The 144,179-nt window shown below is 35.5% G+C and overlaps 1 protein-coding gene across 2 annotated transcripts; it reads left to right on the top strand.

Annotated features, from left to right (window-relative positions):
• The first annotated feature begins 29,096 nt into the window (after window positions 1–29,096).
• LOC145670150 (nose resistant to fluoxetine protein 6-like) lies at window positions 29,097–114,180 on the top strand. Of its 2 annotated transcripts, none has more exons than XM_081738522.1 (14): window positions 29,097–29,189; window positions 46,762–47,455; window positions 64,808–65,058; window positions 68,049–68,263; window positions 70,557–70,651; window positions 76,112–76,311; window positions 84,795–84,955; window positions 89,946–90,114; window positions 94,974–95,167; window positions 96,830–96,971; window positions 99,268–99,457; window positions 101,042–101,184; window positions 107,387–107,495; window positions 109,713–114,180. In XM_081738522.1, the coding sequence occupies exons 2-14, from the start codon at window positions 47,140–47,142 to the stop codon at window positions 109,904–109,906; spliced, it is 2,379 nt and encodes a 792-aa protein (XP_081594648.1). In that variant the 5' UTR covers window positions 29,097–29,189; window positions 46,762–47,139; the 3' UTR covers window positions 109,907–114,180. The 2 variants fall into 2 exon arrangements, with proteins under 2 accessions (XP_081594648.1, XP_081594647.1); XM_081738521.1 differs by having other exon boundaries at window positions 96,827–96,971.
• Window positions 114,181–144,179: the final 29,999 nt, after the last annotated feature.

Here is a 144,179-nt window from a genome sequence, read left to right as displayed (position 1 = left end):
GGCTAATGCGCCATCCTCTCCTACTTTGCCAGCTAACAGAGAAACCATGTATAATTTCATCCTAAAGAATTTCGATACCAAGTACCGGACTGCACGTGCCATCTTTATGCAAATCAATAAATATGTTCCGCGCGCTGATGTCCACCAAATCATTCCTACTAGGGATGGAATCATATTGAAATCGCCTAACCCTAACTTTCATATTCATGTTAGAAACAAAGCTACCTATGAAATTTTTGGACCCCAGGCTGTGTTGTCACCTCTTAATCCGAGCCAACGGAAAACACCTCCGCCACCCCGTCGTCCACCACTTCTCTCAGTCGTTATCCGAGGCATTGAACCCGAACTCACTGACGATGAGATCTTTGATGAGCTGCGATACGAGGGCCTGGAAATCAAAAAATGTATTCGAATTCGTAACAACAATGGCCCTACCTACCTTGTGCGTGTTTTGACCGACCAGCAGCAAATAATTGATCATCTTTTGGCTAACGGTGCTTATATATATCGCCGCCGCTACAAGGTAGAGCCTTCTCGCACGCCTCCACCTCTTCCCATACGATGCGAGAAATGCCAAACCTACAACGATCATTACACCCATAATTGCACAAACACCGTCAAATGCGGGTACTGTAGTGGCAATCATCTGACCAGAAATTGCCCCAATTCAAGCGCACCTCCTCAATGCACCACTTGCCCTGAAAAGCACCCTACATACAGTTACCGTTGTCGTGCCAAGCCCGCACCTGCACCTGATAAGCCAGAATTAGTAGCACCTATCAAAACTTCTGATGACAGCACCCCACCTGCAAACTCACTGACACATCCTGTCACAGTAGAAGACCTCTTACGATTCATAACTCTTACTTTACAGAACATCCTGCCATTTCAGCGCCAGCACGTCCTCAACCAAATCATTCACTCCGCTAAACTTCTTTACAATCTCACATTACACGCCACATACAGTGGATCCAACGTTCATTTCCAAATTCAACCCATTGAAACGGCTGTTTGAACATGCTCCGTAGTATCAGTGCTATTTCCATACTTCTGGTCCACATCATTATGGCTTACAATTTCTTATTTTTGAACATAAGATCTCTTCTTACGCATCAAGTACTGTTTCAACAACTTCTTCTGGAGGAAAACATCACCGCTTTTGCTCTCAACGAAACGTTCCTGGCTCCCTATATACCCTGCTATATTCCTAAATACGTTCTCCACAGACATGATGGACCGAACGGCGCTCGTCTCCATGGAGGTACAGCTATTGGCTTGCAATCTCGCATTCCCCATCGGTCTATTATCCTACCTCCTGCTTTTCAGTTGCCCGAATACAATGTTGTTCTCTTATATCTCAGGAATCATACTATAGCTTATGCAACCATCTATGCCAGGCCGAGACAGGATATACCATATCAGTTTTTTCAGTACCTCTCTGACACCTATCGTAAATTCATTATCATGGGGGACATCAATTTTCACAGCCGGCCTCAACACGAACAACAACGATTTTTGAATTTCGTCACGCTTAATACGACCGGCCACTTCCATGTACTTCCTCGGCCAACTCGGCCATCTAGCAATACCACACCTGATATCGTTATATCCTCTACAACACTCAACTCTCATATCAATATTGACGTTTTGGATTCCTTGGGGAGCGACCACGTTCCTATCAAGCTGTCTCTTGCTACCAACACTTCTTCACACCATACCATACCGAAGAGAAAAGTTTATATGTATCATCAGGCCAACTGGCCAGCGTACCAAGCGACCATCACCGCAGCACTTTCTGATACTTTAGAGCTAACATCACAACATGACCTAGACACTGCCGTGCAACATCTCACTCAGACCTTACAAACAGCAGCTGATCACCACATTCCAACCGCATATATTTCCCCGCACAAACCGAAACTTCCTCCACGATACCTTTCTCTCATAACTGCAGCTCGACGTGCCTACAGAGAATACACTCGCAGCCGTAATTTAGAAGCACTTCGCCTTCATAGACAATATCTTCGAATCACTCATAACTACATAATCGCATACAAACGCCTTCACTGGACCAGAACTTGTAATAAACTCAACGAAACATCCCATCCTACCAAATATTGGCGACAGTTCAATCAACTCGTTGGCAAATTCCAAAGGACACCATACCCACTAGTTGTAAACCAGCAAGCACTCTCTTCTGATCAGGACAAGGCCAATACCTTTGCCGCCCACTTCCAAAATATCTTTACTCCCTTACCTGCCTGGCATACTCCACAGCGTTTACTTGCAGAAATCGATCGGTTATCTGATCCTAACTTAACACATTTGCAACCACATCATAGTCACGCTCTGGAACCAAATAATGCACTCACAGTACCCATCCAACCGCCAGACATCCAGTCTACTCTCCTTAAAAAACGAAATACTGCACCAGGCTTTGATGGGCTTACCTATACTCTCATTAAAAACGCACCTCCTGTTGTCTTCACCATCCTCAGTTTTATTTATACATTTATACTCCGTACTGGTTTTTTCCCCATCACTTGGAAGTACTCAAAAGTATTACTCTTTCCTAAACCTAATAAACCACCCTCTGACGTTACCTCTTATCGACCTATACAATTGACGTCTACGTTCAGCAAAATATTTGAACGTATATTAGTGCGTCGTCTCCACGATCACTTAGAGACTAACGCTCTTCTACCATTGCATCAAGCTGGATTTCGCCCCAATTTCAGCATTCTGGACCCCCTGTTACGTCTCAGCACCTCTATATACAATCAATTCAACCAGGGTCATCCATCATGTCTGGTTACATTCGATCTAGAAAAAGCATTCGATAAAGTTTGGCACCAGGGTCTTATATACAAGTTATACTCTTTCCAACTTCCTCTCTCTTACATACGAACTATACACTCCTTTCTCACAGTCCGACTTGCTTACATATCGATCAATGATGCTCTGTCATTTCCAATATTCCTTAATTCTGGCGTTCCTCAGGGATCTTCTCTTTCTCCTCTGCTGTATTTGCTATATGTCTCCGACTTACCAACCACTCCTGGTACACAACTTTTCCAATTCGCTGACGATACTGCATTTCTCGCTGTCGGACGGACAATTACTGGTATCCAACAACGCCTTCAACAGTCAATTGACACATTTGTTGACTGGTGCAACGTTTGGCGTTTGGCTATCAATGCTACTAAAACACAAGCTATCGTTTTCTTACCATCTGGTCGTCGATCTAGAGTACACCGAAATCCTCATTTGTTACGACTTCATGTTGAGAACTCACCAGTCACCATCCATAACACTCTTAAGTATCTGGGCATTGTGTTCGATTCCAAGCTTACTTGGACACCGCACCTTCTCACTGTCATCGAGAAAGCCAAAAACAGACTTAACTTACTGAAACGACTAGTTGGTACCACGTGGGGTCTACATTCAAATCTCCTCCTAAACACTTACAAAGTTTTCATGCGTCCGGTCTTAACCTATGGTCACACAGCTTGGTTGCCAGCTCCTCCTAAGTACTATCGAAAGCTAGCAATACTCGAACGCCATGCATTTCGTTTAGCCTTCCGTATCCAGCTCCCCCACCCAACCCGTCTACTCTACGACCGTATTCATTTTCCCCCGCTCTTATCCCATCTTGAGGCTCTCCGCTTAAAATACATTACGAAACGCATTACAACTGCTCATCCAGTATTCCTGAACATTCTCCGCTATGATAGAGACTATGACACCCCTGCTGTTTATTATCCGACACCTTTACAACATCTGATGACCCTGTATCATTTGAACATCGGCCGCGAGAACGTCGATCCGGAAGTTTTCGACATTTATCATCCTGGCACAGTTTCACCGCTCATCTATCCATCTCATGCACAGTAAATCAACCACTAACAGGGCTGCCTTTGTCTTCATTAGTTCCTGAGTCGCCCCAGGAACAGAAGCTAACAGCATTCGTCTTACTAACAATACCCATGTGTTGTGACGTCATAGCACTTCACCCTCATGACATCTACCACTCTTCCTGTCTTGCCTACCGTCTATTTCTGTGATTTCACCGTATGTTTTATAGCTCCAGATGAACCTGAATCACCGCAACTGTGTTTTGTTATGTTCTCTTCATTTCAGGCGCCGAAGTTAAGGAACGACTACGACTTATATGTCAGCCAGACGATCTTCCTTAGCATCCATGGCAGATGAAAATTGCCCTCACTTAATTGATGCCCATCCCTATGAGTGAACTGAATAAAATGTTAAATAAAGATGACTAAACACCACCTAGACCCTCTCATATTAAAATTGATGCTCCTATACAATCCGACCTCTTCCCGAAGAAAGGGCGCAACCCTTTAAGCGGGTAAACGTAAATAAAAAAAAAGCAATACAAGCAAAACGCGTGTATTTGGATTTTCAAACTCCTACTATGGAGGAATCTCTGTTCAACGATCACGCAACGCCGCCATATTAAAAAACAAATCCGTCCATCAAAAACCACAAGTAGCAAAGCTCAATTTTTCATACGTAAGTATATACATATGGTAAGTATTATAGGTTCATTAATATTGACCATTTCCAATTATATAAATAAAAAAAAGTGCAAGGTAAATTCATAATTAATCTAATAGAAAGTAAAAGTATAATTCATAATTAGGGTTTGGTCTCATTACGTAAAAATTATATTATAGGTAACTATACATAGTCTAATCACTGTACAAGCTCCTCCGTGGCTAAGCGGTTAGCGTACGCGCCTTTGGCGTGAAAGGCCGGGGTTCAATTCCCGGCGGGAGCTCATGTGGTTCGGATTCCACGTTAATCAGTAGGTCCACGTCTCATATAGCTTCGCTGTTAAACGGGACGTTAAAGTCAAAATCATCATCATCTAATCACTGTACATAAAAGGAAACACTCAATAGCTTGCATACAAATTATCAAAAATCTAGTTACCTTTTTTCGCTGCAACACTACAAAAAAAGTCCCTAAAAAAGGAAAATTTACCTATTTAGGGAAAAAATCACTGTAATTATTCTCATTACAGACAACACTGCAATATGGCCATAAATTATATACAATTGCAACAACAAACAACCAGGAAATAGTCAGCAAAAAAGCGGGCGTGTCATCAAAGGTAAGTAACTTTCTCTTCTTACTTAGGTCACAATATTAAATAAATATACAAAGTGTGCCAATATCTATAAAAGGAAAATACCATTAGCGTCCACAACTACCGTGCGGCATATATACAAAGCGGGCGGGCGGCAAAAGTATAAAGGAAAGTCGCGCCATAACCAGACAGTAATGGCGCCAGCGGCACCATCTGCCACGCTTTATCACTTCAATTACATACGTCATACTCTTTCATGAGTTCAATTAGAAAAACTAATTACCATTTTCGTGAGGTTTTTGGCGAGCGGCAAAAGTATAAAGGAAAGTCGCGGCATAACCAGACAGTAATGGCGCCAGCGGCACCATCTGCCACGCTTTATCACTTCAATTACATACGTCATACTCTTTCATGAGTTCAATTAGAAAAACTAATTACCATTTTCGTGAGGTTTTTGGCGGGCGGCAAAAGTATAAAGGAAAGTCGCGGCATAACCAGACAGTAATGGCGCCAGCGGCACCATCTGCCACGCATTATCAATCCAAAATAATTACATACGTCATACTCTTTCATGAGTTCAATTAGAAAAACTAATTACTTCAATTACATACACCGTACGCGATCATAATTTCAATTACACACGTCATACTCCTTCATGATTTCAATTACATACGTCACACCCCTTCATGAGTTCAATTACAAAAACTCATTGCGCTAGGTACACTATCATTACTGCAATTACCAAAAAGGTCATATATGCTGCATGTTCCTACTGTATAGCGGTCATAATAAGTGATCACCATTTGACATTCAAAAGTCCACAAACGGTAGTTAACTTTTGAAGCTATTTTCTGTGAACGAATTTTCCGAAAACATAATTTGTATAATAAATGCATATGTAGTGTGTGCATGGTGAGTAATTCATGCTTTCACATTCTGAAGCAGGACTTTCGATTGGCTTTTTGTATGTAAAAGTCCGGCGCCCCTGAAAAAGCCCTGTGCCCCCCCCCCTAAGGAAAACTGCTGGGTATTCTCCTGGTCGATTCAGAATAATGCGACAAGAGACCTGCGCACCATCCTAAAAAGTGAGTACCACGAGCTTGTCCAAAAATAGAAGAAACATTAGGAGTAGTGTATTGCCAGTAGATGGGACTACTTTGAGGACAACAATGCTTAAAATGTACAATGAGCAATAAAGATGTTAGAACAAAAGTTCTTTTTCTTTTTTTAAACATACCTCGTATCTAGCTGGTGTTTCATGTTGGCCATTGAGATTTTTTTTCATTGTGGTGAATGGCATTATGTTTTAGCTGGTAATTGGTAATCGATACTGTTGTAGTGAAGTACAGCATGTCCATAAAAATACTATCATACTTTAAACTGGTATTATGTTGTTTTGAATAATGGTATTTAAATGAAGTTGGTCACATTCGAAAGAAAAAACGCAAATATGTTTACTATACCTCATAGACATTGAATGTGGGCCCCACGAGTGGCGATGCAGACATCAAGACGATATTCCCAATCACGCTACACACGCTCCAACATATCTGATCAAATGGACTGGATGGCAGCACTGTTACGAATTTACACTTCTTGCAGGTTTTGAGGCAATGGGAGTACATAGACACAATCCTTTACGTAGTCCCATAAAAAGAAGTCACAGACCGTCAAGTCAGGAGACCATTTGCAGAAGACATTATCATCATTTCCGGCACGTACAATCCATCTTTCTGGAAACCCATTCAGATGTTCCCGAACATGCCAGTGAGGAGGTGCTCCATCTTGTTGGAAAATAAAGTCATTGTCTTCTTCTTCTTCCAATTGTGGAAATTAGTGAGCATGTCAGTGATATTCCAAAACACACCAACTTCGTTCTTGTGGGGGCGCCATAACTTCTTAAAACTTATTCTTTAATAACAACACAACACAACGAAAGGAAATAATTTTACGTTCGCATATTACAGTATAACAGTACAAGAACATAAAATTTTCCCAAGTGACATTCAGCAGAAACCAGCAACTGCCTGCTAAATATTCAACAACGAACTCATATCGACTAGTCACAAAGTAAACATGAGTGAATTTACTTTTTCTGTGTTTGATCCCGTCAATTATTGACATGCACAAAGATATTTGAGCTTTTCTTTCAAGTATGATCAATTTCATTTAAATACGATTATCCAAAGCGATGTAATACCACTTTAAAGTATGCCCCATCAGGATCCTGCCGCCTACAATCGGACAATTTGTCCATGCCGACCAGATGATGAGGTCGGATTGCCAACGCCAGACACCGACGTCTTTCCGCGCGATTTTCGACCGCGACGAATAGTTGCCTTGACGAGCAGTCGGCAAACAGCCGGAAATGAGCATTAAATGCGCCGACGCCGCCGTCGGAAAGTTGCCTTGCCGAGCAGTCGGCAAACAGTCGTAAAGACGCAGTAAATGCGCCGTCCAAAAGAGGCCGGCATAAGGAGTCGGCAGAGGGTCGGAAAGAGACCTTTCCGACTGTTTTATCGACTCTGACGATCGGCAACAGTCGGCAGAGTCGGCAAAAGGCATTTTATTTTACGATTTTCGACCGCTTGCCGCCTCGGCAAAAGGTCGGCAACTTTGAACAAGTAGATCGTCTTGCCGCTGCTGACGGGTGCCGGCTGCCTCCGGCGGCAATCCCTCTTTCCGACCGCGACTTTTTGATGGGGTGATTTTATGGACACACTGTATTGTAGTTGATTTCACAAACGTAAGCGGTACTAATATTATCTTGAAGGAAAGTCTGATTTCTCTTTAGCATTCATGTCGATTCACCTGAGTGTCTGAAATGGGAAACAAAACAAAACATTAGACACTCAGCGACGCTTTTTCAACACCTCTAACCTGAAAACGATGCCGTTTCCGACCCACGTTTCTATTACACATTTTCTGCTGAATTTAATTCTACTATCACCTTCAGTTTGTCGGTGTATTATCTTACCACCAGTTTCACTGTTATTCTCCAAGTATAGGTTAATGCTAATGATTTCGCAAACTGCAAAGAGACTTGTCACGATCTCTTAAGAAAATGTTCACAACAGAAACAGAAGTATTTAAACAAGGAAGAAGCGCATAACGATTACTCAAATACCATAAACTGATGATAAACATGTCCGTTGCATTCATAAGGAAGTTAAGTTCATCTCATTAATAAACATAAAACAAAATATTTATGGATGTTTGAGAGAAAAATCTTTCCTTTTCTTGTTGGATAAAGGAGAAGTTAGCAGCCTCTTGATATCTCCAACTCCACCCGCACGTTTGCTAATTATGAATTCATGAATCTTTCTGGAAATGAAATGATAATAACTCATTCCGTTATCTGCTTATATACTCACTGTTTGTGGTTTTGAAGAAAGAGAATTAGCAGCGAAAATTAAATATTACTTTCATTGCCTCTGTGTGTGATGATTGCGTGTGTAGGAAGGGGAGGGAGGGAACAAGAGGGAGTAAATGTCCCTCTATTAGCTAGCTTTTTATTCAACAATATATAATGTTATACAAGTTTAGCTCTCTTGGGCTCAGGATTTCCGCATTTTTGTAACAACTGTGTAAGATAATTACTCTCTCTGCCTTTCTGCCTGTTCACAAGTCCTGGGACGCATTATTATTTATGTATTATTATTATTATTATTATTATTATTATTATTATTATTATTATTATTATTATTATTATTATTATTTTAAGGTTTGGATCTGGAAATCTTTTTTCCATATTTCCCGATCTTCAGCTTCCTCTTTTAATTTCCTATATTCAACAAACTTAAAATGTTCGTTACTGAATTCCCTATGTCTGTGTGTGTCCATTATTTGCAAAAAAACTATCTCAAACAAGTAATGGGATTTTTCGCGTCATTCTTACCATTCCCAAGATATTGGCGGAAAAAAAGTGTTCCTTTTTTTTAAGATTTAAAGAGCCATATCTCAGGAATAGTAAGTCGTAGAAATATCATACTTGTGTTGATCAAAACCTAAAAGGATGGTGAACAGTTGGTACCAAATAGTAACCGGTAGCAACTGGCCAACTGGCGACCGTTCCCCAAATATTGGCCAAAAAAGTTTGGATTTTGGGAAATATAAGGTGCCATATCTCGGGAACCGTAAGTCATAGAGAGATGATCGTATTTTGCGAATTTTTCAATTTTGAGCTCTCCATTTTGAGCTTGTGTCTTCGTAAAACAACATATCGTAGAATGTTTTAACATAACTCTTAAACAAAACATGTGGAGAAAATTTAGTACTCAAGGAAATTGTAAATGGATGGATATTTTACAAGAATTGTTTAATGAGTATAATAATAAAGTACATAGAACAATTGGTATAAAGCCTGTAGAAGTTAATAAAAAAAACTAATTATTTTGAAGTTCGTTCTGTAAATGCTCTTGGATATTATCAACTGGTTTCTTCTATTTTTCACATCATCGATCAGTTGCGTTCTTCTTCTTCCTATTCCTTGCTTTCCTTCCATCTTTCCTTCTAAAGCGGTATGAATAAGAGAATTTCTACGCAAGATGTGTCCAATCCATTTGGCCTTCCTACGAAAGATTCTCTCCGATCCGTTTTAAAATATCTTCGTTTGTTACTCTCTCTGTCCATTTTATCTTTTCCATCTTCGTTCAACACCACATATATATATTAACTTCCGTAATATCCAAGTCTCTGAACCATTCAGTCCAATACTCCATATACAAGTATGGCACTTGACCATTGAGTGAAATTTTCTTGCTAAATGCTTCTTTGGCTATTGCAATTCTTGACCTGATCTCTTTGGTACAGTAAGCGTCTTTAGTCAAAATACTTTCCAGATACTTGAAATTATCGATCTCTTCAAGTTGTCTTTGTTCTACTCGGACCCATAAGGGCACGTTTCCACTGAATATTCTCATGATTTTTGATTTTTCAATGTTGAGTTTCATTCCATATAGTTTCCCAGTGTCATGTATTTTGTCAATCATCTCCTGCAGTCCGTCTTCGGTTCTAGATATAATAACTGTATCATCTGCATACCTGATCTTGTTAATGATCTGCCCTCCAAACTTGAAATCTCCAATTCCCATTCATCCTTCCTTCATTAACCATTCACTGTAAATGTTGAATAATTGGGGCGACATACCACATCCTTGCCTGACTGCTCTTCCAATACGGTTTATCTTTTCTCATGCCCTCAGTAATACATTCCATTAATTTATATATGTATGTACGTCATTTATAAGCAGCGAGGCTATGCAAGATGAGACTTACAGTTCAAAATGTAATCTGAACCACTGATGCCGGAAATTGCACCCAGGACCTCGTACAAAAAACGACACGTGCTAACCATTATACCAGCTAGCTATTGCTACGTAAAACGTCCGAAATCAGTACCCTTGATTTCCATAATTTAACTCAGTGCTCCACAACCTTTTTTAACGGACGACTTATGTTACGGAACACTCAGGATATTTCAACACATAGGTTACGTTAGCATTAAGCATTGTTGTTGTTGTTGCAAACGTTCAACCTTCTTAAAATTGACTAATTTTGTTATTAGGTTTGTGTGATTGAAAAGTCCTATTGATCTGTCCCTTTCCAAAGCAAGGACGCCATTTAGGGGGGGGGCAGGAGGGGCATTTGCTCCCCCCTGAGTTTGATATATATATATATATATATATATATATATATATATATATATATATATATATATATATATATATATATATATATATATATATATATATATATATTATCAATAGAATAGTAGTAAATTAGTGAAAAACGCGAAATTTTACTTATATCAAGGGGTCTTGCCCCCAGCAAGCAAAATCTGAAATGACGCTCCTGTTCCAAAGCGCCGAAAGACAAAAGAAAACTACAACTACAATATCTGATTCGTCAAAGTAGTCTCCGGACACAGCCAACGATTGAAAGTTTAGGGTCGGCGATGTGAAGATTTTTTTTTTTTTTTTTTAACCTCACGTTGCACCGCCCTGTCATCAGGATAGTTCTTCCCTTCCAAGAGGTGATCAAAACACCGGAAGAACTGGTAATCAGTGGGATTGACGTCAGGGAAACGGGGTAGGCGAAGAACGGTTTCATGTGGGCCCTCCGCATTGTACTTATGAATATGCAATATTTGGCATAATTTGAATACAATTTGCCTTAAAGTCCTCGTATATGCCTTCTGCAACCAAACATACATCTGAATGACCCCTCCTTCCCGAAAGTTCTAGAGAAAACGTCGTTCTTGGTTATGACAGATTTTGCCTTCCTTCAAAACTTGCCGCCCCGTACAAAAGGGCGCCGATTTCTCTGTAAATTTGTGTGGGGGGGTGCATTCACATGAAGAAGATATAGATATGTATATATATATGAAGATGTTAAGTCAAATTGCATTCAAATTATGCCAAACATTGTATATTCATAAATGCAATACGGGGGCCCACATGAGCTTTGGGGGGGCCCGGGCCTCCTCGCCCTCCCAAGATTGTCGCCCTTGCCCATGCATATGCACGTGTTGCACATATTGTAGGGCCGGCCCTGCGAATAACAATTAAGTGCAATAATCATGTTCATAATTTTACGGAAAGAAAACGCTCACTTCTAATCACTGTCTTAAATTTTACTTTTAAACTCATAATTATGATTCTTATTATCTTGCTCGTTACTGCTAAATTTTCTCAAAATGGTTTCAAAGTACTGGCAGCACTCCAAAGAATAATGTCAGTCATCTGTGAGATATCTCATACTCTTTTCTTTCATTGGAATGAGGTCAGTATTATGCTTAGGGGACATAAAAAATAGGTAGCTATTTCACTTATAACGAGTGGAAAGTCATTTAACTATGCCGCTGCTAGAAGGTAAAACAGATGTGCATTTCGGCAATGCAATGTATTTTAAGATTATTGTTATTATATAATACCAATTGAGTTCTTTGACTTGTTAGAGAATGATCGTGAAACATGGCTCACCTTGTTTGCACACTTCAATGTTTACATTTTTGTTTCTTCTTTTTCTTTTTCTTTCTTTACTTTTTGTTTTTGTATAATACTTGTTACTATACTATCATCAACCAAAGGTGAGGTTCGTATGCTGTGTACTTAACATTCATGGAATTCCAGAATTGAAAACTCTCCGTAGCAATGACTATAGGCAGTCTTTCTTCCAGAAAAGTTTGCCCGTGAGGGCTACAATGAGACTCGTGATTTTAATAGACAAGTAATAACTTAAAAATTACCTTTATTTTCACATATTAAAAATTGTTCTAGCTCTAGGTTAACTAGGAGAATTTTGTGTAAAACTACAAGTAAATAAAATATCGTAGTAAAAATAGGAAAAAAAAAATATCGCAAGTGAAAGTACACATCGTCCTTTCTTTCCCTCAGGAACCTATTGTCATTTGTACGCTCATGTTATCCTGCAGTAGTGTCAATCTTCAACTCAGTTTTCCTGAAAAGCTGATTTTTTGTTAAATGACACATCCTGCACAGGAGCAGACGCGCACCCAGAAATTTTTCTTGGGAGGGGTCCTAGTTTTGGATGGGTTTCCAATACTAGAAGCCACTACGTTTCTGTAGTTCTGCACCCGAAAAGACGATAAGTAATTGTAAAATATTTCTACCTATATTTTGAAAAAAAAAAAAAAATGATAGAACTAAATTATTTTTATAAGAAGAAAAGTACAGATGAAGTATAATATCAAAGTTCCACGCTACATCAATTATTTCCCTGTTAAACAAATATATTTTTATTAAGGAAGTATACAAATATATTAGACTATGAGTTGAGAAGTTTTGAGGGAATGAGTCCGGACCCGCTGGCTGTGTTCATAACTTTAAAAAAAAAAGAAAAGAAAGAAAAAAAAGAAAAAGGCGACTCATAATAATTTATACAGTGTAAGAGTTAGACTACATTGTAGCATACTTGCTGGGCAATATCTCGATTTTCCTTGTAAAAATTGAAACCAGTTTAGTTTAACTTGTCTTTGGTTGCTTGTTTCTTTGTATCCACAGAGGACGTATCAGATACCGTACTTCCTTCTAATCATGTTATGAATTAATAGATTGAACATTATTTTTTAAAAAGCTCAAAATATCTCATTGTATTTGGTATGAAAGTATAATCAGATTTAAACTTCGGTTTTTGCTCAATTCTAGCTAATTTCACGATGAGTTTACCTCATTCTGAAAAACATGAAATTCTGTTATATTAAAAAGTGTTGAGTTCGTAACAACAAGGATCTTTTTTTAATGAAAAAATAATAATAAAATGGAATATGAGAAAATTAAAATTTATCTGTACTCTGTATGGCTAGGCGTAGATACTGTGATAGGAATGAGCATTCTGGCACTTCAGATGAATGTGATTAAAAGACAATATCTATCGTTTGTAACTTAGCGTTCTGGCACGATCTAGGCAAGATTTTAATGAGTGGGTATTTTGGCACTGGGCGTTTTGACACTTTACTCTATGAAGTTCATGAAATACATATTAACAAAAAATGTCAAGTAATTAAATGCACTAACAAAAAAGTAATGTATCATTAATGTAAAAATAACGTTACTATTGCATGTATATTTAGAATATATCAAACGATAATCATGCCCATTGTTCAGTATGGTTGCGAGACATTGTTGTTTACTCTGAGGGAACAACGTAGACTGAAAGTATTTGAGAACAAGATCCTGAGACGAATATTCGGACCCAAGAGAAACGAGAATGGAGAATGGCGGAAACTTCATAACGAAGAACTGCATAATTTATACTTTTTTCCAAACATTGTTAGAGTCATCAAATCTAGGAGGCTCAGGTGGGCAGGTCATATAGCCAGAATGGAATAAAGTAGAAACGCTTTCAAAGTTTTGACTGGAAATCCGATCGGAAAACGATCATTAGGAAGACCTACCCGCAGATGGGAGAACAATATTAAGATGGATCTCGCAGAAATAGGAATACAAAGTGGTAGAAACTGGATCCAATTGGCTAAGGATAGAAGTCAATGGAGAACTTTTGTGAACGCGACATTGAACCTCGGGCTTACGTAGGCTATAGAGTTAGTTACTTAATTATATTTAGAAATCTGCTTTGAGTTTTATTATTATTATTCGATAACGAGAGTCCCGTATTCATAGGGGAAGAAATAAAGGAACTCTAATCTTAGCTCTCTGCCTGAAGAAACACTGACTCACAGATTGAATGCATGTAATTATTGGATAGTCTGCCACTAAAATAATAATAATAATAATAATAATAATAATAATAATAATAATAATAATAATAATAATAATAATAATAATAATAATAATAATAATAATAATAATAATTCAATTCCAGTTTCGTCCTGTTTAGATGTTCGAAATTCAAAGTTGTCATATTAGAGGCCAATTCATTTTCTATGAAATCAGTCAGTACAGAAACCACATTGGGGTACTTTTGTAAAGTTGTTTCAGCGGAAATACAGGGTGTCCACATGAAACCTCTCTGATTACAAATATTAATTGCATGGAAACTATTAGTGCCAGAGAATAACGGTTTGTGGCATCTTGAAGAGCAACTCAAACAGTTTTCTTTTTATTTATATATGCACTTCTTTATGGGCCCTATTAGTAGCTCTCAGAATGTCCAGTCGATTTACAATCTCCAGCCGTGTGTTGTGTAGCATGTCCGTGTGATCGAGTTGATGGCTTAAACTTTGTGACGAAGAGGAGGAATGTCACATACAGGTGTGACGTAGACTCTATCTTTGAAATAAATCCATAGGGGTTATATCGGGATATCGCGATGGCCAAGGAGTGGGTCCATCGCGTCCAATCCATCGCTGTGGAAACGTTTGGTCTAAAGCCCTACGAACATCTAAACATCAGTGCGGTGGGGCACCATCCTGTTGGAATTTCACGTTTGGTTCCAAAGCGAGTAACTATGGAAAAGCAAAGTGTTCAAGCATGTCCAGATATACGGGACAAGTTCTTGTGTGCTTCATGAAGAAAAATGGAGCTATTTTGTGCTCTGCTCGAGCCAGGCTGTCCGTTGACACTCCCCGTTGCTTAAAAAAAAAAAAAAAAAAAAAAACCGTCTCAAACTATGTTTTAATGGCCTTGACGCCTGATGGGTCCCGTTGGTACTTTTGTCTGAAGTTTCTTTGCATGGTAATTGGTGATTTAGTCTCAGCCAACCACACCACACATACTGCGCTCTCTCTTGTGCTGTTGTCATCTTTGGTCATGAACACCTGATAAAAAACAAAAATTCATACGAAATTTGTTACTGAACATCTACAAGAAATAACAACAATTAACAATAAACAAAAAAAAACTGTTTGAGTTGCTCTTCAAGATGCCGCAAACTGTTATTCTCTGGCACTAATAGTTTCTATGCAATTAATATTTGTAATCAGGGAGGTTTCACGTGGACACCTTGTATATTCGTACGGTATAGTTGAAAGCTTTGTGATCTGAAAATCTGTCAATTCTAATGCAGATCATCCATTATTGGTACAGTATATGTGGGGAAACTCACGTTGCAGCTGTATTTCTGTATGCTCATGTTGGATTCTTTTCTATAATCTTCTAGATTTTGCTTTCTTCCTTTCTGACATCTTCAAAGTTTTCGATTGTTTAAATGAATTCGAATTGAGCGCTACTCTCTCTCTCTCTCTCTCTCTCTCTCTCTCTCTCTCTCTCTCTCTCTCTCTCTCTTGAGGTTTCTTCTTCATAATAAGATATATTGACACTGTATATTGACAATTGAGGATATATTGACACTGTAAAAAATGAGGTTTTGAAACAACACAAAATGACTACCACTTTAGCGTGTTACTTGTGTGTTAATTCACCACCAAGCACATCGCTTTCCGAGCATATCAGAAATAACTCGTTATTACCTGCTATTACTCGTTACTCGTTATTACATAGGCAACAGTTCTGCCATCTTCTGTTCGTACGTGCTAAGACACAAGAATAAAAGATAAAGAAAATAGATGGAAGCACTACTATTTGTGTAACTGTTGTCAGATGATTCACAGGTTTACAACAATATTATGACCGATTACAGAAAACATAGAATGTTATTAGCTACTTGCCATAAAAGCGAAATATATTTCAGAAACCTTTGCTCATAACAAACAATAAAAAGCAATGCAAATACTCACGGACAGTAACGAGGTATTTCTGATATGCTCTGAAGGCGATGTGATTGGTGTTGAATTGACACACAAATAACACGCTAAAGTGGTAGTCATTTTGTGTTGTTTCAACACCTCATTTTTTGCTGTGTAGGCATAGACTCTTGATCTAAATCGACTTTAACTTGTAATTGAAGATCAATTATTAACGATTCAGAATATCTCCTTATCTTTAGTATTTAAGAGAGCTTTGAATAAGCCACGTGAGATACGTAAGTCACGTTTTAGGACAAAGCTGAATTCAACACCGGCTTAGACAAAGATCATGTTACTGAACAGGTTTAAATTTTGCTTTAATAGATTTGCAATAATAAAGAAAGCCCTACTGTAATAATGTTTCATGAACTCATAAAAGTGATTACATTTTTTGTATTAGCAATTCAATAATAAATAGTCTTTATTTTGGTGACAGGACTCATGACCATGAGTTAGAATTTATTAAATCACTTCCTCGTTACGACATTTATCATACAAATCGCAGGATGAAACCCGTTTGTCTACAAATATTGCACAAGTAAAAGAAAAGAATTAGAAAAGAGAAAGAAGTGAAGAAGAAAAAACCAAACTGCTAAACTTGATAATGTGCTATTTACAGACAGTAAGTGTATAGCAACAATTACAAGAAAAAACAAGTTGTACACATGAAAAGAAGTTTGCTTGCAAGCGTTATTGCACGTGTTGTGTTTGACTTACATTAGTTTACACAATTCATCAACAACCGGAAAAAATAAAAGTTTTTTAAAAAAGAAAGACAATATAGAAATCATTTCCGGATTCCTAGTTTCCTCGTGCACTTTACCTGTGAGTTTGTCCGCTCCACGTGACTGAGAGTCCCATTTAAGATAACAGCTGTAGCTAAAAGACTTACCTTAAATTATTACTACATTGTGCTAGAGCAGGATTGCCAACAAATAGAGTGTATTTAGCTCTAGATTACAGATTGCAAAAATCACTAAAAATTACTTTAGGTTAAAGATGCAGATCGACTTAATAATTTCCCTTGTTGACCCGAGGTAGCGTGGCTGGTAAGCAGGGGCGGCAAAATCTGTTATAACTATAAATATTTCTTGTTGGAAATAGACTTCATAATGATGGTATTTAAATTTACTAAGCTGACCTTCTATTTGAATACTACATTCATAAATCATGCTTAGGACACATTAGTTTAAGGTCACATGGACAGTGCTATAGCAAATGGTCGAACAAATCCCAGCATGAATTGTTTGATTGTTGTCAAATACAAGAATTCAATTTTCGAACAATAGCGGACACCTGTTCCATTTAGTTAGTTATAACAGTATTGATATGAAATCTAGTCTTGTCTTTGTCACAAACAAGTTCCTTATCATTGAAGGTGGAAAAAAGTATTCAAAAAATTAACAGAAATTAAGAAGGAAAATTAAGAAATAAAGATAAAAGAGCTAGTTGTACTGGAATTGCAAACTGATATATTGAGATTGAAGTTCGATATTGAATTCTATGAAAAGGATTACCATCTTTCCTCTGCAAATGTGTTTGCTTTATTTTTCACTAACATAATAGATAATACAGGGTGTCTATCGGTCACGAAAGCCACGAAAGTCATGAAAAAGTCACGAAATCAGAAAACGGTCATGAAAGTCAAGAAAAGGTCACGAAATTTAGTTTTTGGGTCACGATTTTTTTCATCTGTACAAATATAAGTATAGACTGGAAAATTTTGTTTTATAAAACGTCAAAATTCACCACCAAAAATGCCTACGGTCGGCTTTAGATGCTACCAAATCACACGCAAAGCACGCTTCTATCCCATGCATGATAATTCGGCTCTTTTTGCACCTAAATTTGCTCTTGAAAAAGTTACTTAATTTTATGGTTTGGGAAAGAAAAGGTCACGAAAAAGTCACGAAATTTCATTTTGGAATTTCAATAGACACCCTGTAATAGATTATTATTTAATGAAAAAACAGCCGCAAAAAGATCGTGTTTGTAGTGTTTAAGCCTTTCTGAGTGCAATTGCTTTTTCCCTCCCCTTCGTTGTTCATAATGGGGTAACATACTTTAAAATCGTGGCTTTTAAGATTTGTTCTTTCTGAAGAAACGGGAACGGTAAATGATGCCATTACACAGAGCAGCAAATTACATAGGGTCGGCCCTACTGGTAAGACATTTATCCCTGCCAATTGGTGGGATAAAGAAGCTTTTCTTGTCCTACCCTCATTATGATGCTTTTCTGAGATTCAGTTAGTCTATTTAAAATGGGTACTTCAGCTAACCTTGGGAAAAGAAGAGCGGGCCGGAGCGTAGCTTTGACCACATTATCTCTATGAGTGCCTAAACCAAGAAAGTACGGAGCCTTTACACCCAACACCTCTTAGGCCTTCATGATGTCCCAAAAGATTGACGACCTTTTTATAAGTAATTTTCCTTATCCCAAAACATTATACAATAATAATAATAATAATAATAATAATAATAATAATAATAATAATAATAATAATAATAATAATGAGGAACCCAAGAGCTTTGAGGTTTTTAAATTTGCTGTCGATTTAGCTAAGTTAAAATCATCTTTGATCGAATCAATTATTGAAAGAGACTATTGACTAAATCCCTTGTTGATCGGGGGCACGGTGGCTCAGTGGTAGAGCGTTCACCTCTGGTGCTTGGGGTCCCGGGTTCGATCCCAGCCCCCGCCAAGTGAACTTTGTGGTGGACAAACACCGTGCTCGTGGGTTTTCTCGGGGTACTCCCGTTTCCTCCCACTTTCTTCATTCCACCATTTCACTCATCTCTCATTATCACCGTCTCCTTTAGCCTAACCGGCATAACAGTGGGACGTAAAACTTACAGATTTCATTTTCCCTTGTTGATCAAACGGATCTGATTGAATGAATATTTTCCATTAAATACTGTATATGTTTCTAATTTTCGTGGTCGATTCGATTTAGACGACTAAGATATCGATTACAGCGACGAATAAAAATTATTTTTCCGAACATGAAGTGGAAATCATTTAACGTTATAAATAGGCGGAGCAAATTCTAGATCCTATCTTGGTAATAATATTAAATTCAGTGGAAATAACCAGTGGTCGAATTGGACCAGTAGGCCTATTGGACAGTATTGCATACCGGTACTAAATTAAGATGCCATAAATTATTTTAGCTGTAGGCTAGGCGGGGTCCGATTAGAGTTCCAATTTTTTCATTAATATTGATTAACATGATTATTTCTCAAACTCAGGGGGACAATTGTCCTCTCTTTAATACTGCTTGTAGACGATCCAAGAAAGCTTGAACAAGACTCTTGTTCAAGACTATTCAAGACTCTTTGATGAAAAAGATGTCAGCTCTGACGTCATTTTTGTCTTGAATTCAATAGTTTCGTTCAAGAAATTTCGTTTCGGTCCTGTTCTAAACAATCCAATTCAAGAGCATTCAATAGCCAATCAGCGTTCGAATTGAGTGCAAAAAAATACAAAACAAGTATGATGGCGTCGTGAGACAGAATTACAGTTGAATAAATATATTTTCGTTACTCCTTTCCATAATTATCTGATGTTCAAAGTGTGCATTATAATAATAAACAAAAGCTAATATTTGCGCCGGAAGATATTGTTAGTATTTTTTGTTCATAACATACACGATTTGTATAGTTATAATGCTTGCATGCCCATAACTTTTGTTAAATTTTGTGACAATGAGAAGTATAAGTATTAATTTGAGATTTTAATATACAATAATACCGGATGTAGATTAAGAAAGAAGAGTCCATTAAATAAAAAATATATAACTGACTTTTCTTGATTTAATAAGACGTTTTGTAGTGTTATTGATCTCTGGTAATATCAAATAATTGCGTACAGATTGATAATATGCTTACAAACTGAAGTATCCTAGAAATGATTACATGTTATCCTATTGTAATCTAATTATTTAAATATTTTATCCTGAAATTCACACGTAGTATTTCAGAAGTTATTTCTTAAGGTAGAGGTTGCTTTCACACATGCAGATTAATTTTACCAGTGCTTTGCCGTAAGGTACAAATGTGCATCCTAACATATGCTAGATACAAGACAGTGAAAAAAATATTAATAAATAAATAAATAAAATCGAGAATGCTATTTAAGAGTGTCTGGGCAGGAGCATTGAAGGGGATCCACGGGAGAGTACGTAGGTACGGAGCAGGCGCGTCATCGACGGAGGTTATAGTGCAAGAATAAGGATCATGTATAAATGAGAATAGTGCAAAAACCCCTGACATCGTATTCACTCATTTGAACTGAACTATAGCCCTTGTAATGATTTGATACTGGTAACATTAAACTTCTAAACATAAAATACTGGTTTCCTATATTATACAGGCATGCTCCGACAGTGGGAATTATTACGGTATCATAGATAATTCTCCTTCATACACACTCATACATTTTAACAGTAAAATTACTATTCGTTTGACTTGTTATTCTTAACCAATACCAAATCAGGGATAGATTTGTGAAGAAAGTCTGATGTAGATATGGGCGGTAAATCCAGTAGCTGATAAAATATTATCATTGCTTCGTTTGGTTTTCTGTATTTTCAGCCATTTCTTTAAAGTCTTCGATACCATAGCATAAATAACATCAAAAGGCAGTCAATGCCTCGTGATACACACAATTTTAGGAAACAGTTCGATTTTTTCTTTTTGAGTATGATTCTGTCGTCAGCACGCCATTTGAAGAAACATTTTTATTTAAAATGCTTAGTATATGGAACGATTTTATACCTAAGCTGCACTTTACTTTTTTAACGTCAGCTAACCTAACTCGCATTTAATGTAAAAGGGACTAACTACTTAGTGAAAATTCGATGGGATTGCTGCAAAGTCAATTGACCTGTTTTCTAAATTATTTAATATAAACTTTTAAATTACAAATGCCTGCAGAAGGTTACGAAAAAAATATGCTAATATTATAGCTATTCATGCGCAGATCTGAACTAAATCAGTACGCAGTTTGGCTTTCATTTGTTTTCGTAGTTACAGTCACTTGTTTTGAACTGCCATCTATTAACAAGAATATATAACAGATTCAATATATCTATGATCGTGTAAAAGTTGTTTCAAGTCCATTCGAGACTCTTGTTCAAGTGTCTTGAACAATACTCGTTTGAACGTGTAAATTTGAGGTATTGAATGGTCTTGTTCAAGCTTTCTTGGATCGTCTATCAAGCAGCAGCATTAGTATCAAATCATGCCCCTAAGCCGGTGGCGTGGGCCTGAAATTCTGTTCTCTTGGAAATGAGAGTGGTCGGGAACTAATTACACTGTTTGATGGTCTACATTCCCACCAACGAAATTCAAACCCCGGTCATTGTTCGGACTCCACGTTAATAGCAGACCCTGTTCTTCATATTCATAATCTAGGTGTCTTATAAGGTCGCAAACATAAAAACCCAAAACTCGTATCAACTGGAAAATTAATATATAAAATAAGTTCCATACTACGAGGGTAAGTCTAAAATTATCCGCAATTTTGACATAACTCTTCTTACATTGTTCATATTGAATTCTGTCCTCGTTATGCTGTTGTGGTTATGCTATGAAAGTTTGATCCTAATTCCTCCATTTCAAGGGCGCCCATCAGGGGTGCAAGGTGGGGCGCTCGTTTCCCCCTAGAGGAAATTATACTTCAGAATATCGAAAATCCTATAGAATGTTTACATTAGTTACAGCAAAATTTGAAACTATTTTTGAAATGTTGCTTATACTTGCCTCCCCCCTTGGAAACCACAACATGAGCGCCCTTGCTCCATTTGTCTTCCTTTTGTTGCAGATAGATCATGGCCGCTTCCTTAGAAGTTTGCACCAAACAGGAACAACGAATAGTGATCCGGTTTTTATGGTTGGAAAGTGTATCACAGGCCGCAATCCACCAAAGACTTTCGGCACAATATAGAAACAGTGTCCTGCCGCAACGGAGTGTCTACGAATGGATTCAAAAATTAAAAAATTGTCGTACAAATGTTACGCACGAGGAAGGAGCCGGACGACCATCTACGGCCACAACATTGAGCGTGCACGGCACATGGTTAATAGACACTCAGTTGCGGCGAGACAACTGTTCCCGTATTGTGCCGAAAGTCTTTGATGGATTGCGGCCCCTGATACACCTTCCGACCATAAAAACCGGATCACTGCCCCTTGTTCTTCTAAGGGAGCGGCCATGGTCTCCCTCGCAAGTGCAAGAAAATATATTAGTGTGTTTAATTCGCTCTAATTACAGTAGTTACTAATTACTTAGCTTATTTGATTATTTCTAAAAAGAAAATCATTCTCTCCCACTCCCACCCCAAGGGGTGAGGATGGACTGAACATCATGAAAACTGATACCGTTAAACTCAGCGACCTCGAACACCATGAATTCAACACTAATATCTGTCGTTTTCGATTCCTTTTAAAATCTCGCCACCTACCTGGAGAGTGGGGCATAATCTTGAAGTTGAATTGGATTAAAACTGTCACTATTCAGCTCAGCGACCCCAAATACTATGAATTCAACTCTAATATTGGTCGTTTTCGATTATTTTTAAAATCCTCTCATGTTATTCTTATGAGGACTTTGCACCCCCCATATCGCACCTCAGATGTGACCTAGATAAACTGGAGCAGGTCATTATTTCTCTGACAGCTTTGAAACATATTAAAATTTCATGTTTCAGTCTATTATGGTTCTCGAGTTGAAAAGCGCTACAGACAGACAGACAGCTTATTGTGTTATTAATATGCTAAAAACAATTACTGACGGTGAATAATGTAAACAATTATTTTCTTATCAGTTATCACTAATAATTATTGGTGTCTTCCACAGTGACATCCACCACTGGTCACCTACCTTCGGACAGAACACCACATCATAATCATCATTGAGAGAATTAGCTAGTATGTTTGCCAAATCACGGTTTGTTTCCTTGTTTCAGACATAAGTTTGTCCGGGGGGCGGCAAATTATTTAGAGCACAGGGGCGCACAATATATAAATACGGGCCCGAGCACAACAATAAAATAAACGAGGACAGAGGTCAGGATGAGCAATGGAAGAAGAATTATGTCAAAATTGAGGATAATTTTGACTTACCCTCGTATATTGAATTTGGATTGGATTTGAGTTTAGCATCCCTTTCAACATCGAGGTTATATGAGACGTAGGCCTATAGCTTAGCGTGGGATCCGACTGAACCACACAAGCTCCCGCTCAACACACGTCTCCCATGCCAGAGAAGCGTATACTAACTATATAGTCACGAAGGAGCTTCCACTATATTGAAGTAATGTCCAATAACACACTCGTTCATTTCTCTCTTCCTCTCTTTCTCTCTCTCTCTCTCTCTTTCTTTCTTTCTCTTTCTCTTGTCCGTCATTTGTTTCTTTCTTTCTTTCTATCTTATTCGAACTGTAATGATGAATCCAGTTTTTATTAAATTTATTAATGTGTATTAATTTATCATTTTCCAATTTAGCCTGTGGAAACATAATCAGTGGAGGAGATAATGATCCTGTAAACTCCGCGGTGAGTTTGAGAAATGAACTTTAGGGACTCTCTAAAGTTAGCTATAAAACGGGATTCGGAGAGGCTTTGTTTTTCAGTTATGCGAGGAAGGGTAAGGGTTAACTAGACTCGCTACTATTGAACGTTGATTGATGAGTTGATTTTGAGTTTAACGTCCCTTTCAGCGGCGAGGCTATATGAGACCGGACCTGCTGATTAACGTGGAATCCGAAATACATAAGCTCTGCCGGGAATCGAACCCGGATTTCCCACGCCAGAGGCGAGTACGCTAATCTCTTAGCCACAGAGGAGCTCACCACTGAAACGTAATTTCCGGTAACATATCAATAATGCTATACACCTGTTTTAGATACTTTTACAGTAATGTGCGATAATATGTACTATATTAAAAGTTTCGCGTTGAAAAAAGAAGAGAAGAATAACTCGTTAATTTTATTATAAAAAGGGAGCAATAAAATGCGAAAAGTGGTTTAACAACTCAAGAAAGTATACAGTACCTAACACAAGCTATGCATACGAACACACTAGTAATAATTTATTTCCAGTACGGCCACTAGAAATCACTACAAGTTGCAACACTGATCAGTCAGTACACTTTGTTAAAAAATTAAATTAAGTAAGCTTCAGACAGCGAGAGTGAAGGAGAGAGGGAACTTTTGGTGGCTTTACTTTCACTCTCAATGGAAATTCGTGAATAAAGAGAGGTGTGCAATGGAAAGGGAACTGTTTTCTTTACTTCCACTTATTACAGTATGGCCCTCCTCAAGGCAATTAGAACAAAATAGTGTCATGCATTACCTTCTTTCCAGTAGATAGTCTTTTCTTTCCTTCTTTTGTTTTGGTTTCGATACATTTTTATTTGATTTGGGAGTTGCCTTTATGCATACACGTTCTGTAAGAAATGTATACACATCAAACTGGGGCAGAGTTTCGCTTTTTTTAAAAAAAAAATCCACATCAATCATACATAAATGCATCATATGCAGAGAAAATAGATTACACGTGTTGCGTATTCACGTGACAATACACATAGAAATAATAAAGAAACAAACAAATTGTGATCAACATGGTTCCGTTTCAGAACTGAAGCAGTTTTGTAAAACTTGTTTTTATCAGAAAATTCATTTATTAACTAGCAGAAATCCCCGTTCTTCGCACAGAATAACCAGTATCCAATCTACAACATAGCGGAGTAGAGTGCGTTGTCTAACTTTAAGGGCTTCTGAATACTCTAAATTTATTGAGTCCCTAGGACTTGTGACCCCCAATCCCTTTCGAGTCGAAAATCAAGAAAATGGCTTCGTATATGATTAGATCCGATGAAGATCTACCTTTGTGCATGGAGCCGTGGTGGCTCTGTGGTAAAGCGTTCATTTCTGGTGCATGAGGATCTTGGTTCAATCCCTGCTCGCGCCAAGTAAGCTTGCTGGTGGACAAACATTGTGTGCGTGCGGTTTCTTTGGGTTCTCCCGTTTCTTCCCACTTTCTTCATTCCACCATTTAATTCATTTCTCATCATCACAGTCTCCTTTAATTTACCCTGCATAAGTGTAGGACGTAAAACTTCTGCCTTTGTACAATCAACGACAAAAGTTGTTTCCGTTTGATGAAATTAGTTTCATACATAACTTTAGAATGGAAGGGCAATTTGAGTAATTTTCTGTACGTTCCAGTCGTTACACTGTTGCACCTTCCATCCATACCACATTTATTCCCAAAATAAATTTTACCAAGCGGAAAGAACTTTTGTTACTGACTGTACAAACTTTGATAGCTTTAGGAGACTGCTTTCAATGTGAAAATATAGACGCTGGAAGTACGTGATGCTTGCCCTGTCCTGTTGATCTTACTGAAACATCGTACTGGATGAGTCGAATATCGGATACTTAATATATATATATATATATATATATATATATATATATATATATATATATATATATATATATATATATATATATATATATATATATATATATATATATAATTAGCCTACTGAAAATTATCCGGAATAATGCATACTTAATTACTTCCCTTTTACCTAATGTAATGTAAATCTTTACTGATGTTCAATTTCTTTCAGTAGAAAACTCAAAACAACGACAAAATTCGAAATCTGTCCCAATATCGGATAGTGGACTGGACATACCTAGTATCGGATGGGAATTTAACATGGAATTTCAATAAGATTACATGTATTAAAACCGCTGTTTATTCTGACAGGTGGTTAGACTTAGAGTTACACCTTTTATTATCGTAACATGTTGTTATAGTTACAAAATGGCTATATGTTTTCTCGTATAGTTACAATTAACGTTAATTAGCTATTCCTTAGAAATAATACACACATGTCTTCCAGTTAGACTTCTACCACTATCTTCAAACAATTAATGTGGCCATCGGAGGCAATGAATTCAACGAATCCAGTGCTCATCAAATCAACTCCCCAAAATTATAAGAGAACGTTAAAAATCCTGAATAATATTGGACATATGATATTTCGCAAGTTTAGGATTTTTTTTTCATTATTGTTATATTTTGAGCTTCTTCTTGGCTAAGCGGTTAGCGTATGTTCCTTTAGCGTGGGAGACCCGAGTTCGATTCCTGGCGGGAGCTTATGTGGTTCGAATTCCACGTTAATCAGTAAGTTCAGTCTCATATGGCCTCGTTGCTGAACGGGACGTTAAACTCACAGTTAACTTAACTGAACTCTTGTTATATTTTGAAAACTGTGGAAAAGTAGGTCGCGACTGAAGAGGACTCAAACACTTTACAAGGCATGAAAAATTGTTAATCTCAAAGTTGGTCAGCTGAAAAATACAGAAAAATATTGCCTTGCCAATTGTCTGTTCATCGTTCTTATCTTGTCCAAGTATCAGTTTCTTACGTCATAATTTGTATGAGTTGATGCATGGTGATCACAATGTTGCAAGTTTCAGACTCTGCTTTTTATTGTGTGTTTTACATTGTATTATTTCTGTTCTACGAAATTTGAAACAAAACTCCTTGAGACGAGGTCCAAGTCATACCAATATTTTCAAGACGAGACAACCTCAAATTTCGAATAGTGTTGTCTCGTGCGCATCCCTAGACACAATGCTTCTACGAGAGTTGTTCAATAAATGTTGCCTACAACGCTCTAATGTTTTATTATTATTATTATTATTATTATTATTATTATTATTATTATTATTATTATTATTATTATTATTATTATTATTATTATTATTATTATTATTAATGTTGTATGTGAATAATTTTACCCTCAAACAAAAGCTTGAACCTTCTGTTAAGATGAATATTTCACTTTTTAATATAGTCTGGACAGACGTTGACGCATTCACGCCAACGGTGCACTGGCGTGTTGTATACCGTCGGTGAAAAATGAGGCCGGTTGCTAATGACATTAAGAATGCACTGACTTGATTACCTCTATACTGGATGAGGAACATAAGCTTTTTAGATAATCTTTAAAGTTTGGAAACAGCCAAAAATCACAGCGGGCCAGATCAGGGCACTAAAGTGGGTGGGCAAGTGAGTGAGCAATGATTCACGAGTATCTGACACAATGCTACGTGCTGGACACTTTTCATGTCTGAGCGCGTAGTATAACTTAAGCCTTACTCGTCATTCGCGATTCATTCTGTGTGCGTGTCTGTATTCATTTTTCACAAATTTAACCCTTTAACTGCCACAATGTATTAGCAAAAACTATATCCCTGGGGCCAATACGTAATTTTGATTTTTCTTATTTTATTTGGATCTTGTGTACTGCAAGTGTATAATCTTCGTAAACAAAAAAGTGGGAGACATCCATAATAAGTGCACAAATTTATAAAAACAGTGAACTGCTGGTGCCTCATGGCGGTTAAAGGGTTAACTTGGACGTAATAATTAACAGTGTTGAATAACTTCGCTATCTTTGGCTTTTTAATCCATTCATTTATATGTGGAATTATTTTTTCTCTTCTCTTTGAAACTAACTGAAATTTTAATTCTTTGATTTTCTTCAAATCTATTCGTAAAAATTAATTTTAATGTTTATTAATAAAATGTAATTTTAGTAATATTAAATTTATAACTAATTGAAATGCCCGTTCTTTGCATTAAGAAAACAGGCTTTTGGGGAGCATTTGAACTCCTTTCTTTTCTTTGGATACACATGAGCAATGAATTGTGACTTAACATCGGAAGTGTCACTATTTATCTCAGCCATCTCGAGAACTACAGTTTGCATATTAATATAGGTCGTTTGCGATTATTCTTACAAGTTATCTCCTTCTTCCACCCCCCATACAGATGGAGGACGAATTTTTACTTAAACGGCATCGAGAGTGTCATTATTCATCTCAGCAATCCCGAACACTAAGGTTTGGACACTAATATCGATCGTTTCCGATTATTTTTACATGTTACTTTCTTTTCCTCAACTCCTCATACCGATTGGGGGTTGAATTAGGACTTACACGTCATCGAGAATAGTACTATTCATCTCAGCGACCCAGAATACTATGATTTCGATACTAATATTGGTCGTTTTCGATTATTTTTACATGTCAACCCTTCCCCGCAAATCTATTGAGGGTTGAATTAGGACTTACACCTAGAGTATCACTATTCATCGCAGCAACCCCCAAAACTATATATTGGACACTAATATCGGTCGTTTTCGATTATTTTTACGTTACCCCTGACTTGAATGTGCTAAAAATTTAAGTGAGGCCAGAGTCAACTCATGTTCCAAAAATCAACATCGGTACAGCAGTCTTGGAGAAAATTAATTTCTATTTATGATAATGATAAATTCATTTTGGAAAAACACATTTAACTGGGCTTGAAGGGGGAGTCAGTACAATCACATCAATAAAATTCTAATTCGTTTGAAACAAACAAAAAAATATTTCCTCAAACAAATCAATCGACTATAAAGCTAGTTTAGAATTGATTTTAGAGATAATATCAGTGTAACAAACAGCTCGAAAGATTTAGTGGGAATTTGGTCTGTAGAATCAGGTACGAGTTGTTATTGCGAAATTGGGTTGAAACAGATAGACAATGAAGAAAAGATTGACAAAATCGCGTACATTAAAGAGTAACTTATTGCAAACTGATTGTCATCTACGAGTTTTCGAGAAAACCCAACAATAAATAACAACCAGAAAACTCGTTCCAAAGACCTGTAAGATAGGTACGACAAAAGCAGTTATTATGTTTACCTTCAACACAATAGATATTAACGTTGTAAACATATTGGTAAATATAAATTTGAGCCATTATGTTAATTTGTCTTATTTTTTCCAAAGATTCTTTTAGTGTTCATTGACGGAATAAGCCCAGGAAACTGTAATTCTTGTAAGTAATATTAATGTGTTCCATAAAATCGTAACCAAATTCACAAAAGATAAATATTATTTAATCAGCTATTTATGTGTTCTGGTGATTCAGTACTTGTGCTTTCCTTATAGCCAAGTGGTTACCGCGAGTGTCTTTGGTGTATGTGGTATGAGTTTAGTTTCCGGTATCAGCAAAGATTTTGCAATGTTGATTCAGCTTTAGGAAGTTCTTAAATTGAAATGTAGCAAATTGTTTTATAAAACCCAGGAAAACAGTGATGACATCACACAATATACTGACTACATTTTATCAAAATCAAAGTTGTTTGGTCTGTCATTTAGAAATCTGCAGCAAGGGGTGGACTACAGAAGGCCTGCTCCCTAAATATTATTTGGTTCTCTAGACTAAAATGCATCATTATGTGCTATATCAGGCGTGCATCCAGAAATTTTTGATCGGAGGGGTCCAAGTTGGGGGGGGGGGTTCCAAATCACACGACAATACGTCTATGTAGTATTGAATCAGTGTTATTCTACACCCGAAAAGATGGTAAGTATTTTTTATGTGCTACCAGCAATATTCTCAGTAAAAATGTAGAAAGTTAAAAATAATTTTCACATCTTTAAGCTACACCAATCATTTCTCTGCGGAATAAGTATAGTTTTAAAAGAAAGTGTGCAAATGTATGTTAGGTACAAAGTTTTGGGGTGATCCGGACCCAGTGGACCCCCCGCGTGGATGCTCCTATGCTATATTAATAAAAAAAAATTAGAAATTTGTAAGAAATGTGCATTTTAAATTCATTTTAATTCTTTAAAGAAAATACGAGATGAAGAAATGTAATACCAGTAAAAACGAATGATAGATAGGGAGACTACTTATATTTCTGGTGAAATTTGTACAGTCCGGAGCAAAAAACCTGCAACATGAGCATGTAAGTTTATTGCGAAACGACGAAGTCTTTTGCTCCAAAATAAGTGTGCAGTTGAGGACGCCGAGGTTTCTTCTGGCGTGATTCGTGCCACTTAGCTTTATGTTGATTCCTTGCACAGTTAGGCATAGTTTCACAATAAACTTACATGCTCATGCTGCAGGACCTTTGCTGCGGACTGTACACTTTTTTCTAACTTCTCAATGATCTTACAGAATACAGACAAACTACAAAGAATGGAATTGGTTGACGGTAATTGTTGAAAAAAGAAATGACTGCGTACATATCTAGATTTAGAAAAGGCCGAAATCAGTAAGGAGATAAAAAAAAAACAAACGCCACAACTCGCGAATAACGACTGAAGTTAGGACGTTCTTTGTGTCAGGGTACATCTTACGAGCTAGCAAGAAAAAATTAGATTGAAAACTCAATGAGACACAATAGAAAATATTTATTTTTGGACAACACAGCGTTGACATAAGTGCTTTTGGTTTTGAATTGGTAGAGTATAAGAAAACATGTATTAACGGTATTGAGTATCTGTCCAATACTTTCATTACAACCCATTTATTTACATGCGGAATATTTTTTTCTTCTGTTTTCTTAGAAACAGGCTGGAGTTTTAATTATGTGAATTTATTGATTTCTTCTTCAAGTCTAGTTAATTTCCACTTGCACAAAAATGAATTTGCACTACATATGATTTTAATATTGCTTAAATTTGATTATTGAAATATTAAATTTATATAACCAATTTCAATTTTCACGGAGTAAGAGACACATGAGACAGATTTGATGATCAAATGAGAAGTCAAACCAGTAAAGTTTCAGTTCCACCAATAAATCAGTGACATATAGCAGTTGTTCCCGATCAGCATGTTGCGAATGTTTAGAATTAAAAATAAATAAATAAATAAATAAATAAATAAATAAATAAATAAATAAATAAATAAATAAATAAATAATCATTTAATATGATAATTCGCTAAAATCAGTTTTGAGATAAAATGTTGTTGCGAATTTTTAGAATTAAAAAAAAATAAAGAAGCATTTAATATGATAATTCGCTAAAATAAGTTTTGAGATAGAATGTATCATTTTTGTTTGCGCTCGACCTGTTTTAAGTTCGTTACAAGGAAACAGGTGAGGTTAGATTTACATCGAAGTTTGGACCACTCGTGGTGACGAATTATCATGAGGGTCAAGGTAGAACAAAACGGGCCCTGCGGGGCTTCTAACCATCGAGAATCGAACGAGGAATTTCGTTCACGAAGTCAAAGGCACACGCGCTAGTCAGTAGATCAGGAGGAGGGCTAATTTCAATTTATTCATAGGTTATATTCATAATATTAGATTTGTCAAGCTTTTAGCCTAATTACATGTTGCTGGAGCCAAAATTACAAAACTTATCAAGAGTATAAAAAACGGTTCTTTAGAAGATAAATTTACAGAAATTTGTTGAATTTAAGAATATTTTTCTATTTTTATATTTATTTATTTATTACAGCAGGTAACATGTTATATAATTTCCTATCCGTATATGCTAGACATGTTTCTATGTTGATCAATTCAGTGACGAATCTTGCCCGAGGTCAACGGGGCCTAGGCTACCCCAATCCTTTGAGTGACAAAAATAAATTAAGCTATAATTTATATATTTTTGAAAGTTTATAGTAAACTCATGATATACCTATCATAGTCTGCGTTCTGGGTATCTGCTCCCCATTTATACATTCTAAATCCTCCACTGGATCAATGTAGAAGTCATCTCTTGTACGCAAACTATAAATGGAACCCTCAATACACAAGAGATTAAAGTCCACTTTTGGTCAATGCACTTTAGGCTAAGGGAGACGGGTGACTAAGGCAAGTAAATTATGATATAAGAATTTGTCGAATGAGAATGTGAAAGGAAACGGGAGTACCCCGAGAAAACCCACAGAGACAATGTTGTCCACCACAAACTTACTTGGCCGGGGACCAAAAGAAGGACGCCATGCACCAGAGATGAGAGCTCTACAACTGAGCCGCCGTGCCCCCCTCCACTAATTTCAACAGTGGCTCCGAATTCTGTAAAAGTTTTGCGGGGATGGGGACCCGTTCAAGTATGTGTTTCGTTGTTAGATATCCAAGCAAATATATTCAGATCCTGGAATGTATAAGGCTACTATCTTGGTTCCGAGCATCCTCGTACTCCCCCCCCAAGATCGGCTCCCACCCCGAACTATATCTAATTTCAAACAAAACAGGCATTTTGTTTTACAAAAATCAGAACATTTCCACGAAATTCTCATGAAAATACTTTATTTACGATACAATATGACTCATTTCAGTTCCGTCAATAAAGATATTTGGAAATTCTCAGTAAAATTATGCCATACTTAAGCAAAATCAAATTAGTTTATTTTATGAAAGCTATTATGGAACATATTATTGTAAGTCATACTGTGTGTGTGTGTGGGTGGGTGCAGCAGGAGGAAAAGGGAGATGTAAGGTGACTGCTCATTTTAAACCAACTTCAGCTCCAAGTATTAGGAATTGTATGAGACCCTCAATAAATGTACACACTATATTGTGTCAAAATGGAATAATTACTGCTAAAAAAAAAGTAAACATGGAAGTATTTTCGCATGTGGGAAAAGAGGTAAAGTTCACTCTCTCGTTGTCAATTGATTTTAAATCAAAGCAGTGAGGATGATTGTGAAACCACAAGACGAAAGAGAAAATATATTTGATCAAAATACTTTTACCAAAGTTATCGTTGAATATATACATTATTTCTTAATCGGAGGAGGTATTCATCCTACATCAGAGGGATAAACTCACCTCTCAGTTTCTGAATGTTTTAATCCAAACACTGAGGATTGCGAAAAGCCTCAAAAGAAAATGTTTATAACATTTTATTGAAGGAAATAATTTTTACTAATATTTTATCAAATCGATTTTTTTTTTTTTTTTACCAAAGTGATCGCAAAACTTTTCCCAAACAATCAGGAGGGGGGTGGAATTCTTTAGTTATCTTAGGTATATCAGGATACTTCAATACAACTACTCTCCCTATTCCATCGAAATCAAGCGTTATATATATATATATATATATATATATATATATATATATATATATATATATATATATGTGTGTGTGTGTGTGTGTGTGTGTGTGTGTGTGTACCAGTAATTGCCGTGGAACATAATTCTTAAGTGAAAACTTTCATTCTATTAAATTGGATGGGGAAAGGGGAAGTTTATTCTTTCATTATTGGTAGAACTTAACCGTAATCTATGGGGATCTTCGGAATTTTCTAAAAACTGTACACTACGATCTGTCGAAATCAAATAAATCTTACGTAAATAATTTTGTTTGCATAAATTCATACTCGCAACATTGGATACATTTTACACCTTTTCCCCTTTTATTCTTCATGTATTGAAACACCACACAATAGGGTGATGTAGGAAGGTTGCAGGAACCTATGTACTAATTACCAAAATCGTTAGAATTAAATTAATTTTACTGGAGTTATCGTGGAACAGCCAAAGGGACAGACAGATACACAAACGTCAGTATTGAAGAATGGTAAAAGCTCGCTTACGCTTGCTTCAATAATAATTTCCTTATGGTCTCACTGAGAATGCATAACCAATACTTTTTTTGTCAAATGAATCATCCACAAAAAGAACATGCTACTTCTTTATTTTATTTATGTTTTCGTGCTTTTTGTGTAAAATTTGCTGTAATTTCTGATGCCTAGCAAACAATAAATAATAGAATGGAACAATATAATAATAACAGTTTTATATTTGAAGAAAAAATGTATCCACACGGGAATAAACGGTTTTCAGTATTTTATAATATTCTTTGCTATATTTTCAGGTTCAGAGAAAACTGTCACTTCAGTAAGTTCTTTCTCTGAACCTGTAACCTGAACAAGTTATATTTGATGTTGGCAAACAAGTTTTTTCATAGACAGCTTAAGCTGGTGACTTAAAAACTGGAAATATTTGTTTACTTACTTCAACTGGATTTTTCTTTCCTGAGTAATTACTAACAACTCATGCTATTTACGTCTGAATAGGAATTCCTCTTGAGGTGTTGACTTTCGTATAAACTTTTACTATTTATCATTATGCTGTTATTATTTTTTTTATTATTATTTATTAAGAACATGGCGTATTCCGCATTACCATCATGCTGACGAGAGCGTTACAGTAATTACTTCATTTCTTATTATGTAATGCACTTTTTCTCTTCGTTCTCAATCCGTTGATTACTTTCTCTCTCTGCAAGAAGCGGGCGGAAAAAGAAAGTACATTCACAAGTTGAATAATAGTCATTAATGGCTTTATTATTAATATCAGAATCATGTGCCATACATACTGCACTTTGAGCAAAGGATAAATGATAATAATCTTGTCGTTAACACAGAAATAAACAGGAGGAAAGAGGTCAATTCAGAATAGTACTAGGTGAAAACCCTGGATACCATGGGGGAAAATTCTTGTCAGTCGTGCTAAGTGATACTCTTCACGTGTGTGCTCTACGAGCCAGGGGCATGTGAAGAAAATTTTCTAAGGGAAGCATCTCCATGGTTGCTATATTACATCTGGTATTTCTGGTATTTAATATATGTGGTTTGCTATATCTCGTATACATTTTCGTGAGCCAGAGGAGCCCGAGCCCTCCCTTTCGGGCGCCCATGCTATCAGCATAAACTGTAGGGCCAAAAGTGGCAAACGGTAGACTAGCCAATTACCAACGTTGGCCCACGTTTAATTTGCCGAACATTTACCAACAGACTCAATTGCCAAGATACCACCTACGAAAGTATAACGTTACTTTATATATTTGCCCACAGTTCGTATATATATATATATATATATATATATATATATATATATATATATATATATATATATATATATATATATATATATTAGTTATTACGTAAATTAAAGATAGACTGTAGAAACATACACCACTTCAGAATGCACATAAATCTATATTTGACGGTAATAACGTATTTTAACGCACTATTCACAATTGTGCACCTAACAACTATGGCGACACTCACAATTATGTATTATAAACATTTCCTTGACAGCGGCTAACATCACCATAGCAACGCATTAACAAAATATCTATATCAGCCTATTAAATATTTTCTTCTTCTTCTTCTTACATAGATAGTGCTTAGCACAGCTGCCCTGAATACAATCGAAATAAACAATATACAACGTTATCGTTATAAAAGAAATAAAATTTCGATTTGAAGTGCAAGGTCGAAATGAAATGAAATCTTTCAGTTTTACGAACCCATGGTTATGCCGGCTAGGCTAAAAGTAGACAAATACCAGGTTCGTGGGTTTTCTCAGAGTTCTCCCGTTTCCTCCCACTTTATTCAATCCACCATTGCATTCATTTTTCATCATCCCTGTCTTCTTTAGCCTAGCCAGCATAACCGTGGGCCGAAAAACAGAAATATTTCATTTCATTTCAACATTCTGGTCGTAAGTTTTGTGAAAGTTGTTCCGTTTTTTCTCACACACTCATTCCACCAAGGGGCCGCGGTGGCTTGTTGGTAGAGCGTTCACCTCTGGTGCTTGGGGTCCCGGGTTCGATTCCAGCCCCCGCCAAGTGAACTTTGTGGTGGACAAACACCGTGTGCGTGGGTTTTCTCGGGGTTCTCCCGTTTCCTCCTACTTTCTTCATTCCACCATTTCATTCATCACTCATCATCACCGTCTCCTTTAGCCTCACCAGCATAATCGTGGGACGTAAAACTCAAAGATTTCATTTTTTTTCATTCCACCAATTGTTTTATAGGCAAGCATTGTTTAAGTTGTATCCATTAACCCACGCTTTCCAGAGTCTTCAAGTCAAAGGAGACACGTGAAATGTAGGCACATGTCTGAATGGACACATTCCTCGCTTATGGCAAGAATTTAATTACCGTTTGGAAATGTCACTCGTGACCAATGTTGCACGGACTGAAGGAAAATAAGTAATACATCTGAAACTTGGAAAGTTGTTCTGTATAATGAAGCGAATCTACTATACACCCATGTACGGCACCGATTCTCAACCTCTGAGTAGGGTTGCCAACTGGCCGGTGTTTCACCAGCTTGGCCGGAAATATTGCTGTTATTTTGATTAAAACCGGTTACCGGTACAAACTTTTTAACAGCCCCTTTATGAACGTTTTTTTTTTAATTTGTATCTAGTTCGAAGTAATTTAATCTAGTTCGAAGTATAGATTTAATAAGTAACTTTCATTCTGTAAATCCAAACCTGTCACCTTTCACCACCTATCAACGATTAATATATTTTGTTCATCTGTTTAGATAATTTTAAGGAAGATGACAGGGACTGTATCAGGGAAAATTTGAAATTTACTTGTAAGGCATTTTATACATTTGTTGAGATTGAAAAATTACTTCTTAAAGCAATTTCCTGTAGTTGAAGTATAAGTTTAAGGAATAAATTTCATTTTTCCAAATTCAAAATTGTCACGTAAAGATTAATATACTTTGTTCACCTGTTTCGATAGTCGTTAACATCATCAGTATCCTGCGGTACTCAAGCAACAATTTTTTAGACGGAGTTGGGCTATGAGCATGCAATTTGAAGTACACATCAACTATCCTTATAAAAATTTGTTGCAGAAGTAACTCAGGATTGTGAAACATGGATATTTGGATAGGGCATATACTAGTTCCTAAGTGAAGTCTTGACCCGACTACGGCAGGTCCCATAATATTAGAGCTATGGACTTGTAAAGTTCGTTTTTTTACGTTTTCGGCAGCCTATAACTCCGAAAGAAGCATTTGTGCACCCAGGTTGGTCTATACTTTTCGTCTTGTCTTGCTGTCAGGAATCACCTCCCAAACGTTGTCGGTGTTGTTTTGAAACACAATGTATATCTTATCTGATCTGATATATCTTCCGTCAGTTCTCTTAACAGAACTCTTGTCTATATAACAGAACTCTACTGCTCTTGTCTATATAACTATATATATATATATATATATATATATATATATATATATATATATATATATATATATATAATTGGCTCAGCCCCCCACTTGAGGTGAAGTTACTAATTAACCTTTCCTTTCCTCAAGAAATATTGCTTTTTTTTTACTTCAAATCAAATAAAAAAATAACAATTCGAAAAAGTCCCATTCACAACCTTCTGTTAAATAAATATATAATTATATGTCCGAAAATAAATACATGCTCGTTACATATCTAGGAACGGTTCACATCAAAGAAATTAAATGAAAACATTGAGAAATTAATATGGAGATTAAATATTTTTCTCAAAAATACTGGAATTTAGGAAATGTGTTATTGGATAGTCTTAGGACGCCACTCTGTCCTTATTTGCAATCAAATTTCCTGCTTGCTTTTCCCCAATAAATAATGAAGAAAGCAAGAAATAAGCTAACTTCTATTTATTCCTATTTATTTCTATTTATTCCTGTATTTTCATTAATTATTCAAAATTTCTCTAATCAGTGGGGACCTATGGGAATACGGGTTACAGAAAACACTCGATTCTGGCCCGTACTCCTTATATTTCAAAGATGGTCCTTGACTCGTTTGACACAGTCTAGCCTAATCCTGAATCTGAGGCTCCAAATGAAATCTTCCAAAAGGAAACTAGCTAATTATAGTATAGGTTGGTCTTTGGGTTAGGTTGTCAGCCTTCACTCCCAGCTTATAACAAAATACTTTGGATAGTGTAATAATTACCTGTACCTTGGGCAGAAAGTGCTCATACATATGCACTATACTTCATAGAATGTTAATTTAATAATAACAGAAGAAGAATGTTTTTAAGATATGTAAATTATTATTATGGGATAGTTGTTGCTATGTACATGTTTATGGATACCTAGTCAGCAAGTTTGTGTGCTTGACAGTTTTAAGGAAAAGATATTATAAAGTATATCAACTAATAAACCATTTTAAACACCGTTCACCGACTTTATGATTCTAATAGTAAAGGTGAGAATAATCGTATATAATTATTGAAGCTAATTTTTACATGCAAAGAAATTCCACTCGAAATTTGTATATCTTACTTAGCCGAACCAGGTTAACGACTATCCAGTGATAAGAACGTTCGTTAAAAATTTTGGTTTACCTCACCCGGGATATACTGTAAATTCTCATCCCGAAGCATAGTAGGAGTGAATTTACTTTTTTAGTTAATGAATACAAATTTGACCGTATTGAGAAGTGGTAAAATAATTGTAAGAAAAATGGTCAACGAAACAACGGAGCATGAATCAAATAATAGTGACAACGGTGAAACTAGTGTAACACCAGGATTGACATCGGAAGACCGAATCTTGTTAGCTTTACAGCGACAATTGATTCAGATGTCTACCGAGATAAAGCAGGCCATAGAACAGAAGTGTGATGAATCTAACAAGCAATATGAAGAATTAAGTAGACGAATGGAACAGAAGTTTGACGAATCTAACAAGCAATATGAAGAATTAAGTAGACGGATAGAACAGAAGTCAGATGAAACGAGACAGACAATTGTCCAGGTGGTGAATGACATATCCTCACAGTTCGAGGAAAAGTTAAAAAGAATATCCGATGATTGTCAGGAGAAGCACAATCACCAAAACCAAGAAATCAGTGCTGTAAAAAAGGATTTAGAAGTGATAGAATCTTCCGTTCAACAGCAAAAGATCCAGATCATCAACAATTCTAACAACATACGTGTAAATACGCAATTGTTAGCTACTATACAGGAAGAGATTAGAACGCTACAGGTTAAGGATAACACATACCGTAATAACTTGGGTAGTGATCGCTTGGAGTTTCCCCACTCACCAGTGATGAACTCACCTTCGCCGGGGTCTGATGAGGATATTATATTGGACGAAATACATCCGAAGAGTACAGATGGGCGAAACATAGATGGTGTAACAACACATCACGTAATGGATAGGAACTATCACTCAACAAGTACACGGAAGGATAAAAGGAAGGTAAAGTTAAGTGTTAAGATGAGTGAAATACGAGCTATGAGTAAATTCAGTGGTAAGTGTAACGAGAATGCTACTTCTTTCTTAGAGAAATTTCAGGATGAGTGCAATATTATGTGTATAGATAGATCACAATATATGAAATTAATCCCTCATGTATTACTCCCACCTTGTTCATTATGGTTTAAAGCAGTACGTGATCACATCAGTACTTATGAAGAATTCAAAGCGGCACTAATCGCCAATTATGAAAATGACTTTTTGCTGGCAAATAGAGATGCCACCATTAGAAATCAACACTTCAATCCTCGATTGCATAAATCTGTTGTAGAGTTTGTTGTAAATACATACAACGAATTAAAGGTCGTTAATCCATTGCAATCGGAATCGAGAATAATAGCATCGATTCGAAATTTGCTTCCATTTAAGTTACAACAGATCTTATTTTCCACCCAGTGTATGAGTTTCAACCATTTATTAATGCTTGTCCAATGCTATGAAACTCAATACCATGCTATGAATCAACAAGCCGGAATGGGTAAAAATAAGAATAATTCAGATCATTTTGTGCCTGTTCGGAATTTGAATATCCGAAGTGTGAACAATACGGAACATAACCTAAGCCGAGTAAATTCTAGCAATCAAAATGAGCAAAATAGGCAAAGTTATGTAGGGAATCCGCCTAACCTAATTAATCGTAGCAATCCATATGTTAGATCATATAATCAAAATAGGTTTAAAAATAGACGTAATGTATGGCGAAATTCCAGGAATACAACAAACTACGCGGATAGACATAATTGGAGATCAAGAGATGGCACTTCACATCCGGATCCAGGTATTGAAGTAATTCCTGTACAGAACAGTAATAGGGGACATAATAATGATTGTGCAGTACAATGTACTTTATTAGAATCGTATGCAAGTACGAACGTAACCTGATTACCGTTAATGAAATTAGGTTAAATTCATATCAGTTATAGATTCTTGTGAATTTTTATTTTTAAGTTTATGTGTTAATATCAATAATGAAAACGATTCTTATAAATACTCGAAGTGCTTAAATAGAGTTTTAGGTAGACTGGAAAGTTAATTTTCAAATGATTTTTATTCTTTCTTGTTAATGTTAAGAATCATAATTCGATTTATAATTAATTAAAAGCAAAGATTATTTATATTAGATTGATTTGTGTTGAAAACTTAATTGTCAAAGATTATGTTAAGAATAAGATCCATTCTATAAAACTAATTATTCAACGACTATCTTGAATGAGATTCTTCTTTATTATGACATCTTAGTGCTACGATGTATGCCTTTAAATGCAACATCTAACTTATTTATTATATAATGCGCCCTGACTATTTGTAACTCATGTTTGTCCTTTACTATTTTTGAATTCGCACCCTTCAACGATTAAGTAAATGAGCGACGATATTTTTAATAAGAAAGTATAATAATAATGTAATGAATAATAATAAAATAAATATAATTATTGTAATAAAAGATAAGTATTGATGAAGTGTAAGATTTGTTAAAAATATATATATGTGAAATGTAATGAAGAGATATACGAGGTGCGATCAAAATGTGATGGACATATGCAATGTAAGAACAGTATTGTAAACGGACCAGTGGTTCTTGAACATAAAAGCCAAACTCGCTTATGACTTTTATATTCAGTCCATTTGTCGGGCGACATTTTTATATAACAAAATACTTTGGATAGTGTAATAATTACCTGTACCTTGGGCAGAAAGTGCTCATACATATGCACTATACTTCATAGAATGTTAATTTAATAATAACAGAAGAAGAATGTTTTTAAGATATGTAAATTATTATTATGGGATAGTTGTTGCTATGTACATGTTTATGGATACCTAGTCAGCAAGTTTGTGTGCTTGACAGTTTTAAGGAAAAGATATTATAAAGTATATCAACTAATAAACCATTTTTAACACCGTTCACCGACTTTATGATTCTAATAGTAAAGGTGAGAATAATCGTATATAATTATTGAAGCTAATTTTTACATGCAAAGAAATTCCACTCGAAATTTGTATATCTTACTTAGCCGAACCAGGTTAACGACTATTCTTGATAAGTCGTTGTAAGCTCTGACTAAATTTCCTTATTTCCTTGCATTCAAGAAATGAGGAATTAGGTTAACATTCACTTTCACACTTTCCTGCATGAAAGTTGCAGTGAGAAAAAATTCTAAACATTCACAGTACCTAATTGTGCTAAGAAATACACACACAGGACATCGAATCCAAACGCATTCGGATTCAAAGTTTCATCACCATTAGAACGGAACCGATGCCTAAGTCTATTCGACGTCACTCGCCTTCGACATAGATTCCATAGATAGCCTAACTGCTATCATTCTAAACAATCAATATACGATCCAAGTAGCCTCCGCTTAGGCGTAGGATCAGTTTTCTAAATTTAACCTTAAATTTCTAATTTCCTATCATGGTTAAACTCTCTGATGGTCAAAGCCCAATTGTTTTAGCGGATATCTGTAATGCAACGAATTTGCTCATCCGACTGCATACAGTAACTAACTAAAAGGGATTCTCCCCACTGCACTACCTAGGTTTTCACTTTCAGTGCAGCGGTTTGACTAGCCAAAACCTTAACTCAAAGACTCCTATAACGCACAGCAACCAACAAAAGAACTGGCTGACTTTTTATATGTTTTGGCTTGCTAAAAAAATAGCTACAAAAAATCCTTTAAAAAATTTAGCGTGCCAACAACTCGAATGGAAAAATACAAGCAATGAAGGCAGAATACAATGGTATTCGCTCGCTAGCCTCACAAACAGCTTCCCAAAAAAAGCGAAGGACTATCATAGAAATATTAACTTTGAAGCTAGCTAACTGAAAAAGAATATGTTGCATTTCTTTAAGTATGAGGAATAAATCTCTAATATATATACATCATAAAATAAGTAAATATTACTATACACCATTACACTAGTAAATATATGTATAAATAAATATACTCCAGGCCTGAGTAGCTACCTTCTAATTAAACATAAATATTATATTGAGTAATATTTAATATACCATTGATGTTTATAATTTATTTTCAGCAAGGTCGCAAGACGTACCTTGCAGGCTCTTCAAAAAAAAAAAAAAAAAGTTTGCTCATCACTGTGTTAATCATAAATCATGCAAGTATGATAACTCATCTGGCTGTGTCCCCTTCATGAGATATAACACCGGGAAGTTGAGTTTTATTTCACCTGTAATAAGTTTCTTGGCCAAAAAAAAAAAAAAAAAAAAAAAAATCTCAACACCGTTTTGAAAGAAATCGTTCAATTAACCTGAACGCTTAAACAAAAATAGATCCGTAGAATCCGATGTTACAGCAGCTTTCGTTTGCGAGAGCAGTTGTGAAAAGGAAATTTGCAATATATGCGATTCCAAATGTGAGAGCTCCCCCGTGGCTAAGCAGTTAGTGCACGAGCCTTTGGCGTGGGATATTTGGCTGGAGCTATGTGGTTCGTTCGCTATAGATTTACACGTCTCACATAACCTCTCGGCTGAAAGGAATGCTAAACTCAAAATCAACAACAACAGCGAATGTGAATTCAATTTTCTCCACTGGATCAAACATTTTAAAAGATTCAATTTAAACTTCGTGTTAAAAAAAAATGTAACTAAGTTTTTTAGAGTGCGATAACAATATATAAATACTTAACAATTGACTAGAGAGACCAGAGAAGTAATTTATAGTTTCTGTCATGCTGCTCTACTCTTTTTGAATAGATCTAAATGTAATTTTGCTGCTGATCTCATACAATAAAAAATGACGGTGTAAAAACAATTCGGTTTTAATACAGACCAGTACTCCAAGTATGACTATCATTTTAGCAAATGATTTCAACACCAAGGATTCAGTGTTGCGGTTAACAGGCCTGGTGGAACCGATTTGACACAGACGATGTTGAGCGGTGTGAAAATGACACTGTGACGGTCATGGGCGGCGATTAGGGGGGCGAAGGGGGCAGTTGCCCCCCTTTTTTTGAGTAACCCATCAATGTAGTTTCATTTAGAAATGTAAAGTGTATGAATCCGCATTGGCTGTCTTCCCGTGGAGTTAAGAAAGCTACAGGAATAGCATTTTAATTGCTACGAAAAATAACCCAAAAATTAACCTATTGGAGCACAACAATTGCAACATCATTCACTTCTTCTTACAAGGGCTCGATATGTTAGTAAGCCGCTTTGAAACTAATTGAGAGAACATTTCGAAAAAAAAAAGTTATTCTTTAATTGCACAAAAATTGACAGTCTTTTCTTCTTCTTCAAACTCTTTTCTTCTTTCTAATAGCAAGGAAAATTGATTAAAAATAGAATAATAAGAAACAACATCTACGTTTTCTATTATTTTGCAATGTATTATACGAGTGAAGTGGTGTATTTAGGGGCGTACGAGTGTATATACAATTAAATTTAGTAAATTCAACATAATTCTAGGTTTTAGAATTATTTTGTATAACTGGAGTGTGGAGTGATTCTAAATATTGTGTTTTGATGTGTTCCAAGAAAGTGAAAACTGCAATTAATGGCAAAGAACATGTTTCGGAAAGCTGCAAAAGCAAATATTGCTTTAAATGTCGTAGCATATGCTTGTAGTATTTACTATCTTTCATTTTCTAAGAGTGATAACATACATTTAATAGCATGTGTGGAATTAAAAACATAAGTTGCTCTTTAATCCCCTGTTTTAATATATCTGTTGCAAAACAAGCCTCATTATTCATTACTATGATTAATATTATCTTTCTATTTATTTGGTTTGCAAATTTATTATTAAATAATCTGATCACACAGTTTTCCAGAAAGAATTTTAAGATATTCATGAGCAAGGAATCAAATCTCTTCTTATACTTTCGTTCTTTAAGAGTACAAAAGGCTAGTACCTACTTCTTTTGCTCTTGGCAATTTACTTAATAAAATATGAAATACGATATACAGAATTTTAACTAAAAAAGATAGTATCCTATTAGTTATACAATCTTTCGTCAAACAAAGTGTTAGAAACTAGGGATGGCTAGAACCGGTTCCTGGTGGAACCGGTTTTCGGATCTGAACGGTTACGGTTCTAGAAGATCCGGTTCCGGAACCGGTTTTTCGGATCCAGGTCTGGAAACGGTTCTTCGGATCCAGGTCTAGAACCGGTTATTCGGATCCAGGTTTGGAACCGGATCAGGAACAGGTTCTGAAAACCGGATCTCCAAGAACTGGTTCCTCGTGGAGCCGGTTCCGCTGGAACCGAAACTTTGTGACCATCCCTACGCTAAACCCGAGCTGCTGGCAGGCTGTGAACAGTATGCTAGATAAACGGTGGAAGCGACAGGCAGGAGCCCAGGCGGCGGCAGCTTGTCTCATTTGGCTAAATAAACTGGGTAACTTTCAAACTCATTGGCTAAACAGGCAAACTGGCCAACTCATTTGGCTAAACACCTACTGGTGGACCAATTTTTTTTTTTCTGGGGGCACAAGCGGGTCTGGGCGGGGAAGGCACAAGCGCATGGTCTTCTTTGCATATTTTTTTTGGAAGGTGAACTTTGTGCCTCCTTTACGGGTCTTTGGGGGCTTTCGGATCCAGGTCTGCAACCGGTTCCTAAGATCCGGTTCTGGAACCGGGTTTTCAGATCGAGATCTGGAACCGGTTCTTAAGATCCGGTTCTGGAACCGGGTTTTCGGATCCAGGTCTGGAACCAGTTCCTAAGATCCGGTTCTGTAACCGGGTTTTCGGATCCAGGTCTGGAACCGGTTCCTAAGATCCGGTTTTGGAACAGGGTTTTCGAATCCAGGTCCGGAATCGGTTCTAGAACCGGTTCTGAAAACCGGATCTCCGAGAACCGATTCTTCGCGGGACCGGTTCCGCCGGAACCGGAACTTTGTGGCCATCCCTATTAGAAACAACCAGGGAAACTAAGATAGATATACACATATTCAGATCATGTTTTGCCCCGTCTACTTTTAACGTCCAATCGCCGCCACTGGTGACGGTGTTACAGAACTAGATGATTGTTCGAAGAAACTCATAAATAGCAACAGTGGTGTCGGAAATTCAGGAAACCAGTGCGTGAAAATTCGAGCTCAACAATGGACATTATTAATCTAGTGCAAAATTTTGCAATAATGTGGTAGAGTCAATACTAATGTTACCCATGAGACGAGAAATGTCTCGTCTTGTCTCCTTTTCCAAACGAGAATGAGACGCGAAGCATTTTTTTAAAATTCGAGACGAGATGAGACGAGAAATTTCATAAGTCTTGTGGGCAACACTAGGTTACCTAAATCTTGTGTTACACAAGGCACAGTATAAAACTATAAGTTGATAAAGTAATTGTCGGAACACAATGAAGAGCGTTTATTAACGTTTGAAGATACACAAACCATTACACAATATATTCCGATAATAAATATGGTTTAATTATGAATATACAACATCTTTCGTGGACTTCTCGTGGTGCGGAAGGAATCTGATAGCTTCTAGATGAAATTTAAAAAAAAAAATCATAGCATATATTTTGTAATATATTTACAAAAGGAGACGAGACTTTTTCGAAATTTACAAGATTAGGCAAAAAACTATTTCTCGACTGCTCACCTCATCTCACGGGGCTAGCTGATATGATTAGGGATGCGCACGAGACAAGATTAGAGGCTGTCTCGTTTCGAAAATGTGCTGTAAAAGTGATGTCTCGACTCGAAAAACGTATATTTTTCTATTGGAAGAGCTGTGTCTCAGCTCAAGGAAATTCTGTCTCAACTCGACTCGTGCGCATCCCCAGATATGATTCAGGGGCTACCGGGTCTGTCCGGATCAAAGAAGCGATACTCGAGTGGCCAGAACAAAACTGTGACTCAGGTAACCCGTGCATATTCTGTATATATATATATATATATATATATATATATATATATATATATATATATATATATACAAAGTGGTAGGTAACTCCACCGAAAAACTTTATGAGGCGGTTCCTTATACGAGATGAAAGAAAAAAGTTCTAATAAACATGGGTCGAAAAACGTCTTCTTTCAGAGTTATGAACTACCGAAAATTCGAAATATCACGTTTCAAAACGCCATGGCTTAGAAACTATAGGGCCTATCCCAAGTGGTTTAAGGAATTACACAGAAACTGATATGTACGCTCTATCTAAATATCCATGTTTCAGAATTCACCGGTACCAGCGAAACGAACGCACCACTAGTACTTAAAGGAATATTCCTATACTTCAACTTCCATTTTACAGTTCATTTTACAGACAACGAAGGATGGTAAAACATGGACATTTAGATAGAGCACATACTAGTTCCTGTGTAATTCCTTGAACCGCTTGGGATAGGTCCTATAGTTTCTAAGTTAGGGAGTTTTGAAAAGTGATTTTTCGAATTTTCAATGGATCATAACTCTGAAAGGAGACGTTTTTCGGCCCATGTTTATTAGAACGTTTTTCTTTCATTTCATATAAGGAATCGCCTCCCAAAGTTTTACGGTGGAGCTACCTACCAACCTATATATATACAAATAAATGATATACGTATGTGTTGTCAAACATTTAAAACGTTCATAATCAATTAATAGCTAATTTCTTTTATTATTGTTATAGGTGCATTTTTTGCGTAACTTCCATGGACGCAAGGACTTTTCAATTACATATTGTGAAATGTGCCTCCTTCCTACATCTTATTGAAGAATTTTATGAAACTACTTGCTTCACTAATGAAGATAGAGAAGCTAATTATGTGGAACTTATAAATACAAGGTCGGTCCCGGACAACGGGATTGGAGTTTCAGTAAAGCACATGTAAACTTAGAAACCATGTTGACCTTAAGGAAGATCGTGACACGCCTTATATTTCTACAGAGAATATAACTTATCACTTACTGCTGCTATTAAGTGTTGCTTTACGTACAATTTTCATATGGCTTTACTTCGTGATTGATTCTATGCCGTGCTTATTCGATTGCTCCATTCAACAAAGGAATGAATCGCTTCAGCCTCTTGGTATGCGTCGGTGTATGGGGACTATTCTGGACACAAAATGGCAGCGAAGGATATTCAGTGATCGAAAATGTGACAACAGGTGACACAGTATGGAAATTCTCAACAACAGATCCTGAAACAGAGCTGAGGGCTGAGCGTAGTTTTGACAAGGATCCAGTCTTATCAGTGATCAACCGAAAAGAAATATTTTCATCATATATTCCATCTTCAGATAAAATTCCTAATGAACTTTGCGTCAACCATAGTCGAATTTTGCTTCAAGAACTGGAGAAATTCACCCTCTGGGCTGTTTCAAGTAAGTATTTTATAATTGTTTAATAAATTTTTTATTTAATTCATTTGTAAATAGTAATATTTCACTATACTCCGCGTTACTCAAATTGGCGTATGACGTCAGCCAATAAGCTCGCAGTGCGCTGTTACCAAACCTTCAATTTAATCATTCATAATTGTACACAAATACAAACAAAATCAATTATGAATGATTAGATTCCTCCCTGAAGGTTTAGTAACAGCGAACTGCGAGCTTATTGGTTGATACTATAACGCCAATTCGAGTGATGTGGAGTATAACACCGTTACAGGCACGGCTGTAAAATCATTACACACTATAAACCATTAATAATAAAATTTGTGAAAGAAGTTGGCATGGTCTATTTTTAAAGTTATATACCCCTATTTGCCTAGAGAAGCTGAAGAGGGCACTGCGGTTCAGTGGTGCCTGTAAGGTATTTCTTCCAGACATGTTTTTTTTTTTGGGGGGGGGAGGTACTGCCCACCGGAGGTCTGAGAGTGTCCTCCGCAGGAGACCAAAACAATACGTCTATAATATAATAATACATAGAATAGTACCGTGTGAAAATAATATGTGCCCTTCCGAATACTAAGGTGCCCTCGGAACATTTTTTTTTTCTAAAAGAAACACTGGTAAGATGTATTTGAGTGGTCTGAGGCATTATGTCCTACGAAAGAGGTAAAATTCCGATTTGAAATGCAAACTCGAAACTGTTAGATAAATGACGTAAATTGTTGGTTATCAATATACATTTTAAAATACATTGGACCAACGTACTTTCCAATATTATTACTACCAATTGCCAACAATTAGCCTACGTATGGCCAACCAAATACTCTGACAGATATTAAACCACTGTCTTAAGCTATGAGATTTCTGTATTAACTTCAAGATTTTCTGTTACATAAGATGAATGAGGAAATAGTCCATGTGTATTTTCGTGGCTGGTATGACACGAGCTTAGGAACTGGATATACATATACTTGCACTACTGACCACAAGAAATGTGTAAAGGGAAAGTAAAGGAAATGTAGGTCTGGATACATGTGACTTAAAACGTGTTCTTTCTCTCAAAAGAAGTCCCGCAGCTAAAGAAATGGAATGGATAATGAAGAAATACAAGAAGTTCCGGGAAACCCGTTGGCCTTCATTGTCAGCCAGAGGACAAACATCCAATATACAGGAACTATTACTGTAATGGCACGTTTTTTTATTCTTTATGCTTCAAATCCCAATAACTGAAAGGTGCAAAGAATCTGTACTACCTTCATTTTACTTTCCATTTTACTGTATTGTGCGTATCTGGGAAGTAGAGTGTCCACGTGATTCAGTAGAGGAGCGGTCACTTCTGGTGCAAGGAGTTCCTGATCCGATTCCAACCCAAATGAGTTTGTAGTAAACAACATTAAGTCCGTGTATTTTCTCGGGAATCTCCCGTTTCTCCCACATTCTCATTCCACCAATTCCTCCGTGATCATTCACTTTCATTACTCATCTGTCACCTTTAGTCTAAAGTTACGCAACCGTGAGCCGTCACATTTTTTTTTAAAAAAAAAGCAATAATTGAGTAGAAAATATAGATTACGCAAAAGTAGGGATGCGCTCGAGTCGAGACATGTCTCGAATCTCGACTCGACTCGACTCGAATTCGAGTCGAGATTCGAGTCGAGACACACTTTGTAAAATTCGAGACGAGTCGAGACAAACGTATTTCTCGACTCGAATTTTCGAGTCGAGACACGAGTCGAGTCGAGACGGCTCTTAAAAATCTCGACTCGACTCGAATGTCTCGAAAATTTTTCTATAATTTTTAATATTATTTTGAAGAAAGTATTTACTCAGAAACAGCCTTGAAACCAATTCCAGCTTTTATTCCTTCAGAAAGGTACAGAACGCATAAAATTAATAATTAATCTTTAAAGATCAAGCTTTAATTTTCAGCTCAATTCAGTTAATTAGAACTAATAGTTAATGTTGTTGTATTTGGTTGTACTGCAAATATAATGATAATAATAATAATTGATTATCTAGTTTGTATAAAATTATTATCCGTAGTTTAAATCTAGTTTGTATAAAACTATTGCGATAAAGTGAACTTCATAAATTCTCTGAATGAGCAGTTGATAGTCTATAGTAATTTAGCATAGTTATAATTATTGTTTTTGTTCCCATGAACGCAATAGGGTTACGTAACTTCTGGATTATTCGCTTGCCCAACTATTTTGAGGCTTTAATATGTTGCAGCATATCAAGAGCTACGGATAATATATAATGAAACATTTGTTGTACATCACATATTGTGATACGAGACTATTTTACATAGTATATATTATCTAATATAAATAAAATAAAGAGTTTGTGAGTTTGTCTGTCTGTTTGTATGCGACCTGGGGACCAGACGAGTGGACCGAGAGTTCCCAAAATTTGGTCACGGGTACCTTGGTCCAGGCCCCAGATCAAGACGAAGCGTTTATTTTTAAATTTCGAACCAGGGGGTCTCGGAGGGGACGTTTACTGGGACCGACCTGAGGACCAGACAAGTTGACCGAGAGTTACCAAATTTTGGTCACGGATACCTTGGTCCAGGTCCCAGTCTAAGGCAAAGCGTTTTTGTCAAAATTGTAACCAGGGGGGTCTCAGGGGCGCGTTTACCGAGACATGTAGTAAAAGTAATCCAAATTGATCAACATTAGTGTCAAATCCATAGTTTTCACGGTCGCTGAGATCAATGGTGACACTTCCATCAGCGATGACTTGCAAATTCAGCTACCACTGTACGCGGGCCGGGTGTCAGCGGGTGAGGAATACCGAGACATGTATAAATAGCCCATATTGATTGATACTAGTGTCAAATCCATAGTTTTCGCGGTCGCTGAAATGAATGGTGATACTTCCACAGGTGTTGACTTCCAAATACAGCCCCCATGCTAATAATGGGTATATTAAGCTAGTATTACAGTAAATGGACTGCTTGGATGCCAAGAACTAGTACAGATAAGTACCTTTCACTTCTGTGAATAGGTATTTTTTTAAAGGATTTTTGTAAACACTAAATTATAAAACAATGAACTACATACAGTAGTTATGGTTTTGGTTCCCAACATAAAAGAAATATGAATTGTTCATGAGATATTGAACTTTAACTTTCACTCCTGGAAAATTTCAATTTTGGAGTTAGGCCACTTGGCATCGAAGCAGTTCACTGTAAGATAAATACATTCCGCACATTAGTAACATAGTTGTTCAGGAGCCTTCGATTTCCATCCTCTCAAATGAAAGCTGAACGATTGCTTGGTACATGCTGACTATATAGGAGAAATAGTGTATTCAGTTTTCGAGCTTTGGTGCGTATCCGTATTTACACTCTGATATAACTTTAAGTTCACACTCAAATCGAGCTAATTGTTTAATACATTTCGAAAGCTTTTGTTTATATGCAGCTCATTAAGGAAAATCTATTTCATAATCGTAACATTTATGTACTAAGAAACTATGAACGTAAAGTGGACTCAACCTAGCCTCGTGGCTGCTGTGACTCAGTGGCACAGCTTTCACCCTTGGTGTGTGAGGACTCTGATTCTGTGTGTGCGTGTGTGAACTCCGTGGCTAGTGTACGCGTCTTTGTCGTGGAAGACTCGGGTTCAATTCCCGGCGCGAGCTCATGTAGTTCGGATTCCACGTTAATCAGTAGGTCTACCTTCATATATCCTCGCTGCTGAAAGAGACGGTAAAGTCAAAATCAACTCAACAATATATATGTGTGTGTGCTTATGTGAATTTCCTCGTGGCTGTATGGTTAACACACACACCTTGATCGCGGGAGACTCTGGTTCGATTTACGGTGGAAGCTCATGAAGTTGTTACCGGTATTCCACTTTAAACTGTAGATCCATGCCTCATATAACCATACATATAATATATATGCCTTTGATACACTTATTTTCCGACTTGGAAGCCATCGAAAATTTCCGGACACAGAGTCCCGTAGACCGAAAATGAGAAACATGGCTACAGAGTAAAACTGCCATAAAAATTTAAGCTTTTTAGGCTAACTTAATCCTTATATATAATGCAACTAGCTTGGCCAAGCTATAATGAAGGAAATGCTATCATTTGCAACACTCTGAGAATAGAAAATGTTCGCCAGGTATTACTATCCTCCCCTCTCCTGCAGAATGAAAACCCTGACTAAAACTCAATATTATATATATATATATATATATATATATATATATACACATATATATATACACAGTGGCGGATCTAAGGGGGGCTATAGGGGCTATAGCCCCCCGTGACGCTCGGGTATACACTGGATAAAATGGACTTCAATCCTGCTTTACACTGGATAAAACGGAAAAATATGGTTTAGCCCCTCCCTTGATCATATCCTGGATCCGCCCCTGTATATATATAACTATTTTGTGTAATGTAACAAACAGTGGCGGATAGTATTCATGTTTTCTTGCAGAGGTCCTTACGAGGGTTCGCTTCCATCTTCCTCTCCCCAAGAACTAATAAATTAAAAAATTGCGATTACTTGTTAATCTTGTAAAATTGCGATTACTTGTCAATCTTGTACAAAGGACGCAATTAAAGTCCCAGTGTAACACCCCTTCACATTTAGATTTTTGCCCTGGAAGAAAACCAGTTATTATTGTTTCTTGATTTCTCAGTCTCACCTACATAAACATACGAATAGAATTAAAGGATAGGACATGTTTAGAGTGCTTGCACGTGACATCTAACTATATTTCTCATCAAATGTGTTACAGATGAAAATGTCCGTTTGTACTGCCTCTATTTTCTGGTACACATGTTTCATTTATGTTATGTTGCTAAATTTCGTTAGGAAACAAGTACAGACTACGCCTGTGTGCCTGACAAAACGTAAATGTACTGGATAATTATTTCTTCACTTTCTTTAAAAAAAAAAAGTAACACATCTCATGTCGGCTAACAAAAGGAGGTAGCGGACCAAAGATAGCCGTTGTTTACCTAAGGTCGTTACACAGCAGGGGTTTCACTCAGTCAGAGAGAAAAAAAAAAATAATTTAAAGTTTTTACATTTGTTTTGAACTGTAATATACTTCTTCCTTTTATTTTAAGAACCATTTCCTTGTCATTTGTCTGCATCAGAAAAAAATGCAAAAAAATCACTAGAATGTGCCTATTTACCCAAAGTACGTACTAGATCACTAGTTCAATAGTAAAATCACTAAATCTAGTATTATACGAAATCATAAATGTGGCATCCCTGGGTTGGAGCGAAAGTAATGGTTGAAGTAAAAACTAGTCCGTATTTCTACTGCGTTCTGTTGTTGAATTCACAGAAATGTTCAAAAATAAATTCAAGAAGTAAAACACGATCCTACAAAAGACTGTTTATTTGCTCACTGGTTTTAGTATTGTGAACTGAAACTCAAGTCGCAGTCATGTTGAATACTTCTGTCCCTTTCTAGTAGTTTCTACTTTACAACTTGAGGTAGGATGAGGGTCGAGTCGGAAGCGGTATGTATTGTTTATACTACTTATAATGTTACCCCCCCTCCCCATAAAATATAAATTCACCCTTTCTCCCTTCCTTTTTCGAATACAATGAACCGACTCTTTTGCTGAAGAAAGATGCTAAGAGAAAATTGAAACATCTGTGTCTAAACTTTCTTTGAAGCGCATTCTTTTGTATTTGTAGGGTTTTGCGAGTGTTTTCACGTCAATATGAAGAGATAGTTAGCCAAATCTTTTACCATGGACCAGTGGCGGCCGGTGGATTGTGGTTTCGGGTGTTGCAGTACGAACGATAAGAGACAGAAGATATAAAGTTGACTCATTGACTAATCAGCATAACTTTAGATGCAAATGCTATGTGACATGTTAATTTAAATAAAATTCTGTTTTTAAAAAATAAAAAATACAGAACATTTTATCCGATTAATCACCTTAATTAGTAAGTTCATTCTCCTCACTTTGATTGGAGTAAATCTGTCTAATACATGCTGGTTGAAGTCTGGTATTCTTATTGTCAGGTCTTTTTCGATGGAAAGCATAACCAATGCTGGTAACCTTTCTTGGGACATTCAATTCCTTGAAAGTGTCAATTCTTTCTCATGTGGAAAAAAACTTTTCGTCTTTTGCTGACGCCATAGGTACAGTTAATATTAATTTCAGAAGCTTTGTAGATTCACTAAATATTTTTTCTAGATTATTGCGAACGATTCATTCTAGCAAACTCAGTCCCTGACAGTGATCCGAATTCCTCTTCAGCGTTGACTGAAGAGAGTTCGTAGCAGAGATTAGTGTTATATAAAAAATGTACATTGAACATACTCTATTCACAGTTTATCCAGGAAAATTTAAAATAAATTGAGGAAATGTATCTGGTGCAAACAACACTACTGCCATAAGATATCCTGTAAATTTAAACTGGATTTTTTTTTCAAACACTCTCCTGAATTGCCTTTGCTTGTTTTGTCTAAGCCTTAATTGCAAATTTTCCCCCAGTTGAAAGCTTTTTGTGAGTTATTTACAGAAGCCATGGTATAGAATTCATTCAGAATTTGTAGGTTATTTACAGAATTAAAGCACACACAATAAAATTAAAACTAATAATTAAAAACCAAAACAGCTGATACAAAATAGATACTGGTATATGAATTCCGAATGTCATATATTCATACATCAACATACACACACATGTGCGTAAAAGAAAAAACTACATTCCAAATCATCCGTCTTGGTTGTTACGCAATACACGATGAACACAATATACTTCCACATGAGGTGAAACAATGCTTACCAATGTGATGTGTTCTGGAAAGGAAACCTCGAAACCCGCCAGATGAAGGATCAGCATGTAACAGAAGTCAAAAATCAAAGAAGATCAAAACAAATAGCACTGCCAGTTCTACACCCAGAAATGTTAACTGGGAGGGGTCCAAAGTATTTGAGGGAGGTCCAATACCTCTACATAATATAGAACCTGTCTTATACCGCACCCGAAAAGACGATAAGTAATCCTTACTTACTGTCATCTATCTTTTTAGAGAAAATGATAGAACGAATATTTTTATAAGAAGAGTACATGATGAGGAGTAAAATAAAATATTTAGCCTACATCAATCGTTTCTCTGTTAAACAAGTATAGTTCGTTAAGAAAGACCACAAATGTTAGTCAAATTTCGAAATTTTTAGGAGGTCCGGACCCGGTGAACCCCCTCGTGGCTACGTCCCTGAGCATTGCTAACTAATCCCAAATTCAATGTGGCGTTCCCCATCATAGTTTTATGTGGAAATTATCAAGAGTATAAAATATACTTATTTTATAAAAGAAATGTGTTTATACTAAAATACTATCCACAGAGGGGGGGGGGAGCGATTCTACATACCGGCTTATTAATATTTGATTCACAAAATACTGTAGAAAAAGCCTTCATTATCAATATAAGCTAAGAATTAACTTGTAAATGCGGGTCTACTTTCATTTGTTTTCTCCTCTGCTAGATATTTTCTTTCTTATTTTGTAATTCTGCAATCACTTTTTTTAATTGTCATTATATTGATTTGCTTCAGTATGGTCCCGTAATTTAAAAATATGAATGCATAAAACAAATTCAATTTGTTAATTGCTAGTGAAAGAAAATTCAGAAATCTAATTTAGTGTGGAAAACCTTCTCGTTCACTGCAAACCAGGCTGTGTTGCAGAAGCACTGCAACGACCAATCCCTTTAACTTCTGAGATAGGGGAAAGGAGACTTAACATTTGCTCCAATTGCCGCGCTGAAGGAATCTGGTCGTTGTATGCTCTTTGCAACACAACATAAATTAGAGACTCTGTGACGGATTATTTTTTGCTTTTTAAAACGGATTAACGAAACGGACAGTTACAAAGTAAAAAATAGGTTATTTAAAGTGCATATGTGCAAGTATTAAAAAGTATTTTTTCTGTTCTTTACTACTATTGATAATAATATTTTTTTCTTGAAATACTTTGGTCGTTGCGCAACGCTGCAACACTAACATTAGCCGCCACTGCCATGGACTCCTGCTGCGAACTGACCGTGAGTAAACACCCGATCTCGCTGTGCTCAATTTCTCTCGCACACGTGAAATGGGTGTTGTTGTTTCCAAAACAAATAGGAAGTTATCTTGTGCTTTTGCATTTCTGCACGCACACAGGTACCATTGCTATATTTTAATGATCAGAAGAAATACCAAAACCATCCAATATATATGATACGAAACAGCTAACAGAGGGAGGCAAAGATTATAGTATACCAAGTTTTCCGCGTGGTACCATTATGGAGAATAAATATTTGATAAAGTCACGTAGATGCGCTTAAACCTATTCCATCTGTCCTTATAATTTTTCTGGTCTCATCAATTTCTCAGGAAAATACGTACAACATATGTCCAAATTCCATATATACTATTTCTAAACTAATGAGTAAACTCATTAAGAACACCAACTGATATCAATAAACAGGAAAGAAAACAATACTTTATACTTCTATCATTTGGTACACATCTCTATGAAGCACAGCTTGTTTCTTTTCGAAATAGCTCCTTCGTGTCACAGCTGTGGTTAGTTTTGTTTTGTGTTAGGATGAAAGAGAGAAATGCAACATTTGCTTCGCGGTGAAGTTATATATATATTATTAAGATGAGCGGTGATAAGCGAGGTTTAACAAAGAGTGCCTCTCGGATGCACAATTTAACGGGTAGTTGCAGTCCGTGTTGAAAATTGAACCAAAGCTATGTAAGACATGTCAATATTGAGCTCTTTTGTGGTAAAAGTGAACTTCAGAAACACACAAAAGACTTGAAACATCAAACTAATGTAAAGCAATTGAAAAATAGCCTACCTATCGCTGCATCTTTTCTGTGGCTAGGAACATGCAGTGTGTAGCAACAAGAATCGTGTTAAGGACTTTTTTTTTCGAACATAACATTCCCATCCACACCATAAAAGACAATATAATGTTTGTTAAAAGAAAGTGCACATAATATTTTTAAATTTTGTTTGTGATCCTATCATGCATAATTATAAATAATGCCTTTCATACTACGAGAATGAGTTCAACTATACGTCATGGCCCCTCTAAAGCGGGGCCGCAGTGGCTCAGTGGTAGATCGTTCACCTCTGGTGCTTGGGGACCCTGGTTCGATCCCAGCTCGCACCAAGTGAACTTTGTGGTGGACAAACACCGTGTGCATGGGTTTCCTCGGGGTTCTTCCGTTCCTCCCACTTTCTTCATTCCACGATTTCACTAATTTCTCATCATCACCCCTCTCCTTTAGCCTAACCGGCATAACCGTGGGACGTAAAACTCAAAGATTTCACTTCATTTTTTCTCTCGAAAGCGATATCTTTCAAATTATTTATTGTTAGATATTGTAAATTTACGGTATCTATTTTAGTGGACGGGAAATTTTGCATCTAATCGGATAATTTCATGGCTTCTAACAGGAATTCGCAGTTACGAAATTTGCATCACTGTCTTTTGAAAGGATGCTTAGAAAAAATACTACTAGAAAATAACTGAAAACACAAAATGGATTTGATAGCGAAATTCACGTCATCTTGGTTCGTCATCATTTTTCTTTAAATATTTATATTTAGTATTAGATTAGAGTTTAGTGTCCCTTTCAGCATCAAGGCTATATGAGACGTGAACTTACAAATTAACGTGGGTTCAGAACCATAGGAGTTCCCATCGGAAATCGAACCTAGGTCTCCCGCACCAAAGACGCGTACGCTAATCATATGGACAAGGGTGTTCGATATTTAGTAATGTGTACATAAAGTTGTGAAATTGCGCTTGTATAATGGAATGCAATTCCTTCTACTGACATAAACCTCACAATACTTAGCTGGACAAAGTATCTTTAAAAAGAAAATGTCACTCTTTATGTTTCAGTTCCTGGTTCGACTGAAGGATGGAACAAATTGCAATGAGCGTTTTTGGATCCTACGTTGTGTAGTTGATTCATCATAAACTTGGTATTTTATACGGATATGAACTATTACACTTATTTGGTGTTTATTTCTAAATAAGTCCTAATACAATTTCATAAAGTTGTAATTCTTCTTTAGTTTGTATCACTTTACACAATGACAAATCCAAAAGGTGTGTTGTATCGGTGCAGTACCAGTTTTTCACGTTTTTCAAAATGTTCCAAAACCCAAAGAATAATCTTTAATTTCTGATATTTTAGTCGTCACAAATTTCAATTTTATAATGTAGTCAATGTAACGTCCCGTTCAGCAGCGAGGCTATGTGAGACGTGGACCTACTGATTAACGTGGAATCCGAACCACATGAACTCCCACCGGGAATCAAGCCCAGGTTTCCCACGCCAAAGGCAAGTATACTAACCGTTAGCCACGAAGGAGCTCCACCATAATTTTAGTGGGCGATAAGAAATATTTCGCCAGTGCTTTTACAATAAATAAAATTTTATAAGTATTAAAGAATAGTGGTAAGAGATTTTATAATAGCTCTTTTATTTATGAGATATGAGTATTTACAAAAAAAAAAACAACTAAAGAATAGGTTGGCGGAACCACAAAAGACTCGTAAAATAAACTTTCTTATAAATACATACGCACCTTACTCACCTTTTATAATTGCTATGCTTACGTTCTCCATAAAAACAGAAATTCTCTTTTAATGATACTTTACACAAGATCATGAAGTGGGTTCAAATTTAATTAAAGGCAAAATACAATACAATAATCCACAAATATTGCCTCAAGTGAGTTTAAAGATTTCTAAACACTAGTGCGAAACCGGGCTCTGCCGTTGCGATCGATTTACAGGTCTTGAGACGAAAGTAAGAAGGGACTTACGCACACAGTAAGTAAAAACAATTAATATGCCTGTAACTTTCCCCCAAATGGGTGTATCTTAAAACTAACCTCACCATTATTTTTCTAATTAAATTCTAGCCCGAAATTATGTATCATATTACCCTATTCCCATTTTGAAAACTTGACCTTAATTCAAAATGGCGGATTTCAAGATGGCTGCCATCAAGGTCATATCTACCATACGACTTCCCCCAGGACTTATATGTATCCACATGGTTTTTCTTCACTTTTCTTCATTAACGCTCCGTTTACAAAGGGTAGTAAGGGACTTCTGTAGTAATCTCTAATAACCACATCACAACTCTTAAAAGTTATTTTAAAAAATAGAAAACATGCACCATGGCAAAAATTTGTCATCACAAGTAATGATGCATACATGCCTTCTATCAGCAAAAAAAGTTTCATTGAAATTGGAGCCGTACATTTGAGTGATGTCCCTTGTGGGATGTGATTGAACGTGACGTCAGAACACATCGCCCCCCTTCCCGGAATTTACGGGAATTAGGTGACCTGAGTGAGCACATGAGGTGCCAGCTCTCTCCAGCGACCTATCAAGGATCATTGCGTGTATGCCAAGACGTGTCGCCGTTTTTATCCATGCCAAAAGTCGACATACTGACAATTAGGTAGGTAGTCATGATGGTCTGGCTGATGTGTGCGTATATTTTAACTCGTACATTTTGTCTCGACTCGAATTTCGAGACGTCTCGACTCGAATTCGAGTCGAGTCGAGACAGAGACTGTCGAGTCGAGACACGAGTCGAGACAGAAACATATTTTCGAGTCGAGACACGAGTCGAGACAACATTTTCTCGAGACGAGTCGATACAGGCTTAAATCTCGACTCGACTCGACTCGAATGCATCCCTACGCAAAAGGGAGGAAAAGTTTAAATGTAGATATGGAGAAGAATATTGGTAGGCTGGATTGGAGTTTAGTGTTCCTTTCACCGAGGCTATATGAGAAAGCTTACAGATTAACGTGAGATCCAAACCACATAGCTCCAACCGGCGATCGAACTTGGGTCTTCCACATTCAAATGGAAAAGAACGGAGCCAGGCCCTAGGTTGTCCTATATTGATAACAATTACCTGATTTCCTGCCCGACATTTCCTCTTCGTTATCATAAATTGTATTTAAATATTACTAGCGATATTGTGCATTGGTTCTGATTCCCCACGTTCATCAATAGGTCCACGTCTCATATATCCTCGCTGCTGAAAGGGACGCTAAACTAAAATCAACTCAATCAACTATAGAAGCGAGCGAGTTATTATTCTTGTTGATTTATTTTCATTGTTTTACCTTCCAACAATTGGAATTAACACAAGTAATTCTTATTCATGAAAAAAAAAAAAACTTTTAACGGAACTTGCCCTAGAACATCAATTCGGGGAAAGGAGGAATGAAAATTCTCTCTTTCATTCTCGACTAGCTTAGCCGGCATAATAGTGGGACGTAAAACTCAAAGATTTCATTTTATTTACATCTGAGTGATACGGGTTGTGAGAAAGCTTTGTTGAACATGTATTATCTGTCAGAAAAGAAAATGCATGTTTTTCGCGGGATATTGTATTTTGTTCCGTATTATGAGAATGAAACCGGTACACGTACCGGTATTTTTCACCACTTCGCGATTTAATTAAATGGTTTAAAGGTTTTTAAATGCCCAATTCCTAATAAAATCAATATTATCTTATCAATATTATCTTATATTATCAAATCAATGCATTATCTTTCTCCTTGCACTTCATACAAGGCACTATAGAAATGTCACAAAATTTAATAAAAAGAAGAAAAACTACGTTCTTTTACAACCTGAAACTTACTGCTATTAAGCAAATATTCACAGAGTACATGAATTCTGCTATGTTACCGTACATCGGCTCCGTACAGGACTCCTACCCCCGACCTGTGTTCGAATTTTCATTGAGCTTCGCTTTTTTTTTTTTTTATTGATCAAGTAGGACAACAGCAAAAAGGAAAATATGATTACAATTTTGGTGTGCCGACATTCTGCCATTCCCCATTTTTTCTTATTGTTGTTGCCAAGCAAAAAAGATGAGAATTTTACAAGTGAAAGAAAAGGTCCTAGATTTTACTATTGATAAAAACTATGAATAGGTTTACAGCTAAAAAAAATATAAATTGAATTCTTTTCAACTATTGTCCATAAACAACTATCGTGAACGAGATGAATTTCAGTTATTTTGTGTGGTCAGCACATCGTCTTCCATCATCTTTATTTCTGGAACTAAATATAAGTAAAATCATTTTTTTCTTTACACATAAGCACTCATCTTTAGTCCTAAGCAAAAGAGAGAGCACAGTTCAAAATGTCACCATGTCATTACATTTCGTTACGTATAAATAAATAGAAAAGAAGTGAATACCATACTTGAAAATGTCAAAGATAATGTGCCAAACATTATGAAATATTCTGTAACAAAATTAAGCAACACTTTATAAAAAAAAATAAAATGCAATGAATTGCAAAGTATTGGAAGTTAACAAAAATATTTGTCCTCACATGTTGAAACACAAGTTTATTGAATAGATAGAGACACTTCATCTTGAAATATACAACTTGAATTCGATTCCCGATAATATCCGAAATATGTTAAAAATTTTAAATCTTGAAGAACTCAACACAAGTTTGATGTTCCATGATTACAAAATGGTCGTTATAAACTGACTAAACTAGCGATAAATACAGGGGGTGGCTCACTGACCCAGCTTCTATTTCCTGACTTGTTTATGAAGCAACACAACTAATTACATTATTACTACATGCCTGATTTTAGGTCAAAATTTATTTTTCCTTTGCATATATTTCAGGAAGAACAAGCAACTTCAACATTTCATTAGCAAATATAGCAACGATCAAATTTAACAATGCCAAAAATAGCCTACATTGCTTACTACAGCCATTTTTTGGTGCAAACCCTACATCAAACTTTTTTTAAAGACTTTGAATACTTCTGAAGGTTTTACAGAATGTTTATTGTTATACATGTTTGTTCTGTTTGATACGAATAAAATTTTATTATGAAGAAAATGGTTTGCAGAGTCCTTTCTAGAATATCTGTTATTAGTTATAGTAGTTGATTTGGGTTTTGCATCCCATTCACCACTGAGGCTGTATGAGACATAGACCTACAGCTTAGCGGGGATCCGAACCACATGAGCTACCGCCGGTAATTGACTTTTGTGTTTAGAAAAAAAATATCTGATCACAGCCAGTTCTTACCCCCTGGGGCTGGAACAAACGTTGTAGTATACTTGGTATTGGGCAACAGTGATGAAACTAGTTAAGAATTTTGTGAACTGGAAGTAAGCAAATTTGTGACCCAGTATGACCTGAACAGACCTAGACAGACATTGCCATGCACACAGATAATTGCATGACTATTAATATAGTTACGTCCCTTCCTGCTGGTCTAGTCGCTAGCGCGTGCGCTTTTAGTGCACGTAGTCTCGGGTTCAATTCCCCTTAAAAGATAGCTAAAATTTTACTTTAACTAGCATTTACTTTCATTAATCACCCGTCTCCTTTAGCCTAAAACTAATTTCTCGTTAACGTTCATTTCATTTTTAAATCCAATTCTAGTAACACGATTCTGCTCTTCCTTCTCACTAAATTTATAATTGTCTTTCTTTCTTGATGTGCACACCTCTGTGTGTGTGTGTGTGTGTGTGTGTGTGTATGTGTGTGTCAAAACATTGCACTGAAAGATAACTACAAAGTCCATAAGAGTATAGACGTGTAAGAATTAGAGAAAATATAAGTTATATGACTTTCTTACAAAGTATTGTGAAAACTTAATCAAGCGAGACCGTAAAAATGTGTAGAATATAAGAAATATCGCCGAGCCCAAACAGAGTTTTCTTAAATATTTTTGTGTAGTGAGTACCCAGCATCGTTATATTACTTTTAGTATAGGAAGACGAATAAAATAAATATGTATTTGAAATAATGAAGACTTGCTAGATTAAAATGCTGTAGAGCTGACATTTCGGTCACTTCCGGGTCATCAAATCTGTCTCAATAGCTAGTTTTTTTTTTTTTTGGGAGGGGGGTTACCGGATTTATCCAAGTAAGACTGGGTCTGAAAAGCAATCCCCGACTCGGGTGACTAGGATAAAAGTCGTGACCAAAGTGATTCAAGTTGCAACAGTAGCAAATAATTTACCAAAAAATAAGGAGTGTAAGATATCGATACGAAAAAACTTTTGCAAGATGAGCAATATAAACTGATATTGTATGTATTGAGTTTAATTTTCCTTTTCATCGAAAGTACTTTTCAAGTAAGTGCTGATGGTATATTATTACATGAACAATTTTTAGTACTGAAAAGTGTTGAGGAAAATATTAAACTTAATCTGAGAAAGTTGAGAAAAATATGTGGGAAAAAGTATTAAGACTATGCATGTACAAATTCTGGCGCTGGTGTATTTGTAAGTTCAGTGTCAGTAAGTTTGTTTCACCCGAAACCTCACAACCAATTATTGATCTCTAAATTTCACTCAACCTACAATTGAGCCTCGCAGTACTTTCGGACTCTTAACCTATCATCACTTGTATTCCCGTAACATAATGGAAACCGACGTCATCTAACACTGCCTGGTGATAACTTATTTCATCCCTTAACTTCAATATAATATGGATCCAGCCAACATTTTGATTTTGGTATATCTATCAATCAAACTTGGCCATAGCAAAAGGCTTACGACAGAATTAGGCAATTGTGGCAAAGATGTGCAAAGTTTTAAATTTATTTATACGAGATATCGTATTCTTGATCATCAAACACACTTGTAAAATAAGGTATACAACAGGGATCTGTAATACCAGTAATAATACAAACTAACATGTTTCTATGAAGAAATTGTTCGAATCCAAGAAAAGCAAAAATTATTATCGATCATAAATACCAATCAAAATCATAACTGTAATAAGTAAATAATAATGTAGTAATAAGATAAATAAGTAAATAGAAAGTAGCATTAACCTCCCTCCTCCACAAGAATGATATTGTTATCAATATTGCCTACTGTTTGCAAATTTTTTGTGCCCTCTGAATAAGTGAAATGTATATCTCTTCCTTTGACTTTGAAAATGAAATGAAATGAAATATGTCAGTTTAATGTCCCACGATTATGCCCTTTTAGGCTAAGAGGGACAATGATTAAAGCAAGTTAATGATGATGAAAGAATTGGTGGAATGAGAAAGTGGGAGGAAACGGAAGTACCCTGAGAAAAACCCATGGACACGATGTTGTCCACCACAAACTTACTTGGCCGTAGATTGAACCAGGGACCCTACACACCTGAGGTAAGCTCTCTATTACTGAGCCACCGTGCACCCCTTTGAATTTGAATTAGAATTCTTTGGTGCTATACACTTTTATTAGTCTTTGTTGTCGAACTTGGTGCTTTGTACCAAATATATTTTTCGCAAATGATACTGTATTGAAGCATACAATTAACAGAAAGTTATGGATACCAGTTCAAAACTATTCTTGTAATTTTCAAGGATTGAAAGAGGCGAAATTATATTCCAGTTGTCCCATTCTGTGCCAGATTCGAAAAGTATTTATAGAGGGCCTAAATCTATGCCAGTCATATGTTGTAGCAAAGTTTGATCTAGATTCGAAACTCAGGATGCAACTGCATCCTTTTCAGCATTAAGAGCCTGGCATACTAAAAATACAGAGTAATACAAAATTTGCCATTTTTCTTTTGCTTGTTTCTCATACGTGAAAGGAGATAATGAAATGCAACTTACCACAATCATAGATAATATTATTCTACAACAGAAAATATGAACCTGAAGAATTTTCAGTGTTGCCATTCATAGAAATCACAGTGTTGCCAGAATAACGAACTCAACTGCATTTGATTACGTATCATGTTGGTTTGGAATTCTGTGAACTAGTACTTTTCAAATAACATTATTATTTAATTTTAGTAACTGTATGTTAAAACTATTTTGCTTATTACAAACTAAATACAACTATTATTTAAAAAGTAGTCAGAGCATTCCAAGACAACTTGATGCGTAATCAAATGCAGTTGAGTTCGTTCCTCTAGTCGCTGCCTTAACTTAAATTTCGGAGGAAATATTACTCTGGCAACACTGTAATCTCTATGGATGACAACACTGACAATTCTTCAGGTTCATATTTTCTGTTGTAGAATAACATTATCTATGATTGTGGCAAGTTGCATTTCATTATTTCCTTTCACTTATGAAAAACAAGCAAAAGAAAAATGGTAAATTTTGTATTATTTTTAGTATGTCAGGCTCTTAACAAAGAAGTGTATGTATTAATTTCGTTTGCCATCAACGATAACTTCACTCATCCTAAATTATCACTCTCATCCATGAACAAAAGAGTAGGTACAGTTGAAATTTGACCTTTATCGTATTGCTAAGTCTGTTTGGAATAAATAATTGCATGTTTGTTGTTTGTTACAGTGTTTGACTCATCAGTGAAGTTTCCAGAAGGAATTCTGTCAGGAACAACATATCAGTTGGGAAACTATGACGAATGTATCAATGTGGACGTTCTACTTGACGATGCGACAAACGAAACTCATCTACAAGGAAAATATTGCCTGGCAAATATTCAGTTCGTGCCACCACAAGATGTGTACACTAATACGCCACCCCCAAGAGTTCCTTATCATCGACTTGATCCCAAAGCATCTGCCTGGGAAAAATTCAGAGTAAGTTTATAATTATATAGGCGCTATAGTTTTCTGGGTGCATGTTAAGCTTATAGGTTCCATTAGAAATAATTTTTCGAAAATTGAAACTCTTGGACTACGCTTTTGCAACAGATTCGACATTGTATTAAACTTATTTGGTATAGAAAAATAGGTTAATTTCAAATGGAACACCATAATCATAGCTCTAAAAACTTCAACTAGTGCCTTACAAACACGAAGCTACTGTATTAGTCAATTAAAGCAGCAAGGTTGTTCAGATTTTGCTTCGGGAGAAAAGAAGATTAAGATTTTCCACCGATATCAGAATTTCATGTCTGTTTGTTTCACTACGTTATTTTATAATTGATTAAAAGATATATATTTCTGAACCTGTAAAAGGAGGCAATTTTCAGTCACTTCTGTTTAGTTCAAAGTAGTCAAAAGAAAAATGAAATGAAATCTTTGAGTTTTACGTCCCACGGTTATGCCGGTTAGGCTAAAGGAGACGGTGATTATGAGAGATGAGTGAAATGGTGGAATGAAGAAAGTGGGAGGAAACGGGAGAACCCCGAGAAAACCCACGAGCACGGTGTTTGTCCACCACAAAGTTCACTTGGCGGGAGCTGGGATTGAACCCGGGACCCCAAGCACCAGAGGTGAACGCTCTACCACTGAGCCACCGCAAAGTAGTCAAAAGAATAACAATGAAGACTTTTATAGACTGCTTGGTTTGAATTATCTTTATCAATTTGCATTATATTATCCTGTTATGTAAATATCAAGTTTGTGATGAGATCTGATAGGGTAAACCTTTTTTTAGTTGATCAATCAATCAATCAATCAATCAATCAATTAGTTAGTCTAATAACATTTTATGATTTATAATATTATGTGTAGATATGGTTGATGATCTTAGATACAAGGAAATGTTACAACAATTCCTATGTAATGTTACATCTTTCCCCACATATTGGGATCATTGTAACATTCCACATGCTTCGTATTTTTGCTTTATAGCTTATTAGCAGAATGCCCGTTCTTGGTACAGATAGAATACGTTTCATTTTGGACATAAAGGGCACCAAAACTGTCACCAATCTACTTAGGGACCCCGAAAACTATGAATTCGACACTAATATTGGTAATTTTCAATTATTTTTACATGTCAACATCCTTCTTTAGGAGTACTTATGGGGCCTGAATTTGGATTTAAATAGTATCAGAAGTGTCACTGGTCGTCTCAGCGACCCCGAAAACTATTGATTCGACAGTAATATCGGTCATTTTCGATTATTTCTTTATATATATCTCCCCATCCCCTAAGTTGCAGGACTGAATTAGGATTTAAACGACATCGGAAGTGTCTCTATTCATCTTAGCAACCCCGAAAACTATGGATTCGACACTTATAGCGGTCATTTTCGATCATTTTTCAATATATCCCATTCCCTAACTTGTATCGTTAAAGTAAAATTATTAAAATCATCCCAGGCCCAAACCTCGTCTATGTTGCAAAATTTGATCGAGGTCGGTCGGGTAGTTCAAGAGTTACTAAGTCACAAACATAGTCACTTTTATTTTTATATATAGATTAGATGGTTGCAGTTCAATTATTCAAACTGCGCCTATGTGCACCTAAAGAATATCCCTAATAAACGATGGTATTGAAACAATACTATTTGTTATCTAACAGTGATGAGATTGAGAAATAACTGTTACAACTATACTCACCTTCCCCTAGACTGTACCCTTGATGGTCTTCCACTCCTCTCAGGAGAATCTCTCAATTTGGAACCACTGGTCTATTGGATCTGTAGAAATCAGAATATGATATGTTTTTATATATATAAGCACCAAATCGTGAGTATCCATTGAAAAAAAATTAAAATCGTCCTGTTGCTAGTAGTATAAGTTGCTGCCATTATTAAAAGGGTTGTGTAACTGCTGTCTATTGACTATTCTTTCAATAACGTAGAGTAGGCCTACTTTTTATGTTACACTTAAGGATTTAGGTTCATATAACAAGGGTACTAATAAGGATATCATGACGCAAAGTTTGAGAGAATTAGCTGGAATTAGCAACTGAAATAATGAATAAAGATTTTATAATTTATACAAGAACAACCGGTTTTAATCAAGGTCATGGGAAGGGAGAACAAGAACTCAGAACCATTAATTTTAAAATGATATATTCTTTAGGGATATATGAATATAGAGAGGGATTCGTGGACCTTATAGGGAAAGATTCGTGGATACTCTTACACATACTGCATACACATTTTTGTTCCTAATGACTCAAGGAATCGTCTCCCACAATTTGCGCACATATGACTGAGAGACCGTATATACCAAGGATCTTATAAAATAGAGGATCTGCCCTTACAACAAAATATTGAAGCCATACGTCACAGTTTCGCCGCCCCTACTCTGCCCACTCCGCCCAATAGGATCGCAATGTTTTGAGCCAACAATCATGGCGGAAACGAAAGTAGCCAATCAGACGATGGCAGAAAGGAGAGTAGCCAATCAGACGATGGCAGAAAGGAGAGTAGCCAATCAGACGTGCCGATGCTTGGTTGTTTCTTGGCTTCATCGATTTAATAGGATGAAGATACATATGGGCAGATCCTCTATTTATAACATCCTTGGTATATACAGTCGATATTGAAAGAATGTCGAGTCCTAACCTTAGCCTGAACCTTTAAAAATTGTAGTACAGGACATGGAGATTTAAAAACATTTATATTGATTTGTTTATAATATCTCGGCATCTTTTCGAGACTTAAGTTCCGTAAGTTTCAATTTAGGATGCTTTTAAGCCCTATTTTCCACATTTTCGGCAATTTATAATTCGTGAAATACGCGCTCTTCGCTCATATTTATTAGCACTTCAATAACAATATAATTATATTAATGAAAATAAATTTTTGTATACCCTGTATATACTATAGTTTATCTTGTAAATAAATAGTTTGAATAAAATAACACACATTTCAATTAATTTGCAGCCAGTGGAAGACAGAACACAGATTCGACGAGATATTACCCACTGGGCTTTCTGTATTCCTTCTTCTTGTACAGCTGAAGATTTAGAAATTTCTCTTCAGGAGCATCTGCAAAATGCTTATAGGACTTTCGGAATTGAACTAAAAGCAACTGTAGATCCCAGTATGTGCCACACTAAGAAAAAAGCAACTTTAAGCTACGGTGACATTGCTTTCAGGTAAGTTTGTTTTTGCTCGTTTCTTAAATTATGAGCAACCTTCAACCAAAGCAGTAAGGACTGGGAATTGTATTTTTGATTTGGTTTTAAATGTTTTTATAAGGTAGGTGAGCACAATTTCGCACAGTAAGCTTTGAAAGCTCGTTGAAAAATCCTGAATAATAGTTGCATTAGCAAGCTCGATTTTTTTATATCTACGAGGTGTGTTCAAAAAGTATTGAACCTTATTTTTCCCGCGTATACCAATGAAGCGCGGGAGACTCTCTTCAGTGTAGATGTACAGGGGATACTCATGCGCAGTCCCGCCTGCAGAAAGCATCAGTCGCTTGCAGTCGCCAACGAGTGAGGACGTGTAGTGAACGGTTGTCGAATTTCAGTTTTTGTAAAATAACAGATAAACTTGAGCTGCGATATTGCATCAAATTTAGCCAAAGGCTTGGCGATGCCCAAGCGGAAACCATTCGCAAGATTCAACAGGCTTTCGCGGACGATGCCTCGAGCATCTCATGCATAAAGAAGTGGTACAACCGCTTCAAAGATGGTCACACACCAGTCGACAGTGAACCACATTTAGGTAGGCACTCAGCAAGCCGGAATGACAATGTCATTGAGCAAGTGCGGACTGTGGTCTTTCAGGACCGTCGTATCACAGTCCCAGAAATCGCAACGATATAAGGGTAAGCATTGGATAGGTACATTCAATTTTGAACGAGAATTTGGGCATGAGGAGAGTGCCCGCGAAATTTGTACAGAAGCTGATAACAGTGGAGCAGAAGCAATGGCGTCTGGACATCGCACAGGATCCCTACTCACCCGATGTGGTGCCGCGTGACTTTTGGTTATTTTCTAAACTGAAAATACCAGTGAAAATGACCCGATTTGAGTCAAGAGAAGACATCATGAGGAATGCAACGGCACGATTGCTCACCATTCCAAAAACTGCGTTCCATAAGTGTTTCCAAATTCCAACAATGGCGGGAGCGCTGGGAGAAGTGTGTGCATTACCAAGAAGACTACTTTGAAGATTAGTGTTTCGGATTTCCAAATCAAGAAATATATTTTTGCCTACCAAAGGTTCGATTCTATTTGAAAACACCTTGTATATGATAAAAATGTTTGTTCCATATGTCAACAACCAATGCCTTTCAAACATGTAAAACAAAATCCTTGAAAGTGGCGAAATTGCCAGACAAGACATGTGTAATTTTGCCAATTCAGTAGAATGTTATCTGGAAGTGAATTTTTTAATTAAAAGAAGAGAATAAAAGTTGATGCAAGATTATTTTTAGTTTACACAGTCTACATACAAACTTGAAGTTTTCACCTGTTGCTATAAACTAAATGATAGAAATAATTATTTCAACTCATTTATTAATCAATATTAGTTATTAGATTTGTAACTGTGCCATCTAGTGTATTACTCTTGACTCTACTACGAAAATATGGTGTCTAGATTATTGCAATGGTTTCTGAAAGTGTATGTATATATATATATATATATATATATATATATATATATATATATATATAAGGGAACGTAGGCATCAAGTACCGTAACTTGAATCAAATGAAGCGTCCAGGAGAAAAATCATAGAAGTACAAAATTAACGAAGCGGAGAAATCTTACTTTTAAGTTGAAAAAAAACTGTCAAAACATGTACTATTTGAGCACTTATTGAGTAAATTGTACAAACCCTCATTGCTTTTTGAATTTTTATTTAATAAACTACTGATTTAAACGCTGGTTAATACTGTTTAAATATCCTACTGTCTCAGTTATTCATGTTCCGAAAAACCCGATCTACGTCCCCTGGACTCTTTAATTGTGAAAGTGTTGCCTTCAAAAACAAAAATAAGAACAAAAAAATCATAGTTTAAGATTTCGCCATCGTGTTTCCATGGCGAAATTACATACAATATACTACATCATTACAATCGGGCAAAACTCTATAATCAAATGCAAGCCTACATAATTGTTTAGAATATTGTGTGCAGAAGGTTTAAATTTTGACTGTGTGTTAGTTACCTTACAGAGAAATTTACAATATATGCTACAATTAAACGAATTTCTAACTCACAATTATTAGAGCAGCGTCACACAAAAATAATCAATGGCTATCTCTTCATTTCTGCTTAGTTTCATCTCTTACTCAAGTCCTTTAATGTAGATAGCACTGGCTAACTAAATGACGCGTTTTGATGCATCATTTTTTTTTATCGGACATTCGCATTAATGGTAGTATATCTATACTACTATATATATTGTAACATAAATTGTTTTCTTCTATTCCAGTTCCATCATGGTAGTGTTTGGATGTCTAGTTCTTATTGGTACCCTTTATGACGTATTCGTCATTAAACCAAGGACAGAAAATGACTCTCCACCACGTAAGTAATTTATTATTTATTACAAATATAGTGAAAATGCTTAAAATGTAAATACATAAAAAGGAAATAGAAATAAAATAAAAATTATAGAATAAACGCTCGTCTGCTCTCGACGTTTTTCACTCTTGGTTACATAATGCAACCTCTCCCAACTGATGTGCCACGCAGTCTCATGAGTGAGTCGCGAAATTTTAGAATTTAAAAATAAAATCTCCAGAAAGCCTAGATCTACAAGTCTCCACTTTAACCACAAAGTTTTTTTTTTTTAATAATAGTTAAAATAAATTTTTCGACAGACTGCACAAGTCAACGCTTGCAATGACAGCAACGTATTTCATTGGACGTCCAGTATGGACTGACCTGTTGAATATCTGTTAAGACACAGAGTAGCACATGGCAATAGTCTTACTTCCATATTCTACTGTGTCTTGTAGAAAATGTTGTACTCTCTTAAGTATTGGAACTCAAGAGCAGAGGTAACTTGACTTAGAGAACTTCTAGATTTAAGGAGTTCTTAGACTGGTATTCTAAGAGCTCAAGTGTTGATGAATGAATCTCTGAAAAAAAAAATGGCAATGAGACCTGGTTCTTATAAATGCCACGAGTCTTTATTAGTCAGTTTGGATGAGTTTAGTATATTGTGTTAGAACTTCCAGTAATATTCTCTTTTCCCTCAAACCAACTAAAAGTTATATTCGAAAACTTTACTCGCCTCTATTGCATAAGATTTTAATATGACATTGTTAAGTGACGAGAAGTTATGATGGGTAGATGATTCAACCTTTCCTTGTCGACAGACTTCAAAACGAAACAGTGAATATTATTGGAAAGCCCAGAGAAAATGTACTCCATATTGTATGAAAATAGAACAGTTTTTGTGAAAGTTATTGAGAAAAATTATATTTTTATTATATTATTTAAATAAGGAAACTTCAAAATTTGGGAAACTTTTCTCCTTCTATCTGCTTATCATTGACCTATTTCAACTACAGTCAAAGAGCTTCTAATAGTGTAAGTTGGTACAGACAGTCTTCGACTCATGTAAAGATACAGTTCCGAGCCTCTTTGCGTAGGTTCGAATTTACGAAAGTCGAACTTTTACAATAACATAACTTTTGTCGCAAACACATACGAAAAAAAAAATACTAAAAGATCGAAAAAAATGTGCAGCTCTCAAGATTTCATCCTCATTTAGCTTCTAAAATTATTATCAAATTTAGAAATATTTTGAAAGCTTTTATTAGAATTCACTTAACTCATCAATACATTCTGAAAACTTTTTAGTTTTTTTTTTTTTTTCATCAGACAAACCATATGTTAAACTATTTAATTCTTTTTATCAGCCTGTAAAGAATGAAAATGAAACTACAGATTAATTTTCCTTGCTCCATCATACGACATTCCTTTGATTACACGTTCATTTTACCGGGCACGGACCTCTAAAAGGTAACTGAACGACGCAACGTCATTGCTTCTTGAACAAAACGAATCGACCACACTGATCAAAGAGAATTGTGCGACTAATAATCGAACCGAGAGCATCTCCACATCCGACTATTTGAGAGCAAGAGATTACCTTCAGGCCGAGTAACCATTCTGAATTTGTGAGTTCATCGTGGCAGAAACAACAATCATTCCTGATAAAGGTCAGGCCAGCAGCAGGTTTTCTAGTCTTCAGATATGTGTTAAGCATTATCATCGTCGCCCCTGACAGTTAGATAGAATGGTCTATCCATGTATTAGAAGCGCCTTTAGTTTGGATTCATTTGCGCCCGGATATTTGTGCGATAATTTGTAAGCACTATCATCATCTTAGAAACAACAGGGAATCATCGAAGGACTTCGCGAAAGAAAAAAAAAAAGGTAAAAACATCAGAACTTTTTAAAGTGAACTTCCTCTCTATTACCCTCTATTACCTTCCACCTTATCTAGTGTGTTTCCCATAATTTTATAATTGTCGTCTCTCATTTATGCAATCCTAAGCATAATTATTACAGTTTAAGATACATGGGAGATAGTCAGCTTCCGTCCCCATTACATCCATTGATTTTGAGTTATTTTATAGTAATATTAGAATAACTATAGAGTACCGGTATCTATCTGACAAGGAAAGGACATGAATATGTCATCCGGACATTCGAATCAAACTTAGTCCATTCGATAAGCATAACAAAGATATGTTCATGGACAAAAAATTAGCTGTCATGGACAACGGAGTAAGTCCCTGGGCCCCATTAACCCTATTAGTATAAAGAAAATCGTAGACTCGCAGTGAAATAGCTATTGAATGAACACAGTTCATTGGAAAGTCATAGTTTATAGTTCACTCTCTTCAGCATGAAACAAGCTTTGCAGAGGGGCTATGTATTGGCGCCCATAACTTACTTGAACAGGGAAAATTGGGATAATGTCGGGAAAATTCCCTCAAAACATTCCTACCATCAACTTTGGACCCCTCTGGAGTGGCCCCGGGTAAAAGCACACAATCCAAATATATCTCAAAAAATACTATAGGGGATAAGAAATGTGTGTACCAAGTCTTGTGTTGATAGACGGAACAGATATGAGGGAAAAGTTTGTATAACAACACACATTTTCCCTTCGTATCTGTTCTGTCTATCAATAAAAAGCTTATTACAGCCATTTCCTAACCCCTGTAGTAATTTGAGAGATACAAATCTTAATTGACAAATGTCACATGAAGAATCACAAATGTATATTGAGCCCGAGTAGTGGACATTATTCATCCACTAAAGAATTCTCTAGTAATGATATAGAGTTCATATTATATTAGTTGCTTCCGCGTCACTGGGTCACCGGATCTCTTCTAATCACTGTGTCTGAAAAGCGAGACCAGGTAACCCGGACAAAAATTGCCGTCATGTCATCACTGCGACTGGCGCAGTAAAGATAATGAATTAACCTTACTGTAGTAAAATAATGAAGCAGTGTTTGTGTAATGGGGTCAGGAAACAACAATTTTATAAAACAAAATTATTGATTTTATTTTCAATATTTGATATTTGTATAGATTGAGTAAAAATAACTAGATATTAAAAAAATGGTTATACATTCTGTAATATTGAATTTTACTTATTAGAAAAAGAACATGTATATACATGTCATTCCTTACATAAGAAAACAAAAAAATATGTTAAATTTCAACATGGCATCTATGTTGTTATCTAGCTTCCTCAAATGGCCAGGAATACAACCAGGCCTGTAATTAGGTAAGTGCTATTCTGTGTTCGAGCACAGAGCGGCAGAATTTAGGGAGCGGCAAAATTTTGGATTTTTAAAAAAGATTCACAATAAAGTAATATTTAAAACTAGCAACCCGCAGAGTCCCGCACAAGCGCAAGAAAATAATATTGTGTTTACTTCGCTCTAATTACTGTAGTTATTCATTAGCTAGTTTATCTGATTATTTTTTAAAAAGTCATCCTCTTCCCCCCCCCCCACAAGGGATGAGGATGAACTTGAACATAATGAAAACTAATACCGTTAAACTCAGCGACCTCGAAAACTATTAATTCAACACTAATATCTGTCGTTTTCGATTACTTTTAAAATTTCGCTTGCCCTCCACCCCCCCCCCTCCCCGGGAAATGGAGTATGACCTTGAATATGAATTGGAAAACTTTTCACCATTCATCTCAGCGACCCTAAAAACTATGAATTCAACTCTAATGTTGGTCGTTTTCGGGGTGCGGCAAATTATTTAGAGCACACGAGCGTACAATATATAAATACGGGTCTAAATACAACTTATACTGTTCTGAAGGAAGTCAACTGGAATGTTGGCCTTTTGAATCCATGACTCCAATTCCTCCACTATGCTAGGTTTGAACTTGTACACCTCCACAAGTAAAAAAATTAAACGAAGTGTAATCTGGATTTGTTGCTGGCCATTCTTGAGATCCACACAAGCCCGTATCTAGGGGGTCTAGGGGGGCCGGGACCCTCTAAATTTTTGCGGGCCCCCTAAAATTTTCACGGTAGGCTTGCAAATGAACTACAGTAAACCCTCGTTAACACGAATTCCAAGGGACTGAAAAATGAGGAGTTCGTGTTAAAAGAATTCGTGTTAACCGGGGACCCAAATTTTATTATTCGAATACATTTTCTCCATACGTACACATTACAGTATACAGACTATACATACCACTACAGTATATTATGTATGTCATAGAAAACACTAGAGATGGTATCGAGACGACACTGAGTAGTCTCGGTCTCGCCTCGGTTCCAAATTCGAGACGAGACCAAGACTATTCTCCGTCTTGATACCATCCACAGAATTGTATCGAGAAGAGACTGAGAGTTTCGGTCTCGTCTCGATTTCGAAAAGCACTCCTCGGTCTCAAATTCGAGTTAAGATCGAGATCGAGACTAGTTTCGGTCTCGGTACCATCCTCTGAAAAGTGAAAATACTACAGTAAGTTTATTATCCTATCTTAGAAGATTAAAAAGTAAGGTTTCCACGCAGAAAATCCAGGTCAAGTTATAAAATTGATAACTCCGCAAGCAGGGTGAGTACCGCTAGTAACGGAAAGGTATTTATGATTGCTGTCACCAGTTTGGAGTTACAGGGGAGAGAATATGTTTTGTCTCGAGCTGTCGCCAGCTCGTCTGCCAAGCACCTGCATGTTCAGCGCTTGACGGAGGACAGAATCAACACCTCATAAGAGAGGATAGGTACCTGTTTCTGGTTTTTCTCTTATTTACAAGGCAATTTTCGTCTGTATAAATACTGTATGACAAAACTGATCTGGAGTGAAATCTGAATTAAGAAAAATGATCTGAAAAAAAAAGAAACAAAGGATTGAAAGTTCGTGTTAAATCAAAACCTTTACTGACTCAAGGGACTAAAAATTAGTTCGTAATTCGTGCTAACCGAAATTCGTGTTAACCGATAAAACTTCCTATAAGATAACGTACAGCGATGCCGGGACCGAAATTTTGTTCGTCCTAAGCGAGTGTTCGGCTTAAACGAGTTCGTGTTAACGAGGTTATACTGTATAATATGGTGATGAATTATAATATTTTTTGATCGCCCCCCCCCTAACTTCAGCCGGCCCCCCTACATTTTTGGGCTGGCTACGGGCCTGGATCCACAGCGTCCAAGCCAACGTCCAGGAAGCTCGCTCATAAACAGATTAGTAGTCTATCATATATTTCATATTGTGCATGTTGCTTCTAGCGGTTAACTATTGAAGTACGTGAAGCAGGGAATGTGAAATATTAAGAAAAACTTTATATTATATGACTTTTTTCAATACGAAATTATTATTATTATTATTATTATTATTATTATTATTATTATTATTATTATTATTATTATTATTATTATTATTATTATTATTATTATTATTATAGAATATTTAAAACACCTGTTTTTTTTTCACTCACTCGGCATATAAACATATTTTTAATACTAATTCTCTTTTGTTTTACAGGGACAACCATTGCTGAAGAATCGCTAGCTTGTTTCTCTGTGTATAGGAACATGGTGAACTTGTTCTATTACGATGAATCGCAAGGAGATATTCTAGCTATGCATGGATACAAAGCGTACTCTATGTTTCTCATTATACTTGGTCATCGATGCTTGTTTCTATTTGGAGGACCACTTCAGAACACTGAATATGCAGAAAAGGTAACATTTGCAATACACTAATATATATGTCCTTAACAAACTTCCAAACTTGTAAACTATTTTATACTAAAATTCTTCAATATTACTTATTTATAGCGAAAAAGGGATATATCGCATTTCAAGGGGCCACATTTTATCATCTCTTTTAATCTTCAATAAGAAAGCAAAAGTCTTCCTTGTGCTCATCCAACCAAGGAATGTCGTTGGAAGCAATCAGATAAGAAATTTTGCAGATGTCCACTCAGCCGTGGACCCAACACTTCTTGTTATCTTTCGATCAGCGTTTTTCTTCTAAGATCACTATAAACATTCTCCAAGGAAGTGATTCCTTGTCACGCATTAAAAATAACAGGAAATCACTAACTAGTTCATTTTTAAAATACTGATTCCATTTCACAGGTAGTGAGGTATATAAAGACACAATTATATAGATATATGAATCTCCAAACTTCACTGCTATTCCAGTTAAAGTTGTCTAGAATATGTTTCAAATAAATATTCTTGCTTTGAATTTCTTATTGCTGATCATTGGGAATAGTTTATAAAAGTGTAGAAATATATGGACGTTCAAGTTAGGGCTTTACGTTGATTGACATAGAACAAAAAAACGATAATACATAGCTAGAAGCTGTATTTTTAGAATTAAATCAAATTCTCAATAAAATATATCATCTCTACTCTTAACATTCTGCTAAAACCGAACATTGTTGAAATTTACTAGTACCTCTGGTTTCATTATTGATTTCCATTAAGCAAAAACGGCGAGAGATACCGAGAAATGTTTTCCTGGAATCGATTAAACGTCCCAACAATACATGCTATCTACTCCGTTAACCTTCTATTGAAACCGGGAGTGTTAAAATCAACAATTTCTAATTTTAATGTTGATAGCCGTACCATAAAAACGGTAATAGATAGGGACGAACGGTTTTTGGAAATCGGTTCAGCGTTTCAAGGAATCATATCATTTGCTCTCGTAGCACTCTACAAAACCGGAAGAGTTTAATTTTTCTTACTTCTTCCGGTTTAAAATTTGATCACCGTAGATCAGAAACTGTAAAATATAGCGAGTAATGACTTTCTAATACAGGGCCGTCATTTGGGAGGGCAGGGAAGCAATTGTTCCTACTTAAGTTTGAGAAATACATTTTTTAAAATGTAGCCTATACTAATATATAACAAAAAACGTGAAGCTCTTGTCGGAGCATAATCTTGCCTCTCTGACAGAATCTGAAATGCCGCCACTGTTTTCATATAGATTCAATGTCCCAAGAAAGGAAAGTATTTATTTCTCTATCCTCAAAGTTTTACATTAGTTATACTTATCTATATGACAAGCTGGTGTGGGCCCTGTAATAAGGCAAAAATATTTACTTTCACAATTTAATGCACGTTAATCACATCTCAGGTGCGTTTTAATCTAAATATATAATATGTATTGCACTTTCTGGAAATCAGTTTTCCTTAGTTTATTGCCAATTAGACTAGTGCATAAGTTTTGAGTTCCTTTTTCAAATCGAAGTATTGCTTTTTTTTTCAATGCCAACTTCCGTCTGCTCTTGTATTGTAGCTCCGAAAACTTTGGTCCTCTTTGATACTTCGTATTGCAATTCACATGCTTATGTCCAATCAAGTGCGAAAAGTCTTTGTTTTACGCTTCGCAGAATTTATTCGTACGTGATAGACAACATTTATTCTATGCTGGCAGATATAATGCCATTACCGTTCGGTTCCTCAATTAGTTACTGAGTTCGACAAAAGTCCTCCTCACATAAGTCAAAATAATCTATCAAGTCTGTCTGCTGTTCCTCATTCTTCAGTATGCTCTGCAATACGTTCTACATTACATATATATCTCAGGCCACTTTCAACTTGGTTCACTGCTAGAAATGCTAAGCACAAATCATCCCACTACGTGTACGCACTGATTTATCTTCCTTGTATACAGCTCGTGAATCTAACGCTTGAATCTTCCTCCACACAGACTGCGACAAAAGGTAGAAACAGCCTTTCACATTTACACTCGGTTCGAAACTTTTTTTTAAAGCATTTATTATCGCCATTTCGAAGCCCATCCAATAGTCAAAGAGTCAAATATTATACTTAGAGAAACATATTTTTGATACTATGTACCTCTTATCTCTCTGAATAGTATAAATTTTAGCAATATTAGGTAGGGATGGCCAAAAATTTTCGGATCCGGATATCCCAGACCCAATGAGATCCGGATCCTGATCTTGTCAGATCCGGACCTAAAACTGGACCTCGGATCTGGATCCGAAATTCGAATCTCAGATCTTGATTCGTATCCAAACCTACATCTGAAATTGTGATGATAAAATTGAATATCTAAAATTCGTTAAAACTTTTTTTTTTTTTTTTTTTTGGATTCACTAATATAGTAGGTTGCTGTGCTTTTAAATGGGGATACGGCTGTTTCGGTGTAGGACGTTTTGGTGCAGGGCGTTTCGGAATAGGACGTTTTGGTGAACGGATGTCTCGGTGTAAGGACGTTTAGGTGTGAGGCTGGTTCGGTGTAAAAGTTCCAATGTTTACACCGAAACGTCCACTCTTCAAAATGAAAATTATTCGTTAGGGAGAAATAAATTCATGAAGTAGAAAATATAAATTAATAAATAAAATAAAAATTAAATGCTGCTGTAATTGACAGGGGTTACTTATTTATAGTGAGTCCCCTCACTTCATTCTATGTCAGAACTTCTTATATCCTCAAATGTTATAATTATGAATTGATTGGAAAAACGTTTTATGGTAATGATATATAATAAAAAAGTGTGTGATGCATAAACATTGTGTACACCACACACACCTTATTACGGCATTAACTGTGCACAAATCGCAAAATGCTGTACAATCTTTGAAAGGAAATTTTCAAACACAGGTGGTTTTTCTTCCAAATAACCGCTTTTATATCATGCATACCCAATAAGATTAGCAAATCTAGGAGAAGAAAACTGATTATGAATCAGTGTTTGGATCTTAATTATATTATTACGGAGATGTAAATTCTTGTTATAGTTGTATAGAAGGACAGTGTCAGAAAAATATCTCAAGATTTTTTTAACGGCCTAAAGAACGCAAGAAGAGGCTGAATCCTACCAGTTGTTCCTGCATAAATGGTTTATGTTATGAGTTACTCTTTTGTTCTTAAAATGGATTCAAAGTTGATGAATTGTTACCACTCCACGAAGCTAATAGCAAAATGGACTTTGCATTAGACGCTTGAAGAAAAATCTCTTGGAACCATGATCTCACAAGATTTGATGTTAAATTTTCTGGAGTTGATGCTTTCAAAAGGATATCTTCAAATTTAAAGAGGTTATGTTGTACTACAAAGCCAAATGTTCCATTGTTTTCCTACAAAACAATTAACAGTGGTGATAAAACACTATTTGCAGAAATTGAAGGCTGTATGATATAGCTACGAGTCATAGGATTTACTGACTGTGCCACACTTTCTACTGTTTGTGTTCCTGTAAACACTAGAGTAAGTCCCGTCTGAATTTCCAAATTAAACCGTATTGTTCACAGTTATAAATATTTTCTTTTTCAATAACATGTGTTGCTTCACATTCGCGACAAATGCATTGGCACTGGCTTCTAGCTTTTAGGGCTATAGATTTAATCAAACGTCCTGTTAAAATAAGTACAGAAAGGGGTTTCAAATGAATCCGCACCTTCTCTCAGTAGTCCCTGCCAATTATAATTGTTCTTGGCTAACTGCAGAACATTTCAAACCAGAAGACTATTTGTAATTGTAATCATCATATTGGATCCGCCAATTTGAATTTTGTAATTTTAGCGTCAGGTTCTGAATCGCCTGTCCTTGGCAGTAAGCTGGCAGTATCATTTAATCTTATATTTTAATCATTATTTTCTGTTTATGCTTGGAGACCACCTCTAACGTTCAAAGGGTGGTTTCTACCCTTAAACCCGCATCATTGTCAAAATGAATAAAAATACGTGACGATTATTTGTTGATATTCTACAAGTATGCAAAGTTTCATTCAAAATCAGTAAATTAAACTTCCGTAAGTCTCCTTGTTAGTGCTGTTCAAATGGAACAAATAAGTTAATTGGCGGACATGAAGTCAGAAAAAAGAAAATAAAATACGCCGATGTTACGAAGAGACCGAGCAATAACAACGAGACTCAATAACAATGTTAATCAGTTTACACTATTGCAGAGTGGCAACACTATGACACTTCATGATTGTTCATTACAAGCATATGATTAATGCAATCAAATATTAGGCTATACATCGGAACGTCCTTTACAGCCAAGCGTCCTTACACCGTAACATCCGTACACCGAAACATCCTACACCAAAACATCCTACACCGAAACGTCCTACACCGAAACATCCTAGACCCTTTTAAATGTTTCCATAACACGTCTGTGCTACCTTTGTTCTTTATTTTATTTTAACCTTGCAATGTTCTTTACATGTTGCACTTTCTGACGAAGTCTAGTAAAATGTTTCCAAGTTTGATTTCTTCCCATTTCAGAGTATAGTGAACTGTCTGAAAACTGATGTAAATGGTAACAAATTCTTCTGTTTAGCTCCTCTTCAAAACTTAATGTTAGCTTAACATTGAAAATGTTTATTTTATTCTTAGAAAATAAACTTTACTATTTTCTCATATAGGAATGAAATATCTTTTAGATAAGGCCCTTCTAATCGCAGGAATACTAGACAAAACAAACTCTTTATTAATTGTAGTTTCTGACTCACTAGAGTCCAACAAATGTAATAATAAATATCTTTCACTTCGAAGGTACAACAAAAAATATAGACTGGTTGGCGTGGAACAACAGTAGATTTTTAAACATACACACGAGAATTTCAGGAAAGCGATATGGTTATGTAGTATTATTAGTATTAATAAAAGTGTTCGTTGTGTGACTTTGTCACTAAGCGTTTGCCCCCCCCCCTAGAGGAAATTGTACTTGGGAATATCGAAAACCCAATAGAATTTTTACATTAGTTGTAGCAAAAAATGAAACTATATTTGAAAAGTCGCTTATATTTGCCCCCCCTTGAAAACCACAACATGGGCGCTCTTGGGTCGAGGTCACGTATTATATAGCTTCTGTGCTCAAAAGGGACGCTGAAGTCCAAAACAACCATCAACATAATAGCAGAACAGAAAAGAAAGAAAAAACATCGTTTTTTGGCTGGCAATATTAGGCAATATTTTCCGACTTATAATGAGTTCTTCGATTTTTCCATATAAGACAATAAATATTTCGATTCATGAAAAATTATTTAACTTGTTCCTACATACTACTGAAAATTGTGTGAGCCATGCAAATTTTCAGATTCTTTAAACGATCTTTCACTTTTTTACATTTCTGTACATGAATTCAACCAATTTTATGATTGCTGAGGAATTGTTACTTGTTACTGATATTTTTTTTTTTTTAGAACGGAAAATTTTCCGGAAAAATATAGCGGAGAATTTTCCACCTCACATCACTACATATATTGTTACAGATGGCTGTGGGTGCTGTTGTTCACTCTGAGAAATGAATCTTCTTAATAAATCTCTGTTAGAAATTCCATCAGAATAAATATACTTTGCTGAGTGAGTATCAGTGAAATGGACATACCATTTCGCCGTCTAAAATGAAATAAAAATCATAGTGTAAACTGGTAGTTAAGTCAGCAGGCGACAAGAAAATTGGTCAAACGAGAAGACACCATTAGAGACACATGATCCTAGGTTTTAACCCCTATGGTCTCACTGGCCTCACTAACTGCCTCCAATAAATAATTATATATATTAGTACAACATGTGGTTATTTTTGATCTCTTGCGTAGTATTACATCCAAAAGTTTCTTTCCTTTTACTTTTTTAATTCAAAGCTTTAAACATACTAAATTTTAGTGTTCGATTCGTGAAAGGAAGGTTGGGATACATACGCTTGTATTTTTAGCCTACTTCTGGTACTTGAACCACATTCAAAAATTGCAATTTTTGTCATCTAGCATCTCCTTTTCTAAAATTTCATAAATCGTAAAGTATTCTAGTAACTTGTTCTATGTTTCCATTTGAACAATCTATTTATATTCTTATTCTTTAACTCTGTTTTTTTAAATATAGGTATTGCATTTATTTGAATCTGGTCTCTAAACTTACATTTAGATAATGAAAATTCAAAGTATATACGTATATCGTATTCAAACGGATGTAAATGCTCCCCTAAGCTATCTCTTGGAAGCCAGAAACAGTAGTGAGAAAAATCTACCATATACTCATATAACATAATTTTTGATTTACTAATTGATTGTAGAGTTAATGGGCACATAATTATTGATGCGTTTGTTCCCCGTTACGAGGAATTTGATTTTGTATGATTATTTATGTTCGCACCAATTCCTCTGGATATAATTATAGAACCGAGGGAAATACAAACTTGAGTAGTGGTTCAGATCCACTTATGTCCCGTCTCGCATATCAAAAAAAGGAATATGTATTTATCATATATATTAGACAATTTGAATCGAAATAGCAACTTGAGCTTTTGGTGCTTACGAGTTTAAAACTCATATAAACGAATTTTATATAAATCTCAATGCACAGATTTTTTGTTTTAAATATCTAATTTATAATTCAATTTTGGAGATTTATATATAATTGTGTCTTCATATACCTCACTACCTGTGAAATGAAATCAGTATTTTAAAAATGAACTAGTTAGTGATTTCCTGTTATTTTTAATGCGTGACAATGAATCACTTCCTTGAAGGAAAAGCTGATCGAAAGATAACGAGAGGTGTTGAGTCCACGGCTGAGTGGACACCTGCAAAATTTCTTATCTGATTACTTCCAAAGACATTTCTCGGTTGGATGAGCAAGGGAAGACTTTTTGCTCTCTTATTGAAGATTGAAAGAGATGATAAAATGTGTACCCTTGAAATACGTTATATCCCGAAAAAGTTTCCAAAGATCAGACATTTCATTAAACTGGCCAAAATGATGTGGATGAGTGTTAATCCTGAAATGACACTACCAAGATGACAGTACAGGGTATGGTTAATAATATATAGCCTAAAATCATCATTAACTTTTAAACTTTAATTTCTATTTATCTACGAGGGTAATCTTAAAAGTAAGATCTCTAAAGCGCTGGGGAAGCAGTGTTTGTAGATTTCCTTAAGAAAATTTCCCTCGACTGACACAAATTTTCCCTTCTCTTATCAAAAAAAAATGAAATGAAATCTTTAAGTTTTACGTCCCACGGTTATGCCGATTAGGCTAAAGGTGACGGTGATGATGAGAGATGAGTGAAATGGTGGAATGAAGAAAGTAGGAGGAAACGGGAGAACCCCGAAAAAACCAACAAGCACAGTGTTTGTCCACCACAAAGTTAACACGGCGCGAGCTGGGATCGAACCAGGACCCCAAGCACCGGAGGTGAACGCTCTACCACTGAGGCACCGCGCCCCCTTCTCTTATCAAATTTTCCTAGTTTGTTGAAAAAATGAAATGAAATAATTCAAATTAACGTCCCACGTTTATGCCGGTTAGGCTAAAGGAGACGATGATTAAGGCAAGTGAATGATGATGAAAGAATTGGTGGAATGAAATGTGGGAGGAAACAGGAGTACCCCGAGAAAACTCACGGGCATGATGTCCACGACGAACTTACTTGGACGGGAATCGAACCAAGGACCACACACACCAGAGGTAAGCACTCTACCACTGAGCCACCGTGCCCCCTCACCCTAGTTTCTTGGGGGTCCAATTCCTGTGACAGAAGTTCTGTGATAAAATTAATTTAGATATATTAAAGGAAGTACCAACACATTTGCTTTATTCATTTGGTTTTTGCTTCTTTTCGTATTTTTTAAATATTTTTCTGTCACTTTTCTAAACACACACAAAAAAAAAAAAAACAAAAAAATACATCGAGCCAATACTGGGTACAAATTGCTATTTTAAACAGAGACACAAATTGCTATGTTATTGGTTCATTTCCGAAGAACAAAGGTAAATTTAAGCATTTATATTAATTAGTCAGCATGAAAATTTCGATGGATTTCACGTTTTATCGAAAAATTGCTTTTTCCTTTTTGCTAAGTTTACCTATGAAATTTCCCTAGATTAGGGAAATTTCCCTCAACTACGAACACTGTGGGGAAGCAGGGAAAAGGTTCGTGCGGCTGTTGGCCTCTCTTGCTAGCATTCTTCCTAAAATACATCACTAGTTTGCTCACCTCTGTATATAGGGTGCCAATGTTCTACATGGATTGGTTGCATGGCAACATGTAGCATACAATTGGAAACTGCACTGCAGTAAATTTTTCATAGATAAAGAAGAGCTGAATATATAAAAGATCCCCATTACCTTCAATAGCATCAAAACTAAATCCGAGTCTGGGTATAACTTGTGTTCTATTACGCTGTTCTTATTTATGTATGTATTTATTTATTTATTTATTTATTTTTTACAGCTGTATACTCAAGTAAGAAATATGTTTTTGTTAAATGGACCAATCATTGTAGACACCTTTTTCATGGTTGGCGGTTTGCTATACTGTTATTTGATTCTTAGAGAATTGGAGAGGAAGAAGAAGATAAGCCTTACTAATCTGTTCATATGTAGATATATCAGGTAAGATTTTTACTAATATTTTAAATATATAAATATTATGAAATCAAAGCAAAAGTTTTAAAATTCAGAAAATGTATATATTAATAATTTTAGTATCTCAAAATTAATGATGTTTATATATTTATTAATACTTTTGTTAACCCCTCACCGCATGCCGTGCCATATATGGCACATATCCTTTTTTCACTTTAGCTTTTTTGTGATTTATCAAAGGAACCAAATGACTGTTTTGTCTGCTGTGTGAGATATTGACGTGTATGAATAAGAGATTTTGGTGTCATCTTTGTGATTTGTAAATGTGTCATATACGGCACTTTACTTATTTCTCGTCGAAATTAAGTGAAAAATCTAAAATTAAAGTTTTAATTCATTTTTCAAGTTCCCATATGAGGATTTCCAATACTGTTTTTTTTTTTTTTCGCTAAAAGAAAAAAATCATGCAGAAAGGGGTTAAGCTACCGGTATTGAGTACCTATATAGTCTTCTACTTTTTTAGCCTAAACCCACGAACACGATGTTGTCCACCACAAACTTACTTGGCCGGGATCGAATCAGGGACTCTACGCACCAGAGATAAGCGCTCTACCACTGAGCCACCGTGCCTCCTCCCTAGGTCGCAATGAACTGTTGCGGACTTCTTCCGAATCCAGACTCCAGATTTCTTTCGCCCCGGAATTCAATCGTGGGCTGAGCAATAGAAAAAGTCTGCGGTTGTAGACGGTAATTGAAATATCGATATTTTAATTGAGTTGTCTTAGTTCCAATACGGCTCTTGTTTATTCACAGAAAATCCAAGAAAACCGAGAAAAAATGTAGGATCGATGCGTTTTGTAGAACTGGAACGTTTGAGGATGTTCAATTTTTCCACATAGACACAAGTATTTCCAGTTCTACAAACATGCAGATCCTACGTTAAAAAAAAAAAAAAAAAAAAGTTTTCTGGGATATTCTGTAAATGGACAAGAGCCGTTTTGGAACTGGACGACTCTATTAAGGGGCTCTATCACGGCGAAATTAAAATACCGCTAATTTCACAGTGATTCTATGATATCTTCAAATAGATAAAAGATAATCAAAAAGTGGAACAAGACCTCCCTAGACAATATTATTTTACATGAGATACCGTTATCACCACTCACTTAGATATTTTCGATTTCAAGCCATTTAGAAACCCGGCATTTATTTTCGTGTTTTTAAATGGCTGCAAACGGAAAGCTACTAGGTGACTCGTGATAACGGTACCTCATGAGTGTTATAGCTCATTTTTTGACCTTGGAAATGAAGCACCTTTTGGAATATTTCATTCGTACCAACCTAATATGTTTACACGTTTATTTCGAATTGTTCAGCCGTTTTCTCGTGATGCGATCACAAACAAGACCACTTTCAGTTTTATTCCTAGAGATTATAAACCGCAGTATGTCCGTCCTGTTTACTACGTATTTTGCCAACCCAGTTTTTACAAGTGCTGCTGTTGAGGATACACATCAACTGGAACTCGTTAAACTTCCTTCGCCGTCAATAGGTCAGTCTCAGTGTCTGGGTCATTCCATGAGATTCTTCCATTTCCTGGAGCTATACAAAGTGCACTTCCTACTTTCACTTTTTATTTCCTAACCGTTCAAGACTTTAATTCAATTGGTACTCAAGGTCGCGAGGGTGTTGACTTCTCCAGCTGATTGTTCTCTGAAACTTATTTTCTTTCTGATATACAAACATAATCGTGTCGAGGACATAGAATTGGATTTGTTACATTAACTTTCTCATTCATTTAAGCCTATCAGACTCAATACTTCTCATATTTGCCGGTATAAATCTGTGCAGTGGCGGCAAAACCAGATCTGCCTCCTCTTCAGAAATTGAAACAAGCCCTATGCGAATCCAGTTTCGTAACCTAAGGGGACTCTTAAAATTCGGAGTCTGCGGAGCTATTCGCTGCTACTATCTACATCAAATTATATTCGAGAGAAATTAACGTTGTAAGTTGCATCATTGCGTAAAAATTACAACTGTTTGAACTCAATATTTGAAAATAGTAATTGGCTCAGATTGGGTCTTTATCCTATCATTTTTATGAAAATGGACATCCTAAGGAGGCAGAGGGTTCAAAATTTATGCCAATAATGGAACATATAACGAGATCCCCTAGTGAGGAAAATGATTCTCGGTAGACCTATAAAAAACTATTTTCTAAAAAATAAATGATGACGTGTCACAGTGTTCTCGAAAATTCCGCTCCTAAGAGAAAAGGGGGTAATTTCTTTTCTTCTACGTACATTAAAATGTACGCTGTAACGTCAGCACGAGGAAACTGCTAAAGCGTTGAAAATGAATTTTTGAACATAATTGGCACGCTCCAGCTCATAGTCATTAGTTTGCCATATCATTTTTTGAACCACATTGGAAAGAAGTTGGACACTCTACTCTGCGTAACTAACTTAGCTGCCCACCAGAGCCGGATTAAGGGGAGGCTTAGGGGGCTATAGCCCCAAGCCTCCAGGCGGAGAGTAAGGGCGTCGATTTCTCTGTAAATTTGGGGGACCGCATTCAGATGCAGAAGGTATGAGGATTTTAAGACAAATTGCATTCAAATTATGCCAAATATTGTATATTCATAAATACAATAGGGGGCACACATGAGCTTTGGGGGGGCCCGGTCCTGGCCCTCCCAGGATCGGCGCCCTCGATGGAGAGCCTCCACTCTGATCAAAATCTCAATTGACTATCAAAAAAAAAAAAAAAGAAAAGAAAGAAAAAATAAAGAAAGAAAGAATCATCGCCATAAAATAAAATATGACCAAATGAAACATATTCCCTTAATTGTCCTACTGTACTTTCACATAAATGTATTAGGTGAAGTCAACAGGGGCCACATTTTTTTTTTTTTTTTTTTTTTTTTTAAAGCTCTGGACCTCCGGATGTTGCCCACGTAGCTACGTTAGGGAAAGTGAGCTAGAACCTACCTTCGGTCAGAACAGTCAATGACCCAACGATAATATTGTACCTTATTGTGTTATAGAACCAAACATCAAAAAGGGAAGTTAAAATTTTGCCAAGAATGAAAATGTTAATTCCTACTCGTCCGCTCCTCAATTTCAAAAATATGTTCCGCGGTAATTTTCGTTAGTTGTTCGACTTTAGTGTAACATGTACTTTTTCTTTAAAGCTTCACAATCATTCACTTTGCATGGAGCTAAAATCAGTAAAGAACATAGTACCGCTATTACCTACTTTTTTTTATAAAACTCATCACGTCTTGGGACAATATTATGTATACTTTCCTCGGTTCTTTTCCGTAATCATCTGTGCTCAGGTTTAAAATCAGTCAAGAATGAGCGCAAGGGCGCCTAATGTTGTGGTTTCCAAGGGGGGGCAAGTATAAGCGACATTTCAAATGTAGTCTCAAATTTTGCGGTAACTATTCTAAAATATCTATTGGGTTTTGGATCTTCCGAAGCACAATGTCCTCTAAAGGAGGAGCGAGCGCCCCCCCTTGCCCCCCTGATGGGCGCCCTTGAATAAGCGGCGAGTTTAGTCTCTTAATGTCGTATCAATTACTCCACCTCCCCCTAAAATGAAAAAAAATATCTCCAAGGTATTTTTCGTAGTAGATTTGCATGGAATATGACGTATACTTTTTGAGGCCTCACAATCATTCCCTCTACCTATATTTAAAATCAATGGAGAACTAGAGAGTAACCCCCACCCCCAAATTTTTAAAATATATACTTTCTATGATAACTTTAGTAAATATTATTCGATTTTTACAAAACATGATGTATGGTTTATTAAGGTTTTTACATATTGTCCACTCTTCAGTTGAAGTTTATCAAATATCAGGACTCATTTAAGCCCCGCCCCCCTCCTGAAAATTTATATCAAAATTCTATAATAACTTTTGTAAAAGAAATACAATTTTGACGAATATGGACTATTTGTTTCTGAGAATTTCCAATCGTCTCAATTACTTGCAGTTGAAATGGGCCAATAATAAAGAAGCTAGTTCTCCCTAATTTTATACAGGGTGCTACAAAAATTATCACAATATTTCACATGGACCTGTATTCGTAGTTATAGGGTGACGAAAACGTGAAAAAAAAAAAAACTTTAAAGGTCCATAGTTCCACTGCTATAGGACCAATCGTAGTCAGGTAAAGATATCACTGAAGAATTAGTATGTGAACTATCCAAGTATCCATCTTTCAAAACCTCTGGTACTTGCACAATCATTTTTAGAGAGGCTATTTGGGAGTACTTGATCACTTTCCACCTACCTGTCTAAAAATTGGTGTGCAAGTACTGGATCATTCTTAAATATAGATATTTGGTTAGTTTACATACCAGTTCTTCAGTGATGTCTTGACCCGACTACGATAGATCCCGTAGAAGTGGAGCTTATGAGCTCACGTATTTCACGTTTTCGGCACCCTATAACTCCGAAACTCACGTATTTCATGTTTTCGGCACCCTATAACTCCGAAACTCACGTATTTCACGGTTTCGGCACCCTATAACTCCGAAACTCACGCATTTCACGTTTTCGGCACCCTATAACTCCGAAACTACCTACTTTTGATCACAGCTTCATATGAGTTTTTTTTTTCTTATTTTGATGTGGGGAATTTGTTTTCAAAATATTGTGATACATTTCTGAAACAACCTGTATATTTTCCTGAATATTTATTAAACACACTCAGATTTTTGTAGAAAATTGTATGCGTTTTGTCGGAAATTTGAGACTTACTGTTATAGTTTGGAGTTGAAATTAGTGAGAGGGAGGATCGCTCGCTGCAGCAATACACAGCATTACTACTAATACAATTATTTTGCCGAGACAAAAATGAAAAAATAAAAACTCTGTTCGATTATGGACGTGTTCATTATTGACAGTTATCACTGTATTATATAGGAGTGATTTTCATATTAGCTATTCATTCAATTTTACTTATGGATATTATAATTTTTTTAAATTTTATTTTTATCTTGACAGACTGACTCCAGTGTATGCTATAATTGTTGCATTTTATGCTACGCTATTTTATAAATTAGATTCTGGCCCACTTTGGGAGTCAAAAGTTGGATTAGAACAGGAGAGATGTGTTGAAAATTGGTGGGCCAATATGCTCTACATCAATAATTACTACAACACTGAGAAGATGGTAAGTAATTTTAAATTAATTTGTGATTAAATGCGGAAGACCTACACTGAGTGGTTTCAAAGTCACTAATACCTTGAACTGCAGCAGAAATAGTTAATCTATATATAGATTAACATATATTAAGATTAACATATATATAAATGAAAATGACTATGTTTATGACTTTATAACTCTTGAACCACCCGAATGATCTCAATCAAATTTTCAACATAGACGAGGTTCGGGCCTGGGGTGTTTTTTACCATGTCACTTTGACGGTGCAACTTAGGGGAGGAAAAGATATGTAAAAATGATCGAAAATTACCTATATTAGTGTTGAATTCATAGTTTTGGGTGTCGCTCAGACGAACAGTGACACTTGTGATGCCGTTTAAATGCAAATTTACTCCTTTATGTCCAAAATGAAACGTATTCTCCCCGTGCGATGGACGGGTATTCCGCTAGTTTTAACTAAAAATTCCACCACTTTTCATTGCTAATAATAAAACAAATCCTACAACATTATTAATGTTTAACGAAAAAAAAATAAAAATGAGACATAAATCAAATCCATAGATATAATTAAACTAAACAAAATTATGTGGATGAATAATGCCTCGTTCATAGTTCTCCACAAAATCGTGATTTTATTTTATTATTATTATTATTATTATTATTATTATTATTATTATTATTATTATTATTATTATTATTATTATTATTATTATTATTATTATTATTATTGTGATCCTCAAAGTTGACGCTGGAAGATAACCACGCTACCATAGTATTAACGTTAAATTGATGCTAAAATGTACCTTCATTAATCTGTTTGTTATGACCCATAGCAAGACGACAGTACACAGTATGGGTAATGAGATATGGCCCAAATTTATGATAAATTATTCAATTTAAATTTTTGTTTGACTATAAAGTTACCCAAAAATAAGATACATGTCAATCGATAGATCAAATCGTGCTGAACAAAATGCCATGCTTGAGAGTAAATTCTCATGCATAGTTTTTGAAAAATCAAGAAATGTGTATTCAAAAATAATTTATATTTTGTGCAATTATTCGTGTAATAAAACCATCATTCTTATACTCAAATGATTATTTCATAATCTGAATAGTTATTCCTTTACTCGAATAATTGTATCAACAATTTTTCGTATATATGAAGGCTAATCTATTTATTAAATTAGTTTTTCGAACAAATTGTTCGTACACTGTAAAAAAATGAGGTGTTGAAACAACACAAAATGACTACCACTTAGCGTGTTACTTCTGTGTTAATTCAGCACCAAGCATTTTTTTTTTTGTCCGTCGTCTCGTTTAAAGGATTGTGCCCTTTCTTCGGGTATCCCCAAGCACATCGCCTTCCGAGCACATCAGAAATAATTCGTTACTACCTGGGAGAATTTGCATTGGTCTTATTTATCGTTTAATATGAGCAAAGCTTTGCGAAATATATTTGGCACTTATGCCAAGTAACAAATAATGTTCCGTTTTCTTTAATCGGTCACAATAATATTGTGGTAAACCTGTGAATCGTTTGACAACGGTTACATAGGCAACAGTTCTGCCATCTTCTGTTCATACGTGCTAAAACACAAGAATAACAGATAAAGAAAATAGATAAAAGCACTGCTATCTGTGTAACTGTTGTCAGATGATTCACAGGTTTACAACGATATTTTTATGACCGATTACAAAAAGCATAGAATGTTATTAGTTACTTGTCATAAAAACGAAATATATTTCACAAAACTTTGCTCCTACCAAACAATAAAAAGCAATTCAAATAGTCACAGCCAGTAACGAGGTATTTCTGATATGCTCTGAAAGCGATGTGCTTGGTGTTGGATTGACACACAAATAACACGCTAAAGTGGTAGTCATTTTGTGTTGTTTCAACAACTCATTTTTTGCTTTGTATTTTAGAACAATCCTTAATCAAATAATTGTTTGAACAATTATTCGTATATTTGATTAATCGCTCAAATAATTATTCGTGTAGAGGAGCGATCATAACTTTACTCAAATAATTGTTTCTACAATTATTCGTGTATTTGTACGATCACTAATTTATTCAAATAATTATTCACATATTCAATCATTCATTTATTCACATAGATGATTGGATATTTCTTCCTATATTTGAACATTCATTCATTCAAATTATAACTCGAACAACAATTATTTGTGTATTCAAATGATCATTCTTTTAATTATTCAAAGAATGTTCGAACATATGTAATTATTCTTGTATCCAACAATAATTTTTTTACTTGAATAATAATTGTTTGAACAATTTTGCGTGTATTTCAACAATCGATCATGTATTCAAAAAAGTATACAAACAATTAATTCTTTGTACATTAGAACAATCCTTTACTCAAATAATTATTTGAACATTTCTTCGTATACTTGAACAGTCATTAATTTATTAACATAATGACTCGATCAAGAATTATTTATGCACTCAAACAATGAATCCTTTAATCGGAGATTTGTTCAGAATGTTAAGGACGTCAAGATTTGGGTGAATTCGCCACTGAACCTCTCGCATCAAACTTGTCTCTGATGCAATTAATGACTATGGGAGGTCTAGAAGCTAGGAGAGTTCTGTTGGAAGTTTGAGAGCCAAGTGTTTAAATAAAATGACCATATGTTCCGAACCATGTTGCGCAATGGCCGCCATGGGAGACCATTAAACACTACTAACTATGCTGTGCATATTCTTTCGACATTTACAATTTTCCAACGATGCTGCTTCAAAATTCAATTCCTTTGTTTTTCACTTAAGAGCCCTAATTACTGCGAAGCTAAAATACCGCTAATTTTACAGTAATAATATGGTATTTTCAAATAGATAAAAGATAATCAAAATATGGAACAAGAGCGTGCTAGATAATATTATTTTGCATGAGGTACCGTTATTACGAGTCACCTAGTAGCTTCCCATTTGCAGCCATTTAGAAACGCGAAAATAAATGCCGATTCTCTAAATGGCTGGAAATCGAAAGTTGATAAGTGAGTCGTGATAACGGTATCTCAGGTAAAATAAAATTGTCTAGCGAGCTCTTGTTCCACTTTTCGATTATCTTCTATCTATTTGAAGATATCATATAATTACTGTAAAATTAGTGATATTTTAATTTATTTTAATTAGCGGTATTATAATTGATCTTCCCGTAAATTGTTATTTTTCTTACTTTATATAAGGTGTGTGTGTAAATTTAGATTATGTTAATCATTCCGTTTGTAGCTTTTTGAATAGTCAATAAGTTTTCCGTTATCACCTCTGACAGTCCTTTAAGTTCTATTTTAATGTGTATCTATGAAATACTTTCAAATTAATTTTGTAATCGACTGTGATCTGTTTTCCTCACTATAGTAATAGTTCGAATATAATTAATTAATTTGTTAATTGTAAGAATGCTATGCTAGTTTTGGATATGTTAATCGTTTGTAAAATATTTTTCTAAGCTAGTGTTACTAAATGTCCGTTTCGATTGGAATATACAATCCTGATTTCAAGGTTCTTGTCCTAATGTTCCATCGATACATTTGTCCCGGTTTTCAGTTGTCGTGATTATTTCCCATTTTTGTTTTGTGTACCCTATCCTCATTGCAGCATTCTAAACTGTTACTTTTCCCCTCTTCTTTAACCTAAAAGGCATAATCGTGGGACGTTAAACTGATTACTTTTGACATTATATAATTTTACGTCAACAGCTACATATGTAATCTTAATTTGTAGTGCACTTAAGTACCGGCAGAGTGCACTGCTTTTACGGCTTACAGTTCATATGTAATCTTTGGATCTAAGTAAGATATGTATTACTTTCCTAAACATAATTACTGACACATCCAACAGGAATGAAATAAAAATGGTTTTTATGCTGGTTACGTACTTTCTACCAGCGAAAATAAATCTCCTACCAAAGTGTTCCGGTTTCGAATAATAGAAATATAGTAACAGTACCTATAGCACATTTCTTTCCTTTATTTACTTATTTATTCACTAAATCTCTAGCCAATATTACTGTGTCTTTGTGATTTATAAGCTCTTACAAGTAAATAAACGTGATAACAATAGTTCGTAGTATTCAGGCTGGAGCATAAGTTTTTATTCTGTGTTCCTAATTCAAATATGGAACAGAGTAGTTGCTGGAAATAGAACAACTTCGGACAATTAAAGCCCGAGTAGAAAACTTGAAGCCCAATTTAACAAGTTTGTTTATATTTCGCATGGGAACATAACTCGTAATAATTTTAATAATACTTGTATACCTAATTAGTTTTAATGCGAGAAACTATTATTACACACAGTATTTGTTATTATAAGAATATCTTACTTAAAGTTCATTCCTACGTAGCAGACTCAAAAGTTCTAATTAAATTCTTTTATATGTATAAAATACAATTTTTCATTTTTGTTGTTTTCTAGTTTATCCTTACAGTAACACGTTAAGTAGCGCGAACAACCCTGAATTGGTGCTTATTATTATCAAGAATTTTCATAACGTACAGCAAATGTATTATAGTTTATTGAATGTAAATAAATTGTGAATGTAAGAGGTGCATGAACACCATTTCTGAAATTGATTTGATAGGAGAGCAATAAAAATATCCCATTACTTCAAAATTCTCTCATAAATAGAATACTATTATTACAAAGATCTTATCTATTGTATATATACTAACTGAAGCCAGGAATTCATTTATTTTTCTTATAATAACTACCGATCCTAAAAGGTCCCTTTAAGTAATAAAATACTGTTGGATTTTTTTTTGTATCCATATATTTAATTATAGAAAAAAATCTTTCTTCATAGATAGGCCTACCTTACTTTACTTTGCTTTCATTTCAGTGCATGTTCCAGTCATGGTACATTTCCAGTGATATGCATTATTTTATTATTGCGCCGTTTGTTATCTATCCTCTATGGAAGTGGCCACATTGGGGGAAAGTTTTGCTGTTCTTCGTCATACTTTTATCCGTGGCCATTCCTTTCGCTATTACCTACCTATATAATATAGACCCCGTGTTACTACTGTTCATGGAGTAAGTACATTTTTCCTATTTTTATAGTAAGAAAATATTTTGTCTTTGTTTTTCTTTATTGTACGAGGGTTGCTCCGAAATTACCTCCACTTTTTCCCCACTTCCATTTTTTCCAATTATTCACAGCTGTTATCATATGTTGGGAAATGTTGTCCAAGGAACCCATCTTTTATTGACCCCAAAAACATGGAAATCTCGAGGAGGAAAATCAGAATATCTGGTCTCTATAAAACTTCAGCAAGCGTCGTTGGATTTCAATTAATGCAACTTCCTCCTTATGAAGAAATTCAATCACATATTACTGCTTCGAACGGCCATCCAAGTCGAATAGACCATATATTTGCGGGGTTTCTCTGTGTCGCCATCTGTAGCACAGCAACAAACTATGAGGAATATTTTCACGATGATCCAACTACTATTTTACCAACACCTCTACGATGGCATCTGCAATGGAAAAAAAAAATGTGGAGGCATTACTTTCGGAGCAATCCACTTTGTGACAACATGTTATGTCCTTTGTTTTATTACTATTATTTTTGTTACACCATGTTTTGTCTTTTAAGAAGCTTCTAAAAATTCAAAATTCATTAAGGAAACATAACGCAATGTAATGCATCTAATCATGATGTTAATGCCAATATTGTTGATGTAGCTTGCTATTGCTCTTTTTACATATACACAGGCTTTGGTAGATTTCTTTATTAGATTTAACAGTTAAATGTTATTTCAGAAGAAATAAATATTTTGTAGCAAAAGCTGATAGAAAAATCATATAATTTTCAGTATTGTTCCTAGTTCTCAAAAAAAAAAAAAAAAAAAAAAATCAAAGATATAGTGATTTTCAGCCTGTCTATACATTTATAGATCTAACGTATATTAAACTTATAATTTAAATTTGTTTTATAATAAGAAGTGATAACTTTCTAAGTTACAATATTACCCCATTTTTTCGCTCCTGCATTAGCATTTTTCTGCTTTTTACAACGTATTTTTTAGATCCTACATTTCTATATTCACAACGTAAATATTCCTTTTTACGTTCATGGAATTTTAATTCCCGCTGTTTACGCCACATATCGATCACTAGCCTAAAAGCAAGATGACATCACAATTTCTATGTTTCTTGCTGTTCCCTAAGGTGGTGTATGTTAATGCTCGTGATCTGTACACTACCTACCGCATTCCACTGCGTTTAGCGCGCGATAAGCATGCTTGCTACCGGTGAGACTTCATGTGGTTCGGATCTCGCGTTAAGCTGTAGGTCCATACCTCATATAGCCTCGCAGCTGAAAAGGACGCTAAACTCTAATTCAACCAAACTTGCAGGCTTACATTGTGGTCAATGGCTATATACCTTTACAAATAGCGACATTATAATCACATAAGCTTATGTTGAACTATTATAAAAAGCAGAGGTAAGTTTAAAATAGTACAAAATATATTTACATTATTTAGCTAATATTGTGTGTTATCGCATTCAGTGGTATGCAGGACATGTCGACACTATATACCAGTGCTTCTCTGCATTTTTCGAAATTTATACTTTCCCTTTTTTGCATTATTTTCCCTCCGGTCTCTTCAAATGTGTAGAAATGGGGTAATATTATATTTGTTTACTTAACCTTCTCATTAATAATTATTATGTAATTGATTTTCTAGTAGTACATTGAAAGATCCAGTAGCAAATGAATTTTTCAACTCAGTGTATGTCAAGACACATAATCGAGCAGCACCATATTTCTATGGAATATTTTTCGGATATATAATCTACAATGTTCAGAAAAACAACACGAATTTCTCAAAGGTTAGTATACATTTCCTTGTACTGATTAATTTATAATAATAGGTAAAATTCATTGTATTATAAAGTAGCGCCCGAACAGGAATCCTTGCTTTTCCCTAGTTTGTGATAAGTGTCAATTCTTGTCTGCTTTTTTGCCTAGCAGTAACCAATTTTGTAACGTTTGAGATTAAATATATCGATTGACTTATAAATCGCTTTATATGTGTACTTATTCTCCATTGACTAGCGTATAACTACTTAATACAAACACTACGCATGTAATGTTAATGAGATCAGTAACGCAGATTAAAGCAACACCAATCTTATACCATAGATAACACAGATGCACAATGGCTATTTTGACAATGACTCGAGACTTCAAAGCATTTTATAGAAGTATTACACAAATGGCTCTAGTGTCAAACTAACTACATTTTTTAAATAGAGTAATTTATAATTTTAGATTTCAACGTGTAATTGAGACAATTTTTAAGAATAAATACTTTTTCCATCCATAGCTGTAATTGGTAGTCATTGTTGCTTAGGTTATTGATTAAAAGTTTCGGTAGTTGCTCCTGATGTACCTGAAAAAGCCTCCAGCAATATTTTAGGCTTGAAAATAATAATAATAAAAAAACTTCTCTGTGATGATCTTATGATGTATCAGTCGTAAATTTCGGCACTGTATAATCTTTCTTTCGGTAGAGTAAAATTATGAATTGCCTAGGTATGAAGTGGTGCAAAATGAATTACGGCTGCAGGTTCTTGTTCTACGTTTCCTAAAACATTATATATATATATATATATATATATATATATATAATACATTTACATTGTTTTGTACCATATTTGTTCAAAAATGATTAAAAATAGATCACAAACATTTGAGTAGTATACTCATCGAAAGTTAAGGGCTCTCATTTTCGAGAGACCTGTATTGCACAGTCCCGTAGGATGTTACGTGAAATATTAGAATTTAAAAATCACGAAGAATATAATAATTGGTTGAAATTAATTTTGAGATATATTGTACCAGTCAGTGCCTCCAACAACCGTGTCGCAACGTCATGAGCGTTCAATAAAGTGTGTTATCAGTAAAAAAAAAGGTTGGGAACCACTGCTTTATGCAATAATAATTAGTACTATATATATATATATATATATATATATATATATATATATATAATGCACATACTACCTAGATAATTACATTTTTTAAATAGAGCAACTTATGATTTTAATTTTTTGAACATCCTTGTAATTAAAACTAGGGATAGCCACATTTTTTCCAAAAATACTTTTTCGAAAAATGAATTTTTCGAAAACGAAAAATGAAAAACGAAAAACGAAAAACAATTTTTTTTCGAAAAACGAAAAACGATTTTTTTTCTGAAAACGAAAAACGATTTTTTTTCTGAAAACGAAAAACGATTTTTTTTCTGAAAACGAAAAACGAAAAATTTTTCAAAAACGAAACACGAAAAATTTTCCGAAAAACGAAAAACGAAATTTTTTCGAAAAACGAAAAAAATCGAAAAAGCGAAGAACGAAAAACCGGAAAATGAAATTTCCGAAAATTGAGAAACAGATTTTTCAAAAAAGGTCATCCCTAATTAAAACAAAGTTCAAGAATAAATATTTTTTAGTACATAGACCTACTTGATATTCATTATTGCTTTGCTTATTGATTAAAGGCTTGTGTAAATGCTCTTTATGCACCGTCTACAGCATTTATCTTTAAACGCCCCTATAACTTTTAAATTAATAGATAAAATACACCTAAATTTTGCAGAATTTAAATATTGCCGGAGACATCGTTTGATACCAATATCACCGGGATTTTAAACATATAATAATGTGACATATTGACTTTTGAAAAATACAGCTTTACGTTGGGCTGTTAACACTGTTAATTTGATTGTATTACAGAGTATGTAAGACAATGTCCCCCTAGTCGGAATTCGCATCCTTCCAAACACAAACGTTTTAATTTTGCTAATTTAAAAGTTACAGGGCGTTTCAAGAAAAATCTATGTGTGCCACTATTGTTTCGTGTACTCATTTAGTAACCAATTAGTAATCAATTGAAAGAATTTATAATTGTCATTGGTGAACAGAATAAAAACATCTATATCTTTAAGTGACTGAATTAGTGGGAGTTATATAGCTAAAATTAAAATTAAGGCGCCGATTAGAAAATGATTAATGTACAAATTATTATGAAAAACAATAAAATTATATGTTCTGTGTAAAGAGTTGCAGAATTTCAGAATGAAAAATTAACATACACTGAAAATTTCGTGGGTTTTTGTTCCAGACATTTGTATACATTATGTGGTTCTTATCAGTGGTCGCTGCCTTATCTGCTCAATTTCTTGCTTGGTTTTGGTACATTCCTTACCGTCCATACAATGCTTTAGCAGCAGCGTTTTATGCAGGATTTCACAGAATAGTTTGGTGTGCTGGCATAAGTTGGGGGATTCTAGCTGTAATCACGGATAATGCTGGTAAGTAATGTATACTATTTTTGCCCTCTAAACTTAACAAATTATTCGTCTTACAAGTACAGAACACAGTGTAATTTGTCTATTAATAATCTTACAAGAAGAATCTTGTTCAACTTGGGTTATGTTAAAAGGAAAGTTAAATCTTAACAATAAGAAAATTCAAAGTTAGTTGGTTGATTTACAGTTTAACGTTTCTTTGGAGCATTGAGTTTATATGGGAAGAGAATCTGTAGCTTAACATCGTAATGAGATTCGAAACATGTGAGCTTCTTCCGGGAATTGAGCGCAGGTCTCCTACGCCGAAGACATGAAAATAACCATACAGCCACGTCCTTTATCAGCAGAAAAGCTATATAGGACGAGTCCTAAGTTTAAACTCGGATCACACTCATTTGATTGCCACTAAATGAGAGAGAAGGATTTACACAGGCAGGAGGAGCTCAAATATTCGTATAATGTATTGTCTAAAAACAAGTTACAAGGAGTTGAACCTTGTGATAAACTAGTAACATAATTACTACCTCCAACAATTCATCCATATTTTAGTTTAACTTTGTAATATATGTGTTTATTTGTGTTTATGGAATAGATATAAACAAGACTGTTAAAGCACTTCAAAAATCGCTTGAATTTATATCCACACTTCAAACTACACTTTATGGACTTCTTACGAAAAATGGAATAAAATTTTCAGTTTAACAATCCACGATTATGCACGTGATGTTAAAGGACAGTTCATTAATGACAATGAACATTATGGAAGAATTAATGAATTGATAATGTGGGAGAAAACGAGAGAAAACCCACGGACACGATCTTGGCCAGCATTACAATACGCTCTGGGATTGAACAAAAAGTTTATACCAGTAGGGAATTCCTTGCCATTGAGCCACCGTGCTCCTTCTGTTTATGATGGGAGAAATGAATATTTGGTTCATTGGAGTTTAGAATTTATTTTAAAGCAATGGTGCTCCATGAGACGGTACCTACTGTCTAAAATAGAATCCGATCTACTACTCGGGTTTGTTTCCAAGAAGAATACTCCCTTGGGTGCTTGTTTCTATTGGAGATGTTCTTAAACGATTCCTTTCTCTGAGAGGATGCCAAATATCTCTAAACTTTGGTTACGATGCAGAGAACGATGCGATCCCTTGGGTCTCTGATGTGAAGATATTGTCGAACAGACGTATATTTAGGGTAGATCATAAGGTAAGCTTTATTTAAAAAATAAACAATTATTACTCATTTGATCACTTGAAGTCTATCTTGTGTGTCAATTCTGTTTCTTCACTTAAAAGGAGAAATTAACCTAGTATATTATGAAAATGAATACAAGTACTAGGTTTTTTTTAGGCAAGCTATTAATTAAGTACGATGCCCGTTACTCTTCTACTATTCTAAATTATTTGCACATACAAGTAATGTATGGTGCTAGAACGTAACATTCTTCATGTTAAAACTGCTGACAGGTAGTCCGTCCCTTCTATCAAAAATGTGTCTTAACTTTATTCGACAATAATAATTGTTACAGTACAGGTAGTAATACCACGTTAAACTGTGCTAATATATTTCTCATTACTTTAGGATTTCTTCGTCCATTTTTCTGTTGGAAGGCAATGGTTCCCTTTAGCAGACTTTCGTATTGTGCCTTTCTAGTCCATGGAGCAGTGCAGCTCTACACCAGTGGTTCTCTCAGAACCCCTAACACGGCTGGATTTTTTAATATAGTAAGTACACCAGTAAAGCATAAACATATATAGTATATACAAGATCGTTTTCATAATAATTTAATACAGCGTGAGACCATCGTTAACTGTAGAAAAGTCTGATATGTCGTGGATTAGGAGCATAAAAATTACGAATTGTTTGCAGAGAAATATTATAGGCCTACTATTCTTCATGCAGTGTAACATTCAGTTCCGTCAGCGAATATGGAAAAGAATATCTAATCCGAATTCTAAGCTTCAGAATAGAAATGAAATGAAATGAAATCTTTGAGTTTTACGTCCCACGGTTATGCCGGTTAGGCTAAAGGAGACGGTGATGATGAGAGATGAGTGAAATGGTGGAATGAAGAAAGTGGGAGGAAACGGGAGAACCCCGAGAAAACCCACGAGCACGGTGTTTGTCCACCACAAAGTTCACTTGGCGGGGACTGGGATCGAACCAGGGACCCCAAGCACCAGATGTGAACGGTGAGCCACCGCGCCCCCGCTTCAGAATAGACCACAAGTATACAATAATGTTAGCGTCTGTAGGTTGTTCTGGTCTGGAGAGGTACTTGCAGTCATTCTAATGTTCATGAAAAATTACGATTCAACAGCTCCAGTACTAGAGATGCAAAAAAAACCGGCTTTTTTTAATCGATGGTTTTTTTCACATAAAAAGCCGGCCTTTTTGGGAAAAAACGAGAATTTTGGAAATTTTGGCTTTTTTCATTTTCATGATTTTTCTATCTAAATAGCTTTCTTATAGTATATTCTATAATTAGATAAGAATTCCATGACCTAAATGCCATATTTCGCTCTAAAATTCACCATCAAGATGGATGGAACACACGTTTTACGAATTAAAGCTAACATGAAGACTATAGTATTTGAGGGCAATTTTAGAGGCTATTTAACTTTATTTTAACTTTTGAGTTATCGACATTTTTTTCTCTAGATCACTTTGGTTTGTCATCCGTGTTTCATTTCTAAGAGCTTAGTAATCTAGCTTCTAGCGCAAAAGTTTAACTTCCGTCAAAGAGTATGTTTTTCATATATATCCGTCAAACCGTACTTCCACATTTCTGTTATACTGTAGCTGTACAACGATTTAACAATAATTTTCCGGATACAATCTTGAATACTAATTTTAAATAATCAGTAGCGGATTTAGAAAAGTACTTTGGGAGGGGTTTCTTTGATTGTTTCGTTTTCTAAATTGTTCTAATTTTATTTGGGAGGAGCTTGAAGTTTGTGAGTACAGGCATAACTAATATGTCGTTTCGTTTATATATTTAGCGATAATCTTCCGGATACAACCTTGAAGATCATTTTATACTGAGAATCAGTGGCGGATTTAGAAAAGTATTTTGGGAGGGGTTTGTTCTTACTAATGCTTAGTTTTTCTAAACATTCGTAATTTTTATTTGACGGAAGCTTAAAGTTTATGAGTAAAGGCATAACTAAGAGATATTTCGTTTGTTTTAGACATTCCGTAATTTTGGGGGAACAGGCTTCAGTCCGAAAGACCGTCCCCCTAACCTTCGCAAAAACGTCACTGCTGGTAGTTAGTAATAATAACGATTTAAAAACAATATGAAATGAAGTCGGCCAACTCACAGTACACGCACTATTTCTACTTCATAGATGGAATTAAGAAAAGTTTTGTCAGAATGGTCGAATGCTGAGTTGAATCCCGGACTTCCCGATAGAAGCGCAAAAGCTCCATTCAGTCATGTTTGTTGTGCTGTTGTATTTATCTTAACAAATATATTCCGTAGACTTTTTTTTTTTTTGTGGTGGTGGTGGTGGGGTTGAGAGAGTTCCGTAATGATATGAAGGGTGTGGCCAAGAACATGATAACTAACACATTTTCAATTGCTGAGTTATGCAGCACCAGATAGACAGCAGCACGTACCGCTTCGTTTAATCCTTCATGTATAGTCTTATGTGAAAAATCAGCTTTCCGAATTTCAAAATGGATTGTGCAGCAGAAAATCTTTAATTTCTTAAAATAGTAAAATTGTGGGTTACCATGTTCTTGCCTCACACCCTTCATATGTTGAATTCCTCTTGTTAAAAATTCAGAAAACTTGAGGACTGAGTAAACCGTGATGGTGGTTATATAAAACTGTAGAATTTCAAGAATATACAAAACCAAAAGCTCTAGATGTGCAGCCTTTCAGTGTATCATATAAATCTAAGTATTTTTCTGGTTTTAATTTTATTTTGTTCCAAAAAGAGGGTATGGAATATTTTGAAGTAAAAATACTACATAGAATTTTGCTAGTTATTTGTATATTTTTAAAAGAAGTATTTACTTTTAGTGTTGGCTGGTTTACACCAGCTGTTTTTCTTCTTTTTTTAAAAATAAACAACTGGTTTAAACCAAAAAATAAAAAGAACGAAAATTGCGAATCGTGTGAACTTCATGGTTACGTTTCCACATATCAAACCATCTGCATTAGTTTTATTTCCTTTTCACCTTTTAATCAAGGTGTCCCATGTTCAATTCTCGGTCGAACCACATGCGTAAACCTCATGCGTAAACAAAGTAGCGGTTGGGATGTAACTTTAAGCGAAAGTCTTCTCCTTGATAACCTCGGTATTACGTAAGGATGTTAAACCTGAACATACGAAACGAAACCAAATTGTATATTTCTGCATGCCTGAATGCCTGTTGTTTTATAAAGAAGCCAAAGTTGCTTAAATATATTGATAGAAATTGGCAAAATTTATCGATTGCCTACCTAGCTTCCAACATTAGCTTGGATTGGACTTTCAGTGATATGTACGTACTAAATTTGTAATTTAATACCTCAGTTTTAGCGTTCTGATTATGATACGTTGACCTTTAAATTTTACATGCAAAGCAATAACAGGATTTTTCCGTTATTGCTTTACATTTAGAGTAATGACAGGATTTTCCCGATGGCTAGGACGGGAGTTTCCGAATTTAAGAAATTTACTAACCGGACTTCTTTAAGCTTATGTGACCTCTTCCAGCATAACCCCGTTGTTGCATAATAACACCAAGGCGAAACAAACTTATTTCTGTCAATATGTAATATAAATAAACAAAGCAAAATATCTAAACCCAAAAAACCTGATTTAACCCCCTCCCCAAAAAAAAACATAGTTTAAACTCCCTCCAAAAAACGGGTTTTTGGCATTTTCAAAAACAACCATGGTTCTTGCCAACCCTGCTTACTTTTGTATATAGGAGGCTAAACAAATCTTATTATATACATTGGTTAATCCTTTGAAATTCATAATGTAAATATGTTGAGAAGTAAAACTGTTTGAAATATCTTTTCGAAATTCATGGTTTATTTTCGAGGTTTTATATTATTATCGGCATCAACCACTAATTAAATGACTTTTTGTGTTGTAGAGAAGCGAAACAAAATCTGCTTTATCAATTTAAAGCAGAATTTTGAAAAAAGTCCAAAATTTCCCAAGCAAAAAAGCGAAGCAGAAAAAAACGTTTTTTTTTTTAAGCCGGCTTTTTTCCGAGCCCTTGCATCTCTATCCACTACTGTAAATTGCATATTACCATCCTGGAAAATTGCTTCACTTGCCGGAAACATCTAGACCATATAGTAAATGTGGTCATATTCTTATGCCACATCTGCATATTTATATGCACGATGCAAAAATTTCATTGGTGTGAGATCTAAAAATGGAGAACCCAAATGCGGGAGATACCCTACCAAGCCATCTACTTCAAAATATATCATGAACAATCTGCAAAGTTAGATAGAGTCATACTATTCGTTAACTAACTAGCTCTATGAACTAAGGAACCCGAAGGTTCTATGCTGCATTCACTAAAGCTCTCCACTGACTTCTGTTCTTAGCCAACTGGATCCAGTTTCTACTTTGTGTTTTTATTTATGTAAGATTCATCTTGACATTGTCCTAGGTCTTCATAATGGTCTTTTTCCGGTTGGATGTCTAGTTAAAAATTCTAAAGTAATTCTGCTTTCTTCCTCCCCGGATACCATGACTTGACCACCTGACCCTTCTAGATTTAGTAATCCTGACAATGTTAGGTAAACGGCATGAAGTTTCCGTCATTCCCATTCCTGTTGCTCTTGGATCCGGATATTCGCCTTAGGATTTCGTTTTCGAATACATGTATTTCCAATTCGTATTGTTCTTTTCTCTAAGTAAGCTTACATGTTTTGCAACCATATAGCACAACAGGCATAATTACCATTTTATGTATTTTAAGCTTTAAGTTTTTCGACAGAATTCGTGAAGACAAAGAGTCTGAGCTTAATAATAACATGAATCCCCTGCTTTCTCAGATATTTACTTTCTTCGTGAACATGGGTTTTGGTCTATTAATGTTTTCTCTCGTCTTTGTTATAGAAATTCTGCGTGAGGTCTGCCCAATACAATCTAATGATACATAGGTGTCAACTTTTTAAGTTTTCTCAGTAAATACTCAGGCATCGAGAGTAACGTCAAATATTCTTTTTATTATCTTCTTTTTAGTAGATTCAATAGAGGAATGGTTCCCAAATTCTTTCTGAGAGGCGACAAAATCATGAAGAGCTGCTGAAATAAAATGAACCGCAAAATTATTATTCACTTACAAAGGCTTTTTTTTTTTAAATGCACGATTTCCTAAACTTTATATTGAAAAAAAATTCCTAAACATTAAGATTTTGTTATTGAATTTCAAACGTGTAAAGCAATATTGGTCAAAATAAGGAGATAGAAAATTATTAAAATCATAATGATTACAGTCAAATCTTATGGACATTTTAGGATAATTTGAGTGAAAATAGAAAATGATTCAACTGGCTTGCAATTTACGTAAAACATTTTTTTTTCATTTTTTAAAACAAAATAACGTCATCAAACACCAAGTTCTTTAAATAAATAATTATACAAAATTACACCTACGGATTATTATTATCATTGTTATATTATATCACTCGATCCTCGATATGCCGTGCACTTTAAAAGTTTAAAATAGGTGTTGATAAATGATTATCCAACACATATGCATCCCTATCTAAAATTAACCTGGAATTACATGCACTATAGTTTCTTTCTATTATTTCACCACATAGTTTCTTTCTATAATTTCGAAAATTGTTCCAATCCAAAAATTCAGGGGATGCTCAGCACTCATTAAATATTTCCAATGGGTGCTTGGGACCCGGAGTACCCACGTGGTCGGGACGTATGTATTGGTATGAAATCCTCAAAAAGTATACACACAACAGATATTCTTTCGTGAGTTAATGCTTTTCAAAATCACCTCTGAAATAGAAACAAAGTTAGCCTTTCCCACAAAAAAAAAAAAAAAAAAAAAGATCGAAACTGCACAACTACTCTACATTAGTTGCTTCAGCATTTTATTTTATTTATTTATTTGTTTATTTTGAATTAACGTTGAAACAACTTTCTAATTATGAATGTCAATCGACATTTAAACATAAGCTCACAACGATTGTTCGACAACTACCACTGAACAATAACAGAAACACAGGCGGCTCGTAAGAGAAGTCACGCCAGTAACATTTTTTCGCTTGAAACTAAAAGAAGAAAACTTTCATAATGTACTAATTTTATTGTTCTGTACTACAATTAACATTTTGGATTGTCTTTAATTCCTTGGTTTCAAGCGATAAAACTTATTTTTTTTTAAATCAGGGTTACTTTCCTCAGGAGCCTCCTCTTATACAGAGAAAAATTGATTTTTACACGCTACGTAAAAATATTTTAATCCTTCAAAGTTGCAAAGATTTGGCAAATGCTTAAAACTAGAAAAATAGGAAAACCAAAAATGGACTAATAGATTGCGATCTTGACCAATAATTAGTTTTTGAATCAGAGACCACAAAATCTTTGAACGGCCCCTAAATCGAATTTTCGTATTTTCTACGGAATAAGCACATCATACTGAGTTAAATGATAGTTTGGGTTTGGCTACATTATATGTAGTTCTCCAGATATAAGGCCTACAATAACATTTTTGATTGAAATATATTGGATTTTTTGATCCAAAAAATCGGAAACTATTTGGGAAGGTTAGAAAAAAATAATATAAAGATTGCAGGACTAATTAAACATAATTAGCTTGATATGAATAAGTTTTTGTGAAGGACAGCAGAAATATTAAAAATAGAATTTCGTTTCATGTAACTAATCCATTTTCAATTTTACGTCTTTCACAATTTTAATGCTTATTGTTGTTTTACAGTTTTGGAATGCAGCTGGAGACAATTTTCTATCATTTTCAATAGCCCTATTATTGTCCTTGATGTTTGAATCTCCCATCCGAGGACTGGAGAAGACATTTCTAAGAAGAGGTAAGCAGCATATTTGAATTTGATATCATTAGCTGAAATTACCGTTCTTTGTACGGGAAAATTAGGTTTATAAAATAAGGAGTTTATATATCAAATTTAATTTTCCTATCATGGAGGCCTCGTGAGTAGGGATGCGCACGAGACAAGATTTGAGACTGTCTCGCCTCGAAAATGTGCTGTAAAAGTGGTGTCTCGACTCGAAAAATACAGATTTTTCTATTGGAAGAGCTGTGTCTCGGCTCGAATTTTGTCAGGAAAATTCTGTCTCGACTCGACTCGAGCGCATCCATACTCGAGAGATAATTTATATTTGCCATAAATTTTGAACCTCCCTTTGCAAGGGTTAACTATGTTTGGAAATTCGTTTCAAACGGTTCAGCCGTTTTCCCGTAATGATCAGAGAAAATGAAACGAAATATTTCAGTTAAGGTCCCACGATTATGCCCTTTTTAGGCTAAGGGAGACGATGATTAATTCAAGTGAATGATGATGGGATAATTGGCGAAATGAAAAAGTGGGAGAAAAGGAGAAGACCCCGAGAAAACCGAAGGACACGATTATGTCCACCACAAACTTACTTGATCGGGGATCGAACCAGGGACCCCATGCACCAGAGATAAGCATTCTACCACTGAGCTACTGCATCATCACTTCTAAGGGGTACAATTTCTAAAATATTTTTTTAAATATATAGAGCTAATCCAAATATATATTTCAAATATTTTTCACAACCTATTTTTACCGTGCAAAGAAATGGTATTTCAGCTAGTCTGCACAAAGAATATATTGCTTTGTTGATGACTAGGCCCTATAATTCTGCTCAAGGATAGAGAGATGAAGTTTATGAACGAGAGGTACTAGTGTTCAGATTAATAACCCTTTTAGGATTTCCACTTTTTGAGGTAAATTTTAGACCTTCGCTCAAACAGCTACTGTTTCCTTACTATTTGTCGGATGATCATAGTTCATAAATAGTTTTTTTAATTTTTTTTAAGAATAGATCGTACTTTCCAATCGGAAAAAACAGAAGACTTTTCGATTTTTTTTTTCGAAATTTTTGTGTTCCTCTGGCGCAGACCTGGGTTCACGTACGGATCTGAATTTTAAAAAATACGTTGTTATGTACATAATAAGTGTGCAATATTTCATACTTGTATCTTGAAAACTGAGGTCGGGAGAAATTTTTAAAAGTCCAAGGATGAACCATTTTTTCATATATGTATATATATATACATTTATATATACAAATATTTCAAAAATGTACTGCCTATTTGACCTAGAGTCGTGGTTGTAACGCCATTTTCTTTAGTATAACAAGTCATTTCCAACGGTACCACTTACATGTCCATATCATACACCTGAACCGGAAAATTAGGGAAGAACTCGGATTTTTTTTTTAAAATCCCACCAAAACACTTTGCCCTCTGGCCCAGGCCTGGGTTGACGTAGGGATCTGAATTCTTTTCTAAAAATACTTTGTTATGTACATAATACGTGTGCAAAATTTCAATCTTGTATCTTGAAAACAAAGGGCGGAAAAAAATTGTTGAAAATCTGAATTTAGGCTCTCTCTATATATATATATACAAACGTATATATACATATTATAAAAATTTATTGTGTCATTACTATTTGGAGTAGTGTCATGGTTCAAACGTTATTTTCTTCAGTATAACAAACCTTTTTCAACGGTACCACTCACATGTCCGTATCATATACCTGAATTGGAAAAAATGGAGAAAACCGAATTTTTTTCTGAAAAAATCACCCCCTCGGAATACTTGCACCCCCCGGGCCCGGCCCCGGTTTCACGTAGGGATCTCATAGGAAAAATTTGAGAAAAACCCGAAGGTATACACAATCCGTAGGCAAAATTCCAGTCTGATATCGTGAAAACTAAAAGCATGAAAAAGTTTTGAAATTTGCCTTAAGAAAAAATAAAAAGTCACGCCCCTCTGCTCCCACTTGGCGCCGCCAAGTTGACCATCCGGTTCCAAAACGCATCTGAGGTGTTCTTTGGTTTATCCTTGACTTGTCTAATAAAAAAAACGGCTTAAATACCTGTTATAGAACCTAAAGATGCGGTCAAAAAATGATACTACGCCATGGTAACAAAAGTTACCAAAAATGCTAAAAGGGTTAAACTCGACAAGTACTTGAAGTATTTCCCGATCAAGGACTAAGTAAATAATTTTGTTTATAATTTATTAATTGCAGATCGCAAACCTAGCACGGTGATGCCAGTGAATGGATCGAGAGGAACTCCAGAAAGACAGAACAGCACTCAACAACAACAGCAGCAGCAGCCTGCGAAAAAAGTGAGACGTGCCAACTCGTCTTTCACATTGAATCGTTTGTTCTTGGACAAATTCAAAAAATTTAGTCCGTATGACCCACCAGAACGGTTTTAGATTGACATTACAAAGTGATAAAACAGACTCGCTATCAAGAGCATTATATTTTGAAGCCCTCTATCCTGTTGGGGCTGTCAAATCACAACAAACATATCTTGGAAGATATTAATTCTTCTGTTTGTGCATGTATTATTTTAAATAGCACTGTACTATGTGATATTAAAATATTTCGATGGGATGTTTTCCATCATTCTCGTAAGATGTGTACAGGGTATTCATAAAGGAATAATGGGATTTTCTAAGTGAAATGAATAACTATTTACTATCATAAATTAATATAACCTGGCCATTAAGAAGAAAGCTATCCAAGTTTGAGGTAAGTTACGGAGAACAGCAGTCTAAGTTTGCGGTACATTGCTAACAGATCATAACTCATCTTATTTCTGATTTTCACACTTAGACTTAGTTATAACAAACTTGGACATAACTAACTAACTAAAAGAGAAAATAAAAAGCAGATTAATGGCGAGTTACACCTTTATTAATATATAAAAGCATAACACTATTTGTCGTATTGTATGAATGTAAAAGTTGGTCACGGATGTGTTAAAAAAAAGGCTCAAGAATGAGTTGAGCAAACGAGTGATTTAATTAGAGTATTTCACAGTAGGTATGGTTACCGTATAATATACAGATAAAAAAAATGCGATGTCGAAGATGGGTTGCACACGTCGCTTATGTAAGAACATGCATTTCAGGCAAAGAAACCTTTAGGGAATCCAAGAATGTGGTAGGACAATATTGAGCAGAATTTTAGGGAGAAATTGGCAATAACACCCTCAGCTTGAATTAGTTCGGCATAGGTTAAGATCCAATGAGAAAGGATTATTCCTAAAGCGTTGAATTTTCAGGTTTTATCCATAGAGTTAGTTATGCGAGTGTTATTCACTCAGATTCTTTCACATCGTTAAATTGGTCGCTGTGACATAGATGATAAACTTATCTTTGACAACTCCTTTCGCAGAGTATCACCCCATGCAACTTACTTCCTTGAGAGTTCGTTAAGTGTTTTTCATATCATTATACGTTCCTCCAGTACCTTTCGGGCCGGATATGTGTAATGCAAGACATGCTTCACTGAATATGGCAGAAACTTGATTACCATTTGGATCTTTGCAAATGACCTTCAAAGTTTCAAACGTTGAAGTACTATGATTAACTTATCTCAAACTTGGACAGTTGCATCTCTTAATTTATTTCAAACTCGGACAACTGCTTTTCTTAACTTAACCTAACTCAAATGAGCAGTTGCTCTTTTTACAATATCTCAAGCTTAGATAGCTGCTGTCCTTATCTAAATTTGGGCTCTTTTTACAATATCTCAAGCTTAGATAGCTGTTGTCCTTATCTAAATTTGGGCTCTTTTTACAATATCTCAAGCTTAGATAGCTGATGTCCTTATCTAAATTTGGATAACACTTCTTCTCAATTTATCTCAAATTTAGGCAGCTAGTCTCCTTAACTTTTCTTTAACTTGGACACCTGTTTTTCTTACCAAAGTTTAGAGAGCTGCTCTACTTAACTTTTCACAAACTTGGAAAGCTGCTCTTTTTTAACTTATTACAGATCTGAATAGCTAATCTCTAACTTATCTGAAACATGGATAGATGCTTTCCCTAGTGGCGCAGGTTATACCTGTTAAAGCATCAGTTATGTTATTCGCTAACAACGTTGTACCCAGTATTATTTTTTAAAGCATAAAATTCTTAAAAAATTACAGTAGCAAATGTTTAGTAGTGTTATTTATTTGTAAGTGAGCATATAGAAACACTGATAGCCAATATATGGCAGCACTTTCCCTTTTCAATGTATTCTTAATCAAAATATTTGCAATTGTTCAGTCAAATTTAGCAGATAGATGAAGCAACTTTCTCCAAGAAAAAATTGAATCGATAAATTAGAGAGTAATACGTGACTTCTTAAAACCATTTTTTTCATTTGTGCTTGCTAAGAGTATTTTTAGTTTGTACTTCAATAATATGCTTCAAATACTGTAACATACACGAAAAATGTTATATATATTTGAATAAAGTAATAGCAATTAATGATATGGTTCTGAGCACTATAAAAGAAAGGAGGGAGAAATTAATTGAGGGGTCTGGTCGATAGACTTGATAACCCAATTTTACTTAGTGTTAAAGACCGGTAGCTGTGGCAAAATAAAGCACCAAAAGTGGCAGGGAAAATGGCAGAGTAAACTTTAAAAATAGCACTAAAACTGGCAATTTACATTGCAGAAAGTAATACATTCATTATATTGTTAAGTCGTTAATTTACCAAAGCTTCACATTAAATATGTTAATCTACATTAAGAATCGTAAATAGCACTGATTAGTTAGTATGATTATGAAAGTATCAATAATTAGGACACATCAAAACGATGAAAAAGAAAAACGTTGAAAAAGCTCAGACTATGTGAGGTAAACCCTACCCTGACACTTGATAAAGCAATCATAAAATAAAAGACGTTCCGGAAGGGAAGGACGAATCCACTAAATGTGTCTTTACAGCTATTAATGTTCAAAGATTTCTTGACCGTAAATGAGACAAGAGCGAACCTGTTAGAATCATCTCTGTAAATAATCACACTCGGTGCACTGAGAAATGAATATTTTAATGAAATTCATGGTGTTCTGGCCCTTTTCATCCGAAATGCCTCATATAACACACTTCATTTCTAATTGAACGATATCAGAAGCATTTTCTTCAAGTACCCCTTATAAAAATTAGACCTTATTTAGAGTCCTTATTACGTGTGATTAGATTCCTCAGGGCTTGAATCATGCGGCATTTAAACACTTAGCATGACACAAATCACAAATAAGATACATTCAAAACACGGCCGTTAAGATGTATCTGAGGTGTGAAAACATTCGTTCATGAAAGGAACATATTTGAAATTAAGCACGTCACAACCTTAGGATTTATAGTAATATGTACAAAGCATTTGTTGTACATCGTGCTTCCATGTATTTGGTTGGCCCACAGTGGTTCGTACCCACTGACGAGGAGCATTAAGTTGCAGTCTCTTTGGTGATTTACATTCGACGATAAAGGTGAACAATTTGACTTATATTTCTTTAGAAAGATAAATAAAACGAAAAAGTAACCATAAAATGACAAATATTTTCAATGATCATAATAAATGGTACGTTTCTTTTCACATTTTGGCGCAACTATCAGTTTTTATTTCTTGTATTTAACTGATTCACTCAAAAGCCTTTTATCTGACCCTTTGATTCTTATTGGTTAAGAAGCATGAACTCTTTCGAACATACCCCTCAATTATTGTTATTAAATTTGTATAGTTAGATATGAAATGACATGTTCAATTTAAAATGTTAATTTGTGAAAATAGAAGTACACTCATGTCCAAAATTACTGTCGCATGTCTATAAATAGTATGTTGTTGTAGGAATATAATTTGATAATGAATTCGCTCGATATTTTTATGGTATATGTGTATAATGTGTATGTATGTAATTGTATGTATGTATGTATGCATGTAATTTCTTAGTATGTGTATAATCGGCAAAGACATGTATGTCGTAAATTTCATGTCAAAAGAGCAGCAAATAAGAACAATAAAACGAAAATAAAACTTTCTTGTCCATTTAGCAACATTTTGTTTTACTCATTCTAATTTTCGTATTTATAATTCTTTTACTATGAAATTTAGCACAAACATACATTTCCCGATTATACACATAGTATCAGTATTAAAAGTACCCTGCAAAATCATTATCAAATTATATTCTTACAAGAAGACAGTTATAGATATACGACAATCATTTTGGACATGAGTGTACATTTAAAATGAATTGTTTGTGGTTTTTAATATTGAGTAAAAAATTGCAATTGTGTGCGTTTAAAACTAGATTTAGTAATATTAATTCACAGGAATATAATGATAAATGTATTATTTTGTAAAGGATTTTCAATTGTGTATTATTTATATTTTGTAATCGATAGCCCAGCATATAACTAAGGTGTTTGAGCAATTGATTATAATGGACATGTATCTAACCAAATATTTTCGATTGAATTTATATGAAAATATGTAGAAAATTAAAAGGGAAATACAGTGTGTTCAAAGCTTCATTTCAACTAACGAAAATCAATGTTAGATTTAAATGAAAAGTTTGTACATATTTTAAAAGGTAATTAGTAGTTCAAATATGTATATACGTAGTTAAGAATTTGATTGTAAATAACGATAAATGTGTAATAAAGAAACTAGTCTCTTTCCAATTTAAAACATCATTTTAAATTGTTAAGCACCTATCAAAAAAAAAAAAAAAAAAATACAAAATGGCAACTCTAATAAAACAATTTCTTAATCATGACAAAGATAACATGAAGTCAGATATAGAAGATGAGCATGTTGGAAACACTAAAAATTTACTAGCAGATATACAAGAGAAGGACATGAAATAATCGAAACCAAAAAGAATACCACATCAAATATATAAATCAAGAGAGTCCTAAAATACTTGCTAACCTAATAACACAGATTTTTACATTCAGTCTAAATACTATATTCCGGACAACTTCAAAGAATCATAATTGCATCATATATTTACCAAAAGTAGGAAACCATCTAACAATATTAAATAGCTACTGTCCAATCACACTGACTTCTGTATTAGAAAAATAATTGAAAAGATACTTGTTAACCGTATTGAATACCTGTCCCATCTGTTTTTTATTCTATTGATTTATACAGGGTGTTTCAAAACAACACCGACAACGTTTGGGAGGTGATTCCTGACACCAAGATAAGACAAAAAGTATAGACCAACTTAGGTGCACAAATGCTTCCTTTCGGAGTTATAGGATGCCGAAAACGTGAGAAAATGAACTTTAAAGGTCCATAGCTCCAAAACAATGGGAGCTACCGTAGTCGGGTCAAGACTTTGATAAGGAACTAATATGTGCTCTATCCAAAAATACATGCTTCAGAATGCTGCAGTACTTCCGCAACAATTTTTATAGAGGCAGTTAGTGAGTACTTCAGATTATATGCCCGTAACTAAACTACCTGTACAAAAATTGTTGCGGGAATACCTCAGGACTCTGAAACATGCATTTTTGGATAGAGCACATATTAGTTCCTACATAAAGTCTTGACCCGACTACGGTAGCTCCCATAGTTTTGAAGCTATAGACCTTTAAAGTTAATTTTTTCATGTTTTCGGCAGCCTATAACTCGGAAAGGAAACATTTGTGCACCCAGGTTGGTCTATAATTTTTGTCTTATCTTGGTGTCAGGAATCACCTCCTAAACGTTGTCGGTATTGTTTTGAAACACCCTGTATATGTTTTTTTTTTTATTAAACTGGAATTTTAATTGATTTTACCGATATTTACTTCAAATCTATTTAAATGTTCATAACTTCCTGAAAATTAATGTTTTATATAGAACTTTAATATTTAATAATCAGATTTATGTAACATTACATTTAATGCAAATTCGTTTTGAAAAAGCAGAGGATAGTTAACTAGTCTTGAAGAGGAAATCAGTAAAAATCACCATTACAATTCTACTTAATTTCAGAGAAAACAGAAAAATAGTATAAATGAATGAGTTAAAAAATAATGATGGCGGAGGCATCAACCGTGAATTGTCTTTGCCTACTTCAGCAGAACCGAACAAGATGTCTCATCTAGAGAAAGCCAATATGAGAAACAAAAGGCAGGAGAAACGTTCTTAGACCTAACCGCTATATTTGATAACGTACAGTATGACGGTTTAATAACTCAACTTAGCAACTGCAATAACACTTTGGTTCTGCAACTTTCTTACAAACCAAGATTAAGATGGATCAACAATTTAATTAAATATATGAGACTTACAAATCTCAAACTCATTAATCAACACGCAGACAGAATAAATTTAAAAGATTTTAGCAGCCTGCAAAATAAATGCCATTTTCAAGACAAAACTTACATAACGAACCCAACAACTGTACTATAAGGATCAACCACATACTGCTACACTAGACTCTCGCTAATCCGGCCATTCTTGGGACATATGGGTACCGGATTAGCGGAAGTGCCGGATTATTGAGTGTCTGACATTTATTTGATTTATTTATTTATCTTGTTTTTTTATTATTTTGAAAACATAGGGGGTAGTGTACTGTACTTTATTAAATCGAAGGATTAATTTTAAAACATAGAGGATATACTTCATTAAATCCAAATATACATTAATTTTCAAAGAAAATTTAGTCCTTGAGTAGTATCACTCACTATGAAACATGTCCCTAAGCATTGTTGTACATGAGCACGATAATTCATTGTGCACGTGTTTTTGGTTGGATGTGCGCCAGATTACTGAGAGGCCGGACTACTGAAGGCCGGATTAGCGAGAGTCTACTGTACAAACATATAAGCTTGAAAAATCTTCACTAATCACACTATATTACAAACCTATCAAGTAACACAATGAGTTTCTTAATTAGATCCCGAGATCCAGGTAGTTTCACAATCCAACATGATAACAACGACCAACATCGCAAAACCTTACAAAAATACAAAGCAATAACAATCAAAAAAAAAAATCATTACTGAAGGTAGGAAAAATGAAGAACTGTCAATCATTATTACATCTTACAGAACATAAATGCCGTTTGTGGGAGCGTTTCTTTCTAACCACCGATACACACGATTTTTCAATGTATTGGATAAAGTAACCATTGGGCCAAGGTTACCAGAAAGAACCCGTTCAGCCGCTATAACTTTGCTAATATTCCTTTCTTCACATGTTCTATCAAATGCACTATGTCTCATTTCGCAACTAGATTACTTCATTCGAAGCCATTACTTGTAAGAATTATATCGTAATATGTTGAAATGCAACAGGTTTGATTTCTTTGCTTGATCTTATGTATGAGTCTTGGTGAATATGTATCATATTTATTATAATTTCTGGTTTAGTTGTTAAAAATTGGGTATGAGAGGTGAAACAAATCGTTGCAAAAGTTCGATTGTATTTGTTAGTCGGAGAGAAGTGGTTATACGAGGGATATTTCTTTTTCAAGCTCAGTTAAACCATCAGAGGAGAGACAGGGATAAGACAAATTGTTCAGTGGATATCACCCATCCACCACACTGAAAGACAGATTCTGTCATTTAATCATTGTGGAGTAGTGAGGGGAAAATATATACCAAGTGCAATCAAAGTGTCGCCAAGTGTGAACTACGTGATTTCTCCAAGTGAGTGCTGAGTTACCTTAAACTCCAGAATCAGATGGTTCAGAAATCATAATCTATATCTTGTACGATCCACGTGATTCACACGTTCAGAAAGATCGTTTGCCGACACATATTTCCATTCTCGGCTATTTTTGGCGTATTCGTCGATACGACGAATCCTTCTTATTCTCTGCAGCAGTCATGCACATAGCTGTCACTTGTAAAGTTCATGTGACGATGAACAGCATTTGTATTATGCTCTTCCCGCCTGGAGAAATCGAACTCCATTACGTAATACACATTTGACGGGTGTTTCGATTGCACTAAGTCGGTACGTGTTCACACTAGGTACTCCAGAATGATTGGAAAATTCCCTTATACATTTTCTGTGTCATTGTAAATGTCGCTATCAATTGATTTAGTTGAGAATATCGTCATACATGTACCATATGACAAATGAAACAGATGGCTGTCGTAAATGTACTCCTATTGATGAATATTATATTAAAGGAGAGGATTCAGAACTTTAAATTAAAAAAAAAAAACAATAAAATCTTACAGGACAATATTAGAAGTATTAGAGAAAGCTTGATGAGTTAAACATGCGGTTCAATAAGAAAATGGATAGAAAAACTCAACAAAATGCTTAGAAATGGAGTGGGTCAAGTTTGTGAGTGGGTCAGTGAGTCGTGGATCAACAGGACGTGACCCACTGCGACCCACCACCCACCGTGACCCACGTATCCACTCTGACCTACCGACCCACTGACCCATCGACCCACTCTGCTCAGTGCATTGTAGATAGATCTACTGAACAGTGATGAATTTGTCTACGTTTTACTTTCAAGGCCTCCATTCTTCTTTCTTTTTTAATTGTCTCTATAAAAAATATTTACTTGCCTGAGAAGAGTATATCTAACTGAAAAAAGACTTCAGTCACTTTTTAATATTAACTAGCTGAACCTGCGCTCTCTACACAGCGCATCATTCATATATGAGCATGACTCTCCTTGTTATTCCTCACATCTGTAAATGTCCCTTTACAGACACAAGTGAAAGACGTCTTGATAAGAATCGACAAAAGATACCGTAAAGGGGAGATTTTTCAATATCTCGCACCGTTTGCAAGATTTGAGCCTACTTCCGGTTGGAGTTTTTAATTCATGTATGATCAGTGTTTTCTTTCTTCTTGCATGCAGTATGTAATAAGCAAATACATTACACACACAATTAATTTTAATGTCAGTGATATATGGTGGGCAAAACACTCCATTGGTCCAAACAGTCCAAACAATATTCATTGGGCAAAGCACTCCAAACAATATAGATTCAACTTACTGTTAGAGTGGAGAAATGGCTATTCGTTTTTCATTATCATTTGGCCATGAAACAAACTCCTACGAGATATGCAATCCCTGTATACAATTATGTGGTGTTGGAACGTATAATGTGTAGGATATGATGCTTTAGTTTTTCTTTTTTAATTTCAACACTTCCAGTGTACCCCTAAGAATGTAATAAAGAAATAATGGCTATGTTTTTATATATTCAATTAGAACTGGACAATTTACACAAAATTTGCAATCGATCAGTGAAAACGTCATCTTTCTAGAGTCTGTGGTTTCCGAGATCTCATTGTCGAAAGGATTGGTCACAAACATATAAACGCCCACAAACGTATAGCTTAAAAGAACTCCAAAGATGGCAGCACAATTAATTTTGGAAAATGCTTATTAAAATACAAAGGCTTTGAACAATAATTTAAAAAAGTAAACTTTATATGAAAGAAGGTCTACTTAAATAATTTATTTAAAGTATAAATAGTTTAAAATATTTGTTTCTGTTAAACGTGAAATCACAAATAACCGTAAATCAAAGATTTGAAATCAAAGTTTATAAGTTGGAGCTCAGGCGCTTTTGTTGCTATTGTAGAGGTAATTGTTAACTAACTCTAACTAACTCTATGGCCTATGGAACCCGGAGGTTCAGTGCCGCGTTCACAAAAGCTCTCCACTGACTTCTATCCTTAGCTAATTGCATCCAGTTTCTACTTTGTATTCTTATCTCTGCGAGATTCATCTTAATATTATCCTCCCATCTGCGCCTAGGTCTTCCTAATGGTCGTTTTCCTATGGGTCTACCAGTCAAGACTTTGAAAGCGTTTCTACTTTCTTCCATTCTCGCTACATGACCTGCCCACCTAAGCCTCCTAGACTTGACGACCCTAACAATGTTGGGTAAACCGTATAAACTGTGTAGTTCCTCGTTATGAAGCTTCCGCTATTCCCCATTCTCGTTCCTCTTGGGTCCGAATATTCTTCTCAGGATCCTGTTCTCAAATACTTTCAGTCTATGTTCTTCCCTCAGAGTAAGCGACCATGTTTTGCAACCATACAGAACAACAGGCATGATTATCGTTTTATATATTTTAAGCTTCAAATTCCTCGACAGAATTCGCGACGACAAGAGATTTTGAACCGAATAGTAACACGAATTCCCTGCTTTTAATCGACATTTAATTTCTTCGTGAATATGATTTTCGTCTGTTAATACTGATCCTAAATATTTGAAAGTATCCACTCTATCAAAAGTGTTATTTAATATTTTAACGCATTCATAATTTGCTGTATTACGATCCCGACGCACTTACATGTATTTAGTTTTCTCTGCATTTACTTCTAAACCCTTGTCTCTGCAAGCGTTTAATAAGACCTCTGCATTTCTTTCTATTGTTCTCCTATCATCTATTAAATTTACATCATCAGTGTACGCATAACCTGGTGAACACCATTCAGCTCTAGGCCCTGGTTGCTATCTTTGATTTTCGTTATGGCGTATTCCAGCACAAAGTTAAATAATAATGGCGACAACGCATCTCCTTGTTTCAGGCCAGTTTCGACGTGGAAGCTCGTGGACAAAAATTTTCCTACCCGGACTTTACTTTGGGATTCACTTAAACATATCTTAATTAATCTAATTAGCTTTCTCGGTATTCCAAGTTCTGTAAGAACGTTGTATAATGTTTCTCTCCTAACCGAGTCGCAAGTCTTTCTAAAATCAATAAATACTTGATGTACCGGGGTATTGTATTCCCACTTCTTTTCGAGTATTTGGCGAATGGTAAATATTTGGTCGATAGTTGATGATTTCGTCTAAATCCGCACTGATAATCTCCAATAATTTCATCTGCGTATGGGGTCAATCTTGCTAACAGAATATTTGAAAGAATTTAATAGGATGTTGACAGAAGAGAAATGCCTCGATAATTATTACAGTCAGTTTTGTCGCCTTTCTTGTGAATTGGAACAATGATTGATTCTTTCCACTCTTGTGGCAATTCTTCCTTGTTCCAGATAAGGAGAATGAGTTTGTGTATCTTGTTCCACAATTTTTCGCCTCCAGCTAAAATTAACTCAGCCGGAATTTCATCTACACCCGGAGATTTGTGTTTCTTTAATTTCTTTATAGCGGCTTCCACTTCTATTCGATTGGGTTCTGGAATATAGAGTTCTGCGGTGTGTATCTCCTTTTCTCCACGCACATTAGTTTTTGGCTGCGTGTTCAGCAAATCGTCAAAGAAATCTTTCTATCTATTTAAGAGGCTATCCGTATCAGTGAGAACTGTACCGTCAGATTTCTTTAAAACATAAGCACGAGGTTGATAGCCTTTCTTAAATTCGCTGATCCCCTTATACATGCCCCGAATATTTTTATTTTTACTATTATCTTCAAGTTCCTTAATTTTAGCTTTCAAAAAATCCCGTTTCTTTGTTCTAAAAATTTTGGAAGTTTCCCGCCTGATATCTGCAAAATTTTGTGCAGTTATAACGACTCACCAAGGGTAGTCGTCAACCTGGTTCGATAGATGATATATGAATCTCGAGTGGTAGCAATAGTCTGCATGTAAAAATATCTTTAATAATTATACATATTATTATTCTCACCTTTTCTATCAAAATTATAAAGTCGATGAACGGTATTCAATGGTTTATTAGTTGATACACTTTTATGTATTTTTATTCAAATTGTCATGCACACATACAAGATGATTAAGTATCCATAAACAATTACATAGCAACTCACTACATAACATTATCTATATCTCTTACAGATATTAAAAACATTCTTCTTTTGTTAATATTAAATTAACATTCTATTAAGTATAGTGCACATGTATGAGCACTTTCTGCCCAAGGTACAGGTAATTATTAAACTATCCAAAGTATTTCGTTATATAAAATGTCGCCCGACAATTGGACTGAATATAAAAGTCATAAGCGAGCTTGGCTTTTATCTTCAAGAACCACTGGTCCGTTTACAATAATGGTCTTACACTACTTATGCCTTTCACATTTTGATCGCTCCTCGTATGTATCTTCATTACATATTATAGATATAGATACATTTATAACAAATCTTTCACTTCATTAATACTTATCTTTTATTACATTAATTATATTTATTTCATTATCATTCATTACATTATTATTATATTTTATTATTAAAACGTCGTCGCCTATTTATTTAATCCTTGAAGGGTGCGAAGTCAAAATCGTAAGAGGCAATTACAGTTAAAACATGAGTTACCATTATCCAGGGCGCTTTATATAATAATTATATTGGGTGATATTTTAAAATAAACATTGGATCTATAAGGCATCAAAATATAGAAGAATTTCATTCAAGATAGTCGTTGAATAATTAACTTAATAGAATGAATCTTATACTTAACATAATCTTTGACAATTAAGTTTTCAACACAAATCAATCTAATATAAATAACGTTTGCTTTTAATCATTTATGAATCGAATTATAATTCTTCACATTAACAAGAGAGAATTAAAATCATTTGAAAATTAACTTTCCAGTCTATCTAAAACTATATCTAAGCACTTCAAGTATTCATAAGAGTCGTTTTCATTATCAACATTAACTCATAAAATTGAAAATAAAAGTTCACATGAATCTATAACTGATATGGGTTTAACCTAATTTCATTAACGGTAATCAGCTTACATTCATACTTGCATATGATTCTAATAAAGTACATTGTACTGCACAATCATGATTAGGTTCCACAACATGTTGTACCTGTATTTCATCGTGATTCTGATTTTGATACGAAGTGCCATCTCTTGACCTCCAATTACGTCTATCCATGTTGCTTGTTGTATTCCTGTAATTTCGCCCTATATTCTGATTGTTTTTATGTCTACTTCTGTTGGGTGATCTGACATCAGGATTACCACGATTAATTAGGTTAGGCTGATTCCCTACATAACTTTGCCTATTTTGCTCGTTTTGATTGCTAGAATTTACTCGGCTTAGGTTTTGTTCCGTATCGTTCACACTTCTGATATTTAGATTCCGAACAGGTACAAAATGATCTGAATTATTTTTACTTTTACCTACTCCTGCTTGTTGATTCATAGCATGGTATTGGGTTTCATAGCATTGGACAAGCATTAATAAATGGTTGAAACTCATACACTGTGTAGAGAACAAGATCTGTTGTAACTTAAATGGGAGCAAATTTCGAATCGATGCTATTATTCTAGATTTCGATTGCAAGGGATTAACGACTTTTAATTCGTTGTATGTATTTACAACAAACTCTACAACAGATTTGTGCAAACGAGGATTGAAATGTTGATTTCTAATGGTGGCATCTCGATTTGCAAGCAAAAAGTCATTTTCATAATTCGCGATCAATGCCGCTTTGAATTCCTCATATGTATTGATGTGATCACGTACTGCTTTAAACCATAAAGAACATGGTGGGAGTAATACATGAGGGATTAATTTCATATATTGTGATCTATCTATACTCATTATGTTGCATTCGTCCTGAAATTTTTCCAGGAAAGAAGTAGCGTTCTCATTACATTTACCACTGAATTTACTCATAGCCCGTATTTCACTCATCTTAACACTTAACTTTACCTTTCTTTTATCATTCCGTGTACTTATTGGGTGACAATTCCTATCCATGACGTGATATGTCGTTGCACCATCCCTTTTCCGCCCATCTGTACTCTTCGGATGAATTTCTTCCAAAATAATATCCTCATCAGACACAGGTGAAGGCGAAGTCATCTCTGGTGAGTGGGGAAACTCCAAGTGCTCACTACCCATATTATTGTGGCATGTGTTGTCCTTAACCTGTAGCGTCCTAATTTCTTCCTGTAGAGTAGCTATCAATTGCGTATTTGCACGTATGTTGTTAGAATTATTGATGACCTGAATCTTTTGCTGTTGAACAGAAGATTCTATTACTTCTAAATCCTTTTTTACATCACTGATTTCTTGGCTCAGGTGATTGTGATTATCCTGGCATTCCTCAGATATTCCTTTTAACTTTTCCTCGAACTGCGAGGTGATATCGTTCATCGTCTGGATAATTAACTGTTTCGTTTCATCTAACTTCTGTTCCATTCGTCTGCTTAATTCCTCGTATTGCTTGTTGGATTCTTCGGAGTTCTGCTCTATCTTCTGTTCTATCGTCTGCTTCAATTCTTCGCATTGCTTGTTGGATTCTTCGAACTTCTGTTCTATCGTCTGCTTCAATTCTTCGCATTGCTCGTTGGATTCTTCGAACTTCTGTTCTATCTTCTGTTCTATCGTCTGCTTCAACTCGGAAGACATCTGAATCAATTGTCGCTGTAAGGCTAGCAAGATTCGGTCTTCTGATGTCATTCCTGGTGCTACACTATGTTCACCGTTGTCACTATTATTGGATTCATTCTCCATTGCTTCACCGTTCATTTTTCTTATAATTATCCTACCACTCCTAAGTCTTGTGAAATTTGTATTCATTAACCTTATTACAAAAGTAAATTCACCCTTACTTTGCTTCGGGATATGAATTTACAGCAAGGTCCCGGGTGAGGTAAACCAAAATTTTTATAACGACTCACCAAGGGTAGTCGTCAACCTGGTTCGATAGATGATATATGAATCTCGAGTGGTAGTAATAGTCTGCATGTAAAAATATCTTTAATAATTATACATATTATTATTCTCACCTTTTCTATCAAAATTATAAAGTCGATGAACGGTATTCAATGGTTTATTAGTTGATACACTTTTATGTATTTTTATTCAAATTGTCATGCACACATACAAGATGATTAAGTATCCATAAACAATTACATAGCAACTCACTACATAACATTATCTATATCTCTTACAGATATTAAAAACATTCTTCTTTTGTTAATATTAAATTAACATTCTATTAAGTATAGTGCACATGTATGAGCACTTTCTGCCCAAGGTACAGGTAATTATTAAACTATCCAAAGTATTTCGTTATACAGTTATTTCATTCGGATTTTGTAGCCACCGTAATTTTGCCTGTTTTCTCTTCTCTGCTAGTTTAATGCATTCTTGGTCGAACCATGGTTTGTTCCTACGTATTTCCGCGTATCCCAATTTTTCTATTAGTAATAGGATTTACTACTTGGCTTTTTAGACAGTCGAATTTTACACTACTTTTCCTTTACGTTGGTCTACTTTACCTTGATTTGAGACTTAAAAATTTCATCCTATTTTCCACTGAAAAGTATCTGTAATTCAACAAAGAAATAATTATATGTGATAATTATAGAAACACCCTGCTGAACAAGACTGTACATATTTAATATAAAAACACATTTACACGTGACGTTTCGATCTTCTAGCCAAGATCCTCATCAGACGTACACTCATATATGATAATGAGTGGTGTACACTCAGACGTACACCAATGATAATTAAATTGAAATTTATCGTAATATAAAATAAACACCCATGTTGATTAGACCGTTTTTCTTTTCATGAGATACACTCCGTTTGCACTATCTATATAAATAAAAAAAATATGTAACAATGTTCTATGGCTAACTCCTCCTAGAACCGTTGCACGAACTTTGATGATTTTTGGTGCATGAGTAGGTCCTGGTTTGACTTAAGTTTTTGTATTTTTCTGCAAGAGAGAGGAAAAAAGAGGAGGGGTGACGTAAAAATGATCGAAAACGATCGATATTAGTGTTCAGTCCATAGTTTTCGATATCACTAAGATGAATAGTGACATTCTCATTGCCGTTTAAGCCCAAGTTCAGTCTACATTGGCATGGGTTGTGAGAGGTGGAGATGATAAGGGAGTAACATTATTGATTTTTCTTATTACACTTTCATTTGAATACGTATACTAACAGGGGAAACGGGGTTCAAATACTTTCTTAAACCTATTCTTCCTGTGCGAAGAACTAACATTTCAACTAGGTTCCGAATAATATTCTATATCTAACCTTACAGACACCTATTTTTTCTCTGTTAATAGATCACTAAAGGGGAAGTGGTTGCTCAGTGGTAGAGCGTTCACCTCTAATGCTTGGGGTTTCGGGTTCGAACCCAGCCCCCGCCAAATGAACTTTGTGGTGGACAAACACCGTGTGCGTGTTTTTCCTCGAGTTTATCCAGTTTCCTCCCACTTTCTTCATTCCACCATTTCATTCATTACTCATCATCACCGTCTCCTTTAGCCTAACCGGCATAATCGTGGGACGTAAAAATCAAAGATTTCATTTCATTTTTTTTTAGATCACTAAATGGTATAACTGTAAAAATTAACAACAGACGCAATGCTTAACAAAGATAAACACCATAAAAACTACGGTTATTCTAGATTTTACCGCATTTTGTGAACATTAAAAACCTTACGTTATAGAGCTTACACCTTACGTATAATATAATGACACCTGAATCAATTTAAATGCCACATTGATATACTTCATTTCAGTTGTTGCAGTTTCTGCTTTGTACTAACTGTGGCAAACTTGAATAATATGACTTATATTATAAGATTAATCGCGAAGTCGTAAAATCAGAAAATCACTGTTATGATATACACGATTTACAATTTAACTTCTAGCTTTGTCTTTTCAGTTCTAGCTTTGTCTACGAGACCAGAATTGAAAGTGTCTCATTTTGGGAAAGTTATCATAAAAGCAGTTTTTCGGAATAAAGGCTTTTAACAAAAGTCAAATTTTCAATCTCTTGTATCCTTGTTCCTATTTATTCGAAATCCGTCATATCATGTTTATTGCACCAGACAGTGAATTACTTTGGATGTGCATTACTCCGTCTGTCCCACTTGCGTTATTACTATTGAGACATTCAAAATTTGGATGCGCATGATGCTCTAGCATCTTTACTTTGGAATACTGAATAATAAATGTAATATTGTAAGTTTTCGTTTAGCATGTAAATTTGAAATAGGTAATAACCTGACGTAGTGCCATTTGAAAAAAAATAAAGCTTTATGATGAGTTGGCAACACTGCCAACCTGATGTTATCACAGAATATGCCAAACAATGTCAGCCCCTGCAAATATTTACGTGGCACAAAATTAAGCGTTTTTGTCTGTTATTATAAACAGGGCATATCAAGATAACTGGTTCAAATGATTCACTCTATGTTTATATATATACAGTATATATACACTCTGGTATATACGAGTGTCACTACGAAAGTTTTGAGATACGCATTGTTGTGGCACAGTTTTTGAATTCCAACAATTGCGTTCGGTAGTGGTATCCAGAGCGAATAAGCGAAGCAAGTTTCAATTCACCTCGCTTATCGGCGTGGCCGTATCGCCTTCACTTGTTTGTTGATGTGAGCAGTATTCGGCTGTCTAGAATGGAGCTCGAAAGGGAACATTTTCGGGCAATGATCCTTTACGATTTCAAAAGTGGTTTGAACGAGACGCAAAGCCTTGACCGTTTGTAGAGGACATTTGGGGACCTTGCTCCTTCCCGTGCTACAATTTTTCGGTGGTTTGGTGAATTCAGAAGAGGCCGGACATCGCTTAAAGATGAAGAGAGAGCTGGACGTCCGGCAACAGCTGTGTCAGATGAAAACATTGCCGCTGTTGAACAAATGATTCGAGAAAATCCTCGAACAACTTTCAAGGACATTGAATCTACAGCGAACATTGGATCGACAGCAGTAACAAAAATTCTTCATGATCATCTTCGGCTCAGGAACGTTTCATCTCGTTGGGTGCCTCACACTTTGACTGAAAAGCAGAAGCGCATGCGTGTGGAATGGTGTGAAGAAATGCATGCAAGATTTGATGGAGGCAATTCTCGACGCGTCTCTGACATTGTTACAGGTGATGAGACTTGGATCTATCAATTTGACCCTGAAAATAAACGCCAGTCTACAGTTTGGATCTTTCCAGACGAAAATCCACCCACGAAAGTGAAGCGACCGCGAACTGTGGGGAAGAAGATGGTCGCAACTTTCTTCTCCAAATCTGGCCATGTTGCAACTGTTCCACTTGAAGAACAAAGGACTGTTACAGCTCAGTAGTACACCACTGTTTCCCTAACAAAAGTGTTCCAGGAGCTTCGGGAACGGCGTCCAAGAACTGGATTGCTTGGGATCCTGCTTCATCATGACAACACGTCCGCACACACGGCCAACATGATAATTCAGTTTTTAGAATCTACGGAGGTCAAACTTATGACTCATACGCCGTATAACCCTGACCTGGCCCCGTGTGATTTTTTTCTGTTCCCCAGGATCAAAGATCGCATGCGTGGGAAGAGATTTTGCAGCTCTAAAGAAGCTGTAGTGGCTTACGAGAATCAGTGTTGGGTAAGTTACTTGTAAAAATGTAACGCGTTAGTAATGCGTTACTTGACTCCAAAAAGTAACTGTTACTTTACTTAGGTCCGAAGCTAAAAATGTTAAAAATATATGACTTCAATTTTCCGTACTACTATTACTACCGCTATTATTATTATTATTATTATTATTATTATTATTATTATTATTATTATTATTATTATTATTATTATTATTATTGCATGTTCTGAATCGCTTTATGTAAATGCAAGGACAAATTTTTACTTGATGTATGAACATTTTTATAAATGTAACATTGATAAAATGCCATACTGCGTTACTCGTAGGGATGAACACGAGCGAGTGTGAACGAGTTTTCTTTGACACTCGATTCGACTAGAAACAGACATCTTTGAGCTCGACTCGGGAACTCGACTCGAAAAATTTCCTCCAACTCGACTCGAATTGGGGTCGAGTTCCGAGTCGACTCGAGACAAATCCGGTGTGTAGTTTCGAGTACATTCTTCAAATACAATACAATACTACTACAATTTATTATTATTATTATTATTATTATTATTATTATTATTATTATTATTATTATTATTATTATTATTATTATTATTATTATTATTATTATTATTATAACAACACTGTGGTTAAACAGAAAATAAAGGCGGTTTGTATTTGAATACTAAAAAACTAGTTGATTGGCAACCTCGGTAGTCGTGAAGTCTAGGAGTAAAGGATATTGTTCACGAGCTTCTGAATTTGGGTTGAGGGTCTAGGTTGAGTATTCGGGCTCGTGCCAAACACTGTTAAAAGTTATAGGGTACTGGTCAAATATCTTCAAAACTGCTCGGACTGAGTTTAGAATTGTCAATGGCTCGAGCTGCTCGGCTCACAGCTCATTCACTATAGACCCGAACCGAGAAGTGAGCCGAGCCAACAGCTCACCCAACCGACTCGGCTAGAGCCATCGACTCAGTTGAGCTGAACCGAGCAAATGGCTCATCCCTACCAAGCCAGCTCGAGCCGATGGTTCACCCCAAGTGAGTCGGCTCGAGCCATTTTCTCAGTTGAGCCGAGCCGAGCTGAGCTTGTTATAAAAAAAATCTCTTGTGGTCTCGTTATCGAGACGAGATGAGATGCGAGCAGTGTCCCCTCTTGTGAGCAACACTAAAAATATTCCATGGCTTTCGTTTTCCAGTGTAACCAGGCCATGATTTCAAGACGACTTAAAACGAACGAGCCATTTATCAAACTCGACTGGATTTGACATTCGACGTGAAAAACTGAATCGGCTCGGAACTCGACTCGAGGATATTACCCTTGACTTGACTCGAAACTCGACTTGAATTCGAGTCGAGTCGATTTTTAGCTTGATTCATGTTCATCCCTATACGTTAGAAAAAAATGGTTGCTTATTATTATTCTGCTAAACTAATTATATAATAATAACAATGTTGTTATGTAAAATTAAAAATAAAGAATATAGAGAAACATTACACTACTCTATAATCAACGGGACTCTAGGATAAGCAAACTGGTCTGAAAGAACTCCAATATTACATACCATCAGCAAACTATTTTCTAGTAATAAAGTAGGCCTACTCATCAAAACACAGTTTATTCATATTAAGCCCTTACTGTAAATCGTTAATTATGACACCCTAGTTGTTGATAAATATTTTCCGCCGGGGCACTTCAGACACTTTTAAATTCTGTCCACCATCATCCTCAGCTCTTAAGAAAAAAGTATTCTTTCAAATGTTCGAAGGGTAAACTATTTTCCTTCTTCATCTTTATAAAACAACACCAATCAAAGTAAAATAGATTACCGGTATCATTACACTCCTAGTTCACTCACTGAATGTATTGATTTGAAGCTGTCAAAATCTACGACAAAATCTTCCAGGTGCTTGCAATTAGTACACGTGATTTCCCTAAGGCTGTCTCATCTTCAAAAAACAGCAAGTGGCACTACGAACTTATCTGTTTCTCTGTGTGTCTGTGACTGTCGGTCACTGACATACATAGTTCATGTTCGATTGTTTCATTCTGAGAAATTCACTTACAGGAAAGAAACATTTCTTTCCGAAAAAATAATATACATATATTGTAGTTACTCATCCGAAATGTAACGCGAAAAAAGTAATGCAAACTAGGTACGTTACTTAAAAATTTGTAACGCGTTACAGTTACAGCTACTTTGGAAAAAATGTAACGCGTTACTAGGAAACGTTACTTGCGTTACATTACTTCCCAACACTGACGAGAATAAACTTTCAACACTTGAAGAAAAAGACTGGCAACACTGCTTCCGAAAGTGGTTTTGGAGGATGCAAAAGTGTGTACAGTGTAATGGTGAATACTTTGAGAAAATGTGTTAAATTGATTTTAAGTATGTAAGTTATTTCACATCTCAAAACTTTCGTAGTGACCCTCGTATACTATTGTGTGTGTGGTACATATTAGAATCATGATTATCCGTGGAATTGGGTGGCAAGGGCACCACAGATAGCGAAAATCGCGGATAAGCGGGAAAAAAGACTAAAAGGAAGAAAGGGAGGTGCAAACACGAATAAAAATATTTCAACATAAAAACTGTTTTATTGCTTTGAAAACATAATAAAACTTTTAAAATATCTTTGCTCTACATCTAAATCACTAAATTAAAGGACAGTTAAAAAAAACACTGTACTGTAAACCTGTCAGTAATTTTCGACCTTCGCAGTGTAGAGCCTATTGTATTTTCCCGGTTGTTGGCTTGGATTTTATATAGGCTACTGTATAAGACTACCTGGCTACCTGGTTTAATAAATTGACAACATAAGAGTATATAACATGGGAATTTGTGGGAAGCTCGTGAACAGATACGATAAATGTTTAAATGAAGGTGGTGATTATGATTGCAAAGTGATTATGTAGACAACTAAAGGAAGCCTCAGGTATATAATTAACAGATTTTTTTAAAATAATATTGTTTTTCATTTTGAATAATTAAACGGGCTTTATTTTCTGGAACTCTTTTACATAATAGGACATTTTCAATGAATACCTTCTTTATTATCAATAAAGCAAAGATGTAGGCCTAAATCTCAATCGCGTGATTCCTTGGACAGATACGTTTAAAAATAGTTTAATTTGATTCAGCACCTTCAGATTAGTATTAAAAACGCAATTTAAAATGTATCCAAAAATTCATACTTTTACTGTTGACATAAGCGGTACCTTAAATAATTCAACTTTGAGATAATTTCCTCGTGATTCGACGGGCAAATAAATTTTAAAATAGTTTGTATTGAATTCAGCATCCTCAAATTAGTACAAAAAAGCCCAATTAGAAATTTATTCAAGGGTATACACTTTTTTACTAACGCCACGACTGGAAAACAAATATAAATCTTACGGTACTTTTCCATCTTTTGATGTAATTCATTGTTACTAGTCTTAATATTATCAAAAACAGCATATTGCATAAGGTATTGCAAAAGTTCGCTGAAATGAATCGAATAGCTTACAAGTTTTCCTTGTCTACATATTGTCCACATGCCTACTGACTGAGAAGAATAATACAAACACGAAAGCTTGTATGATGTTACACAATATCAATTATTAACGTTTAGAAAAACAGGAAACGAGATTGACCACGGGATGCAAAGGCGATGGATGACCTTCATTCATGATTACAAGGTAAATGAATTCAATGAGTGAAAGTGGTTAGTTAAGCATGCTGCAATAGTTTACCTATATTTTTACACATTCTTACACTTTTTCAATACACTTTCAGTAGCAAGAGTTTCTAAGACAGTAAAACATTTAATTTCATGATTCATTACTACCTAACTTAATTTGGCCATACCATGGCACAAAATAGTTAAATTTAGTCATGTTTTGTTTTAGGGTAAGGTGACCAGCGTTATCTATTTATGAGCCCTAAAAATGATCTAGACTGCCTAAATATATAACGTTTGGAAGGTAATTTCTGACATCAAGATAACATAAAAAGTATAGATCAACCTAGGTGCATAAATGCTTCCTTTCGGAGTTATAGGCTGCCGAAAACATATAAATGAAATGTAAACACCCATAGCTTAACCCTATGGGACCTACCGTAGTCGGGTCAAGGCTTTACTTAGGAACTAGTATGTATCACCATTATTTTTAACAAATATAACTTTTATATATATATATATATATATATATATACAGGGTGACCGCGTGACTATATTACAAAATGTAAGGGATGATTCCTGACACGGAAACAAGAAAAAACTTCAAATAAACTTTTGTCCAACGTACATAATTTCGGAGCTACAAGGTGCCGAAAGCGTGGGAAAATGACATTCAAAATTCCTTAGCTCGACTATGGTGAATGATAGAGCTAATGCGGCATGGTCACGTCAAAGACACCGAAGCTGCTGTATTCAAAAATGCTTAGGTCGAGATCGTGGAATTCGTTTACAAGGGATTCCCCAAAGGAGAGTAGAGATTCCCGGATAACCCGTCAAGAAACATGGGTCGAAAAGGTTACGCATGAATAGCTGTCCCAACTGCTAGCAATAATGCGTCTGTACTAAGGCGATATCTCGCACAAGGACAAAAAGGCGAACAGTTTTATACGTGCCATGTGCGGTTGCATAACGCGCACTAAATAAGAGTGGGAAACATGAAAGAAAAATGTGAATAATTTGGTACAAATGGTAAATACATGATATTACGCGGTCCTATCATAGAACAGACGCTTTTAATAAAAGGTAATAGTCATGAAACGTACTAAAATGTTGTAAAAGGATCGTACTATTAAAGTCTTTCTTCCATGTATTGTTGTCATTGGAAACAAATAAACAAAACTGAGCGAAACAACCATAATGCAAAAGAGGTTGTTTCCTAAAAACAAAAGTCGCAAGAATGGGAATAATGTCTTCAATCAACATTTTACAGCAGGATTGAATGCAGCCAAGAACATCATCAATTACCTGTAAACGAGACAAATCTTCCAATTATCCTACAATAGGTAATGGACATGGCGTCCCTCTACTTCAACACAGGCGTTACAGCGTTGCAGTAAGTTCTGACGCATCCGCTGTAACAACCCAGGAGTTGTTCTTATAGTATCACAGGTAGCGAGTATTCGTGCTAATAGTTCTTCTGCGTTGTCTATAGGCGTTTCATAGACAAGTGTTTTGACATGACCCCACAAGAAAAAATCAAGTGGAGTTAAATCTGTTGAACGTGCAGGCCAATTATAAGGCCTCTTCCAATCCATCTGTCACGAAACGTTTGATTCAAATACTCTCGAGCTCTAGCTGAAAAGTGGGCTCTGGCGCCATCATGTTGGAACCACATCCGTTGACGAACACCAAGAGGGATGTTCTCTAATAACTCTGGAAGTATATCTCGTATACACTGGTGCAGTTAATCGTGGTGGTAGTAAATATGGACCTATTATCTGAGCACTAATAATACCCGCCCACATATTTATGGCGAATCGGTCTTGGTGGCCCCTTTCCACAATTGCATAAGGATTTTCGTCTGCCCATACATGACTATTGTGATTATTAAATATCCCGTCTTTCGTAAAACAAGCTTCGTCGGTAAAAAGCACGTAGGAAGCAAACTGCGGATCAATTACAGAGCGTTGGAGAAACCACTCACAAAACCCTAAAGCGAGGTTGAAAGTCAGTTGGATGTAAGGCCTGAACCCTCTGCGGATGATAGGGGTGTAACTGTTGCTCGTGTACTACTTTCCAAACAGTATCTTGTGCTACTCCCCTTTCAAATGCTACTTTCCGGGTATTTACTGTTGGGTCTTGGGTGAAACGATCAAGCACTTGTTCTTCAAAGTCCGGAGTCCTTGTGGTTCTTCGTCTTCCTAGGTCGTAGTATTGAGGTTGTAAATTCCCCGTGTCTCGTAAGCGTTGAAAAAGTCTGGCAAACATAGTATGGGCTGGATGTCTTCTTTGTGGATACTTCAGTCGATATAACCTATCAGCTTCTCGACTGTTGCCATTTGCTTGACCGTATACAAATATCGTGTCCGCAAGTTCTGCTATCGAATACTCCATTTGATCTCACATTCGAACAAGCAAAGCGCAAACTGCAATAAGGAACTCGCACGCTACGAACAAACCACATGAAGAATGACCTTCCACCTTCCACAACACCTTCTAGTAGGGTTGTCTTATACTTTCGTTACCTTCGATTGTTTTCTACGACAGAAGGAAGGACAAATGCTTGTGATCGAACCTGCAAACTGTGGCGAACTTCAGGTGATAACACCGTCTATGAAAGCAAAATATCTTCTTAACGATAACAATATGACGACATGTTAAGCATTGTAGACAAAATCTCGGAATCAGTCCTGCAAAATATCGGAAGCAGCGACTAAAACAAACGTCCTGATAAATTGTTTTTCCTTGTTTTTTTTTTTTTTTTCGATGTTCAGGTAACGCACATTACGGCTAATGATAAGAAACGGATATTTCACTGTTATTCTCTGGCAGTGGTCACATTAACATGGGATGGCGATAAAAAAACCCTCACGTAAAAAGTATCCTCGGCTCGTATGATCAAATAAAATAAGATTTCTGTCTGGAAGAAAGCACCCATATCCCCCGGTTTTCCCCCTTAGTTTTACTTGCTTTCAATGACAAAACTACATGGAAGAAAACAATGTTAGTGTGATGTTTGTACAACATTTTAGTACGTTTCATGATTATTCCCTTTATTAAACGCGTCTATACGTACAATGAACAGGACAGTGTACTATCATGTATTTACCATTTGTACCAATTTATTCACATTTTCCTTTCATATTTTCCCACTATTATTTAGTGCGCGTTATACAACCACACATGGCACGTATAAAACTGTTCGCCTTTTTGTCCTTGTGCGAGATATCGCCTTAGTACAGACGCATTATTGCTAGCAGTTGGGACAGCTATTCATCCGTATCCTTTTCGACCCATCTTTCTTGACAGATTATCCGGGAATCCCTACACTCCTTTGGGGAATCCCTTGTGCACGAATTGCACGATCTCGGCCTAAGCATTTTTGAATACAGCAGCTTCGGTGTCTTTGACGTGACCATGCCGCATTAGCTCTATCATTCACCATAGTCGAGCTAAGGAATTTTGAATGTTATTTTCCCACGCTTTCGGCACCTTGTAGCTCCGAAATTATGTACGTTGGACAAAAGTTTATTTGAAGTTTTTTCTTGTTTCCGTGTCAGGAATCATCCCTTACATTTTGTAACATAGTCACGCGGTCACCCTGTGTATATATATATATATATATATATATATATATATATATATATATATATATATATGCTGTCTTAAAAGTACCCTGACATAGGGGGTAACTCTTATTATCAGAATTACAACAAAATGTAAGAAGGAAAACCGTCTCCAAATATGATGTTTTCAATCTAAAGTGAAAGAATTTCTTAAATAGGACAAGCCGTTTGGGCTGTACACTCCTTATGCGCCCAATGTTAAATGAAAACGCAACGTTTCCATTTACCTCGACCCACAATATAAGTGAATGAAGTTAGTGTTTGAAATGCGGGCTGGCCATCGACACGTTAGTATAAAAGACAGCCGGTCAAAAAAACAGTGAAATATTAAGTTAGGCTTGTAATACGGTGCAATTTTGGACAGGATACTTGGTAGTTTAGGAACACAGTGATATTTTTAACATTAGAATGACAAGACTGTCCATGGCTTTGGATTGATTATTTTAACAAAAGAAACACTGACCAAAGCTTAAAACCCACTGTATTTTAAATTATACGGATATCTAACATATCCTTCTTCAGACACTAACGAACATAAATGAAAATACAGACATATATAGGGCAACCCAAAAGCATAAAAAGCATAATAGCAAAACCAATATTTATAATGCAAAATCACTGAGAACATAACAATGCAACGATGAAAAGCTTATTTCTTTTTCTGTAAACTTTTTGGTGTAATCCTTTGATGTGGAGAAAAAGAAGGAAATGAAGAAAACTTTTCGCCAACAATGAATTGTACACAAGAACTCCACACTATATTGATATGTGTACCTCTTGACTTGAGCACTTTCTGTATTATTATTATTATTATTATTATTTTTTTTTTTTGTGATATCTTTTACTTTCCCTTTCTATATATATGCACCTCTAAGGCGCACACAAGTGAAACACAAAAACTTACTCGAATAAAGCATATCTCTTTACAATGCATTAAGTAGAAATTTCATTAAATATGAAAGAGCTGGTTGCATAAAATATTAATAAATAGATCAAGATATTTAGAATATTTAATGTGTAGTAAATATTTTACATTATACACGATTAATATAAAACAATGACTAAAATTAACAATAAAGCATAATTTGGAAAAAATAAAGCATAATTAAACAAAAAATAAAGCATAATGTGGGTTGCTTTAGACATATATATAGTCATTGTTATCTCTATATATGTCTGTATAACAATGACTATATATATGTCTGTATTTTCGTTTAAGTTCGATATGTCTGAAAAAGGATATGTTAGATATCCGAAACCGTTGCATATTATAATTTAAAATACAGCGGATTTTAAGTTTTGGTCAGTGTTTCTTTTGTTAAAATTAGAATAGCATAATAACACTATCCAACAAGGAAAATTGGCAAGTTCTTTAAATGTTCTTCTCAAAGAAATCACCCTTCGCCTTATCACTCGTTTCTTCAATCGGGGCATGCGGTTTACAATTATTGAAGATTTTCTTCTGAATTATTATTCCAGGCGTTCTGCAGAATGTCGAACATATCATCAGCAGTTGTTGGACAGTCTTTTCGTACAATTCTGGCAAGCTCTTCCTATAGAAGTTCAATGGGGTTAAAATCTGGAGGCTGGGGATGCCATTCCATGATACAAATATCTCCTTTGTCTTGTTTCTTCTTAAGATAATTAGAACAAGGTTTGGACGTGTGCTTCGGATTATTACCTTGCTGAAAAGTGAATCTGCGACCAACCAAGTCAAATCCTGAGGGAATAGTATGGTTGCTTAAAATGGAATGGTAATAATTTTTGTGAATCCTGTGAATCCAACCAACTCCAGAATTAGGGTTTTACAAAAAAAAGTCAAATAAAAATAATTAAAAAATTGAAAATAAATAAAATAAAATAAAATGATAATAATGATGTGTTTTCCTGTATGATGTTCACTTTCCTTAAGACTATGGTTGCGTGAATGTGTCACTGACTGGTGACTGCGAACCCACCGGGCCCAGGTTGGGCAAGCTGTCAACACTCACTGACCCATCCACCAAACCAATCATCCCCGGAAAATTGAACTCAAATTTTGACCCAGAAAATGATAAGATTTCTAAGCCTCCTTCATTCTCACTCGCAGTCCAGTATCCAGATCTGCAGTTCATCGTCTGCATCCCATCGCTGGATAGGTTGCAAACCACAATCTAACAAATACAAGACACTGACCCAAGAGTGAAAACTGACAATGAGTGCTTCGAAGATCTAAATGTTTGTATTTACTAACCCAGATAAAAGAAAATCTCAAACTGAATTCTGAAGAGCACAACGGAATTGGATTTTGTTAAACTGAATGCCAAAGATGAATTTTGTTGATCTTATTAACGAAGTGAAATTTTTCTGTCAGGTCTGGGATTCCAACCCCGGTCACACTAAGTGAAATCAATTCTGTATGTTTTCAAACGCTACACTTTGATTTTCTCACACTGTTCAAGTACTGGTTTTCAAAACTCTACATACTACCTGCTAACAATACCACTGAAGTTAATTTACTACATAATTCTAAATGATGAACTTTGCACTGGAGAAGAAAAGATTTTGTTTCGGCTCGTACTTCTTATTTACACTAATTTAAATTATGACAAGAAACTAACAAACAGAATAAAATTTTTAAAAAAATCGCAAAGGTTGGAAATTGAGAAAATTCTTAACATAGCTGAATGGATAAGCTTGTATACAAATTGATTAGAATCACTTTTTCTCTTAACATCTCGTGAGTAACCTTCATGTGTTTTCAATTTCTATCGACTATAAACAAATCGTATATTATCACATTTGTTACGAGGAAAACTGATTACATAAAACACTATACTACACACAGGTACTACCAGGGCCGGATTTAGCATTTTGGCGCCCCTAGGCCCAATAAATTTTTCCGCCCCTAGTCTGGTTAAAGTTACTTTTCTAAAAACCTTTATTAAAAAAATTATATCAGGCCTATATGTTAATTGCTTAAACACCACTCCACGATGCAATTTTATCATTGCAAGGTTTTTGAGGAATTTACTTGGTTCTGGGCTTAACAAAATACCGTTAAAGCATTAACAAAAGATTGGTAAATAACTTTGGTTTTGTTCAATTTAGCCATTTGGGCAAATAAATAAAAAAAACTCTGTAATACATTATAAAATAGTTTTAATCTCAGAAACACAGCTTACATTTTTTCTCTCGGCCGTGCGCCCCCTGGGAGCTTGCGCCCATAGGCCCGGGCCTACCGGGCCTATTGGGAAATCCGGCCCTGGGTACTACTATCCATGGCTGTGTGCATACTGAATTTCTTTTCTTTTCTTTTGTATTTCTCTCGGTCGTTGTTGTGCAAGTGGGGCCGGCACAGAGGATTTATACCGGTAGGGTGACCTCTTTGTATAAGCTCAGGCCTATCCACATTTTCCTTTCACAACAAAAAAAAATCATTTTCTTGACATTGAGGAGATACACACATTAGAAAATTCAAATCAAAATTACACTTAACCTAAATCCCTAACCTAGCTATCTAACCTAACTTAACCTAGCACATATAAAATCACTTTTGTCAGACATATTTGTAGTATAGTATGCACAGCCTGTTACTAAGGGCATGTGGAACACTTATCATTCAGCTTTAAATTCTATTTAATGTTAAAAAAATATCTAAATATTGTTTTTAAATCTGAGCTTTTTGTTTTGCTAGTGAAGGGAATTCAATATACAGAGCGAATATTTCACCGTTGATGAACATCTCCCATTGTCAATAGTCGTACGGTGGCACCCTTGTCATTAATGTAAACCGAAACTTTTCTTAAACATTTGTCTCATCATATCCAATCTAAAGTGAAGGTGAGCCAAAACCAGTGAATGGATTTACATTGTATTATTTAGCAGTACGGAAAATTTTGAGGTTTACATATTCAAAATATACTTTTGGGATGAAATGTATGTATTCGAAAAGTACACACATTTCATGGACTGTTTATGACAATCGTCAACATTGAAACTCAAAGAAAATGAAATGAAATGAAATGAAATCTTTGTTTTACGTCCCACGTTTATGCCGGTTAGGCTAAAGGAGACGGTGATGATGAGTAATGAATTAAATGGTGGAATGAAGAAAGTGGGAGGAAACGGGAGAACCCCGAGAAAACCCACGCACGCGGTGTTTGTCCACCACAAAGTTCACTTGGCTGGGGCTGGGATCGAACCCGGGACCCCAAGCACCAGAGGTGAACGCTCTACCACTGAGCCACCGCGGCCCCTGAAACTCAAAGAAAGAACCCCCCCCCCCATTGAACGAGCATTTCCTATCACATCTCGGAATTGTGTACTGTGTAACTCAGGGAAAAACGACGCAAAATTAGCACATTATGTTAGACATCACCACACTAATAACATAACATTTTTTTTTAATCCGAAGAGGTTAAAATTTTGCAGGTTCGAACTTGGCCAAAACAACAATAATTTGGAGCTTACTTTTTACCACTTACTTGATGAAATAATCCATATACAAGGAAAGATGTTTGTTCAGTTCATACTTTACCAAATTCCTGATTATCCTCTTGCCCCTGGGCAAATATTCCGGATATTTTAAAATAGATGAGACTGGAACTCCATACCGTCTTCACGAAGACGGGCAACGTACAAACCTGACGCCAGCAACTTGCTCTCTCTCACCCTTACACAATGAGCAAGTCAAAACTAATTTGAATTGCGCCGCAGTCCTCAGGAGTTCGCACTTCAAAATGATCCACTAGCAGCTAACTACACTGAATTAGATTGCAGATTTTCTGTGGACCAGACACATTACACATCTGATCATGGCGGCTTCATTAACGAAAAGAACAAAGATAACTGGAAGAAGATTCCCAATTGGAAGATTACTCTGACGTAACTATATGATGACAGGTTTATCTCTCGAGATCAAAGAAAGCCGAAAATCTCAACCATAACTGTGATTGCGGAAGATCCAATCACAGATAATTTGGATTAAACCAAGAGATGCTTCAAAAAGCTATTATGGCTGACTTTACAAATGTGAAATTTCAGAGATTTTTGAAATAAAAAATTTTGATTTCTTTTGAGGATCCCTTAAGCCAAAAATATCCATGAAAATAAACTGGAAAGGATTCAAAACGACCAGATATGACCTTATTTCCTAAAATAACATTAGATTTTTACAAAATATACGAATATTGTCCAATATAGATATATATTATCATATATATTCAATTAAATACACTAAAATTATCATTTCAAGCAACTTAACGCAAATTTTGCGATCTACCTAAAATCGAGTAACGATTAATTATATATTTTACAAAAGTTCAATAAATATAAAATTCGTATATATACTGGTTGCCCAAAACTTCCGGGCCATGTTACATTATACCATGTATAAGGTAACAAGGGAGACACCTCGAAATTATCACAAAACCTTCTCCATGTTTAATAATCGGAGTTACACAGTTAGGATGTATCTACTCTGTAACAGGTCTTCGAACATGAACTGGACATGGTTGTCCAAAGACATGAAATTTTGACTCATTCGTCCATAACATGCGTTTACACTGCTTTGTGTTCCAACTTTTGTTATTCAGGGTCCATTGAAGCCTCTTTTACTTGCTTCCATTGAACTAGCAATAGTTTCTGCACAGTAAGTCTTCCCCAGAATGCAGTTACTCTCAAACGTCGATTCGCAGTAATAACAGAAATGTTTGTAGGGTGTCTACGATTAAATTCTAATTGGAATTCTGGTGCAGTAAGTTTCCAATTTCTTTTGCTAAACACTATAACAATACGACCTTTCGTACGTAATACGATACCTTCCAGTTCGATTTTTGTCCACGTTCTTTCATCTTCGCTGAAAACGCTAGATAGGATCACCAAGAATAGATGGAGTCTGTTTCAGTTTGAAAGGTATTTGACGAATAGTAAAGCCCATATTATGACGCGCAATGATTCAAACGCGTGCCTTTTCACTTAATATCTTACCTCTGTCCATGATTTCTAACAATAACGGCAACAAACACTCAGAAGAGGCAAAAACATCCGCACAAACACTGTCCAAAACTGTACATATCCACACTGTACTGTATTTTATAATATTGTTCTCTAATAATGTAAATTTCTGATATCATTATGTCTGATAAGGCCTGTATACTAAGGAATTATATTTCAGGGGCAGGCCGGTAGCCAGCCCAAAAATGTAGGGGGCCCGGTCGATGTTAGGGGGGCCGATCCAACCATATCATAGTTCATTTGCAAGCCAACCGTGAACATTTTAGGGGGCCAGCAAAAATTTAGGGGGGAGGCCCCCTAGATACCCCGTGGACACTGGCCTGTCAAGGGGTAGCTACAAAAAGGAATTAACTGATAATGTTTAACTGTACTTCGATCAAACAAAGTTATTTCATGATCCTGATCACGTTATTTTTAATTAAAATAATCGCCGACTTTACAATAATTCAATAACCTTTCTTTTTTACCACACATAAACATGTTACAAAAACAAAAAACGTCTATTGTCTTCCTAAGACATTATAGAAACTTAAACAAACAAATATTTCGAAGTGGTAGCTTTCCCTATCGAATATACTGTATATTAATTAGCTCATTAAAATGTAAGTTGAAGCGCCTGTCCGGAAATTTTTGACCGATATATATATATATATATATATATATATATATATATATATATATATATATATATATATAAAATCTTACATTTGTATGTCACATATTCACTTTATTCAGTGACCTTTTTAAAAACATATTACGAATTGGTTTACGCCATTTATTTCAATGATAAAAGCTTTGGAAAAGTAATTTCTAAAGACCAAAGAAATGAAAAATTACAAAAAGTGGTTAACAAAAACCGCAATAACAAAAGTGTGTGGTCCTCGTCTGCATCCACACATTTTTGCTATCGCTTAGCAACAATTAGATTACGTGGCAAAACAAGTCTGGAATATATAATGCGAATACTGTACGTTCCACCACCCGATTATATCAGGAAAGATCTTCCCTTTCAATAAGTGCTCGAAATGCCGGAAGAGATGAGATTCAGTGGGAGAGACGTCAGGAGAATAGAGTGGATGAGGAAGGGTTTTATACTGCAATTCATGGAGAGTCTGCAACGTCCTTTGAGCGACATTTGCGCGTGCACTGATATGCAACATGACACCATGTCTTTTGACAATTTATGGATACTTGTAGGCAATGTTGCTGTCTATTACATGGTGTTCAACACTCTAACGACCCACAGTAATGTTTTCGTTTTAAAGGGGGAAAGATAAGATGAATCAACCCGAACATAAATTATTCTATGATCAAAATCACCTAGAGGTTTTGAAAACTGTCCTGGACTTTGACCAGTCACAGTCCTAACCATTTACGATAGCCGTTGAAGATCCATTTTTCATCATAAGTGACAATCCGATATAGGAAACTTTCTCAGTTATTCCTTATACTTAGAGAGCTCCATACTTCCACACAATTTTTCTTGTTGGCCGGTGTCAATTCAGGCCCTATCCAGAGGGGTCTAGGGGAGCCGAGCCCCACTAAATTTTTGCTGCCCCCCATAAAATGTTCACGCCAGGCTTGCAAATGAACTATAATATGGTTGGATCGCCACCCCCCCTCTACATTTTTGGGCTGACTACCGGCCTGTGTCAATTCACGTAGCACACACAAGTCCAAAATTTTCACCTTACCAATTGCAAGGAACTGCCAAAAAACAGTGGCGTGGTGTATGCTGATTCACCTGCAATGTCACGAACTCTTTTCTGAGGGTCCACTTCCACGATGTTTCACACAAGTTTATCGAAACATGATATTGGTCGGTATTCACGGATCTTATTTTACAATGATGTGTCATCGAAACGAAATTTGACAAAATGCCGTTCCTGGCGCAAGTGCCCTGTTAATGGTTTGCATGCAGAATGCTCACAGTTGCTCAGGAGTTGTTGACAGTGACTGAAAAATACAATGACGGGATGGAAACTAAACTAAAAGATTTGTTTATCTTTAAAAGAAGCTTCCGTTCGTGATATGATCAGAAGTTGTTTTCTTCTTTTGCAGTGGCAAATAGAGGAGTTATTTTGATTGCCTATCGACTTACGTGGAACGAATAATACAATATTTATGCCTAATACATATTAGTTACGTTTTTATCGTAATATGGCATGAGAATTTTGTCTGTTGTGAAGCACTTTGAACTCATACCCACTCGCGGAATTCAGCTTTAGTTTCAGGCATGTTTCAATCTTGTTTCATCTTTTCAAATCCAAAATCAACAAACAACACACCCCGTACTATGCGCAGTAAACCACTACTCATGGAATTCGCCCAAACAATGTTCGTAGTTTGAAGGAATTTTCCCTAATCTAGGGAAATTTCGTAAGTAATTTTAGCAAAAAAGGAAAAAGGGAAAATTTTCGATGAAACGAGAAAATCCAGAGAAATTCTCCCGTCGACTGATTGACCAATATAAATACTTAAATTTGTCTTTGTTCTTCAGATGTAAACCAATACATGACGATACGTTAAAAATAGAAGCAAAAAGCAAAGGAATAAAACAAATGTGGCTGGCACTTCGTTTAATACAGCTAAATTAAACTTATCACGTGACTTCTGTCACGGAAATTAGATACTCAACAACCGAGGGAAAATTTAATAAGAAAAGAGAAAATTTTGTGTTAGTCGAGGGAAACTTTCTAAGGAGACCTACGAACACTGAATTTATATAGCAATGATTTTAGGAAGAGATTAGAAGGACGGGTGGTGGATTGGACTTCAACTAGAAACATATTCGCTGAAAACTGCGCCTTAAATCATTTTTTTTTTTTACGACTAATCTGTTCTATTTTTAAAAGAATAAAATCCTTTCTACATGAGGAGGAAAAGTGCGCTTAACCTTGAAGTTGATACAAGGTCAATGAGTTTAAGGAAGCTAGAAACTTATTTTAGGTATACAAAACATACAAAATATGAACATTTTCACTAAATATGATTATTTTATCAAAATATTATAAAATGTGAAAAAAAATTAAAACACGCTACTTTGATCGTACATACCTACCATGAAACATAAAGATCTTCGTTCCCATTGGCCTGTGAGGTATACTTTAAAATATGAAATTTCGTATTTTCCTCTCTCTAGTGCAGTGGTTCT

Source organism: Thermobia domestica, chromosome 14 (assembly GCF_964235325.1).
Source record: "Thermobia domestica chromosome 14, izTheDome1.hap1.1, whole genome shotgun sequence".
NCBI lineage: Eukaryota > Metazoa > Arthropoda > Insecta > Zygentoma > Lepismatidae > Thermobia > Thermobia domestica.
This window is presented reverse-complemented; position numbering and strand designations above follow the sequence as displayed.

Excerpts from the sequence above, each read along its gene's own strand:
- LOC145670150 (XM_081738521.1), top strand. The coding sequence starts at position 47,140 with ATGAATCGCTTCAGCCTCTTGGTATGCGTCGGTGTATGGGGACTATTC. Across the intron at positions 47,456-64,807 it reads CACCCTCTGGGCTGTTTCAA|TGTTTGACTCATCAGTGAAG; the intron begins GTAAGTATTTTA and ends TGTTTGTTACAG. Across the intron at positions 65,059-68,048 it reads CTGCCTGGGAAAAATTCAGA|CCAGTGGAAGACAGAACACA; the intron begins GTAAGTTTATAA and ends ATTAATTTGCAG.